The 122,172-nt window shown below is 39.6% G+C and overlaps 2 protein-coding genes across 28 annotated transcripts; one reads left to right on the forward strand and one right to left on the reverse strand.

Annotated features, from left to right (window-relative positions):
- Positions 1-25,807: 25,807 nt before the first annotated feature.
- Positions 25,808-61,184, reverse strand: LARP7 (La ribonucleoprotein 7, transcriptional regulator). Of its 8 annotated transcripts, none has more exons than XM_061585360.1 (13): positions 61,164-61,184; positions 56,673-56,888; positions 56,131-56,231; positions 55,944-56,027; positions 48,563-48,727; positions 47,470-47,578; positions 45,674-46,045; positions 43,458-43,596; positions 38,678-38,847; positions 37,031-37,149; positions 33,270-33,429; positions 31,598-31,689; positions 25,808-26,154 (listed from the first exon to the last, which is right to left on the reverse strand). In XM_061585360.1, exons 2-13 carry the CDS (start codon positions 56,869-56,871, stop codon positions 26,074-26,076), a joined length of 1,791 nt encoding a protein of 596 aa, XP_061441344.1. In that variant the 5' UTR covers positions 56,872-56,888; positions 61,164-61,184; the 3' UTR covers positions 25,808-26,073. The 8 variants fall into 8 exon arrangements, with proteins under 8 accessions (XP_061441344.1, XP_061441340.1, XP_061441342.1 ...); XM_061585356.1 differs by lacking the exon at positions 61,164-61,184 and adding an exon at positions 61,003-61,118; XM_061585358.1 differs by lacking the exon at positions 61,164-61,184 and adding an exon at positions 60,962-61,118.
- ZGRF1 (zinc finger GRF-type containing 1) lies at positions 60,577-121,560 on the forward strand. Of its 20 annotated transcripts, none has more exons than XM_061585341.1 (27): positions 60,577-60,597; positions 64,233-64,287; positions 64,451-64,531; positions 64,650-64,706; positions 75,432-75,617; positions 76,306-78,466; positions 82,674-82,753; positions 84,624-84,722; positions 85,238-85,423; positions 86,116-86,251; positions 87,286-87,938; positions 89,156-89,288; positions 93,831-94,009; positions 95,747-95,934; positions 96,545-96,684; positions 98,520-98,666; positions 99,703-99,817; positions 101,218-101,474; positions 101,923-102,082; positions 103,409-103,486; positions 105,838-105,985; positions 109,616-109,743; positions 113,666-113,789; positions 116,875-117,051; positions 119,351-119,485; positions 119,932-120,193; positions 121,034-121,560. In XM_061585341.1, exons 2-27 carry the CDS (start codon positions 64,267-64,269, stop codon positions 121,156-121,158), a joined length of 6,156 nt encoding a protein of 2,051 aa, XP_061441325.1. In that variant the 5' UTR covers positions 60,577-60,597; positions 64,233-64,266; the 3' UTR covers positions 121,159-121,560. The 20 variants fall into 20 exon arrangements, with proteins under 20 accessions (XP_061441325.1, XP_061441332.1, XP_061441327.1 ...); XM_061585343.1 differs by lacking the exon at positions 60,577-60,597 and adding an exon at positions 61,064-61,313 and having other exon boundaries at positions 101,923-102,016; XM_061585331.1 differs by lacking the exon at positions 60,577-60,597 and adding an exon at positions 61,065-61,313.
- The last annotated feature ends 612 nt before the right edge of the window (positions 121,561-122,172 follow it).

Below are 122,172 nucleotides of genomic sequence, written 5' to 3' on the forward strand. Positions count from 1 at the left end.
TTAATTGCGACCAGAGGTGTAGTCATCCAAGGTCTCAAGGAGTCTTAGACCCTTTTCTTTTTTGGGAGCAGAATCCCAGAGGGGGGCCCATGTCTCCAGCATCCTGCAAGTCAATCAGCATGAAAGGTGTGTGTGTTAGCCACTGAGAAGAGTCTTATGCTTCTTTGTCCTTCCCTGTGGGTTGTAGTCAATCAGAATGAAAAAGAGTCACCCACTGAGAAGACTCTTCTCAGTAGCTAACACTCTCCCTTTTCATGCTTATTGTCTCCTAGGGATGTCTGTTGTTGTGGGAGAAGGCATTAACAAGGATCTTATTCTCAACTCAGCAGCAAAAGGGGAGAGGGGTGGCTGTGACTAACATGAAGAGACCCTGCACTTCTGAACTTGCCACTATACTTCTGATTGTGACAAGTATCAACACCAGCACAATCATGAAATAAATAGATAAAAGTGTTTGATTGTGGACACCCTTACAGTGAAGATTCTTCCCTTATAGTGCAAATTTGTCTGCTCAAACATACTGAACTGAACTGCTTTGTTTTGGGCAACAGTTCTGTACACACTTGCAACCTTACTAAGGCTGAAATAATCCAATACATGTCTGGTAAGCTCCATTGGGTTCAATGGGACTTACTCCCAGGTAAGTGTGTACTGGATTGTAGCCTAAGGACCCAAGCATAAATAGAAAACCCAGAGATTTTTTTGGTTAAAAAAAAGTACTGGCACTCATATCTTGATAAAAGTGCTATGGATGTCAACACAAAATGGTTGTTCATGAGTAACCAAAAAAGTAGTGCTGATACTCTGTACCAGGCATTACCATCACAAAAAAGCACTGAGAAAACCATTTTCACATAGTAGCTGCAATTTATAGATACCCACCCATCCCCATCCCCATCCTCATCCTCCAAACATGTTAATTTCAACTTGGAAGGAAAGTCTCTTTGAAAGAAGACTGTTGCTGCTATTTTAATTATGATTATTGGCTGGCTCTCTTAATATGTAGATTAAAAAAACAAATTGACTTTGTTGTTCTGTCTTGTTGTATTGATTTTGTAGTACACCTTCTCAATGACCTCATGTTCATGTGGAACAGTGGGATGAAAATATTTTCAGTAGACATACTCCAATTACCTTCTTTTGAGGTTTTCAGAAGGGATTTTTTGAGAAGGTGTCCATCCTTAGAACAGATACATGGATTCCATTACATTCTGCACTGAGAGGCTATTTCAGTCTCACAAGACACCCCACAGCTGATTTGAAAGTTGACATTCTTCAACATTAAAAGGAGATTCTGAATTAGTACAGTATTAGTGCTTATAAAAAAGCTCCATTTTATCCATTTAGTCTTGAGCTGTGGTTTCCTGTCCCACTAAAACAGCCTTCTCTACCCTGGAGGCCTCTAGGTTGCACTGCGGGGACCAGTGGCGTCACTAGGGTTGGTGTCACCCGGTGCAGCCCGCAGCGCCTTCTTTCTGAGACTGTGAGCGATCGCGCACGCACAGCATGCACACGGCCAAACGACAGGGCCCGGGAGCGCGCTGCCGCCACTTCCACCTTCTAACAGCCGAGGAAGGCAGCCGGCGCAGCACGCGAAGGCTCTCGTTGGTGCCTAGGCGGTGCCTGGGAGGGGCAGCTCTGGGTGTCACCCCGTCTGGTGGTGTCACCTGGTGCGGCCCGCACCTGCCGCACCGCCCTAGTGACGCCCCTGGCAGGGACTTATTAGCATAGCAAATCTGGGATGATTGTGTCATCATCAATTACATAAGAACATAAGAAGAGCCTGCTGGATCAGGCCAGTGGCCCATCTAGTCCAGCATCCTGTTCTCACAGTGGCCAACCAGGTGCCTGGGGGAAGCCCGCAAGCAGGACCCGAGTGCAAGAACACTCTCCCCTCCTGAGGCTTCCGGCAACTGGTTTTCAGAAGCATGCTGCCTCTGACTAGGGTGGCAGAGCACAGCCATCACGGCTAGTAGCCATTGATAGCCCTGTCCTCCATGAGTTTGTCTAATCTTCTTTTAAAGCCATCCAAGCTAGTGGCACTGCGTCTTGTGGGAGCAAATTCCATAGTTTAAGTATGCGCTGAGTAAAGAAGTACTTCCTTTTGTCCGTCCTGAATCTTCCAACATTCAGCTTCTTTGAATGCCCACGAGTTCTAATATTATGAGAGAGGGAGAAGAACTTTTCTCTATCCACTTTCTCAATGCCATGCATAATTTTATATACTTCTATCAGGTCTCTCTCCTAGTCACCGCCAGTTCAGACCCCATGAGCGTATATGTGAAATTCAGATTTTTTGCTCCAATATGCATACATTTTACACTTATTTATATTGAATTGCATTTGCCATTTTTCCGCCCATTCACGCAGTTTGGTCTTTCTGGAGCTCTTCGCAATCCCTTTTTGTTTTAACAACCCTGAACAATTTAGTGTCGTCAGCAAACTTGGCCACTTCACTGCTCACTCCTAACTGTAGGTCATTAATGAACAAGTTGAAAAGTACAGGTCCCAATACCGATGCTTGAGGGACTCCACTTTCTACAGCCCTCCATTGGGAGAACTGTCCATTTATTCCTACTCTCTGCTTTCTGCTTCTTAACCAATTCCTTATCCACAAGAGGACCTCTCCTCTTATTCCATGACTGCTAAGCTTCCTCAGAAGTCTTTGGTGAGGTACCTTGTCAAAAGCTTTTTGAAAGTCTAAGTACACTATGTCCACTGGATCACCTCTATCTATATGCTTGTTGACACTCTCAAAGAATTCTAATAGGTTACTGAGACAGGACTTTCCCTTGCAGAAGCCATGCTGGCTCTGCTTCAGCAAGGCTTGTTCTTTTATGTGCTTAGTTAATCTAGCTTTAATAATACTTTCTACCAGTTTTCCAGGGACAGAAGTTAAGCTAACTGGCCTGTAATTTCCAGGATCCCCCCTGGATCCCTTTTTGAAGATTGGCGTCACATTTGCCACTTTCCAGTCCTCAGGCACGGAGGAGGACCCGAGGGACAAGTTACATATTTTAGTTAGCAGATCAGCAATTTCACCTTTGAGTTCTTTGAGAACTCTCAGGAGGATGCCATCTGGGCCCGATGATTTGTCAGTTTTTATATTGTCCATTAAGCCTAGAACTTCCTCTCTCGTTACCACTATTTGTCTCAGTTCCTCAGAATCCCTTCCTGCAAATGTTAGTTCAGGTTCAGGGATCTGCCCTATATCTTCCATTGTGAAGACAGATGCAAAAAATTCATTTAGCTTCTCTGCAATTTTATCGTTCTTTAGTACACCTTTGACTCCCTTATCATCCAAGGGTCCAATTGCCTCCCTAGATGGTCTCCTGCTTTGAATGTATTTATAGAATTTTTTGTTGTTGGTTTTTATGTTCTTAGCAATGTGCTCCTCAAATTCTTTTTTAGCATCCCTTATTGTCTTCTTGCATTTCTTTTGCCAGAGTTTGTGTTCCTTTTTATTTTCCTCATTCAGACAAGACTTCCATTTTCTGAAGGAAGACTTTTTGCCTCTAAGAGCTTCCTTGACTTTGCTCGTTAACCATGCTGGCATCTTCTTGGCCCTGGTGGTACCTTTTCTGATCTGCGGTATGCACTCCAGTTGTGCTTCTAATATAGTGTTTTTAAACAACTTCCAAGCATTTTCGAGTGATGTGACCCTCTGGACTTTGTTTTTCAGCTTTCTTTTTACCAATCCCCTCATTTTTGTGAAGTTTCCTCTTTTGAAGTCAAATGTGACCGTGTTGGATTTTCTTGGCAATTGGCCATTTACATGTATGTTTAATTTAATAGTACTATGGTCACTGCTCCCAATCGGTTCGACAACACTTACATCTCGCACCAGGTCCCGGTCCCCACTGAGGATTAAGTCCAGGGTTGCCGTCCCTCTGGTCGGTTCCATGACCAACTGGTCTAGGGAATAGTCATTTAGAATATCTAGAAATTTTGCTTCTTTGTCATGACTGGAACACATATGCGGCCTGTCTATGTCTGGGTAGTTGAAGTCACCCATTACTACCACATTTCCTAGTTTGGATGCTTCCTCAATTTCATATCTCATCTCCAGGTCTCCCTGAGCATTTTGATCAGGGGGACGATAGATCATTCCCAGTATTAAGTCCCTCCTGGGGCATGGTATCACCACCCACAACGATTCTGTGGAGGAGTCCGCCTCTTTTGGGGTTTCGAGCTTGCTGGATTCAGTGCCTTCTTTCACGTATACAGTTATTGTGAATGATGAGTTTGCTTATTTTGCATGTACATAAGCTTTAACTTAATGCTCACATTGTTCTTTTTATAGTTCTTGACCAATTGACCCCACTGTTTACAGTTATGTTCTCTATATTGCTTCTTGATATTGGCACCCCCAAAAAGGAATCCCCTCTCCACTCAGACGTAGCTGATGCAGACTCTGATGCTTTTTCTGCACCATTTGAAAACTTACTTAATTCACCCAGTTTGGGGTTGGAGTCTGCTTAATTGTTGTTCATCCTGTTGACTTTAGCTTGTTGTTCTCTTATTATTTATTATTTAATTTATAGCCCGCCCTTCCTCCCAGCAGGAGCCCAGGGCAGCAAACAAAAGCAGTAAAAACACTTTAAAATATCATAAAAACAGACCTTAGAATACATTAAAACAAAACAACTTTAAAAACATTATTTAAAAAAGCTTTAAAAACATCTTAAATAAAAAGGGTTAAAAATATTGTTTAGGGGGAAAAAAGGTTTTAAAAAACATATTAAAAGCAATTCCAACACAGACAGAAACTGGGATAGGTCTTAACTTAAAAGGCTTGTTGAAAGAAGAAAGTCTTTAATAGGCGCTGAAAAGATAACAGAGATGGCACCTGCCTAATACTTAAGAGGAGGGAATTCCAAAGGGTAGGTGCCACTACACTAAAGGTCCATTTCCTATGTTGTGCAGAATGGACCTTTTGATAAGATGGTATCTGCAGCAGCCCCTCACCTGCAGAGTGCAGTGATCGACTGGGTATATAAGGGGTAGGACGGTCTTTCAGGTATCCTGGTCCCAAGCTGTATAGGGCTTTGTACACCAGAACTAGAACTTTGAACTTAGCCACGTAGCAAATGGGCAGCCAGTGCAATTCTTTCAGCAGTGGGGTGACAGGTTGGTGATACCCTGCCCCAGTGAGCAGTCTCTGCACCACATTGTGCACCAGCTGCAACTTCAAGACCAACCTCAAGGGTAGCCCCACATAGAGCGCATTACAGTAATCCAGCCTGGAGGTTACCAGTGCGTGGACTCACTCCTCACTCACTCACTCACTCACTCCCAGGGCAGGCCTTCTTCAGTCCCCTAGTGCTGTAGCTGTTCCCCTTTTGCATCAATTTTGACGTAACTACTTTGGAATAGTCTTGACAATAAGGTGGTGGGGGGGATATTTTAAGTAAATAAATATACACATTTATGTGCATGTCCACAAGCTGAAAGCACCATATAAAGTATCTGATGAAATGGGCACTAGTCCTTGAAAGCTTATACCATAGGAGTGAATTAGTCTTTAAGGTGCCACAAAGTAGGTGTATGTACATTGAAATGGATGGTGAACTGCATCCTTGCCAAGACAATAATTCTGTGATAAAACAGCTGTCAATATGAAGCATATCAGTGATTGATAATAACTGTGTACTGTGGCTGACCAAAAGCATTTATATGACTCACCTATCCGTTGTCTCTGAAATAAGCTTTTATATATTTAATCATATCTAGCCTTATATTGTTTACTATCTACTCCATAGTAGAAATGTTGGACTAGTCATTCCCTTCCTTCCTAGAACAAAATTAGTCCTATATTACTGCCATTCTAAAAATGAGTCAGCCTTCTGTGTCCAGGAATCAGCTTTTTTACATTAAGTTGCTGCATCACACACAGTCATTCATTAGAAGTTTATTCCTACAGTGCATCTGAGGCTATACCACTCATTTCTTGCACATCAAGAGCAAGCCTAAAATATATCCCCTTTCTGTATGTATGGTTCTTGTATAACACAATGGAGGCAGAGAACATAATTGGGAGGGATGCAAACTGCTTGGGTTCAGGGATGTTAAGAATGTGCTCAGATATGATAGAAATAGCCAAGTAGAGTGGGTGGGTCTTTCTTAAGAAGAATTAAATTGTGTCCTGAATGCCAGCAATCTAATATCTTCATATCCCCTTTCCTAACTCTTTCCCAGACTACTCTCCAACAGTGTTTATCTTTTCCTGCATTCATCTTAGAACTAATAGCAGTAGGAAAAAGAACAGAGATCAGCTTGGGGTGAGATAGACTAATACAAATTAAATACAGTACTATGTTGCTGTGTTTTGGACAACATAGAATCACAACTAAAGATCAGAAGCATTGCAGGAGTACTGAAAATGGGAGGAAACACTTAGTGCTGTAGCCAACTTACAGTGCAATTCAATACATGTCTACTTATAAGTAAGCTCCACTAGGTTCAATGGGACTTACTCCCAGGTGAGTGTGTATTGGTTTGCAGCATAAAACTTACACAGAATTTGTTGTTGTTATATGCCTTCAAGTCGATTTCGACTTATAGCGACCCTATGAATCAGCAACCTCCAATAGCATAAACCACCCTGTTCAGATCTTGTAAGTTCAGGTCTGTGTCTTCCTTTATGGAATCAATCCATCTCTTGTTTGGCCTTTCTCTTTTTCTATTCCCTTCTGTTTTTCCCATTACAGTAGGGCCCCACTCATACGGCAGATTAGGTTCCAGACCCCCACCGAAAAGCAAAACCCACCAAAAAGCAAAACCCACCAAAAAGTGGATTGCGCAGGAGGAGGAGATCATCTGTAGCACTCTATGGCTAATCTTCCCCTCCTTCAGCGAGATCAGCTAGAGTGCGGGGAGCTCCAGCCCCCCTCCAGCTGATGGCCCCGCTGGCGCCATATTAACGGAACGCCAAAAAGTGGGGCGCCGAGAAGCATGTCTTCTCATTATGTGTCCAAAATATGATAACCTCAGTGTCATAATTTTAGCTTCTAGTGATACTTCTGGTTTAATTTGTTCTAACACCCAATTATTTGTCTTTTTTGCATGGTATCTGCAAAGCTCTCTAACACCTCATTTCAAATTAGCTGATATTTCTCTTATCCACTTTTTTCACTGTTCAACTTTCACATCCACACACAGAGATCGGGAATACCATGGCCCATAACAGCAACAACAACTCTGAGTAAAACATAGTTGGATGCAACCCTTATTGCTTTACCATTTTCATTGTTTCCTTCCTGTACCAACGAATGTGGTGCTTGAGTGTAGTAGGGCTGTCAAGAATATTTTTCACACACAAAAGTAGTATAATGGAACCAGATTTCTCACAATGAGAACTTCAATACAATAACCAAGACAATACAAAACTGGAACACAAGGTTGCTGACTCAGAAATTCCAGTTAGAACTTACAGTGCCAAGAAAAACAGGAACTAAGTCATGGGATGGAAAGTAGACATGAAAACCTGCCAGAGAGAGTTTTATTATGCTGCATGCTTCGTCACTACTGAATATGTCCAAATACTTGCCAGATGCTAGAAAGTGGGCAGTTCCTGGCATGAAAAGTACTGAAGGGAAAGGCCAAACAGAGAAGAAGCAACCAACTTCAAGACTTAATAGAATTTGTCTTGTACATGGGAGAATTTGTCTTCTATGGGAGGAAAACATGGATATACAATAAAAGAGCATGCAAGTCTGAAGGAACTGATGTACGAACATTGAAAAGGAAGACAAATGCCTGAAATTTTATTGTCTGATCCTTGGTATTCTCTTTAGGCAGAAATAATGTTTAGACAAAAGACAGAGCATCTGCATCTCAAAGGGTATGTGGTGTGATCATCCCAATATATTCAGGTTTGCCAACTGCCCCACTCTCAGCAAGTGATTCTTGAAAGACATTGAGCTAAGGTAACTAACAGCTTAGGTTTAGCAAGCTTGGGCCAGCTTCTAAGTTGTAATAGAGCTGATGTGGCCCCTGCTAAGTTTACAAGCAGTTACTGTCTATAAGCTCTACCTCTCTTTTCAATCTACTTGCTTCAGCAAAGCTGTTAAACTCTTGATATCTGGAGATGGTTTTAGGCTGATGAGGCTGAACAAGTTAAGTCCAGACACAGACATACTGTAGATAGGGAAACCGATCACAGACATTTGTAATCAACCTTAGAAAGATTTGTACTCCCCACGGAGTGTTCATGGCCTGCTTATGGGTGCTTCCCATAGGCATCTGGCTGGTCACTGAGAGAACAGAACACTGGACCAAACAGACCATTAGTGTGATCCAGCAGGGCTCTTCTTGCATTCTTTATGGTGCTAGCATACTTTATGAGGTGCTGTAAATCTCATCACCTAAAGTTAGAGCCAGATTATAGTTTGGGTTTTTTCGGAGAGCTGAAGGCAACAGGGAAAAGAAGGGTCTCTAATCATGATTTACCTGCTCCTTCCACTTTTACCTCTGGCAAATAGGTTCTCCTGGTGTTTGCATTGTTTCTAAAAACTTGTTAGACCAAAAAAGTGAGGGGGGGGAATGTATGCATAACATGGGAAGCAAAGACCTTATCAAACCTCTTTCAACTGTTCTAAAAACTATTGCCATCCAGTCCTTTTCTTTTTAACCAGAAGGTATTTAAATGGAATGCTCAGTCTCATCTATTATTCCAGCTGATTATTATTATTATTTAAACTGTTCCAAGTCACATACCAGCATTCATTCATTGTTTCAAATATTGAAACAAGGAGCCAATATCTTTTTTAAAAGGTTAATTACACTCAAAAATATGTTTAGGGGAGATCTTTTTTTTAAAAAAAGAACAAACTTAATGATAGCAACACTATGTTCTTGGAAAAAATCTCAGTGAGGTTTAATGATTTAAAAAAATATCTTAAGGGGGGAAATCCACAAGAGGGGAGAAGCAAGTTGCTCTTGCTTGTTCAGAACTAGAATCTATCTTGTTGCATCTACAAGAAAAGACATGCTGGCATGGAATGTGTTACCAGTGCTAATAATAGATGTAGATGTACTGCCCTCAAGTCGATTCCAACTTATGGAGACCCTATGAATAGGGTTTTTATGAGGCCGAGAGGCAGTGACTGGCCCAAGGTCACCCAATGAGCTTCATGGCTATGTGGGGATTCGAACCCTCATCTCCCAGGTCGTAGTCCTACACCTTAACCACTACACCACACTGGCTCTACCAAACCCCAAATAAAATGCCAGCCCCCCCTCAAAACATAGCATTCTGTTTGTAATATGACCTCATTGCTTGGCAGCAATTTTCTCAAAAGATAAAGTTGAAGTAGAGAGCCAGTGTGGTGTAGTGGTTAAGGTGTTGGACTACGGGTTCAAATCCCCACATAGCCATGAAGCTCACTGGGTGACCTTGGGCCAGTCACTGCCTCTCAGCCTCAGAGGAAGGCAATGGTAACCGCCCTCTGAATACCGCTTACCATGAAAACCCTATTCATAGGGTTGCCATAAGTCAGGATTGACTTGAAGGCAGTCCATTTCCATTTTTCAAAGTTGAAGTGATGGTTATTAGAAGAAGAACAAGAGGAATATTCTCTTTTCCAACCACGAATTAGCCACTATTTCCCCCAGCCCATATTTTCTGAAAAATATTCCTCCATTCCTAATACAGATTTACTAAACACTGTGTACTACTCTTCCAGACCTTAGATTCTTCTAGAAATATCTCTTAGGTGTCATATAATTAGTAGCCAGTTGCAATAATTTCACCAAACATCAGCATCTGATAATGGGCTAAAGTTCTACTTACCACCTGGCAGAATAGAGATGACCGAGTTTGCGCCAGTGTAACAGGGAGTCTCTGTAATATATTCCACCAAGAGGGCCTATATGTGTTACTGACTCAGTATTGGCCCCTGTGGGAAAAGTCTTGCCTGCAGCAACTTCCAGCCATTCCATCCCCTGACAAGGTGTCTTTATGTATCTGCCAGCACACAACTGGTCTTTCAGAGCTCCAATAGAAACCCCCCTTTTTTTTTTTGGTAGATTGCTAGCATGCAACAAAATCCAAATGCTGTGCATACTGGCAAACCATATGTCTGCAACCATGATTTGGTTGGAAGCCAGCATGGGGATGGCTTTTGTGGTGACTGCCACATTCTGCATTGCTAATGAAAATAACTAGTCTCCAACAGACTAGGTTTAATCTGCTTGGCTGAGGCTCTTGTCCTCCTAATGTTCTGAAATTTAGGTTTGAACACCTCCTAAATTACATGTAGCAATACTGGAATGAGCCACTAGAGAGGGAAGGAGATGCAGCAATCTTCTAATTTCTCTTTGCCTTGCTGGATCAGATCAAAGGTCCAGCTAGCTTTCCATACTGCCTCCATCAAGAGCCAGCCCATTGCCCCTTGGATACAATGACGACAACCATCCTCTTGAGGCTTCTGTGCAAAACTGCAAAGAATGACAAAAATTCTTTGTATCAGATAGCCAATGATAGACCCAGCCTCCATTCAATTTTCTTATCTAAACTAATATAATACTCAAGGCATCTTGAGGTAAACAATTCTATTGTTGTTTTAACCTTTTGTCTGTCCTAGATCTGCTTCCAGCAAGTGATTATATAACTTGGTCCAGGTCGTCATGGCCTATTGCCTATTATGCCATGTTTGACAAGCATAGTTTTGGGTACCATAATTCAGGCATGTTGACAAATTACAGAAGTGAGATACATAAGGATATAACAGGACATGAAGGCCAAACAAATGAGAAAAGTTTCATGGTGCAGGATAGAGTGGCGAAGGGTAATAAATGGTCAACAACTATATGGAAGAAGGCCTTTAGAAGGATAAAAATACATCTGTTCCTCTTATTATATGAAAACAGGACAAGAAGCAATGGCTTGAATCCAGTGCTGCTGTTGTGCAAGCGGAACAGATCTGTTCTCACAACAGGACTTCCCCTTCATCTTCTCCCCCACACCCACCCCAGCATGCCAAAGTCTTCTCCAGATGGTCTCCCCCAAACTCTCAAGCCAATTTTGAGAGTATATGGGGAGCTGCAGGGCGAAGGGCGAAGAAGTCATATTGCACAAGTGGAATTCAACTTACACAGTGTTGGATTCAACCCAACAGGTTTAATTTAGAGAGTCCATGTTTCAAAACAAGTATTTAAAAAGCGATACAAGCACTTTATGCCAGGCATTTCCCCCCTTATTCCTATCTGCTATCACCCAGAATTTTACAAAAAAAGATAGGAAAGTGGATTATGAAATCCTCATAAATAGCAAGCTATTTAAGTTAAAGAGTATTTTGTAAATGGGGCATCACTTCCCCGAGACACCTGGAGAACCAAACTTAAAGAATCTGGTTTGTCATGGCTCTCCTGGTGTCAGCTGAGCTCCTTCATTTGGAAAGAGTCGATTCTGAACCAGGGAAAGAGACAATCAACAGCTTGGGAGTCCTCAATTATTAACCTGAAAAGCTCAGAAAAAGTGAAGGTCTGTAAAATTTGTAAATATTTAATTGAAAGGGATATGGGACCAAATTTAATATTAAAACATTTATGAGATAAAGATCTTTATCGGTTCAAAAAAATTCCTGGACTGGAAGGATTTGATGAAACTTGAAATGGAGAAAGTTAACAGAATTAATCCCTGTTTTGTGTCAATGGAAAAATCTTCAAGAGATGTACTAGTCTATCATGTGGAAAAGAGGAACAGAGATGCGGTTTTGCAGCAATACTTCAGCGATACGTTCGGATTTGATGGCAAGAAAATATCTGTGATGGAGGAAATTCCTATCAGACTTTTATTATATGACTATGACAGCAAGATTTTTGGATGCGTGGAGATGGAAGATGGAAGATGGATACGGATAAAGACAGAAGAGCGATTTGAAATTACTGGATTTAGTAGACTTGATGAGTTGGATTAATTGACATGTTTATTTAGAAAAACAAAAGAATTGATTGACATATATCTCAAGGATTGGAAACTTCTCTTTGACTTTTTGTGGAAGATTAAAATGATATGATGTTAATGAGATTTGAAACCAATTAAGATAACCGCTGGAGGAAGGTGATTTTATAATCTATTAAGAGATAGGTTTGTTATATATTATAGATTTATAGCTGAACTATGACAAATCGGAAGTCAATATTTATATATATTTTTTTCTTTTCTTTTCTTTTTTTTATTGTATTAGTTATTGATTTGTGTTTTTTTTTCTTTTTGTATTGTTTTGGTTTTGAAAATTTGAATAAAAATTAATTGGGAAAAAAAAGAGATAAAGATCTAAGTTGCCAAATAGAAGACAAAGAATGGCAAAATATGTGGGGAAATTTTCCATATAAATCTCTCTCAACAACGCACAGAGTGACAGCAGTAAAAATAATACAAAAATGGTACCTAACTCTAGTATATATAGCATGAATTTTAAAAAATAATTCTCATGCCTCCTGGCAAGGATGCGGTGCACAGGGCTCATATGTACACATGTGGTGGGAATGCAACAAAATCACAAAATTCTGGAAGGAGTTCAAAGACTGACAAAGCAGACAATACTTCTTGCCCCAGAACTGGCCTTATTAAACACCTTTACGAATCAGAACTCGGACTTGCAATATAAAAAGCTAATTGGGTTCATGCCAGCTGCTGCCAGAGCTGTGATAGTTATACACTGGAAGACTCTGTACTGCCTGTCAGTTTTAAAGTGGCAAGGAAAGCTATGGGAAATAGCCATTCTAGAAACACTGTCACATAAAATCAAACTGGCGGAAGAGAAAAAGAAGGACAAAGACTGATTTGAAGCTGAATGGTGGCCTTTTATTTTAACCCAACAACAGGCAGTAGAGTTGGAAAGCGGCTGACTTAACTGGTGTAATTCCAAGTTATTGCACTTGCAAAGAAAAGTGAAAGATGAAGGTTGTCTTTAGAGGAAATGGGTGGGAGGAAGAAAGATGCAAGGGAGGGGGAAGGGGGAGAAAGGAGGGAATTTATTATGTATATTTGTTCAGGGTTTTTAATATGAAAAGTTAAAAAATAAATATTTTTTTGAAGAGCAGTACAGAGTATAGTAGCAATTGAACTGAACTCTGTTCATTTGTTATCTTTTGAAGGCAAGATTGGACAAATATCTTAATAGAATCTTTAGTTAATGGATATTGTGAACCAGGATTTGGGGTAGGTTTGTGACCTAACAGGTTTGTTCCTTGTCTATATTACAATGAGAGGAGATGGAATCTGTACAACAAGCTAGATTAGGTTTTATCTGTCCTGTTTAATATTCCATTTCAATGAACTAAAGAGGGCAGAGAATAAAGCAGTACCATTTGTATTTCCATTAGGGCAGTTATTTGTAATAAAACACACACGGCTACATACAATATATATCACATTTGCTTTCACTGCCTGCATTTGCATGCACAAAATTAAACCATGGTTTAGCATTACAAGAATGAGCTTAAATGAACCTTGGGCTCACATGCTCCTCCCCCTTCTCTGAAAAGGTCACACAGAAAATTTTGGAAGCTTTCACTTCTGTTTTAGACTAACCATAGCTTTTTGTGATGTCCTGGCTCAGAAAAACTAAGGTAGTCTTAACTACAGTTTACTAAAACAATCCAACTTCAAATCATTATGTGTTCTTAAGACTAACCTTAGTTTAGTGTTTGGATACAATGCTAAACTGTGGTTAATGAAAAACATAAGTGATATCCTCACAGCCATGCTGATGGAGTAGAAGGGAGATGAGAGAGTGTAAAAGGTTTGTACATGCAAATACAGCAGTAAGTGCTCAAATAACTTCATTTACATTGTCTCAGCAATCCTTACAACAATCCTGTTACTATTATTCCCATCCTGAAGCAGGAAACTGACAATGAGATGTAACATCGAGCATAAAGACAATAAATGAACTCATAGCTGATCTGAGATTTCAACCTAACCTACCGCACAGGGTTGTTGTGAGGATAAAATTGGGAGGGGGAGAACCATGTTTGTACACCACCTGGAGCTCCTTGGAGGAAAGGTGGGGTATAAATGTAACAAATGAACAAATAAAATAATCAGAGTTTCTGTTGCTAGCTCATGCTCCTAGCCACTATTCTACACCATCTCTCCTAAATACAACCGAAGCAAAACACAACCCTCTTGTAAATATGGGATAGAACAATTTATACTAATTATTTGGGGGAGCGGAAAAAGTGAAGGGATATGTGAAGACAAATTAAACCATGTTCACATGTTAGTAGATAAGCAAGTCCATAAAAACTCAACATATGATAAGTTCCTAACACAGGAGCAGAGCTTGGAAAAGTTACTTTTTTGAACTACAACTCCCATCAGCCCTGATGGGAGTTGTAGTTCAAAAAAGTAACTTTTCCAAGCTCTGCACAGGAGTAGGTTCAAATGCTCCAGAAGCAGTGCTAGCCATCCATCACTATACCAAATCAGAATAACATAAATATATTTATTTATTATTTATTAGATTTATATCTCACCCTTCCTCCCAGCAGGAGCCCAAGGCAGTAAACATAATGACACAAACTCTATTACTGCTGGATTAGGTCCAGTACTTTGTAACACAGGGAGCTGCTAGCTGTCTCCTTCCACTCACTATACAGCATGATTATCATCAGGGAGTGGCTAAGTATGGAGAATGTGCTCCCTTCCCCCCTTTATTGGCCTGTTCCAACATCCTTACACTGTGGAATACGGAAGTAGCTCATCCTACAATAAAAACACAATCACCACACTCTGTTCCCAAATACCATGAAGCAAGGTTAAAATCTATCATTTTCAAAAAGCCATTGCAAGGACATTTACAAAAGCACAAAGTGTGACCTGAAGAGACAGAAGTATGTTTTTTTTTGTTTTTTTTATTTTATTTTTTTTAATAATGTTTTTATTGGTTTTGGGTAGAACAGAATACAAAACAAGAATAACTTATACAACAATGAGAGAAAATAGTGCAATTGACAATAGGAGTTATGGTACCTATAATGCTCTATTGAGGTAAGCATATGTTAAATGGTTATTGTCCTGAATTGTTTTCCAGATAATTATCCCAATGTGGACCGCCAAATCTGACCGTGTGAGGTTGGAGGTTTGCATACCCCAACACTTTTGACTAACAAAAACAATAAAGCAATACCATTCTTCATAGAACTTGTCTGCATCTGTTCCTTGTCTCGTTGCTTTTGAACTATGTGTTAGTTTTTCCATAAGTGCTAATTTCCATATTTCCTGATACCATTTATGAATCATATGTGGGTCAAGTGTTTTCCAGGAAGCAGCTATCACCAGTTGTGCTGCTATAAGAAGAAAGTTTGTCAAGGTTTTGTGTATAATTTTATTGTTGGCTTCATCAGCTATAAGTAGCAGAGCCAGAGATGGGTCTAAATGAAGGGATTGATTGGTAATCTTGTTGATTTCATTAAATACTTCCTCCCAAAAGGGAACAAGGGGGAGAGCTTGTTATTGATTCTATGTAGGGTGTGGGGAGTGAGGTACCATCTGAAAATCAGCTTCAGTGCATTTTCACGAATCCTGGAAGAAACAGATTTGAAAGGGGTTCTAGTCCAAATACCATTCCAGTCAGATTCACTGGTGTTTTCACTAAGGTCTTTGTCCCAAGGGGCTTTATGGTTTATAGAGGAACCTACTGTTGTCTCTAGTAATATGCCATAAATTTTTGATAATGCCCCCCTGCCATTTCCCCAAGGTTGAGCAAGGAAAGATTCGAAGGGGGTTAGGGGTCTTGTCACTTGCTGGATGATAATTGGCATTGTGATGAAATGGTGAATGTGGTGAAATTGAAACCACATTTTTATTAGCTGCTTGCTACCCAAGGGTCTCCAAGCAACTGACAACATAATGAAAAGCCAAATTAATATATCATACATAAATCAAAACAAAAATAAAATAACCACCCCCATGCAGCCACAGAAAGCTTTGGCAGCACACTAATACAACAGCATCATCTCAGTTTATCAAATGCCTGGGGGGGGGAAGCCTTTACCTGGTGCTGAAAAGATGTAAATGAAGGTGCCAGGCAGACCTCACTGGGGAGCGCATTCCACAGAGGGGAAGCCACAACTGAAAAGGCCTTCTTCCTTGTCACCACCCTCCGAGCCTCCCTCAGATTGGGGTCCTGGAGAGGGCCTCAGAAGATCTAAGGGTTCAGGTAGGTTCATATTGGGGAAGGCATTCCACAAGATATTGGGGTCCTAAGCCATTAAGAGCTTTATAAGTTAAAATCAATGCTTTGAATTGGGCTCGGAAGCATACAAGCAGCTAGTGTAACTGGAACAGGATTGGTGTTATATGCTCTGTTCACCTTGAATCCATTAACAATCAGGCAGCTGCATTCTGCACTAACTGAAGTTTCCAAACTATTTTCAAAGGCAGCTCCATGTAAAGCGCATTGCAATAATCCAACCTTGAAGTTTCCAGAGCATAGACTGCTGCAGCCAGGTTGTCCCTGTCCAGATTGGGTTGCATTTGGGCCACCATCCTAAGCAGATGGAAGGCACTCCGCGTGTCAGCTCTGCACTGAGACAGCAGTGCAGGTGGGGGCTGGAAATTCCTGGGTATTTACCAGGGCGGGAAAGTCCTTAGCTGGTAGTCTGGTTGTAAATCTGCCAGGCTAACGAGGATGAAGCGTGATAAGGGCAAGGCCCTTTCCAAGCTTACGTGCCAAGCCAGAAGTCCAGAAGCGAGGTCAGTAGAGGTCCGGGTTCAATTGCCAAGGGGTCAGTCGAAGATAAGGTTCAGGGAATCTGGAAACACACAAAGCCACGCCTGACGTTGTAGTCAGCAACAAGCTGAAGCCAAGGTTTGACTTTTAAGGAGCAGGTTTGTCAGCAGGTGTGAGCCATCAGCGTTTTGGCCTTAAGTGGACAGGCCTGCCCCTCTTCTGCCTGACCTTCTGCTGTCTATGTTCTGCAGGTGAGGGGGGAGTATCCTGTTCACTGTCTGCGTCTGGCTGAAGGGCTTCAGCTGTGTCTGGGGTGCTCTGCAGCTGAGGGGGAGAAGCAGCTGGGTTCTCAGGAGTTTCCTCCGTTTCTCCTTCTGGGTCTGCTGCTGTTACTCCCGAATCATCCTCGTCTGATGAGTCCTCTGACAGGGCCATGACACCGCATCACTGAAGATACCTGTGCTTCAAGTGACAGCAATGGATCCAGGAGAACCCACAAACTATGAACCCGCTCCTTCAGAGGAAGTGTGACCCCATCTAGAGTAGAGAATACCCCACTCACTCAGTCAGAGGAACCACCCACCAACAACATCTGTCTTGTCTGGATTAAGCTTCAGTTTTCTTTGTATTCAGAGTGGTGTGGTGATTAGAGTGTTGGACTAGGACCTAGGAGACCAGAGTTCAAATCCCCACTTGGCCATGAAGTTTGCACCACTCACCATGTCTCAGCCTAACCTACCTCACAGGATTGTTGTTGAGGATAACATCTTATAGGTAATATATTGAGGGTTGTTGTTGAAGATAACATACATTTATGCGGTCCTAGAATATGATTTCCCAGAGCCCTGTCATTTCTAGTCCTATTCTGTATTGTTCCCTCCCCAAAATTACATGCCCTCTCTTGCATAATTAAAAATCTCATGAATTCTTCCCGCCCCACATTTCTGCAATGAAGTGAAAGCTGTCTGAATCAGGCCTTAATTTTTTTTCAAATATAGCTGGATATAACTGCTACACAGTTGCCGCCACCACACTTAGGAGGACCACCAAAAGAACATAGAGCAACAGTAGAGACAGATGAAGACATTTGGCCGTGCCATTCAAATAGTAAAGAACCCTGACAAAGGCCTGCAGATAAGACACCAGCAGTAAGCTTTGTATCACCAGAATTTAAGGACAGGTAAACTGCCTTTTTACTGAAAGAGTATCCAAAGCAGTAGAGAATTAAACTGAAGAAGAGCATCTAGTTTATTATCCAAAGTTAGTTTCTTCTCTGTGGCTCCAAAAAGTAACTTCCATGTAGGGAAAGGCCCTCCTCTACTGTTGCATTGGTCAATGGAATGGTCAAGCATGAGATGACAAATGGATTTTGCTCTTAATTCCTAAAGTAATGAAAGAGAAGTTTAATTTTGTTAAGTGGAGTATTTTGTAGTGAAATCGCTTTTTCTGCTACACTTCAGGAAGGAAAAAGGCATGAACAATGTGGACACATTCAGTGTCTCCAAATTACTTACTTACCATGAACTGTGATGCAGCATTATAGAAAGATACTTGATAATTCTCAGTGTGTCATGCTACAAAATACCATACCAACATTACAAACAAGCAAGGAAGATATGTATTTCAGTACATGGTGTTATCTATTCTGAGCTTCTGGTGTAGGACAGAGGCAAACCAACCTTCATGATTTATGTTGTACAAAGATGAGCATCAAAGAAATATTAATTTTGGCATGAAGCCAACTTTTTGCTGTTAGTTCTAAATGCCTAGGCTATAAGAAAATTCAGCTCAAAAATTAAGTATCAGTTAACCTTTACAGGACTTATTTTTCTTCCTTCTACAAAACTCACTGCTGCAACCACTGGAAAATGTGAAAAAGATACCCTGGACATCAATCAGCAGCACTAGAGAACTCTTGGTCATTCCATTGCCTGACAATGCGGCATAGAGAATGTGTCTGGGTTTTGCTAAGAGTTAACTAGAAGCTCAGAAGGGCTGTTTATAGCGAAATGCCTGCCTGGCCAGGAAATAAGAAACAGCATTACCCATGGCCCAATTCAATCTTAAGAGGGGTGTGCGTGCGTTTATGTACAGGTAGATATAAAATGTCCACCAAAATAGCAAAAACAGTAACTTACAGTGTTCACCTTATTTCTTCATGCATTCAGATGAAAAACTTAGATTGAATACAAACAAGAGTCTGAGACCTACCCAAATCCCAGCAAGAGTAAAATCACCAACTAAAACTTGCTCCACTGGAGAGAAACCTACAACACGGAAACCTGACCAAGAACATTTCACAGCACTTCTGCAAGACATTCAGGCTGGATTTCTGTAGTGCACTCTTAATAAAAATAAATGTACCCACTTATAAAAAAAGAGCAACCAATAAGGCCCCTCTTCACCTGTGTCCCCATTGTACAGATCTGGTGCAGTAAGATCCCATTTCTAACAACACTAACTGTATACTTACCATTCATTTCCTCCATTATCATCATCAAACTTAATACCCACACTTCACCAGAAAGTCCCAAGATGGATCACAACAATATAAAATATAATATTAAAATCAACTTATAATAAATTACATCCACAACTACAGAGGGTCCTGTATCTGAAGTATCAAAGGCCAGGGGGAATAGGTGTGTCTTCAGCATACTGAAGCTTTATAATGAAGGTGCCAAATGCACCTCTGCGGGGAGGGAATTCCATAACTCAGGGGCTTCCGCAAATAATGCCCTCTCCTGCCCCCCAAAAAACATTTGGGAACAATGGAACTACCAAGAGGGCCCCTTTGGCAGTCTCAACACCTGAGAGGGTCTGTAAGGAAGGAGGTGGTCTTTCAAGCATTTTGGGCCTAAGTTGTGTAGGGCTTTACAACACTAGTGCAGGCATGGGGAACCTCAGTTTAACCCTCTGAACTTTCCCCAAGCCACATTCCACACTTGCCCTGCTTCACCACCTGAGTGCTTTTCCCTAGCTGAAATGTGTCCTTGAACTAAGGCCTCTTGCTTTATTTATTATTTTATTTATTTATTGAATTTTTATACCGCCCCACTAGCATAGCTCTCTGGGCGGTGTACAACCATTACAATAAATACAATAGAATCACACAGAACAATACAAAAAATATAAATGCAAATCCACAATCTAAAACCAATTAAAACATGTTTAAGAAAAGCTAAAATGTCTGACAAAATAGGAAGGTTTTGACTTGGCGCCGAAAGGATAGCAATGTCGGCGCCAAGCGCACTTCTTCGGGGATACTATTCCACAGTTCGAGGGCCACCACTGAGAAGGCCCTAGTTCTTGTTACCATCCTCCGAGCCTCTCTATGAATCGGAACTCGGAGGAGGGCCTTCGATGTAGTGTACGGGCAGGTTCATATCGGGAGAGGCTTGTCTGGATGGAGGATAGAGAGGGTGTAGGTGTGTGTAGAAGCTAGCCTACTTTACAAAGGCAATATTTACATTAATTGCTCCACCCACTTTGCCTCTGGCCCTATCCACCACTGGCATATGGCTCTTAGAAGGTTGCCCAGAAGGAAATGTGGCTCATTCCTGTACTAGCACGAGCACCTTAAATTTGGGCCTGGAAATGAATTGGCAACTGATCCAGCTGTTTTAAAACAAGGGTTCTACGAAATCCAAATGGAATCTGGCATTTTGAGCTGAAGTTTCTAAGTTGTCTTTAAGGGCAGCCCCACACAGAATGCATTGTAATAATCCAGTCTGGAAGATCCCAGAGCATGGAGTACAGTGGCCAAGTCATCTCTCTCCAAAACAGGCCATAGCTGGCGAACTAGCTGTAGCTGGAAAAAGATACTCCTAGGTACTGAGGCCACCGGATCCTCCAGTGACAAGGTTGAATCCAAGAGCACCCCCAAGTTATGAACCTGATCCTTCCGGGGGAGTGCAATCCTGTCCAGGACAAGCCATCTCTCCACCTCCCAGACTTGAGCACTCAAGACACACAACACCTCTGTCTTTTCAGGATTCAGCCTTAGCACAGTCTGCATCTGTGGTGGAATTGCTTTTTAAGATGTTTCTAAGAATTTTGTTTTAATTTTTTAAAGCATGTTTTAGTATCTTTTAAAGTCTGTTTTTAACATGTTTTAGAGTGTTTTTGTTTTCCACCCTGGGCTCCTACTGGGAGGAAGGGTGGAACATACATTGAATAATAAATAAAATAATTTATTGGTCCACATTCAACCTATCACCGTCTCCAAGCACTGGTCTAACACCCATGATGGGCTGGATGTGGGCCAAATATCTATATAGCAGTGTTGTAATGTGGACCATAAACTTTACAATTCATTTCTGTTTTTCAAGACTGTCATCTGGAATAGGGATTTGGCAGCATTTCTAGATGTGTATTATGAAAGCATGCTAAATTATAAAACTTTTGAGAGTATCCCCTGTAGAATCTCTGTTTAGTGCCCACCCGGTTCCTCTATTTCTGGTGCAGCTTCTACCCACATTCACATCAAATCTGAGTAAAAATAAAACAAAACAGTATTTAGCAGTTAACAGTGGCCTGGATAAGGAAATAGATTTGGCAATGTGTGCCACCTAAAAACAAAAGGTGGCTTTCCAGAACCCTTTAAATGGCCAGGCACCTTGGCAACACGACTCCTACATGTCTGTGCTGAATTCCATTTCTTGTATAGTACATTAGCAACTCTTGACTAACAAAGGAAAAAACAAAAGAGAGCCAACAGCTGGGGGTGGGGATTTACAAGAAATAATTGCAACAAGTACCAGCTGTGTAGGCAAAGATACTTAGGTAAAAATCAAAAGCATTTTTGGAAACAATTTTTTAAAAAATGTAATGAGAAATGAATGTTATGTGTTTCTGTAGTATGTTTGAGCTATTAAGAGTTATTTTAAAGAAGTGTATAATTAAAAAAAAATTGAAGACTTTTTTTTGAAGTGTGATCCAGTCATTTTAAGGAATAATAATTGTAAAATTGTAGACATGGCTTTATTACTTTTAGTTTACTGAGTTTGTAACCTTTTGCATTTTTGTTTTATTGTACACTTCTTTTGGTTGTGCAACACTTTCTAAATCTGCAAATAATAGTTTATTTCAGAAAAGCATATCTTTTTTAAGGCATAGATAAGTGTTATATATCTAGGAATTTGGGTAGTTTGATGGAAAGTTTTGGGTGCTGATAAGACATTTTGTGAAGGATTTCTTCTCTTCAGTTAGACTGGTGCTTGAAATTAGTTGGGACTTAAATATACTTTTCTTACACACCTGATACTGTTACAGTTCCTTCCTTGACAAAGGATACAATCTTATACACCTACCTGTGAATAAGTACCATTGAACTGAACGGGGCTTGGTTCTGAGTAAGCATGCAAAGAATTGGGCTGTAAGACCTATTCCTCCCTAGAAAACTATATTATCTTACCTTTTGGAGTCTTTCTCTTCTTCCAGTTATGTAATGTAATGGCGACTTTGAGAATTAGAACATTTATTTATTATTAATTTATTACATTTCAGTGCCTGAGCACCACCAGCAATTTGCAAAAGCGTAATAAGTGCTTTTGAGCAAAACCAGAGAGATGATGAGGCCTACTTGCTGTGTTTCCTATGTTCCTATTTACACTTAAAAGTAGAAGCAAGAAAAGAGCTAATGAAGTGTTCTAAGACTGCAAAGAGACAAAGAAATTGTTTTCATTTGCAATGCTAAGTTATAGGAGGCTGGCTCTCACAAGTCTAAAGTAAGGGTGCTTTGGGTCTGGAAAAAAGAAGTCTTAAGCAGCCTGATAGAAGATGAATTAATCCACAGATCATAGAATCCAGCAAATAAAATTTAATATAAAAGAGTTAAAACAAAATCTAACGTGCAATCCTATGGCCACTAGTAGAGCATCCAAAGAGGTATACGATAAATTGGATAGCTTTTTCCTCAGTCAGAGGCAGAGCATCAATGTGACATCTCTCTCCCTGATGACAAAGGCTCCAATACCTTTGCTCAAAGTCCATTGGGCATAGCATGTGGGGGGAGAATCAGGAAGCAACTTGGATCTGAAGAATCCAAAGCTGTCCTGGTCCCCTGACATGCTCCCAAAGTGGGCAGAAAATTAGACACACTTAGGAGCATGTCTAAATCTTTCTTTACTTTTCTTCCCATCCTTTCCAAGAAGAAAAACATTAAAAAAAACCAAAAATTATGGAAGATCATTCTTCCACCCTCACTTCTGCCCCACTGGCTCAAGCCTGGCAGGGAGTTGTACACCTTCAAATTTTGCCCCTACTGACAACTTTAGGATTGCAGCATTAGGTTACTATCACTATCATGAATATACTGAAATTACATTACACTAGTGCAATTACACTAACGTCTGACTGTTCTTTAGTGTGAGCTCTTTATAAGATACATAGTTCAGGCAGCTGGTATTTACTTGGAAATTGCCAATTAAAGCAAGCATGATTTTGGTAAATAGCCACCTTTGCTTTTTAAATGGCATTCATCATTTCTTCCTGTAGGTTTGTGAGCTCATCAAAAACAGAATGAGAACATCTTAACTTGCCTGCTAACCCTAAAGGAGGCATCACTGCAAGACTTGGCACTGCTGCAATTCAGGACACTTATTTCACTCATAATCTTTTTTTCTTAGAGTGAAATGAAGGACACATCTGTTGTTAGGTCTGCAACATGTGCATTTAGGACAGTCGAGTTCTCCAGAAAGAAAGAGAAAATGATAATAGCCAATAGCTTGAACTTGCAGTACATATGAGCTGCTTATATAATTGCCATCCTGATACTGTTAATGAATATGAACATAAGTGACAAAAAGATTAGCCCTTCCGGTAGGGTGCCTTTTCACCAGCAAAAACCAAACACTTTTTTTTTACACCTAGGAACAGTTTTATATTTCATTTTCTGGACCGATATGGATACATGAAAACTACTTCCATTCTGTATGCCTGACCATTTGTAATGCTTTTTGGTATAATATAGCAGCATCAAATCCTGTTGCTGTTATTTACATGACTAAGTAGTATTAACTGTTATGATGCATGGGAGAGTTTTTCTTAAACAGTATCGTAATGGCATTATCTATGGTGCAGACCACACTTGGAGCACTATGGACAATTCTGGTTGCCACCACACAAACACAATATTGTAAACCCGGAAAAGGTTCAGAAAAGGGCAAAACAATCAAAAGGCTAGAACAACTCTCCAATGAAGAAAGGTTACATTTGGAGCTTTTCAGTTTGGAAAAAGGGCAAGTAAGGAATGGCATGGTAGAGGTGTATAAAGCTATGCACAGTGTGGAGATAGTAGATATTTCCCCCCCTTTCATAATGGTAAAGTGTGAGGTCATGCAATGAAGTGGAATATTATTGTGGAATTTGCTGCTATAGGATATATTGTTGGCACCAACTTGGACAGTTTTAAAAGGGAGTTAGGCAAATTCATGGAGGATAAAGGTGCTAGTAATGGGGGATGTATACTACCCTCCAGTATTGGAGGTGGTATGTCCCTGAACACTAGTTGCTGGGTAATACAAGTGGGGAGCGCACTGTTGTACTCATGTCTTGCTTGTAGATTTCTCATAGGCATTTGGCTGACCACTAAGAAAACAATGCTGGACTAGATGGGTTTTTAGTCTGATCCAACAGGCTTCTTTTAATATTCTCAACCAAAAGAAATAACAGCTACAGATGTATTTCTACAAACAGTAAGGTTCAGTAAGGTTCAGGTATAAAAACCTGAATACTTCATGTTTATTCAGAAAACTAGTTTATTCAGAAAACTAGAAAGACACTTGAATGACCATGCATGTAATGCAGAAAACATAAACTGCTATATCTCCCAAACTTAACTACAGAAACCTTTGCTTATTCAATGCAGCTTCAACAGCCAATAGATTATTGATATAAGTTCCAGAATTTTACATGATGCTTCTTAGGGAAGATACCTCTCAGGGAAGATTCTCACATTCATCAGCTCAATCTAGCAAAGGCACTAAATTAGCAACCCCACACCTCCGATAATCATCTTAATGCTTTACAGCTTAACTAAAGTAGCACAGACTTTTATTTTCTTTTTGCCATTTCATTTTGATATCCTCTATTGCAGGGATGGGGAACCTCTGTCCCGCAGGTCTACTTAGACCCACCAATCCTCCCCATTTGGTCCCTGAGGCATTCCAGCCTAACCATGCCCACCTGCCCTACGCCTGACATCATATAGGACATCAGGTGGTAGCAGATAAAAATATAGCACAGCTGAAAGGAGGTTTGCAAGGCATCCCCATTAGCTCACTGGCAGTATCTGCAAAGGTTTATGCAAAGTGTAATGCAAGACAGCATGCTGAAAGTAGCTCAAGCAAGAAGCTCCTTTGAAAGTGCTAACTGCAGGGGGGGAAGTCACCTCACATTGTGAGGTCAGGCAACTGATAGGTGTGCAGTTCTGACCACCTGTCAAAAGTTGATTCGTGAAGGGTGGAAGAGATAACTAACTATCTGGCTCACTAGCCAGCTCCATGTCTCGATTCCTGCTCTACTCTTCTGAACTGTAAAAGGAAAAGTATTAAGAACATAATACTAATGTTGGATCAGACCAGTGGCTCATTTAGTCTAGTATCCTGTTCTCATAGGGGCCAACCAGATGCCCATGGGAAGCCTGAAAGTAGGATCTGAGTACAAGAACACTCTTCTCCCCCCGCCCCCACCGTTTCCAGCAACTGGTATTCAGAAACATACTGCCTCTGACTGTGGATTATTAATCTCCAGGTAAACCTGGGTCTGATAACAGTACCTGCTATGCTAGCAAATGTGTATATAGGCTTACATAAATGATTAAGTCACCAAAAATGCTGTACAGAGATGTTACCACAAGAGCAAAAGATGGAAGGTAAAGAAGCCCTGTCTGGCACTGAAGTGCAGTTCTATTTTTGTAAATCTGTGAAGTCTCATTTCACTTGCAACTTGAGTTCTCCTTTAGCATTCTTCCTAGGCAAACTTGCTATTAAAAAGGATAGAATAGAACTTTTAGGATAGAATAAAAATTTCCCAAGTTTGAAAGAGGTCTCATTTTTACCATTCCTTAAGAAGAAATGTTAGGACCCTCCCCCTATACTTCCACAACAGATACAAATTAGTTGTGAAGATTTAGGCTTTTATTTGGTTCATCCTTATACCTTAAGTTTACAAAATGCAATATACAAAAAAAGGTGACAAATACATACCAAGAGCTTGCTTAATACACTTGTCTAAAACAGACCCAAGTAACAATTCAATTTACTTTATTGACAAGAATTCATAATGCTCTTATTTGCGTTCCATAATATTACAAAAAGAGATAATTTCTTAAGAAGAGTTTAATTTCTCTTCTAAATGGCATTTCACACAGTTAAATTAGACATATTTACTCATCTTCAGAGAAACGGACATGCTTGCTCATCTCTTGTGTCTTTGCTAGTCTCATTTTCTCAGCTTTTGCAATTAGCTGTAGAAAAAAAGTACAAGAAACATTTTCTAATTACACCTTCTTGTCATCTTAATTCATCATGTGTAGGAGAAGATGAAGATTAACAATCAAACCAACATTTACAACTGAAACCTTCATAAAACAAACTGAGAACCCTGCTGATACTGGAAAAGCTCCAACAAAAGTTAAGAACTTTTAAGTTCCCTTGATTTCAGTGAGAGAGATTTAAACTGTTGATAGGAAAAGGACTTATCCATGTCAGGATCATGCCCATTGTTCCTCTTCAGAATTGTAACACCTAATTAACAAGGAATTTCTCTAATACTAAGGCACAGTGGGGTATTCGGCCATTAATTCTGAATCCTTAAGGTATTTCCCTTTTCTTTTTAATACTTTGGTGAATGATGTTAATTTGGATGTTTTAAATCCTACAGCACACCTTTAAAACAAAGGCATGCATTTTAAAAACATCTGATTGAAGCCAATTGAAACAGAAGAAGGTATGATGCTAGGAAAAACTGGTGAGATGGGTGGCCATGAGGAATAGGCTTTCTCCATGGGGGTCCCATAAAATTATCTCCTTTCATCTCTGCATCTTGTTAATATGCTGCAGGGGTTTCAGAAGGTTCTGAAAATATTTTTATATTAACTTTTTATTATTTCATTTAATATATATTTTACATTAATTTTCTAGGCATGGGAGTGCTTTACTGTCTAGAAGATACTTTTTAGTCTGTTTTACTTTGTTTTTACAGGTTTATTTATTAATAGCTTGTTGTTCACCCATTGTGGTTATTTTAAAATGTTTTACGCTGCTTTGGATGGTACCATTAAATAAATTAAATAGGAAAATTGTCCAGGCTGTTAAATGCAGTGGGTGCAAACAATTTCATTGCTAGAGAATCTATTGATCACAGCTTCTATAACTAAGGAGGCAAACCTACACACACTTACTTGGGTGTAAGCCCACAATGGGACTTAACTTTCAAATAAATGTTTTATTCACTTATATTTTTATTCCAACCATTCCTCCAAAGAACTCTGGGTGGTATAAATGGGTCTTCCCCATTTTATCCTCATAGAAACCCTTTGAGGCAGGAAGGTAGTGACTGACTCAACCAAGAACTCCTAATGAGCACCATGGCTGATTTGGATTTCAAACCAGGTCTTTCCAGTTCTGGTTCAACACTGTAGATCCCAGGATAAGCTACAGAATTAATAATCTCAGTAGAAAAACAAACTCCACAAACATAAAACTGAACCTAGACATGGCATGACTAAAAACCTTCTCTTTCTCCAAAATCAGCATTATTGATAAATGTCAGGTTTGTTGATGCTTAAATGAATCTTTAGAATCACTGAAACTGATGGGTCCTAGAGGTGTACATTGACAGAAGAGGGCAATAAGGAAATGGCAGCCTAGCTGTTGCTACTGTTACCTGCAAGTTTGTTTTGAGAAGGCTACCTTGTCTCAGTTAGTCTGCATTAGGAATAAGTTCTTTGCATGAGGAACTCTCAAGGATTCTGGCAGAACACATCAGAAGGTTGAGACTATTCACAGTATAGAATTGTGTATGAATAACAATGTATGTGAATTACTACTAAAATATGTATAAAAATATGTGTTCATAATGATTGCATTTTAGAAACTTTATATTTCTTATGTATGTTGTAAAGATTAAAGTTGAATTATATTATATATATATATATTAGTAGTAATTCACATATATTTTTACCCATGCACAATTTTGTGCCTTAGTCTAACTCTTGAGGTTAGGTTATGTATTTCCTTTTCTTTGTATCTTGTTCACTATTCACAGTATTGCCTACTGGGACACATGGATGCTTTGGACACTTATTTTGCTTACAGAAAGAGAGTTCTGAAAAATTCATTTCTATTTTGTATTAAAGTTATTGAGAGATTTTTAGTTTCAGAGGGATGCATGAAGTTTTTACTGTTGCTTTCAATATTTTCCTGAAACTTACAACAAACTCTGTTTTTAAATAAGTAATAAGATTTCATTGGAAACTGTTCAGTAGTCTCAAATTATTGCAACTCCATTTTATATTTTCACTGGCAAGCTTGCACTTGTACTGAAATGAGGGGCATAGTATCTGGAGGCAGGCAAAACACTCCTTCTCTTCCATACAAAATGTAGAAGACAGAAACAAAGCCTCCATTTTCCTGGGGCACATCCAGTATTGGAGTTCTTGAAAACCCTATCTATCCACTTCCGGGAAGGGTGACTTAGCCTGTGCCTGCTTTTGAGACGGGCTCCTGCCTCAAAAGAAGCTTATTCAGATATATCAGTCAGTTTTTTCTTTTTTTTTTGACTGATTAAACTTCTCCCGGGTAGGGAGAAACGAAGAGATTAACCTCAAAGCCTATTTTTGTTGGGACGACCAGATCTCATTAATTTATGGGACGAGGTCCAGCCGACGAAGGTGGGACGGATTTTCAACAGCAAGCTCTATCTGTTAAAGCGAACGTTCATCTTATCTTCTAAGAGAGAACGCACTAACAGGCAAGCACCCTTCTTTCTATATTTTTCTTTTACTTGACTTAAATTGTTGCTGTTTAAAAGAGATTTGCCAGATTGATCAGTTTTTGACATCTCACTGGGGAGCCATAACTTCTCTCTGCTACGCACTAATTAATAGCTTATCTCTGTTTTTGTTGCAAAAAGCTGTCCTGGATTTGCATTCTAAAGATATACACAGAAGAGGGATTTCTATTCCAGATTTTTATTTTGAAAAATATTATACTGTTTTGAGACTACTCTCTTTTTGGTCTATTTTATTTTGACGAATCTGTTTCTTGACGATTGCCATTAATTGTTTCGATCCTGGGAACTGCATTTTGTTTACTTAACTATTGGAGAGATAAGGCTGTCTGCTCTGTTTATACTGTGATGTCACCAAGTTTGGAGTATTAACCCAATTGTTGCTGAAATAAGAAGTGGTTTTCCTATATTTTTCTTTTAAAATGGCAATTAAGAAAGTGGCTGAAAATCTGGAAATAACTATGTTTCAGAAAATAATGGATGAGATTGAGATAACGAAAATTGAATTGAGTAAAATGAAGCAGGAGATTAAAGATATAAGGGTCCCTGTGAGAGAGGTGACCCTGGAAGGGGTCCCTGTGAGAGAGGAGACCCCGGAGATTGGAACAGGGGTCCCTGTGAGAGAGGAGACCCTGGAGACTGGAATAGGGGTCCCTGTGAGAGAGGAGATCCCGGAGATTGGAACCAACGTGGAACAGGAACAAGATTTGGAGTCTATGGACTTTAGAAATAAAATCTATTGTTTGGAACTCAATGTTATCTCTGAAGAAATGAATGAAGATTCTAGAGATAAAGTTATCAATGGCATGGATAATCTTCTGGACTGGAATGATGTGATGGAGCCCAATATAGAGAAAATCTATGGAATTAACTGCAGCCATGTGACAATGGAAAAACTTTTAAGAGATGACCCAGTGTATTTTGAAAAAAAGAACAGAGATATGATTTTACAGCAGTATTTCAGCAACCTATTCAGAATGGATGGCAAGAAAATATTTGGGATAGAGGTAATTCCCATCAGACTCTTACTATATGACTATGGCTTTGACAGCAAGATTATTATGGAATACTGATAATGGAAGATTGGATATTGAAATTACTGGACTTAACAAGACTACTGAAGATGGAAGATGGAAAATGGAACTAATAGAGATAATAGAACAATGGCTACTGAAATTATTGAACCTAACAGATTCTGATGTGATGGATTAATTGAAATGTTTATTTTGACTATGGTTATGACAATAAGATTATCATAATTAGTAATGAGATGGATTAATCGATATGCTTATCTGGAAAAAAAAAATGATAGATATATTTCTTAAAGAATTGAAACCTCTCTTTGACTTTTTGTGGAAAGAATAAAGTAATGTTTATGAGATTTGATGATTAAGTAAGATAACTACTGGAGGAAAGTGATTTTATAATATGACTTAAGAGACAGGATTGTTATATATTATAGACTTATAACTGATTTGATCTTTGACAAATGGGAAGTCAATATTTTACTCTTTATTTTTTATTTTTGTTTTTTTTTTCTTTTTTTCTTTTTGTTTAACTATTTTTGATTTTGTTTTTTGTCTTTGAATGTTTTATGATTTTGTCTTGTATGTTTTATGAAAATCTGAATAAAAATTATTGAAAAAAAAAAAAAAAACCCTATCTATCCACAGCGTTCAGGAAGAAAATAATTGTTGATGTAAAGTCATGTAAACTAACATGCAAGTGGTTAATAGTTATGCAAAAATTGTAGGATAATTAACACTACAAGAGGAGTGCCAACAGGTTTCATTGCCTGGAGGATTTTAGCTGCATATATTCAAATCAGTTAAAGCAATAGAGACAATAAAATTCAGGTAATTGGGCTCTATGACATAATGTATATAGTCTTAAACTTATTTATTTATTTTTTAAATGTATATCCCTTCCTCCCAGTAGGAGCCCAGGGCGGCAAAATCCCTTTGAAATGTACTGAATATTCTTAGTAGAAAATTGTTCTGCAAACTACTCTCTCAAGAGTAAAATACATTAGTTAAGATACAAACCAATTTGTTAAAGAAAGACATGGTTAAAAAAATCAGTAAGGATCATCCTCATTAGAATTTTATCTTTTTTGAAACTTATTTCTTGATTCGGGTCACTCTTCAACATTTAATACTCATCATGTTTTGCAAGTTCTGGCAATACATTAATAAAAGCTTCTCCACCCTATCTCCAGCATTTGGGAGTCTCTGAACTAATGGAAGCTCATTAAAAGAGTTTTATTCATTTAATATCCAAGTCCAGAAATAGAAGAGCTATCTTGAGGGCATGTATGGATAAGAAAATACTGCTACCAGGATAACTTGATCTGATATAGTCTTCTGGTGTCTAGAACAAGTAAACCTTTCCATGCCACCTGTCTTTGTTGCAGATGAAAATGAACAGAAATCATGTTACTGTATGCAGCTTCCTTATTCCAAGTCAGATCAATGGTCAACTTAGTTCAGCATTGTCTATTCCAAGTGGCAACTGTTGCCCAGTACCTTTATTGTTTTTATTTTAGTTTAAGGCATTTACATAATATCTTTTATAATGCTTATCTCACGACCTTCCAAAAGTCTTTTAACTGGAGATTTAACTTGAGCCCTTAAAGTCCTTATACATGCTAAGGATGTACTCTACCAGTGAGCTACAGTCTTTCCCTTGAACATAATGAAGCTGCCTTATATTGAGCCAAACCAGTAGTTCATCTAGCCCAGTTCTGTCCATACAGACTGCCTCTCAAAGATCACATAGTCTCATCTCCAGTTAAAAAGGATTCAATGTGGAACCTTATCTATATAAAACATGTGCTTGATCACTGAGTTAAGACTCCTGCCCACAAAATCCAAGGAGTTCTGAAGTGTTTACCTTACCTTTTCTGTACCCCGCTTTTTTTCTCTTGGTTGATTGAGTTTAGCTTGTCGGTCCACCAAAATTTTTTGCCAATATCGTTGTTCATGATCACCTTAATACAAGCATATTGTAACAGTGTGTTATGTCTATACTGTATATGGAAGACAGTATTTTGTCTGCTGGATCAGGGCAATGCCCATCTAGTTCTCATAGTGGCCAGTTGCCCATGAAAAAACCCACAAGCAGGACCCAAGTGCATTCTCCACTCCTGCGGTTTTCAGTAACTGGTATTTGGAAGCAGAGCATACCCATCATGGCTAGTAGTACTTTACACTTGTTTACATTGAATTACATCTGCCATTTTACTATCTATTCATTCAATTTGGAGAGGTCCTTTTGGAGCGCTTTGAAATCTGTCATTTTGTGTCCCCGCTTTCTGGCAAGTTCTGTATTACAGGATAAGATCATTATAAGAGTCCTGCTTGATCAAGCCAAAGGCCCATCTAATCCAACATCCTATTCTCACAGATGCCTATGGAAGTCCGTAATCAAGGTTGTAGTGCAATAGCACTTTCCCCATTTGTGATTTTCAGCAACTGGCATTTGGATAAGATCAGAGAGGACACATATTCAAATTAAGACAGGATCTCTCAGTATACGTACTACCTGTATATAAGTGGTGGGAAACCTTTTTTCTCAGCTGTCCTGTTCTGTATCTTCCCTACCCTTAGGGGACTAAATCTGACAGGCAGGCAGGGCTGTCCACCTGTCAATTGCTTGAGATCACAATGTCAGACAATGAGCCTCTTTGAAGGCATGCTCCCAAGATCACAAAAGGGGTTTGCATTGAAACCCCTGCTAAAGAGATTTTTTCCCTCCATTTTAGCAGGGGCTTCACTACAACCCCTTTGTGATCCTGGATCAAGGCATGGTCCCCCTGCCCATCAGCTGTAGGGAGAGACGAGCGCACCTTGCTCCAGCAAAGAAACAACTGGTAGCTCACTTTAAGCTCCTGGTTGTTCCTCTGAAACCACCCTAGTAGTAGCTCCCACCTGATGTCACATATGTCAGATGTGGGGCAGGTGGGCATGGTTTGCCAGGGAGCAGCCTAGCAGGCCAAAGTTGAGCCATGGGGTGGAGGTTCCCCATCCCTGTTGTATATTCATCTGAGTAGAGGAAGCATGTGAATGAGAATTTTAAAATATTGTTAAAATTTACAAAGGAAAAAAGATATAAGCATCTGAATCTCAAGACATTTACTTCTTATAATATACAGTCATTCCTTATAATCTGAATGGGCAGAGAAGGTTACAGAATGAGGGAATGCATGTCCTAATTATGATTGATCATATTGTTTAAAACCCAGTGGCCTCAGTTATTGTGCCAGCTGAAAGGGTGAAAAAGACCATCTAGGAGCTGAGATTGCATGAAAAGGAGAGTTACTACTACCTGTGATGTAATGAGTAGCCTTAATGAGCCTTTAGAGGAGAGGGAAGGAACACCTGGTTCCTCATCCAGCCAGGAATACAGGAACAAAAGCACTGCACAGCCCTAGCTACAGTAGAAAGATGTTGTGGGGGGCTGGGAAGAATCAGGACACAAGTAATTTCAACAAATCTGGAAATGTTCATAAGACTAATGGAACATTTGCATACCAAATGAATGCACATTAACTTCAACAATAAATCTCACCTGAAAGGATCTCAAGTTTCCAATTGTGTTTAGCCTGTAGTTCTTTATGTGATTTTAATAACATTTGTGCATCTTCAGGAGTTTGAAGCCGCACATGACACTCTGTGTCTCCTTCAAGAAGGTCAACATAAGCAACATTAGCTAGTATTGCTAATGTATCCTGTGACAAAAACGAGCAACACAACACATCAGAGTAATTACAAACAGTACTTTTATTTATTTGCCAAATTGGGGAGCATTTCTATGTCTTTACAGGGCCCGTATACCACAGTGGTAAGGAAATACATTCTTAGAAACAGAAGAATTACTTCTGTGTGAAGAACATCTTTATTATTAACTGCTGTCACCTATGATTGGTGGCGGTCATATAACTCATTCTGATACTACACAGAAACATCTTTCCTAACATACTTCTCTGGGAGTACATTCATGAGCCATGCCCGGGGAGCGTGTAGACCTAATCACACAATGGTGAAACAGAAAAATATGTCAAGCAAGTGCCACAAAATCTGGATTTTGGAAAAATATAGTCAGTGGAAGGAGAGAGAGAAATGTGGCAAATATAGAGGTTTTCCTTTCTCATACACACAGTGCCCTGAGGAACCTTGAAGACTCAGATTTATTGTTGCGTATGTTTTCAGTGTTTGCAGCTTTATTTTATGTTTTTTACTCCGTTTTAGTTTTTGTATACTTCATTATAACTCTCAGTCTACAAATGTATTTTGAGGCATTTTGCAATTCAAATTTAATTATATTTATTGGATCTTATTTTTCCTCCAAAGAGCTTAGACCAACTGTTAACCATCCAGTGAGACAGGCTAGGCTGCAAAATTTGTCTTAAGCCACCCACGAAGTCAGCTTCGTGACAGAAGAGGTATTTCACCCTAAGTTTCCTCTTTCCAAAAACTCCGTAGCAACTACATAATTTTTTTTGGCATGGGGCAAATAGTTTCCCATCCTCCCATGCTTTTAACTATTGTTTTAGCATGTTTTAAAATATTTTAAAAATCTTTTTTGTCTCTTTCAAATTGATGGTCGCTGTCTTATTATTTATTGCTTTTGATTACTATATCTTGTATTTTGATATTGTTCCCACCCAAAGAATATTCACTGATGGGCAACTACTAAATTTAATATACAAACACTGATCTCTTTACAAGTCAACATTAAGTTCTATAGTCATGCTAGATATTAAGAAAATGCCTTTAAAAAAAAGCTCAAACATCTGCTACCAGTCCAGACTTTATACTCTGTATACCCTAGTTTGAAGTGCTGAACCTCAAAAGCATGCTGTAATTCATCAACAGAAGCTGGTGCAATAAAAGTAACATTTTATCTAGTTTATGTCTCCAGCTCTGATCACACTGCTATCATGAGCAGTCTCAGACAGACATTCAATATTTAGTTGCCAAGGTCAAGGTTGCCTTGTAAACAGCTAAGATGATAAACCTGAAGTAACATGGCAACATGATTATATTAGAGTAATATCTCCCTCAGAGGACCAAGACATACATCAGTGCTATCATTATATGATATTGCAGCACTGGGCTCCTACTGGGAGGAAGGGCGGATATAAATCACATAATAAATAAATAAATATATATGATTCTCATACAAATAATTCAATCATCACAATACTTAGCATTTATATAGTGCTTTGAATTATTCACATACATAATCTTTCAATCCTTACAACCATGTAGGTCAGTATTCTCATATTGCAGACTGGAAGGTAGGGGGCTGAGACAGAGAGACAGCAGTTGCCCTAAAACTATCTAATGAGTTCATAGCTGAGGAATGATTTGAACCAGGGACTTCCATAGGTCAATTTAATGTTATTCAACATTAGCTATCTATGTTGAAAATGGAAATGGACTGCCTTTAAGTCAATCCTGACTTATGGCAACCCTATGAATAGGGTTTTCACAGTAAGCGGTATTCAGAGGGGGTTTACCATTGCCTTCCTCTGAGGCTGAGAGGCAGTGACTGGCCCAAGGTCACCCAGTGAGCTTCATGGCTGAGTGGGGATTTGAACCCTGGTCTCCCAGGTTGTAGTCCAACACTCTAACCACTATGCCACACTGGCTCTCGCTATCTTTGTTAGACTATAACAAATACCACTCCCAAGATTCTTAAGTTCATTATATGTTAAGTTTATAAGAAGTATGCTTAAGGTCAAAGTCTAAATTTAAAGGGGTCGAATTAGGATACTACTGAGCATACAACATGAAGGCCTGGTTTGCATGTCAGTTTAAACCATAGTTTAAATTATGTTGTGGTTTGTGTGTGCTTCACTCCCTTTCCTTGTTTCTACCTTCAACATGCAGAAGAGGAAACAAACCAGAGGCTTAAACAGCAGTCATGGTTTGCTCCCCCCAAACAAAAGATGAGTTGTAAAACAAGCCACAAGCACTAGTTTATACACAAAGCAAAAGCAGCCTTTGGTTTGTTTTCTCCCTGGCATATTGAAGGAAGGAGCAGAGGAGGAGTGACACACGCATTCACCTTAAGCCACACTTTAAGCTATTTGGACCAAACAGTCCTCCAAAAATATAGTCTGCAAGAGTAAAGCACTAATTCTACTGGATTATTTTATGTTTATGACATTATTTTCATTAGTAAATTAAATTCATTTATCATTTTATAGAAACATACTTCCTTTTTGATGTAAACAGTTCTAAGTTAGCCCCAAATTTTCAAATTCTTCCATCATCATAGCTTAGTTTGACAGAAGGTGTCACACCAAAAACAATAATAGGTAGATACTGTTCAACGAAAGAAGCTATACAAGCTATATATTTTTCAGGGTCTGAAGTATGCCATTAGAAGCATACAATCAAACGGAGAGTCCATAATAACTTACTGGACTTCATTCCAGCAATGTGTTTCACTTGTGCATGCAAATTCTGCATATTGGGTCTATTCTCCCACCAAGTTATGGCAGCAACCCATGATGCACAAGAATTTTGGCTACCATTACAACATACTCATGTCTCTAGCTCAGGGAGATTATATGCATTCCTAATTTATAATATTTAATCTTTTACTTTAAATAATAACATTTGTTACATTGTACCTCTTTGCATCTCTTTAAAAACTAAGTTTATTTACTGACTTTTTATTTAACAGGATTTATCCCCTGAGTTTAAGCATTTTCATTTCTTCAGTCTGGTGACAGCCTCACTGGACGAATAAAAAACTATTCACTTCTGGAAGCAGGTAGGGAAGTTATACCAATACAAACAATTAACTTTTACAGAGAAGCTCTTTCCTGAATTCAAATTCTTTGAAATCTTTTATTCAAGGCATGTGCATACCTAGCTGGCAATCAGAATTAGGAACATAGCAAGCTGCCTTATATTGAGTCAAACCACTGGTACATCTAGCTCAGTAATGTCTACATCAGAGGTAGTCAACTGGGTACCTTCCAGATGAGCTGGATTCCAACTCCCAATCAGCCATTGCCAGCATGGCCAATGGTCGGGAATGATGGGAGCTGTATCCCAGCAACATCTGAAGGACACAACACTGGCTACCTTGGTCTACACTCCCAGGTCTATACTGACCCTGGTCTCTCCGGGCTTTCAGACAGTGGTCTCTTTCAGTTCTACCTGGACATGCTGGCAATTGATCCTAGGGCCTTCTGTATGCAAGGCAGATGCTCTACCACTAAGTTAAGGTGCAGTTTTGAAAGGCTATTCTATGTTCAAAAGATTTCAAAGAAACTTGCAGCAGTTACCCTGAGGCTACAGAGATATTACCTTGATGTGCTTCCTGCCTGGCAAAGGCTCAGCACTAATGATCTTCACTATTACTCCTCCCTCAAACCGGGGCCCCATTGTGAGAGCCTTCTCAGCAGGAGCTGAACCATCCTGGGCAGCTGTTAATTTGAAAAGGAAGAGAGTGTTAGACAAAATTTCACTTGTAACAGTTACCATTGGACAAATTCAAAATAACACAAGTAAGCTTCTTAGCATTTCTTGTACTGGGTATAATATTTCTAGGAATACATATATAAGAAGCAAAAACAGCCATGTTAGTCCATAAGGGAAAAAAGGTGAAATAATCTGGGAAACAGCCAGGTTTTATATTTTTAAAAAATGGGGATCAGCTATTGCTTATTTATCTATCCTAGGTATAATTTGATACCTGCAGCACCTAGCAGACACTAATGAAGTTGGCAGTTTCAGTCTTGAAAATAAGTCTAAACAAAACTCATGGCTAAAACAGTCCATTTTTTGTATTTATTTGGTATTTTTCATCATCCTTACCCCTGCTTTGTGTAACATTTAGCTGGATGAAAAGTTTCAGAAAATCTTAAAAGCTCTTTTTGTGATATTTTGGTTGGACCTAAAAAAGTATTGCCCAACTGTGGATTTTAGAGAAACATAAATTTCTCTTAGCAGTTTGACATGTATAGTTTACCATTGGTGGCAGCAAAACACACCTCAACATGGCAGGTGAACATCCTGCAGGTTTAAGTTATAAGAACTAGTAGTATATCAACAACATCTTTAATTTCAATTAGCAGCACATACACAACCAAACAACTTCTGGAACGAAACATATTCACAATCTTAACACAGTGTTCCCGTGGAGTTTACACTCTTGTTATGTTTTGCAAACATGAACAATGATCATAGTTTAATTAATGAAGTTCATTCATTTTGCAAAACATTTTTCGCAATCCTTTTCAATGCTAAGTGAATTTAGACAGATTTGACTCTTCAAAATCAGTGGCCAGTGTATAAATGAACTATGAAACTATTCATTAAGTTAGTACTGAAATGGGTTATTACATGGAAGCATAGCACAACTTTTACTCATTTCTCAAATATTTTAGATAATTGCAGACAATATCGAATACTTCAATTTCTTCAACAGAACCAATTAGGAATATTATCAGAACTCTGGGTTGTATGCAATACTGGTCCTACTCAGAGCAGATCCATTAAAATTAATTCATTTCTATTTCTGTTCATTTCAGTGCATATACACTGACTAGGAATAACAGTGGACTCTGTCTTTAATAGCTTGTTGGACAAAACCCTAGCTAACATGGCTAGATGACATGAAAAAAACATAATGCCAGAAGATTCATGTATTTATATGCAACCTTTTGCTTCTAAAACCTAAAAGGTGATCCTGGATGCTGGATACTTGGTTATTTTCAGTTTCCATAATATTTTAGAAGTTCTACTATACATATATGTAAGTCTGTGACACTGATTAAAGTAAATTAATTTCACATTATATGAAGTACAGAAAATTTCACGAACTGAAAATATTTGCCTCTTAATCACTTTTCTGCTCCCAGGAAAAATTGGAAACTTCTCAATTTTCAAATCCCTAAACTACAATTAGCATGTAATTTCTTCTACTAAAGATAAACACAAGAAGAATCTCACAATACTCTTTACATTTGCCATTTTTTGTTGGAGGTTCATTCGGCATACAGACATCTGTTTCCATTTCTCCAACAGTCATAGTTTTTATCTGGGCCATTGCTTTTTTCAAAGAGGACATGCTGGCTTTCTGCAGTGTCAAGTACTCTTGCTTCAGCAGCATCCATTCATTTCTAGAGATTAGAATTGAGAAAGGTCAATATGTGCAATCTCAACACTATATAAAGAAATCTAATTAAAACAATCAGAAATAAATCAATCTGCAAAAAGATTTTAAAAAGTAAAAAATAACCAGATCTTTCCTTCTATATATGGGTCCAAGGTTCATATTTTGTCTTACAATATTGGGACAGCTGTTGTCATGCTGGGTTCAGGAAGATGAGACTTAAAACAGATTTAGGGACATCTGTAATTGGATCAACTTCTTATGGTAGACAAACATCTTAAAGATATACAGAACACATAATTAGACTGTAGAGTTCTGTATTAAAGCTGATACTCCCAAGGTGGCATAACAACAGATATCAGCTACCTATTTTGCTCAATATGCAGTTCAAATAAGAACAGAAAAAACTATTCAAAAGTTTATACAACTGGTTAGTATATGAGATTCTAGAAAATGTGTAAAGCAAAAAATGTAAGAAGAGTCATATTGGCCCACCTAGTTCAGCATCCTGGTCTCACAGTGAACCAGATATCTAAAGGGTGCTCACAACAGGTCATAAATGCAATGACCTTCTCTCCACTTATGATTCTAAGCAACTGATATTCAGATACATACCGCCTCTGATGGTGAAGGTAGAACATAGCCACCATGGCCAGTAGTTTGTGGCCTTTCCATAGGCATCTGGCTGGCCACGGTGGGAACAGGTTGCTGGACTAGATGGGCCTTTGGTTTGATCCAGCAGGGCTCTTATGATCTTAAGAGTTAAGCATTTACTAAATAAATTAGTCATGGCCAGAAGACAGACCATGATCCAATTATCAATTTCCAGTACATTACTTAGCTATTGATTCATAGATGTCTTGCAATGAATGCTGGACTAGATAGACCTTGGCCTAATATTAGGTTCTTAAGCAACAGTACATACTCAGGATTAAGTTTAGTTATGCATTAACTAAAAAAATCCTAAATGTGCACTCTTACTTTGTACATTTTTATATTAAAGGACATCAGTTTATCAAAAAGATTAACATAAAAATATAAAAGAAAACCAGAAATACCGGTCAGCCTGCCTCTGCTGGTTTTTTTTTTTTTAAAGCCTGAAAAACTAGTTAAAACTTTACCAAATCTATGGAGACAGGAACATTCTTACTGTTCAAATGCACTAGAGGTGAAAGCCCAGCATGGAACCAAATTATATATTTACATTCATTTAACATGGAGATGTTTCTGCAAACAGCTGGAGCTTTGCTGATAGAAACACAATGGGGATAGTGCAATTGTGAGAATGATTCATTGTTAACCTAATCTGAGCTACCAAATAATCAGATACAGGACTTTATTTTATTTTTTAAAAGATGGTATGTTGAGATAATAGTTTTAACTGTTGATGATGGCAACTGTGTACTTAAAAAAAACAACTCAGGAGGGTAGGATGTGGGAGAGAGGAAGAAAAAAGATTCCATCCCACCCAGGAACATATATTCTCAGAGTGATGACATTAAATTACAAAAGAACTTCCTAATTACTGTTTAGATAAAAAGCCAGTGTTACCCTTTGGTAAGGTATGGTATAAATAGAAGCCCAAGGAAGCTGAACAGGAAAAGAACACCAAGCGGAATGAGAAAGGTAAGTCAACAAAATGAAAAATGTTTTTTCTCAAGTATTTCTATGTTTCTAGATAGCAACACAGTAAGTAATATACCTGCAGACACAGGAATCTGATACTGAAATGTGTTGCTTTATATGGAACCCTTCTACTTTAACATGGAGGTGCTTTCTGTGTGTACAAAAAAAAGTAAGTGCTTCCATGTTTTGGCAGAGGTGAGTCCTAAACTCATTCCTAATTCCCCTGTGAGTTGTTTGTAACCTCAATGTTCTTGTATTGTTCAGTTCAACATCATGGAAATAACCACTACCAAAGGTATTCTTACTTGACTGCAGCATCATTACATTCTGATCAGTGTTCCAGCAAGGTGCACAGAAATTTGAAATTGGGCAGGTAAAGCAAATTTTCCCTAACGTATCCTGTTTCTAGGTGTTCCCTACTGTAGAAAAGCATGTTTTGCTACATTTACTGCAGCAATTGTAAACAGAAAAGTGAAGTGTGTGATTATGAAAAGGAACATTGCTACTTTTATATGGAGTCGTCCACATATTGAAAGTAAGCACTTCAATGTTTCAGTGGTGGTAAACCATGTTTTACTAAACTTTCTAAACAGTGCAACAATGCATTTTTTTATTATCAACATCCCAAACCCATGTACACTTACTTGGAAGCAAATCTCATTTGTTTCAGTGGGTTGAATTTTCAAGCAAATGCAGTTAGGACTACAGCTTTAAACAGCCCTATAAACCGCACAATATGTGATCAAAGGTGGGGAAGGTTCTAAATAGAATTCTGTACTTGTGTTTTAAGCTTTTGCTTGTTCAAAAAGTCACACATTTGACAACTTTTCAGTCAATATGCTAAAAACACTTTGAATTTCAAACAAACTGCTTTGGATTTTTATATAGTTTTTATAATTGACAATTTTATAACTTATTTTGTGTTTCAGATTGAACAATGCTCTTGAGCACTACAGCAGGAAACTTTTTATGAATACATTTTAATAATAAAACTGCATGAGAAGCCATGTGAGTTTTAAAAACCAGTGAGTTATATCTGACTTTGTCTTTCACAGGAAAAAGTTCTTATCTCAGGATAAGGGACTACCCACTACTTTAATGTGGAAGTACTTGTTTTGTTTCTTTAAAAAAGTGCTTTCATATTTTAGTGATGGCATATCCTATTTTAATCAACTGCTCAACACTGAAGGAATTATTTAGCAGCAAAAGATCCAGAAATGTGTAGCTACATTTATTGCATGCAGAGCTTCTTCAAATAGAATTTAAAAGTTCAAGCATCATTCTGAGGATCTTCTCTAGTTTAACATGGAGGTACTTGCTGGCTGTTTTGAAAGTAAGTGCTTCTATGTTTTAGTAATGCTGAATCCTACATGCTCATTTATAAATCCAGGAAATAATGTTTTTTCTCCTAGTGATGATAAGACACAGGGACCCAACACAGCTTTTTTATTTTTCGTCATTTTCCTTCTCTATGAGATGTGCACTTTGCTGTAACTCTTTACCGTTGCTGATATGCAACTCTGTTATGTGACATCTGGAATTGCACTTTAGCAATGGTGATGGACTACAAGCCATGCAGATAATGACTATTTGGACAGTTGCCTTCTCGAACTTGTGGAATATTATAGTAAGTTACAAAGCTTTTGGTATTAATGCATATGATGTCATAATTGCTCCTATTACATGTATGTAACTACAAAAAATAAACTGACAATAAGAATCCTTTCGACAGAGACTTCACTTTCCTATATTTTCAGTTTTGAAAATTCAATGTATAAGCAATATACATTTGCAATATGTGTAAGAATCACTGCTTTAAATCTGCTTCATAAAACTATTTAGTGAAATTAAAAAACTGTGAAGTTAGGATCACAACCCAGCCATAACTATTAGAAGCATACAAAGCTGTTGCAGGATCCAGAAAGCACTCAAATTTTCCATCAAGTATGCTTATTACAGGAACTATATCACTAAACCCATGGAAACCATTAGGACACACTTCCTCATAAATTAGCTTCTCAAACATCTTTCACTGTCTCACATTTATTTTAAGATGTCTATATAGTAGAAACAAACTTTTAAGTAATGGCCAGCTAATTTTTGTTTTAGGCTCAGTCCTTTGCTCATATTGATTTCTCATTACTGTACCATCTTCCTTCCCCTGCTCTCTCTCTTCCTTTACTACTATTCTAACAATCTAACAATTTAGACTGTTAACAAAGTATCGGGTGGGTCCCTCATGTTACTCTATAAGAGACATGTGCGTTGATAGTGCTATGTTATTTAAATAACTAACCACTACCATCCTAGTATTGATGGAAATATTCTTGTTGCATAAGAACAAACAGATTACACCTGTTTTTCAACTTAGTAAAATTTACCTACTGCTCTAGGTGTAAATATTTATCAACTATCCTGTATAAGGATAAGTGGGTGGGTGGACAAGAACATCTCTTTAAAGCTGCAGCTGCTGAGTGGTTCCCAATCAGCACTCATACACACACAGAAAAAAGGCTAAAGAAAAAGCTCAATAACCTTGTTTTAAAATGTGAAAGAGCTTGCTTTTTGAAGAGAACAAGCCATTTCATCTATCCACAATACAGTGCAAACATCAATAACTTTCATAGGGAATATAATAGGGAAAATAAATTGCATCAGCAGAGGTTTTGATTTAACTGGCTGTTATTGTGTGTTTCAGTGTGACAACATGACTAATATAAGCACAGTAGCAACACTTCTAAACACCGCATAAGCAGCACTGTTGACAGGTTAAAATTAGGTGATCATGTTTCTCATGTGATTATGGGTAGTTAGTACCTAGAACACAAAACTATAGTTCCTTTAAAGACCAAGTCAAATTTGGGAAATAGTATAGATTTGCCGATCTCAAAAACAGCAGCTTCCTGGTCAGGAAAGCAGCAACCATACCTTCACCAGTATTTTACTGTCAATACAGAAAGACTCAACGTGAATCCTGAATTTTTAACATACTTTGAAAGGACTCTCAGTGGAATGACCTCTTCTCCCATCTTGTGTCTCTCCTTATGTTTCTTCTTATGTTTCCTTTTGGATTTTGAGAGAGAGGTATCTTTCTTATCACCAATCTCTCTCTCTTCTTCAGTTGAAATTTCTAAGTGGAAAACCAAAAATAAATTGTTAACAGACAACAGATACTTTTAATTACTTTATATCACTTTTCCTCCAAGTAGTTCAAGGTAGCATATCTAGCTCTCCCCCCATCCTCTCTTGTACCCACCCACACAAACACTTGTCCACAAAATAAGATGGGTGAGGCTGGGATACAGAAACTGGCCCAAGGCCACACAGTGAAGCTTCATGTCTGAATAAGGATTTGAACCTGGGCCTCTTTAGTCCTAGTCCAACAAACTAACCACTATACATACTGATTCTACTTTTAAGAAATTTCTGACAATTGAAGAAAAAAGTCCACCTCATAATATATAGTATTCTATTTTAATCTAAAAAAAAGACTTCAGAGTTCTTAAATATGCATTAAATATCTGAATACTTTGGAGTCATTTTGGAGATAAAAATTTTATCTCTGAATGCAAACTTCATAAACATTAAAAGGTTTCTGTGAGGTTTCCATGAATTCTTCCTCAGTTTATAAAACCGAACAGAACTTTCTTTCCTATTCTATAAAAACTTACTGTACATTTAGATGATTCTGGAAATATTTTCCAGAGGAGTAGCAGTATTCGTATGCTACAGCGAAAAAAACGAAGTGTCTTGTAGCTCTTAAAAGACTGGCAAAATTATGGCATAAGCTTTTGTGGACTACAGTGCACTTTATCAGATGCAAGAAGCTTATCCTGAGTCACAATGAGGTCAGAAGGAAATGAAAAGCAGAGAAACATAGATAGTGATAATTACATACTCCGCAATGGTAATTCACAAATCAGTTGTTGATAATACAGACATTCTAGCATTGGTAAGCCAACTGTCACATAATATATGTAAAAAAATCATTTGTCTCTATTCAGTCCACAAATGATAGCATTCAACCTTTTGATGCTCACTAGTTTCAGGTTGTGGTTTTCTTCTGAAGTTCCTTTGCTTCAGGATGGCCACTCTAAGGTCACTTAACAGGGTATGAGATAGATTTTTCACTCTCCTCCAAACCTGGCCATGAAATTAGCCAGCAATTCTGACACAATGACTGCTTGCAGGCAACAGAAAAAAGAATCCAACTTCTTCATGAGATATCCATCAGCCAACACATTCTTAGTATATTTGTTTAAGTATTATTTAATTATTTATTAAATTTTATCCTGCCTTTCCCCTCAAAGAAGCACAGGGCAGTAACCAATTTCTTTTTTTAAAAAAACCCACACATTAAAAAGCCATATCCTCATAACTAATCATGTCAAGGTTACCAGGAAGAGTATATTTCAGCCATCAAGTGCCTGAACAAGAATGTTTTAATTTCCTCCTAAATGTTATGAGGAAAGTAATAAACCTATTTCTCCTTCTGTTCTATCCTTTTTTAAAAGAAAATTATGTACATATTATGTTAAAATAATGTATGAGGATGTACAAGCTGGTCTTTCATTTTAAATTTTGTTTTTAATATTATCTGAACTTTCTGCTTGTCTGCTACTTAAAAAATGAAAATGGACTGCCTTCAAGTCGTTTCCGACCTATGGTGACCCTATGAATAGGATTTTCATGGTAAGCAGTATTCAGAGGGGGTTTACCATTGCCTTCTTCAGAGGGGGTTTACCATTGCCTTCCTCTGAGGGTGAGAGGCAGTGACTGGCCCAAGGTCACCCAGTGAGCTTCATGGCTGTGTGGGGATTCGAATCCTAGACTCCCAGGTTGTAGTCCAACACCTTAACCACTATACCACACTGGCTTTCTTACTGAATTATAAATCTCAAGTTCAGTAAATTATTTCCTGGTGTTTTAATTGAATCTCCTCTCAACCTTTGAAGTGAATGAACCATTGGTTCTCTCCTGAAAGGTGATTTTACTGGATGCCAGTTCACTTCCTGTCCTTGGACACCAGATGGCAGGTTAACACATGTGATGGATTGGCATCCAGGTAAAATTACATTTATACTACCAAGTTCTCATTTTCTCCCATTGTTTAAAAACAAAACTCTCAACAATACAGTAATACTGCCCCAAATCTCTTTTTAGTCAGAAATTCAGTGAAATTAAAAAGTAAGTGATCCCACTCTTACCTTTGGAATCTTCTGGCCCTCCTGTAGATTCCTCTTTTGTAGAATGAACATTATCTTTCTGAAAAGTTTTCTTCACCTTTGTAATCAATGCCTCTCCATCCACAGAGCGGCTTCGCTTTCTCTTTCCTGGTCTACTTTCTCCTAAGCCTGAGCTTTCAATTTTATCAAGCTTCTTTTTCTCTTTTTTTGAAGACTGCCGTTGGACTTCTGATGTTTCCATCTCAGAGTTCTCTGATGTTGTCCTATGTCTCCTTGACCTGCTTGTGTGTTCTATGGTAATAGCCACATTTAAGTCTTTTGTTTCTGTAGATGGTTGTTGGCTGTTTTCCTTCTTTGTTTTAGATTTCTTCTTCTTCTTCTTCTTCTTTTCTTCTATAAAAAGTGAAGAATATTTGTCTTAATATTCTGGATTTCATTTATTACATTTTTATCCCACTTTGCTTCCAGAGAGAATAGGATAGCATACAGCACTTTATTTCCTCCTCCATCTCACACCACTTTATCCTCACTCAGTGAGTCAGGTTAGACAGACAGAGTGACTGGCCCAAGTAATCCAGTTTTGCGGCTAAGTGGCAATTTGAACCACGTCTCCCCTGTCAAAAGCAACACACAGTACACTTCACTGGCTGAACACCAAAGAGTTGGCACACACTGCTTGGTAAAGACAACTGAACAAAATAAAATGCTTTCATGAAGGACCCATACTATAATCCCACAAAGACAGAGTCTTGTGACACCTTAAGAAACTATACAACCACTTCATACATCTGATGAAGTGGGCTCTGCCCATGAAAGCTTATGCCACAATAACTTTGTTGCCTTTGCTACAATTGACTAAGATGGCTACTCCAGGAATTTGTCACTATAATTCTAGCTACCCTGAATATTTTCATGGCTATAATCCATAAGTTAATCAAATCAGCCTAGCTGTGTTTATATTTGTTTAGCTTCACTAGCTTCAATGGCACTAGGCAAGTTTTACTGTCCTCTACCATTTTTTTAACAGTATCACTCTGCTATTGACTTCCAATGGACCTATTTAAAGTGTGAGTGGGAAATAAAGGTTATGATTCCCTTCAAAATGACTTCAGTTTTAAACATAAAAAAATTATTGGTATCGATAATTGAAAAGTATTTTATTTATTTATTTATTTAATTTAATTTATATACCGCCCTAAGCCCGAAGGCTCTCTGGGCGGTGTACAAAAAGATAAAAAACAAGCAATATATAAATACAATAAATACAATAAATCAAGAAAACAAAACAAACAAACAATAAAAGAACCAAACAACATCCAAAAATACAAATAATGATGAAAATACCATTAAAACACACTTTAAAATGCCTGGGAGTATAAAAAGGTTTTCACTTGGCGCCGAAAAGACAGTAGCGTTGGCGCCAGGCGCACCTCATCGGGGAAGCTGTTCCACAGTAATGCACCTTTGACCACCAAACCTAAATTGGGACTTCTGTTTTTCACTGAAACAACACTAAATTAAATGAGGATTCCTGAAACACACTAGGGATGACCTAGTATTTCTTTTCAGTAGTCAAGCAGGTTCTTCATCTTCAATTAGAACCCAATTTGATACAAAACATAATCTGTTCGGATGAATGAGTTAACCCTTAGTTTTACCTCCCTCCTTGCAAGTCAGGTGGGCTGTTTAGTTTGGTTTTTAAAAACACATAGTTTAACACAAAAGCTAATGGAGTACTTTGGTCCCCACAAAGATAACAAAAGAACAACCAAAAATGCCTGGCTATCCCCAAATAATCAATGGACAAAAATACTCACCAACTACACTAGAATCACTTGTTGGTAATGCAGGAAGAACCTTGTTTTTAACAGTTTTGGGGAACATTCCAGGTTTTCTTGGTGCATCTTCTGGAGGATTATTCAAGTACTTAAAAAAAAAGTTAGAGAATTTAAAATATCTGCAATAGTTATTAATAAAACAACTCCACAGGGAACTTGAATGCTTCTCTCTGTGCCTTTGTATGTAGAATTTGTTGTATGAAAGACATTATCAAGAAGTTATCTTTGGCTAACCAGGAATATCATGATGAGACAGAGTAATTGCTAATGTTGCGGATTTAAGCTGCATTTTATTTAAATACCCTGTCTCTGGCACTGATGTATTGAAATAAGGAATAAACATGAAGAGCAACCTATGTAGGTTCACTTATAAATAAGTCCCACTGAGTTCAGTGAGGATTACTCTCATGGAAGCACGCATAGGACTGCAGTCTAAGACACAAGTATATACTATGTATTGTTCCTTCCCATACTAAAGTTGTGTACTTAAAACAGCACATTCTTCACTCAGAATGAATCATGAAAGTGAAGGCACATGCATTTACTTCAAATATTTGATTAATTTTATCCCAGTTTTAGGATTTCAAAACATCTAGGAAGCAATCTAACACTAATTGAGGAATAAGCACTAGTGAATTTGGTGAGACTTACTTTTGAGTAAATATACATAGGACTGTTTTGGCAACAAATGTTGCATGTTGGCTTATAGTAAATGGAGAGGACACAGAATATAGTTGCCAGTAGTAAGGAACCAGAAGGTGTGTAACTCAAGTAAACTTTTTATCTGACTGATGAAGATTACATTAATTTTCTGTGAATTGTAATTTTTTAGAACACTTTGCCAGGACATTTTCAGTCGACCTCAATGGCAAGAAACTTACTGTTTTTAAAATTGAAAATAATATTGTATTTCTAAACTCTCTGTATAGACATATTCACTAATGTTACTTAACTACAACCACACAAGGAGTAAAAAATAAAAGACAGTCATACAGAACTCAAAATTGTTTTGTTGCTGTTCATGAAGCTATATAATAAAGAAAACCGTTCTTTTGGGCTGTCCACAACTGACCTCAATGGCCTTTTCTGCTTGTTCTTTTGTTTCAAATTCAACAAATGCAAATCCCTTTGGGTCTCTGGTAGTCTTATAGCGAGGGATGCTGATATAAACAACATTGCCACATTTCCCGAACACCCGTTCAATCCAACTGTGATTGACATTTTTAGGAAGCAATTCCTAAAACAAAACAAAAGTAAATTTGCATTAGTGCTATCATACAAGAGCCATTATACTAGCTGTACAGTTTAATGTCAGATTAACTCACTCTGGGTGAACCATGACAGGGTATAACCACTGGTTATACATCACAGTTATAATACCTCGTGTGTGGGTAACATTTTTCAGCCCAAGTGCTGCATTCCCTTTTGGGCAATCTTTGAAGGACCAGAGACAAAACAGAACAGAGTAATGAGCGTAAATGTTACCTTTCTACAGTAAGCTACCTTTTACGCACACTCATACACCAGTTTCTATTCTCCATCCACACAAGCAAGTGACGTAAGAGTTAGAGGACACATTCCATCTAGGCAAAAACACTTGAGGTGTGGCCTGCAGACAGTTCCAAGAGCCAGATACAGAGGCATGAAAGGCTACATTCAGTCCCTGGACCTGAGGTTTCCCACCCTTGATTCCAAAATAAATAATTTAGGGACACATGATTGCTCTAAGACTTTGACAGAAAGGATTTTACATTCAAAAAGATTTTACAAACTATAGCTCAAAGAGGAAGAAGTTCACAAAATACCTAAGCATATTAAGTGAACAGTGTGGCCTGCACTTATTAATCTTTGGATTCACCCTTGTACTTAAAACATAAGTAATTTTCGAAGAACCTAAAAGATCTGAGTCATGTTTCAAGAATGTTTTTAGTAGACTTTGCCAGGAATGGAAAAGTGAGCGATAAGACCTCACCTAGACAGAAAAGCTTGTGGCCCTTTTTTGGTTGATATGGCACTCTCTGATATTTGGAAAGCAATATCCACAGTAAATATAAGCTCCCTATACATGCCAGCTAGCACTTCAGGTCCCCATCCTTATGATGTGTAATTATGAAACTATCATTGTACATGAAATATGGTGAATAGAGGAGGGGATATAGAAAAGTAAACTGAATTAGCATTGCCCAAGGCCTTTCTGGGAAGCAAGGTAGTAGCCTTAAAAGGTCTAACTTCCTGAATAAAAGCTGAAGATAAGCACTATAAACCCACATGCAGCAATATGTCATGCAGGACACAGATTGGTTCTATCAGTAGGCCTTGTCCTATGCCAGGATAAAAGAACCATCATTCAACGCTTCTAACACAACTACGCATTCTTCATGGCTGTACATGAATTTAACATAATAGATTCTGCATGGTTTCACATTTACATAATCTTAGTATCAAAGAGAAAAAGGCTACAGGTTGGTTTCTTTTTGAAAAAAATCTATTGATGGTAGAGAGCTTGATTGTGTGTTTTATAAGTGATTTTGCTTCCATAATCAGGCACTAAATAATAAATGGATTTACAAACCCAATTACCTTCCAAATAAACAATGTTGTAATTGTATTAGGAAAATATGTTAGCAATGTATAACCTGAATAACTCAAAGATTTTATTCGCTAGGCTTTTATATCACTTTCTATTGAAAAAGTCTCAAAGTGATTTACAAAGTATATAGTAGAATAAAATGTAATTAAAACACAATAAACAATGCTCACTATCAATACAATAATTATACAGCCACGAGAGTGGCTTTAGCCAGCATGGATTTTTCGCATCCCACAATGTTAAATTGAAAAAAAACATCCATGCTATTCTGCTGCTTCCCATAAGCTCATTTCAAAACAAAACCCTACAAAACATATACTCCTGAACTCAGAAACGCTGGCTTAACAATCCGCTAAGTTTTCATGGAGATACACAAAACACTCAAGAGAGAATCTAGACTTCAAAGAGAAAAAAATCCTGTTGGACTTTTTTCTCTCGGTAGTCTTATAATTTGTTGAAATTAATTAAATCATAATCATAATAATAATCTTTATTGTTACGGTCAATGACCAGCATGGAAATTAATTAAAAATCAGCCATGTTCACAGAGTACCTGTAATCCTATTACTGACCTTGCCCCATACTCTGACCTCTATCTTCTGCAGTTTAAAAGTTAAAAAACTGCCTGGCTGATTTTTAATTAATGTAAGAAATTTAGCATTGAACTCAATGACAACGTTAGGCATGCTCAGTAAGAACCAACTGTCAGTGTTCTAAAAGCCAGACTCACTGGCGCTTGGCATGCCTAATCAGGGGGCCACATCCACAACAGACCTTTATTTCACTTCAGACAGTCATGGCTTCTCCCAAATAATTCTGGGAAGTGTAGTTTGTGAAGGGTGCTGAGAGATGTTAGGAGGCTCCTATTCCCTTGACAGCTCCTGTGGCCAGAGTAGCTCAACAGGCAGTCCCTCTTCTGGGGATTGAAGCTACACTACCCAGGATTCTTCAGGGAATGCCATGACTGTTTAAAATGGAATAAAGGTCTGGTGTGGATGTTGCCAAGGACAGCTTTGGTTTCAATTTGGGTGGGACACTACAGGTGCCTGCTGTAGAATAAAAAGGTGGGAGAAACCTGAAAAACAATGATGCTGTTCACAATGGTTTCCTTTTGGAAAGGAATGGGACTTTCCCTCTGCCCAGTACCCTCCTTCCCTCCCTCCCTTTCCCCTTCTCTCCCCTTTCCTGCCCCTTCCCCAGGTCAGCTTCACCTACCCTAAGCATGATTGCACAGGAATAAATCCCACTGAACTAAAAAAGCATGCAAATGATCAAACCTGCCTTCCCCTCCCTCTCCCTCCTATCCCCTCCCTTTTGCCCCTCCCCTTCCAATCCCCTCCCCCCTTTCCCCTCCCCCTCCCTTCTCCTCCTCCTCCCCTGTGGTCAGTTTCACTTATCCTAAGCATGACTGCACAGGAATAAATCCCACTGGACTCAACAAGCATGCATCAAACTAGGTTTTCCCCTCCCCTCCCCTCCCCCTTCTCCTCCCTTCTTTCTCCGCTGCCCACTCCATCCCTCTTCTCCCCCCCAATAAATAAATACATAAATAACACAAGCCAACATTGAGTTACTATACAGTATCATTAAAGCTGCCTATATGCCCAGGATAATTATACAGCCACGAGAGTGGTTGTATACTATAGTCAGTGGGGATTTTTTGCATTCCGCAATGTTAAATGGAAAATACCCCCATGCCATTCTGATGCTTCCCATAAGCTCATTTCAAAACAAAACCTTACATAACTTATAGTCCTGAACTCAGAAACGCTTGCTTAACAACCCTGTCAATTTTCAATTTATGTTCACCGCCCAGAGAGCTATCGCTAGTCGGGCGGTATATAAATTTAATAAAAAAATAAAATAATAATAATAATAAATAATAATGGCGATACATAAAACAGTCAGAAAGAATAGACAGTTCAAAGTGTAAAAAGAGAGAGAAAAACCTCAGAGCCCTTTTGGACTTTTTTCTCTGATAATTATAATCTGTTGTCATTCATTAAAAATCAGCCATGTTCACAGAGTACCTGTAATCCTAATACTGACATTGCCCCATACTCTGACCTTCATCTGCTGCAGTTTAAAAGTTTAAAAAATGCCTGGCTGATTTTTAATTAATTTAATAAATTTTGGCTGGGACCCAATCATAGCGCGGAGCATGCTCAGTAAGGACCAACTGTCAGTGTTCTAAAAGCCTCACAGCTGCTGGGCTTGGCTAACCAGAGGGCCACACCCACACCAGACTTGATTTCACTTGAGACAGTCATGGCTTCCCTCAAAGACTCCTGGGAAGTGTAGTTTGTGAAGGGTGCTGAGATCAGACTCCTATTCCTGAGAGAATGGTTTAACAGTCAGCCACTCTGACTGAAGGTCTGTGAGAGAAACAGGGCGTCTCCTAGCAACTCTCAGCACCCTTCACTAACTACACTTCCCAGGATTCTTTGAGAGAAGCCATGATTGGCTTTGAGCCATGGCTTTGAGCGAAGCCATGATAAATTGTTTTAAATTGTTTTTAAAATACGTGTTTTAAAATTTGTATATTTGTTTTTAATGTTTTTATTTATTGTAAACCACCCAGAGAGCTTTGGCTATGGGGCGGTATATAAATACACTAAATAAATAGATAAATAAATAATGATTGTCCAAAGTGTAATAGAGGCCTGGTGTGGATGTGGCCAGGGACAGCTTTGTTTTAAATTTGGGTGGGAGGTAGGGCTGCCAGGTTCAGGGCCTGAGACTGATCCTGTATCTTTAGGAGAAGAGAAAGTCAGCCAAGTGCCAGTGTTCTTGCAACATTGTAATGGGAAAAACCACAAGGTAGAATTGTCCCTTCCCCCTGCCCAACTGTGAAAGATACAGAAGACGTCTCAGTTGGCAGGCCCAGCCTGGTCAGTTTTACCTATCCTAATCATGATTGCATAGGAGTATATCCGATTCAACCCAATTATCATACAAATGATCAGACCTGCCTTTTCCCTTCTTCCCCTTTCCTCTCCCCTCTTCCTTCTTCCGCCTTCCCTGCCCACTCCAGCCCTCCGTCCCTCTCCCCCGGTCAGTTTTATCTATCCTAAGCATGATTGCACGGGAGTAAATCACACTGAATTTAATAAACATACAAATGATCAATCCATTCTCAGCAAACTTGCACAGGATCCCATTTCTTACCTCCCGGATTAAAAAGCAGGGAAATTCACTAGTAGGCAAAAAACCTTGCGGTTTAAGAATGTACCTATAGCCCACAGATATTTCTACCAAACTTTGAAAAGCAGGGAAATTGGGCAGCTATAGTGAATGCACCAGGGGAGCAGGAGACCTGAACTCCTCTCTGAGATATTGTACTGCCCTACAAAGTTGTCAAAATGCAAACACAATTTGGGTTGGTCTTTCACAGTCCAATCCACTTGCTGTGTAGCTTGGAAGAATTTGGTAACATGTGCCTCTGAGCATATGGTGAATGGTGGCAACACCTGTAATCAGCCCAAATAATAGAAAGAAAATATGTCCTGTGCTGATCTTGTTTTAGCCGGGAGGAAGCAACATTATTAAGACAGTTGATATAGTTCAGATGGTCACTTTAAATATGTCTGATTTACTTTGCAATTTTAGTGAAGTTTTCTATAGGAAATCATTTTCTTTTGCTTTTGTTTCTATGAATATGTGAAGTACAGCAACACTTTGCAAAATTTATACTAAAAAAACTCCAAACATAATTGTGGAATAATGGCACTGACGTCTGCAAAATAATCTCCAGTGGACCTCAGAAGTGTCTCAATTTGCACAAGATAAAACAGTGGGAGGTGAAATATATTCTAGCAAAATTCTAGGTGTGTTCTATGTTTTTAATTGATTGTGAACACCTTGCCTTAAATAAAGTGGTTTAAACATAGCAGGCTGAAAACGCATCCTCTCTTTTCCAGAGCCATTTCTAGAGCCATTGCTAAAGGAGCAGTATATTAGAATCAGTCTGATTTTACATTAAACTGCAGTTTCAGGTCCAACTGTTAATGCACCCAAAATAGAAACAGACCATAACCTCCAGTTTGAAACAAAAAAGGCTATCTTCACTATCATATGACATTAACCAATAAAATGGCTTTGAAATTAATAAAAATAAATTTGACACAGATTTCTAGGATGAATGATGAGGGAAATAAAATTTTCTAGTTTAGATTCTCTGTAGAAATATTAGTAACACAGGAAAGAAGCAAAGTAAGAAGAACACCAACAAACATACAAAAATATAATTCTCCATCTTTGGAGATGGCAGGTGTTGCCACCACTCACCAAGATTTTTTGCCTATTAGTGAATATATATATACCTGACAGTGAAACGACAATAAAGTTGGCACCAGAGGTGTGCCTTCCCAGGGACAGTGTGGCTATTACAGAGAAAACCTGCTTTCTGGTCACCCTCACCCATGCTTTTTTTGGAGGTGGGATACAGAAAAGGGCCTTAGATGATGGATATAGTGGTTGGGCAGGTTCATATAGTGCTTTACAGGTTAAAACCAGTGCCTTGAATTGAGCATGGAAACTAATTGACCACCAGTGCAGTTGGGTCAGAACAAGTGTTGTATGTTCATACCTTCCTGTTTTTTATTAACAATGTAGGCAGCGCATTCTACACTAACTGAAGTTTCCAATCTTCAGAAGCAGCCCCCCACACAATACAATGCAGTAATCCACCCTAGTAAAAAGGTAAAGGTGTCCCCACACTTATAGTGCGAGTTGTTTCCGACTCTTAGGGTAACGTCTTGCGACGTCTACTAGGCAGACCGTATATATGGGGTGGGATTGCCAGTTCCTTCCCTGGCCTTTCTTTACCCCCCAGCATATGCCGGGTACTCATTTTACCGACCACGGATGGATGGAAGGCTGAGTGGACCTCGACCCCTTTTACCGGAGATTCGACTTCCTCTTTCCGTTGGAATCGAACTCTGGCTGTGAGAACTTCGGCTGCGTTACCGCCGCTTACCACTCTGCGCCACGGAGGTTACCCAAAAATGGTCAACTGAGGCAAAGGTACCTCTGCCCAAATAAGGTTGCAGTTAGGCCACCAGCTGAAGCTGGTAGAAGGCACTCAGTGCCATAGAGGCTACTTGGCCCTCCAATGACAATGCTGGATCCAAGAATATCCCCAAGCTATTGTATGGAACATTCAGATACTGTTTATCTTTCTTTAGGAAAGTTAAACCAAATTGTGTTCTAACATTTAGCTCATAGAGAAGTGCCCCCAATATCAGGCATCCCTCCTCGTGTGTTTCTCAGCACATGGGGGGAGGGAAGCAAGAATATACTCGCTGATTCTACTCCCTCCATCTTGAAGGCCTGGTCTCACCAGCCACCATGCACTGGAGTTGAACATTTGCAACAGAGAACCAGCTTTACTCACCGAGGCTCCTTATGCAATTTAAACTGTGATGGAGGAAGTGGGCCGGCACCTCATTCTCCTCCTCACAGGATGGGAAACATGGGGGGGGGGATCTGAACACAGCTTTGATTTTGTACAAACCCAGTAAACTATTCCAGTGTGTGAGTTTCCCCAGTTACATGGGGGTCTTATTCACTGGATTGGTGAAAGCAGAATGTTATGCACACAAAATAAGCCCGGCAAACCATGCATGGAAAAAGTGGATGTGCCAACTGGCAGGCACCTGGAATTTTGGATCAAGGCAATTGACTGTCAAAACTATAAGAGTCTCACAACAACCAAAACTCAGTTGTACCAAGAAATATGACAAACTGACAATATTTCATTAACCTCCACCAAGGAAAAGGTAGAGAACCTTTTGTTTAAAAAATGTGAAATTCAACTCAAAGAACAAGCAAAAGAGTTCAAGATTATTCAGAGATGTCTTACCACATATACTGTACGACCATCTACATCTTTAGGTTGCTCACCCAGTGGTTGCCGTCTTCTGATCCTAGTTCCTTCTAAATCCAGCTATAAGACATAAACTAGTTAGTTAAGTCTTTTCTTCACATTATAAAAACAAAAAAACAAAATAAAAACAAAAACACAGACAACCAAGATGCTTTATACTAACCTCCACAACAGGGGAACTTTTAACTGCTCGTGCTATCAATTTTCTGTCAGTGGTTAATTTTTTCATTTTGTTAAAAGAACCCAGAAGCGATATGTCAACATCTAGAAACAAAAATGTTGAAATTAAGGTAGGAAACCCTTACATCTGAGATCCTGCACTCTAGTGTGAATTGTGACTACCTCTCCCTCTTCTCACTGCTGCTGTTTCCCTTGGACTTGACATTTTCTGATTGTGACATACTTAAAATGCTCATTTCTAGAAAACTACAGATAATGATAGTATGAGTGGTAAACCAAAAATATTAACCTTAAAGGATTTTATAAAAATAACACAAACAGAACACACACCAGTCCTCTGAATGCTACTGCAAATGCATATAAAACATTTGACAAAATGAAAGCAAAGCCTGCATTATGAATAGTATGGACTATTTTGTGTTTTTTTGCAGCAAGAAGCGTATGAACCCACAAGGGTTCTCTTCCCAGCTACTGCATTACAATAGCAATGTGTTTTATTGCTAGCGTTATAAAGCATGAACTCACATCCATCTCTAGATTTTTCTATATGTTCTCGGAGAAATCTGTCCTTGTGAAGATTGACATCACCAAACCAGAAGTCCACTTGCTTTGCTATATCTGAAAGTACTTGTTTAACTCTAGACCGTTTCTTTTTTTCTCGTTCCTTTCTTTCTTCAGTGGTTTCTTTTTCCATGGCTTTACTTCTTACAGTTTCAGTCTCCATTTCTGTCACTCTTGTCACTTAAAAATAAAAATAATATGATTATGTCTAGTCACAGGAGCATCCAGTGATGCTTTGAACCTTTACAACATCAAGTTTAGTAAAACAGTGTTAACTAGCAAAGTGTTTTAGAATCCTGATCCTGTTTCCCTCATAATACAAATGTGAAGTAGGTAAATACATTTCTCTTTCTACTGAAGCAGAAGCTTAGTGGAAGCATTTTCTCCTCTATTTAGAAAAGCAATCTACTAATGATTAATCACTTCTTTAAAGCTTTGGGTTGTATTAATGTAACTTTTACCCAGAGTTGACCTATTGAAATTAATGACCATAACTTTGGTCCATCAATTTAAATGCATCTATTCTGAGTAAAAGTTAATTAAATACAAGCCTATCTACGTTTACTCAGAAGAAAGCCCCAATATATCTTACTACAAGGTAACAGGGTATAACTGCAGCCTAAGAGAGGCTATTCGAGGGGGAATTATCAGGCTGCTCATCGGTTTCCTCACTGCCACTCAACAAGAACAGTAAAAAGGGCAAAACCTATAAGCTTTTAATTAAAAGCACAAACAGCTCAATAGTGCTTTGCCAATCCACACTGGAGAGGCTAGCACCGCCACTGCGTTTAAAATAATTACTACAAATTTGATATGGAAAAACTATAGGGCACAATACAGAACACAATGGAATGCAACTGACTGGCAACAATGTTTCGTGTATAGTGAGTGAACAAAACAGCAATTTCAGATTCAACTGTGTGAGTTCATGTACAGACTCACAGCTTGCAATGCAGCAGTCAAACACTTCACTCAATGTCTTACTCTTTAATTACAAAGCTACCTTTGACAATGGTATTACACTTTATTTTTTCAATTTTGTACAAATTAAGCTTCTAACTCTTGACTTGAGTTTTGTTCATTGTCCTTACTGCTTCCCCTCATTTAGTCTACTATGCTTCCACTCATTTTCAGTGAAAATCTGAATTAATGAACTTTAAAACTTTCATGCTTTTGTTAAAATGTTTGATTTCCAAAATTTTTAAAGAAACACACAAGTTAAGGCTGCCATCCTGAACAGATGTCCTTGGAATTCCTATTGAAATCAATGACTCAAATCAAGTTAATCATGAAAGCGACATTCCTGTCTTATCAATCACGTACATTTCTGCCAATTCTTGTGGATTAAAATTGTGTTATGCTAACAGGATTGTATCCAACACTGTATGAATGGTCTTCTGCTTGCACAACAAGACTTCTCCTTCCTTTCCTTATACGCTGCCAAAATCTGTTCCAAAACATCCCCCAACTCTCTGGAGCAGATTCTGATGGTGCACAGGGGACTGCAAGGGAGAGGAGAGAAGGGGAAAGTTCCATTGTGCAAGTGGAAATCCGTTGTGCAAATGGAACAACAGCAATGGACACACCCTACACTCTCCAAGTAGGGGAGAAAATACTTCCATTCAGCTTTTTATGTACAAGCTATCCTAACAAAATATGATTGTTATAATCAGTGCATTTCTTGGATAAAAAATGAGGCACTGGTACTCATGCCTTGCCAATGGCAGCAAAAAAAAAAAAGTGCCAGTACTAAGTACCAGTGAGTTCTATCAGAAAATAAGTCCTGGTTATAATGGCATCATGGACTATGACCTGGGAGATCAGGGTTCGAATCCCCACACAGCCATGAAGCTCATTGGGTGACCTTGGGCCAGCCACTGCCTCTCAGCCTCAGAGGAAGACAATGGTAAACCACCTCTGAATACAGCTTACCATGAAAACACTATTCATATGGTCGCCCATAAGTCGGAATCGACTTGAAGGCAGTCCATTTCATTTTTTCATAGTAATCATTCTGAAAAAGCCCCTGCATATTGAGATACAGCAATATTATATACCATGATGAGAGATCTCACAGAGTGCACATGGAAGTGAGGTGAAGTTTGTCCTACAAATCAGGTTTCTCTTTTCTTGATATGTGTTGACCATTCAGGATGATTAAGGTCAACATGTTTCCATTTATAGTTTCCAAGGATAAATGAGATCATGTTCTGTTTACTAGGACAGAAGTGCAAGATAGGTGCAACTCTTCCACTAAGTTATTTGGCTTACCAAATTGTCAGTACCACAGTTCACCATGTATGGAATTCATTCTCAAAACACAAGGTACTGACCACTACACTTAGCCCTAATTCACACTTACAGACAGAAGTGTAACAACCAAAGAACAAACACTCCCTAGCCATGCAGGCAACATCTACATGGGAAGGGATCATGTCATCGTGCCACACTGCCTGGACACTGTGAAGCTGCAATACTGGGAAGCTACTCCCATGCAGTTATGATAGTTTAAAAAGGGATTAGACAAATTCATAGAAGATTAATCTACTAATGACTATTAGTAGAATTGAGCCTTTCCATTTAGACACAGCATCCTTTGAAATTAACATGTTGGTGGCAAAAGTCAAGAGATGTCCATTGCTACCATGTTCTGTTTGTGAGATACCAAAGTTATTCAGATGGTAATTGCTGGTAATGCTTACTACTCATCAGACCTTGGTCTTATTTACCAAAGCAATTTCTATTGTTCCACAAGTAATTAAGGCAAAAGGCTACTGTGCAATTAGCAGCACAACTTTTAAAAGGCTTATTAAACAGTTATTCAGACAGGAGTTAAAAATTGGCATGCCTATTTTACAGTATTTGTGCTTTCTCTCCCTCTTCTCCCTACCAGGACAAGCTCAGTAAGGCCACTGGATGGGAGTTCAACCACTTTTGAATTGCACTTACAATGAATAAAAAGAAAAACTACAAACCTATGTACGTTTACTCAGGAGTCAAGTCCTACTTGACATATATTTCTGAATAAACTTAGGACTGTGCTATTCACAAACTTTTGGGGCTCCATGGACATAAAGGTATGAGCACTACTTCCTCATCGGGTGAGGAAAGAGACATCAGAACAGCTTATGATGTTGTTGCTTCCTGAGCCAGTGGAGCAGACTAGTGAAAAGCATCTGAATTAAGGCTGGGTAGAGCTAGGTTCGAATTCCCACTCAGTTGCCAAGCTCACTGGATAGAAGAACGATTATTTGGCAATCTAGCCCACCTCACAGGGTTGTTATGAGGATAAACGGCGGTGGAGCGAGGAACCATATATTCCATGAGGAGCTCTTTAGAAGAAAAGCATAAGATAACTATTATAATTATTCTTTAATTAGCATTATTATAGAAAAAGTGTTATTTATTATTAACACCTCTCTCTACGCCACAAGAAGGGAACAGGTCGGAGGGGCACCAAAGCCCACTCATGAACAGGAAAACATCTTCCACAGCCAACAAACTGGCGCTGCCCTCAACCGACAGACTCGCGTCTCGTCAACCTGATCCGAACAACGCCCGCGAGACCCCCTCGCACAGCACTAGCTCAACGTTGTCCTTAAAGCGCCACAGGGCGAGCGCATGCGCAGCCATCACTGTAACGACCCGTCCCCCTTTAAACGAGGGACGAGAATGGAAGGGTTAGAACCAATACCAGTTTTAAGCAGTTTCGTTCGCGTTCCCCCGCTCCCCGACTAACCTGGTCCCACGAGACAGGGTGAAAGGTTTACACGCGGAAAACGTTCGAAGACAGAGTTATGCTCCTTCTAACCCTTCCCCCACCCCTCCTGTTGTTGTATTAAATTCTCGCGCGATACACTTCCTCTGCCCTATTGGTTACCGAGCGAAGGTAAGCGGAGCGGCTTCCGCACAGACGCACACAGCAGAGGAGCGAGGGCGGTCATTTTCTAGTTCTCATAGAGATAAAAACAGAATAAACCGACACAGAATCTATGCATCCAATTTAAAAAAATGTTTTTCCATAGGCGTAGAGCCGAATTGTTTTATCCGTAACCATCTCCACCTCAAAAACTACAGTCCTATATAGTTTCAATGGAAATTATAGGCGAAAACCTTTCACAGAGATAAGAGACTTTTCTCTATTCAGTCAGTTCAGTTTTAGATCTGAAATACAGACTGAGGTGCTATTTTGACCTCATAGTGTAATCCTATGCGTGTTTACTCAGAAGCAAGCCCCGCTGAATTCAACGAACCTAACTCTCGAGCAAAAGCTCAGACTGCGGCCTGAATTTACTTCTCTAAAAATTCCGTAGGGGTGCAGAATAGCACCGCTCTATCTGCTCCAACTCCATGGCGAAAACCTCAGAGACTTTGCATTTGGAGGAGGGGGGACGGCTTCCAATGTTAAAACGGAAGTGAAATAATGCGACAGTGTAGGCGTTTATTTTATCCGACCTCTATGGTGATTCTCGCGTCGTGGTGAGAAGACGTCATCATCAGCCGGCTGAGCGGGAAACGAAACTTTAGAAAGTGGGAGCAGTGTGCGTGAGAATGCCTGAAACGCGGGATTGTAGTGGTGGGGCTCCTGTCAGTCAGCGCTCGCGAGTGAGTCGCTCTTTCTCTGATAAGGGAGTCAGGCTCGGAAGCCAAGCGATCCGTAAAGCTTCCGTTCGTTCGTCTTTTGTCGAGCTGACTGGGACAGCGACTTACTCGCCGGTGGTTGCTAGCTAAGATCTTACCGGTTTCGAGACGGGGATAAACGTTGGTGTCCTCCTGCGCGGAGAGCTCTAGACTCGAACCGGTACCGGGTTCGAATCCTTATTGAGCTGCAAAGCTTACTTGGGCCAATCAATCGCTATCTTCTGGTATAACCTGCTTCACAGGATTGTTGTGAAGAAAAAATGAAGGGGGGTGGAGGGAAGAACTATGTCTGCTGCCCTGAGTTCCTTGGAGGAAAGGTGGGCTAATAAATGTAACAAAACAAAAATAAAAGAGCAGATAGGGCACGTGCAGTGTGGGTGCTACCACTATGCTGCCCTGCTTGCTGTGGAAGTGTTGCTACTTGTGAAGATAGGGTGGGGCGGGGTGGTAGCAAGGGCTAGAGAAGCACTTGGGTTAGTGTTCCCCCTTCCTTGTACAGTCCCATTCTAGTCCTGACAAGTGACAGTGCTGCCACAGCCAGGAGGGTGGTGCAGCAGACCACCGGAGACACAGACTCTCACCTCTGACTCAGCCTAGCCTACCTCACAGGATTGTTGTGAGGATAAAATGGAAGGAGGAGTAATTTGGTAGTAGGTCATGTGCATTGGATGAAGAACCATCTTGTCTCTTACAGCCTAGTTGCTCTCTAATATCTGTTGGGGAGGCTGTTTTCCACATCTGGTCCATGGCCAAATCATGATTCATCTGGATAACAGGAATATGCCTTCTCTATGGTTGTGCCCAGATTGTAGATTTTATATATAGAATACCTTAACCAATTGTTTACCTGTTTTTCATTGACTGGTTTGTCTTGCTGGGCTGACTATTTTTTATGTGATTGATCCCTTATTTTAGAATATTTTAATCTGCTGAGACTTCCTTTTTTATATAACGTTTTTATGGGATTGTTGCTGTTCTTAATTGTTCATAAGCTGCTCTGGGCAAGGTAAATGTGTTGGAAGGGCAGGGTATCTCTCTTATCCAATACAACATAGATAAACTATGTAGGGGGCCTTGTGTTCCTTGGAAGAAAAATGGTATACTGTATAAACATAAGGAAGCAAATAAATAAATTTAAATTGTAACAAATAATAGTCCTCTACATCACATCCTAACTTACCTCATATTGCTGTGAGAAAAAAAGGAAAGCAGAAGAGCACGATGTAGATATAGTAGTAAAATAAATAAAAAGTATGAGAAGAATGTGTTCTGGCATGGCTTCCTTGAAGAAAGTACACAAATAAGGGCTGAACAGAAATCATTAATAATAATTTAGCAACATCTGCCAGAATTGCCAGCTTTCAATTGTCCTCCTACAACATTAAGAGCAGCCTGACATGCAGAAATTTAGAAGATAACATTTACCTCTTTGTTACATGGGAATAATATAATAACAAAGCTTCACCTGCTAAATTTGTATGTGCCGAGCTACAATGAAAGAAAAGAAAGATGGCAGCATTAGGGAGTGCAAGCTGACACTAAATCTGGCTTATTGTTACTTCTGCTATTTTGCTTGTGTTTTAATTAGGGAGGGAAAAGAAATATTAGGTCTGACATCCAAATTGTACAATTAGGGGTGTAACCTTTGTCAGCAATTTATTTCCATAGGTTACCAGCTAATTAAATACTTTAAAAAATGTTTGGTCATCTTTTTTAACAGTTTTAAAACAGAAAAATAAGTAATAGGGCAGGGTGGGATGATTTGAAGTAGATTGGTAAGGATTTCTAAGGCCAACTGTTTTAACAGCAACAACAAAATGACCCCTCTCTCCAGTTATACTACTGAAATGACAAAACTAAGGTGGTGAGGTAACCAGGAGCAGATATTTTTTGTGGAAGGATTGAGCTTGCTTCAGTTCCTCAAAACAAATTTCTGGGCTCAGAATTCTTTAAATTTTATATCTATTTTGCACCATTCTCAGATTGGTGGATCTCCTTAATTCTCTACTGCTAGGTCTTGGAAGCCTGATATCTGCTGACCGCTGTATCAGAGGATCTCAGTTTGTGATGCTTTGATTTCAATAGGGTTCAGGGTTTTGCTGTACTCTCCCACTTCCCTTGTTGCCAAAGAAAATACTGTTCCAGAATCTTCTTCCTGGCTCCTGCTGATAATCCTTATTCAGCAGGGGAATGGCAAAAGACTTGCAGATAAGTTGCCTGAAAAGCAGGTACAGACTGTCTACATCAATGGAATCAGTACTGAATGAGTTTCTACAAGTAATATTTTTCATTAAATGTGATGTAAATTGTTCATGTTAGATTTTCAGTTAATAAACTACTTAATTAGTTTGCAGATTAATCCAATTATTTTCAGACTTAATATTTTTCAAGAAAAGCATCTTGAAATGTGAGACACCTTGTGGTAGATGTATGGAATTGAAGACAACTGAAAGAAATTAGCGTTTATTAAATTGGCAAAGCTCAAAATTCATTTTTAAACAAAGGCTGATATAGTTAATGTTGATACAGCTGATGAAAGTCTCTCATGCTTAATTACTAAGGCGGAAGTCCAATACATGCTAAACTGGAACTAAGCTCCATTGAAAACAAAACTTGCTTCTCATGAGACATATAGGATAGAATTCCAAAGACACTTACAATTCCAAGGACACTCCCACTGAATTTAATAGGATGTACTTCTAAGAAGACAAGCAAGGGATTGCATTGTATATTACTTTTTGAACTTCATGGAATTCAGAGTGCCATGAAGGGGTTCTGGGAGGAGTTATTAGTAAAATGAGTAATTAAAAATGGAATGCATGTGCCTCTTTGGATCCTGGACATTAAGTCCAGTTCATTTCAATCAGTTATTATGTTTTCCAGATAGTATGAAATTTGGAAGTGCAAGCCAACTGTGATGGCTTCTCAGGAGTTTACTGTGAGTCTGATATTTCAACAATATATTTTGCTAAACAATATTTCAGATAATCAGTATGACCATTGTACATTTTAAACAATTCATCAATTAATACAGTAAAAGATAATAAAATTAATTTTTAAATGTCACTTAAATATGTGTGTGTGTTTATATATCAAAACAGGTTTTATACACACACCAGAAGACTAAAAAATCCAAAGTGTGGCAAGATGGAATTTTGAAGGCCACTCTAGGGGGGAATAAGGTAAAATACGTTTGGCCAGCACAGAATTATACTGACAACATATGTGAATGTTACTGTTTTGTTAATGAAATACCATTCTTCTGTCGTTGTCCCCCCCCCCCCAACCGCTCTCATATAGGCAACTTTGTTTGATGACAAAGGACAGATTTTGGATAGCATGTTTGTGAAGTTCCAGGTATATGCTTTTTATTTTCCTTAATTTGTTTCTTTTGTTTGGTTAATAATTTTTGAAGACAAAGTTGCTTGTTCAGTTGACCTAAATCTGCTCTGCTGATTTATCTTGGTCACATTTATCTGGGGTCTTTCTACCTGATAGCTTATTTTGAATTATGTGTAATTCTAGTGGCCTTGTCTCAAATGATGATACAAAACAGAGAGATCAATAACCTAAATTGTCAGGAGTACGTGGTGTATTCCATATGAAGCTAAGCTAAAAAATGTTTGACTTCTTAGTTCAAAAAAGTCAGTCAAGGACAAAGTTATACAATATTTTTTCTTTGGGAGATGACTCCTCAAAATTAGCATGCTGTGCTTGTGGCTGGGTTGTACCTGTGCCTGACAGAAGTTAATACTTCATGACAAAATTTACCTTATGTCATGCTTTTGTAAACTTAGCATAAAAGGGTAAATCAAGAATCTGATATAACAAGATGTACAAGGAGACTGTGGAAGTGCATTTTTTTAATTATATATCTCTTTCCACCATCTAAGTCTTAAAGTGGCTTGTGACAACAAAAATATACAATATACAAAATCTAAAACACAAATTAAACCTCAAAAATGTAAAACTTCAGAAATTTAAAATCTGAAAATATTAAACAAAATCATTAGAAAATTTAAAACATCCGAGAAGCATTCATGATGCAAAGTCCTCCCGAAATAAAACTGTTTTAACCAGGAATCTGAAACTCAGCAGGGATGGTGCCTGCCTAACTTCTAATGGAAGTGAGTTTGTGAGGCGTCCTTCCCTGGCTCTCCCTGTCAGGTTCCTACCTGCTCGTGGTTACTACCTGTCTCTAGGCACCACCAGGGACTCCACCAGTCCGGACCGCACTCTCTTATGGTTTCCCTATCCGCTCTAGCACAGATCTCAACAGATCCCCCTGCTAGGCAACCACCAGTAACGTCCCAATACTAGTATTCCCAGAGACTCTGAATACTGGTATTGTTATTCTCTTCACCGCTGCCACCATTTGTTACAGTTCCCCTTCAGCCTTGGTCATTACCTTACCCTCCCTTCTGGTCTGTGAAACCCCAGCCAAGGATCAGGCCTTTGGTAAACCAAATTAAGTATTTATTAAAGATAACAAAGCTAACAAGATTAACAAGATTTCTTCTTAAGGCACATAAGCATATGGTTTTACTCAATACTAATCCGAACTCCACCTCCCTCCTTCTTCACGCTCTCCTGGCAAACAACTCTCTCAAACCCCACCAAGCAATCCACTCTTTCTCTTCTCCCCCCCCCCCGATTCCACTCTCACTCTTCCTTTTATACATTCAGCCATTTTAAACACTCAGCCAATCATCTCGCATTCTACTGCCCGTTCACTCCCCCTCCTCTTTCACTCCACTTACCATGTATCTTCTAAAACAACAACACTTACCATATATACATTAATATAGGAACATCACATTCCCCCCCCCTTAAACAACAGCAGAGTATTATTCCTGTTCCAGGATTTATACGTCGCGTTAACAGATAAAAGTCTCTATGGGGAAAATGTCTTTCTTTGTTCCTCTGTCTGGTCACGTCACTGCAGTCCCAGCCATTTGCCTGGAAAGTCCATCGGCCAGTACATTGTCCTTGCCTTTTATGAACTGGAAGTCCACTTGATAGTCCTGTAGGGCCCAGGACCACCTCTGCAGCATAGTGTTATGGTTTTTCATAGTCTGCAACCATAACAAGGCCCGATGATCCGTAGTCACTGTGAATCTTCGTCCCCACACGTATGGGCGCAACTTGTTCAGTCCCCACACGACCGCTAGGCACTCCTTCTGGACCGACGAATAGTTTTTCTCCCTCGGCGTCAGCTTGCGACTCAGGTACGCCACTGGATGTCTGGTGCCTTCTCTCTCCTGTAGCAAGACGACTCCCAGTGCGAGGTCCGACGCATCTGTAGCCACGATGAATGGTTTCTCATAGTCTGGTGCTATTAATATGGGTCCTTGGCACAAGGCTTGTTTCAGTAGATCAAAAGCCTTCTGACACTCATACCACACGCTCAGAACACTTCTTCTTTGTTAATTCATGCAAGGGGGTTGCTATTTCCCCAAAATTTCTCACAAACTTCCTATAAAATCCAGCCACACCCAGAAATGCCCTTACTTGTTTTTTGGTTAAGGGGATCGGCCACGCTTGTATTGCCTCCACCTTGCTCCATAAGGGGGTGATTTTCCCACTCCCCACCTTATGTCCTAAATAGATTACTTCCTTTAGTCCAAACTGGCATTTCTTAGCTTTTATTGTGAGGCCTGCTTTTCTTAATGCCTCCAATACTGTTGTCAGGTGTTGGACATGCTCAGGCACCGACTTGCTAAAAATGGCCACGTCATCGATATAGGCCACTGCAAAATCTGACATGCCTCGCAACACAGTATTGATTAGCCTCTGAAATGAACTTGGTGAGTTCCTTAGTCCCATGGGTAAGGTCACAAACTCATATAACCCATCTGGTGTACTGAAGGCAGTTTTGGCTCTGGATTGCTCGTCTAGTTCCATTTGCCAAAATCCTTTACAGAGATCTAGTGTAGAGATAATGGTTGCTGCCCCCAATAACTCTAACATTGCGTCTACCCTAGGCATAGGATACGCATCTGGGACAGTAATTTTATTGATTAGCCGATAATCAATGCAAAACCTTGTCGTTCCATCTTTTTTCGGAACCAGGACAATACTTGAGGCCCAGGGACTGATGGATTCCCTGATCACTCCTAATTCCAGCATATCTTCCACCTCCTTTTTGATCTCATTCAAAACTTTCCCATTCACACGGTACAGAACAGATCTGATTGGGGCATGATCTCCAGTATCAATGGAATGTATAACTATACTGGTTCGGCCAGGTTTGTTCCTAAAGAGATTCCTATAGGTTTTCAAAACTCTCAGAATCTCTTCTTTTACTTCCTCCTTCACCTCCTCTGACCATTCCACTTGATCTACCCCTCCTTTGTCTTTGCTTTCCTGTACCAAATCTGGAAGTTCAGGCCCACTTCCCTCAGGGAATAAGGTAACTTGCAACACCTGTGCATCCCTGGTATGGTAAGGCTTCAACATATTTACATGAACCACTTTGCTTTTGTTTAATTGGTCTGTGGTAATTACATACGTCACTGTGTCAAGCCTTTCTCTGATGGCATATGGTCCTTCCCAGTTAGCCTGTAATTTGTCATGTTTCCTGGGTATGAACGCCATAACCATATCTCCCACATCATACACACGTTCTCTGGCTGTTCTGTCATACCAGTAACTTTGCTTCTGCTGAGCTTGACTCAAATTCTCTTTCACCACTTCCATCATTTGTTTCACTGGTTCACATTCACCCTTTCTCTCAGCAGGCATCCACAGTCTATATAAAATCCCATTCTCACACACAACTTGATTCCTCAGTTTGTCAGTGAAAGGAATCTGTTGGGTCAGGGCTTGTTCCTTTATCTGCTTCAAACTTATATCTTTATGCAGCTCTTCCCTGAATTGCTCTGCTTCTTCCCCAGAGACCACTTGATACAGTTTGTCTTCTTCAGCAGGCCTGCTAGTGGTTGCTATGGTGACCTGAGGCTGGTTAACAGATTCCACCCTGTTTGTTTCAGCCCCCCTTAATATGGCTTCTTTTTCTCTGCCAATTTGCTGTCGGGTCACTACATAGATCTTTCCTTGGGCACCCATTACATCCCTTCCCAGTATTACTGGTTCTTGTTGCTGGGCATTAATGCCTACTTTATATCGGCCCTCTCGGCCTCTCCAAGTCATTTCCACCAGGGCCACAGGCAAACTTTCTGGTTGACCTCTCACTCCTTGGATAGTCACAGTTTCCTGAGGTAATATTACCTCAGATTTTATTAAATCTGGCCTCAGTAATGTCTGAGCGGCACCAGTATCAAGCAATGCCCAATAATTTGCCCCTTGTACACTCACTTCCTCTCTCAGACTTGAATCAAGGTCTGTTACTTCTGTCCAGTTTATCTGGCAGAACTGAACCTTTTTTGCTGTTTCTAAAGCCTTGGGCTCTGTTTTCACTGCCCTTGTCTGAGCAGGATTACTAATGGGGTTGGCAACCTCACATTGAAAACGTAGGTGCCCCGGTCTACCACATTTGTAGCATAATTTCTCCTCACTTTTAGGGTACACAGATCCACTCTGGGGTGTCCTGTGCCCTTCAGATTTTACTGGAGGACTCACTCGCTGTGGTACCACATCCCTTCTGCCAGCACTATATGGTCTGGGTTTAAACTCTCTTGATGTTTTCCCCACCCAGCCAGTTCTATTGGAGGCGAAGTGATCCGCCATCTCTGCGGCCTCCTGCACAGATGTAGGGGAACGGTCTTTGACTAGGAGCCTTATTTCTGGTGGTAACTGATGGTATAATTGATCCAGTATCATGAGGCTTTTCACCTCTTCCACTGACTGAGCTTTGGCACTACTCATCCACTTTCCAAATATATCCATCAATTTTGCTCCCAGTTCCACAAAAGACCTCCCTGCTTGGATCTGACAGTTTCTGAATAATTTTCTAAAGTAGTCAGGTCCCAGTCTGAACCTTTTGTATACTGCCTCTTTAAACTCAGCATAGGTGACGGGCTTGTCTGAGGGGAAATATTGGTATACCTCAACCAATTCCCCTTTAATCAGGTTTGATAAATACTGCATGTATTTATCTTCAGGTAGCCCCCACAACTGAGCTGCTTTTTCAAAGGTGCTGAGGTAAATTTGAGGATCTTGACCAGGCTCATAGACAGCAAAGTCCTTTGGAGTAATTTTTATTTTTGCTCCATCTGTCTTTCCTTGTCTCCTCAGAGTGAAATTTCTCTCTATCAAATTTGAACTTTTCTACTTGTAATTCAGCATCCACTGCTCGTTGCTTCTCCCTCTCCTCAAACCCCAATCTCATTCTCTCAGCTTCCATCTTCAATCTCTCAGCTTCCAACTCTCGCTGTTTATCTTTTTCCTCAGCCTCAAAGACCCGCTGCTTATCTTTCTCATCAGCCTCCCTCCTCAACTTCTCTCTCAGGTACTCTATATAAGCGGGATTGCTTAAGTATCCTTCTGGGGTCTCTTCTCTGACAGGTTGTTTTTGCTGGGCAGTTGGAAATCCTATAAGTGCTACCCTCAATTCATCTACCCCTTTATCCTCGTGAGGTAAATTGAATGTTATGCACTTCTCCACCAGCTCCTCTCTTTTCATTTTTATGTATTCAGCCATGGTGTTTGAGTTCACTCACTCTTTGCCAGACACTCTTTGCCAGTCACTCTCACAAGTAATCTTGTTTTGTTATTTCTGTTTGCCACACAACTATTAGGGATTGTCTAGTATTCGTATCTCACTGCTACAGCCAACACCTGTGACGTAGTCTCCTTTGTCACCACGTGTCTTTGGGACTCTCTTTGGTTCGTATCTGGATTCTCTGTTGTCCGTATCCCACCGCTACTACCACCACATGTGGTGCGTCCTTCCCTGGCTCTCCCTGTCAGGTTCCTACCTGCTCGTGGTTACTGCCTGCCTCTAGGCACCACCAGGGACTCCACCAGTCCGGACCGCACTCTCTTATGGTTTCCCTATCCGCTCTAGCACAGATCTCAACAGATCCCCCTGCTAGGCAACCACCAGTAACGTCCCAATACTAGTATTCCCAGAGACTCTGAATACTGGTATTGTTATTCTCTTCACCGCTGCCACCATTTGTTACAGTTCCCCTTCAGCCTTGGTCATTACCTTACCCTCCCTTCTGGTCTGTGAAACCCCAGCCAAGGATCAGGCCTTTGGTAAACCAAATTAAGTATTTATTAAAGATAACAAAGCTAACAAGATTAACAAGATTTCTTCTTAAGGCACATAAGCATATGGTTTTACTCAATACTAATCCGAACTCCACCTCCCTCCTTCTTCACGCTCTCCTGGCAAACAACTCTCTCAAACCCCACCAAGCAATCCACGCTTTCTCTTCTCCCCCCTGATTCCACTCTCACTCTTCCTTTTATACATTCAGCCTTTTCAAACACTCAGCCAATCATCTCGCATTCTACTGCCCATTCACTCCCCCTCCTCTTTCACTCCACTTACCATGTATCTTCTAAAACAACAACACTTACCATATATACATTAATATAGGAACATCACAGAGTTCCATAGAGTTAGGCCCACAATACTGAAGGCACGACTGCTTTTTGACACAGGTCATGGTTCTGGCCCATGGAGGACCACAATTAATGCTCCCCTAGATGATCTTGGTAATCAATGTCAAACTGTAATCATGCTTCAATTTCTGGACATTTATTTTCAGCATAGATTATGGTGCTATTATTATTTATCAGATGTGTTAGTCGCTTGTTTCCCAAAGGTGTCCAAGTGACTTACAACATTGTTAAAAACAAAAAAAATATATCATACAATAAAAACAAAATAATAAGACAACAACCCCCATAGAGCCAGAGGAAGCTTTGGCAGCAGACTAAAAACAAAACATCATCATCTCAGTCTATTAAATGCCTGGGGTGAAAAAAATGTCTTTACCTGGCACAGAAAAGACATTGATGAAGGCACCAGGTGGACCTCACTGGGAAGTGCCATTCTGCAGATGGACAGCAGCAACTGAAAAGGCCTCTCCCTTGTCACCACCCTTTAAGCCTCCTTTAGAGAGTGGACCCGGTAAAAGCTCCTCAAAAGATCATCTAAACATTCGGCTAGGTTCGTATTGGGAAAGGTGTTCCAAAGGATACTGGGGTCCTGAGCCATAAAGATCTTTATCAGTCCAAACCAGCACTCTGAATTGGGCTTGAAAGGCTACCAGCAGCCAGTGTAATTGGAACAGAATTAGTATTACAGGCCCACTGTAATGAATTTGCTAGGCACTTCCAGGATAAAATCTTTAGCATCCGCCAGGACTTAGACTCCAGTGTTATAGCAGGTGAATGAAGCGGGGTATCCAGAGCACAGCCTTGTCCTGATTTCTTGGATGAGTTTCAGTTGGTGCAGCTTGAGGACGTTGACAAGGTGCTTGGACAGGTTCGTGCAACCACTTCTGTGCTGGATCCTTGCCCTTCTTGGCTAATAGAAGCTAACAGGGATGGAACAGCCGGCTGGGCCAGGGAAGTGATTAATGCCTCTCTGTGAGAGGGGGTGGTCCCTGGCTGCCTGAAAGAGGTGGAAGTGAAACTATCCCTTGGACCCAGAAAATCTTAATAACTATAGGCCGGTAGCAAATATTCCATTCCTGGGCAAGGTCCTTGAATGAGTGGTTGCATTCCAGCTCCAGACACTCTTGGATGAGACCGATTATCTGGATCCATTTCAGTCAGGTTTCAGGCCTGGTTTTGGCATGGAAACAGCCTTGGTTGCCCTGTATGATGACCTCTGTCGGGAGAGAGACAGGGGGAGTGTGACTCTGATTCTCCTTGATCTCTCAGCGGCTTTCAGTACCATCGACCATGGTATCCTTCTGGGAAGATGGCTGAGTTGGGAGTGGGAGGGACTGCATGGAAGTGGTTCCGCTCCTACTTGGCAGGTTGCCTCCAGAAGGTGGTGCTTGGGGAACATTGCTCGGCACCCTGGACTCTCCAGTATGGGGTTCCGCAGGGGTCAGTCCTGTCCTCCATGCTGTTCAACATCTACATGAAACCGTTGGGTTCGGTCATCTGGAGCTTTGGAGTGCATTGCCATCAGTATGCTGATGACACACAGCTCTATTTCTCCTTTTCATCTTTTCAGGTGAAGCTGTCAATGTGCTGAACCAGTGCCTGACTCTGACAAAGGACTGGATGAGGGCTAATAAACTGAGCTCAATCCAGACAAGACTGAGATGCTGCTAGTGGGTGGTTCTTCTGACCGGATGGTGGATGTTCAACCTCTCCTGGATGGGGTTGCACTCTTCCCTGAAGGAGCAGGTTTGTAGCTTGGGGGTTCTCCTAGAACCATCTCTGTCACTTGAGGCTCAGGTAGCCTTGGTGGCATGGAGTGCCTTCTACCAACTTCAGTTGGTGGCCCAGCTACCCCTGGCGAGGGATAACCTGGCTTCAGTTGTCCATGTTCTGGTAACCTCCAAGCTAGATTACTGCAATGCGCTCTACGTGGGGCTGCTTTTGAAGATGGTTCAGAAACTGCAGCTTGTGCAAAATGCAGTGGCCAGACTGGTAACAGGGACCAGATGGTTCGAACATATAAGACCGATTCTGGCCCTCTCGCATTGGCTGCCTGTATGTTTCTGAGCTTGATTCAAGGTGCTGGTTTTAACCTATAAAGCCTTACACGGCTTAGGACCACAGTTCCTGATGGAACGCCTCTCCCAACACAAACCCATAGATTACTGTGGCCAGGTTACCCTTGTCCAGAGTTTGAAAGTAATTAGTTCCCAAAAAATGAACTACTTGTAATTCATTACTTTTTTGAGGAATGAGTGGGTAATTCCTTTACATTTTGATTGTAATAGGAATAATTTTATTGCTTTTGAGGAGTAATTGTAATTTTGAGAGGGGGGGTGTTGTGTCCAGGTTGAGGCTCAGGAACCAGACCAGTTGGTGAAAGCAAATCAGTTTTTATTAAAGTGATATCCAGACAAAGACTACGCTGTCTCATGAACTTTAACTACTAAACATAACCTGCGACATAGAAGAGAGTTGACAGAACAAGGAACCACTACTCCCACTGTCCCTTAAGAAGGGGGCAAGCGCGCGCGAATTCTCTCACTCCGCCTCAACGTGCCCTCATCCACACCCCGCCTTTCCCCCTTCTTTTGCCGCCTCTTTTGCAGTCTCCTTGTACGTGGTGAAGGGGGTGCAACCGCCCCCTCCCCTTCTGAGAAATCTGACTCAGGTATGGGGGAAAGCGGGGGGCCAATGCTTAAACCATCTGGCTGTTTCTCCTTGCTTTTCCCTGGATCAGGAGGGGGTTGGATTCCTCCTTGTCCTCCCTCCTTCTCCAACTCCTGCAAGCTCGGAGGGGGAGGAGGCGTGGGAAGCTCACGGTAAGGATCTGTGTCTGTCTGACATTCAAGGTCCTCGCTCCCAGACAGTTCTATCTCTGAGATTCCCTTCTGCTCTTCCTTCACACGACTCTGGTCAAATGACCCCCTCCCTCTCCTCATCGTCTGACACTTCAGGGCCCCAATCCTGCATCCTGACAGGGGGAGAGAGAGAGAGGGGAGAGACGGGGGGAGAGAGAGAAGAATTATTCTACTACCTCTGTGTGTTTATTTTTAATATTGTTTTAGGTGACTTAGGTGTGCAGCAGCCAAGGCCAGCACCTTGTAGGCACTCTAGTTTTTTAAAGTAACTTAAGTGTAATGGTAGTAATTACTGTACAGTAAATCAGTTCCTTTTAGAACAATTGTAATGGTAATTTATTCCTTTTTAAATGTAATCTTCCAAGCTCTGCCCCTGCCCAGATAGGGTGGCAGTGGGGCTGCCAGCCAAAGCTGCTGGAAGGCACTCGACCATCGAGGCCACCTGTGCCAAAAGTTAGAGCAATGGATCCAGGAGAACTCCCAGACTGCAAACCCATTCCTTCAAAGGTAGTGTGACCTCATCTAAAACAGGCCACACACCACTCAGCTGGTCAGAGGAACAATTCATCAATAGCATCTCAGTTTTGTCTGGATTTATCAGTTCTCAGTGCATGTATGAAGGTTCCAGCATCCACTCTTAGGAATAGAAGTAAGGTGATAAACAACCAAATGCCTGTTAAAGGTTTTGAGGTTAGAGGAGGTTTGGCTATGAACTATTCCAACAGCGCAATCCTAGTCATATCTACTTGGAATCAAGCATTTACTTCCATCTAGGTACATATAGCATTACAGCATTAGCAGTTGTGCTTTCACAAACTTTCATCAAACATATGGTGAATGAGGCCACTCTCAGAAATGAGAAACAACCCTGCATGGATGTTTTTAGTGCCTTTTTGAAAGGATTGGTTATTATGAAAATGGCTCCAGTTAAAGTTTCCAGACATCTAGTTGTATTGCATTCATGTTCATTTGTTTGTTTCTGTGTCATCTGTAATCAACATCTTTAGTAGACAGTTTCTCTTCTTCTGTGTTATAGGAAGGCTAATTAAACAGCCACAGAGAAGTTTGTTCGTTTGTTTATATATATCCCGCCCTTCCTCCCAGCAGGATCCCAGGGCAGCAAACCAAAGCACTAAAAACACTTGAAAACATCATGAAAACAGACTTTAAAATACTTTAAAATTAAAACAAAACATCTTAAAAAAAAATTTTTTTAAGCATTCAAAACATTTTTTAAAAAAAGTTAAAAACACTTAAAAAAAGGTTTAAAAACATATTACAAAGCAATTCCAACACAGATGCAGACTGGGATAAGGTCTCAACTTAAAAGGCTTGTTGAAAGAGGAAAGTCTTTGATAGGCGCCAAAAAGATAACGGAGATGGTGCCTGTCTAATATTCAATTGAATTACAGTACTCCTACTGATTTTCAGGTTTGAGGACTTGCAGGCATTCAAAGTAACAAATTACTAAAACTAATAGGAAACAACAATGCATAAAAAAATCTAAAAAGTATTTACAAGTGCCAGAAATGAATATTTACAAATTGCCTTGGAAATGTGTATGGAATCATATTTGGGATAGATAGATATTGCATATATAATGAAATGTGGAAGTTATATTAATGCACTAAGTATTGTTTTATTTATGTAACTTGCAACTTTATAATATCTCTCTTTTTCTTTCTAGGTAAAACCAGGAGATGATTTAGAAAGTGAGCAATATTTGATCACAATTGAAGCTCAAAAAGCTTCTGAAACCGATTGTAGTGATCAGCCAAAGAATGCAGAAGTACCAACGTTAATAAGAAATAATTTGAAGTCTTTTGCTTCTTCATCCCTGCATATACCAGTTGGCCTAAAGCGAAAACATACTGTATGTCATTCTTTCTCCCTCCTTTTTACATACACACAAACACATGATAAATGAAGTGTTTTGAATAAGTGAGAAAGCTCTATAACTAGTTAGATGTTGTTAGATCAGCAAGCATATACACTAATTTTATATTATTTGAACTGTATGTGACAATTTCATAGTTGACCATTTTTGCCTTTAGCTCTTCTAATATAGGGTGCTCCAGGTCATCTGCTGAATTGCACATGGACTAACTGAATGGCTGAGTGTGTGCTGTGTGAGAATGGATGAATTTGAGTGTTATGCATTGGGGGGTGTGTGTGTGTGAGAGAGAGAGAGGGGGGGAGGGGGGGGGGAGAGGGAGGGAGAGAGAGGGAGGGAGAGAGAGGGAGAGAGATTAGCCATGAGGGAATGCATCTCTTTAGTAGTAACTTCCCTATCTCTGTAGTACATGGAGCTGCACATCATTGTTTCACAGGGGGGGGTTTGTATACTATTAAGGAAACTGTAAAAGTTACTTTATCCCACTGCATTAGTTATATTCAGATTCTGTTATCAAAGAACAATACTTTGAAGACTTTTATTTACTGATTCACTGAGATATTACATCATGAATATAGAGTAAGCGAATATTGTGCATTAATCTGCTTCTTAATTCTAAAATCTCAATTGCTAAATTTGCCACAAAATTAAAATGTTGTTTTTCTAGGGTTTCCAAGGGCCATGTCAAGTGGAAAAGAAAATGACAACAATGGAAGCTTCTGCAGCAGTAATATCTCCTTCATCCATGGCTCCTCATTCATACTTTCCTTCTCAGTTCTATGTCAACTCTCCGTTATTTTCTGTTCCTTACAAGAAGAATGAAGAGATTGACTTACACTTCAACTTCAGTCGGAATACTTTCATAGCGAATGACAGAAATGCTCATTCTGTGACCTCACTGGCTTTCACACCTTATGTTAATGATAATAAAGTGGTCCAAAGTAGAAACCATAGTACTGATGGTGCAGATGCTGAATATTTAGAGACAGGGATTGAATTGGATAATGGAACAGTCAACTCAAATTACCATGCAAGTACTAATGTGGCAGTTTTGCAGAATGTCAGGAGTAAAGCACAGATTTTATCACTTCTGAATGGTGAGGGAAAGCATTTTAAAGTTCCAGAGGATGAAACTACTGCTTCATTGGAAAATGTACCACTGACAATAATGAAATCAGAATTTCATCAGAAATGTCAGCTTCTATCTGAACCATCAAGAAGCAGAGAGTCTTTCTTCAAAGAGAAGATCGTACCTCTGTCAGGCTCCACAAACAACACTACCAAAGAAACCATTAAATACACAGTGCCACCACATTTCTCAGAAAAAAATGTGCAAACAAAAAGCCGATGGGATGCATACTTGCCATCATCTTTAACAGAGAAATCTAACAAAGATGATGGAGAATACAGTAACAAGAATGTTAGTGATCTTCTGAAGGACAATGGTACTGATAATAGGAGCCAATACAGAGAGGATCATAAAAAAATGCCTGCTTCCTTGGAAATTAGTATTTCTTCTGTCAAAATTCAGCCATGTAGCATTGTACCACCTGAATCAATCAGGAGGAAAGAGAATGACACTGAAGCTTTGCCATCTGTTGGTAGTATGAATTATTCAAATTGTATAAATGCACTGAAAATGTTTGAAGACAAACACCCCACATTCAATAAATACACACTGATTGATAATTTGAATGGCTTTTGCCAACAGTCACAAAATGAATCTTATCCAATAACATGTTCTGAAATGAATTCTGCAAATTCTGCAGAAGGAGAGTTTGGAGATAAGCAGCTTACAGAGGTTAACTTCAGTCTCCTAGATAAACTAGAGTTTAGTGACACGGAGGATGGAAAGCTTCATATGAATAGCACACTTTCACAAGGTTCAGTATGTTCTAAAGAGGACACTGAAGCACAGCTTGAGATCAGTGTTCAAAAGAACTGTGACATGAAGGCATGTAGCAGTGAGGGAAAAGGTAATGTGCAGCCAGCATTTCTGCAAGACAGAGGTGTGAATTATGTCTCAGAATGTCAGCGAGTACAATTTCATGAAGAAATCTCTGAGAAACCTAATAAAATAGAAGAAAATCATGTAACTCTTCCATTTTTAAAAAAGTTGCAACATTCAAAAGCTACCATCATTAATGAAAAGATAGAGGCAAATGCAATAAGTATCCAAAATATAGGTGATCAGAGAGATCTTGGTACAGACTTATTAACGGTAAACAACATGGACTGTGAAGTGAACAATAGTGAGCATCATAATCCAACAACTCACCTTGGAAAAGGGAATGTTCCTGCTGTTTTAAGTAGTTGCTTCATGGACAAAAGTAATGAGAGAGGTATTGAGGTTGGAGCAGATAGCTTACAGCCTAGTTCCATAGATATTTGTGATAACATGAAACAGAGTAACTATTTGCTAGCCTTCACTGAAAAATATAATATTTCCCATGGTTTCCCCCAGTATATTTTAGACAAACATGATGCTGCTTCAGAAAAAAATTATCTGGATTTCAGGCCAATCACTCACCCCTTTAATTGTGGGACTTCTTCAGATGAATCACAAATGAGTAAAAATGAATTTGAAAATGCAGTAGATAGCCTGAATTTTTTGTACAAATCCAATGAAGATAACAAAAAGGATTCTATTTGTGTTAAAGCTTCAGTTGATTCTTCAAGCCTTCCTCAGTTGGTAAATGGTTTCAGCCTGTTAAAATCACTTACAGAACACAGCACAGCCTTAGAGAGCCTGCAAATGATAGAGGAAAATACTTTATCGTTACAGAAAGAGAAACAAAGAAAAAAACATGAGGCAACGGGACCTGAAGGTTATTAGCCTCTAATTTTAGACTTTTATTTTAAAATGATTGACTATAATTTTCTACTGGTTTCCTAGTTCCTTTTTCCAGTATAGAAATTTCAGGAATTTAAGTTCTGTCAACTGTCTCCATGTGGTATATTCGCTTCTAAGAATTTCTAGCCATGAATAACACACATCTGTTTGCTTTGTTTTTAGAAAGTTAGATCTAACACTCATGGAAATCAGTCAGCTTTTCAATGGACTTGAATGAAACCTGGGTCATCTACAGCTGCAACTTGATTATATTGTAATAAAACCTATAATACCGTGCTTTAGACCAGGAATGGGGAACCCTCTGGCCCTCCACATGTTGTTGAACTTCCAACTCCCATCATACCTGACCATGTCCCATGCTGACTGTAGCTGATGGGAGTTTAACAACATCTGGAGGATCACAGGTTCCCCATCTCTGCTTTTAGAACATATCTGTTGTAAAGTTTTGAACTGTCATGGTAGTGCTGTAAATGTTATGTAAGCCTGGGACATGAAGGAGTATGCAGAGCTTGGAAATGTTACTTTTTTGAACTACAACTCCCATCGGCCCAATCCAGTGGCCATGCTGGCTGGGGCTGATGGGAGTTGTAGTTCAAAAAAGTAACTTTTCCAAGCTCTGGGAGTATGATGTGTACTTCCTTCTCCTGCGTGACTTCTCTCCTTTCCATGGTGTAGTTTTATGTCTGGTTTGGTTCTTGCTAAGGTTTACATAGCCAGGTTCCCTTGCTATTAGGGTTTTTCAAGCCTATTTTAAATCCTGATTTCAAATGCTGATTAAGAAGGAATATCCTGGTTAGTGTTAAAACGTGGTTAGCAGATGTAATATTATATCATAAAGTGAACCATGGAAAGAATAAGGGAATTATTGCTATGTTATATTGCACAGAGGGGTAGAAGAGAAAGAATGCCCTCCAAACCAAGTATATTTACACACTTATCTAATCGCTAGAAGATTAGAAGCATTATATCTGCAATTATCTTTATATAGGTCTTTTATGGCTCTACATATATTCATTCTGAGCTAAACTAAATGGCATTTGTCATGGAGTTTACTCTTGCATATATTTTTTCACAGTTTGGAGTGGGAGAAGTATTGGGTTTAGATAGTTTTGGCAGTTGGAGAGGGGTTTTTGTCCCCACTGCAGTCCTGATCAGAACCACTGCCGTCACATATGCCTGCTATTCACAATGGGAGAGAAATTCTCATTGGTACCAATGTGAGCTTCTCACCCATTCCAAGCAGTAGGCAGGGGTTGATTTTGAATTAGAACATGGTAGGGATAAAGGTTTAAAACCCCTCTCACCCATATACTATTGTTCTGATCCAGCTTCCCACACTCTCAGCTATTTGTGAAAGAAAGAAAAAAACTGCAAGGGCAAACTACATAATGTCACATCTATATCTTCAAAGCCTTTGCCTATAATTCATTTATCATGTCATACTTCTGAATGTAAACATTAACAGTAGCACTGCAATCCTATCCACATTTGAATGAAAATAAATTGTGCTGTGTTAAATGGTACTTAAGCCCTATTAAATATGTTGAGGACTGCAGCTTTAATATAAGATTTTAAAAAAGAACACTTATTTTCATATATCAAAACTATATCAATAAAAGAAATCATGGAAGCCTATGACAGATGAAACAATTTAAATTAGTTTACATATCCAGACAAGCAGTTTAAAATGCTTCAGTCAAAATGGCTAGAGAAGAACAAAATACCACTTACTTGTTCAAATTTTTCCTTAAATATTCTGTAGTCCAGTACAATTTTAAAAATGTCTTACTGCTCTCAGCAAGACTACCCCACTGTAGATTGTCTTACTTAAAATACTCTTATTTTTGAGGAAGGCTAGAATAGCCTTTACTAGTTTCAAGCATTCCAGGGTCTCTTTAATTAGTGGTGAATAATGTACTTCATTGCATTGCAGCAACAGAGTTGGGAGGTTCCAAAAGGCTACACTGTACAGCTAATCAACTTGCCTTCAATAATCCAGATAGACAGACTGTAAATGGATTGTGGATATATTATCCAGTGGGCTACCTGCAGATTACATAAGCAAGTAATACTAGCAACATACTGCAGGCGAAGGAAACTAATGTAGGATCTCTAGCCAATTTGATTTGTGTGAAATGCCTTTCCAGCTCTAATATTATTAATACCTTTTCTGAAATCTATCCACCGAACAAACATTTCAAAGGAAATTTCTAATGGAGTTCATCAATACAACATTATGCTTTTAACTCTAACAAACCAATTTTCATGGAGAAAATTACTTGTACACTATGCTTGTATACTAGAATAAAGCAATAAAGTGTAGACTTTAGCCTAAGATAAGTTGTAAACCGTGAAGTCCCTGGTTCAAAGCTCACCTTAGCCATATGCTTGTTAGGTGCCCTTAGGCAAGTTACGCCTGTAAATCCTGGCCCTCCTTCATCTGTGATATGGTAGTTATAATGCTGATTGGCTTATGGGGTGATTGTAAGGATTACAAACAAAAATGTGTATGAAGTTCTTTGAGTACCCTAGAATACAAATATGGATGCCAAGTGTTATGATAAACCTTTTCTTTATAAAAGGCCACCAATGAAGCCCCTAAGACATCAGTGGCCAATTTCTGCTATAAAACCATTTATGCCTATCTCTGTTAACAAATCTGAAGCATAATCTTCAGCAAAAGATGCATACCGATCCAAAGTCCATTCACTGAGCATTGCTAAGGGAGCTTGTCAGAGTTCAGTTCCTAGCTAATTTCCCATTCATTGGAAGGATGTCTCTGCATGTCTATGGGGAGAAAAAAGAATTCCCACACTTATCCTTACACTAGTGATCAATAAAAACACATACTGCATTTAACTTGGATTTTAAAAATATACTTTAATTATACATTCAAGCATCTCTGAGTAGTTTGGCCTAAAGTGATCAATTTGTGATATCCAATGTACTGAGAATAGACCCATTGAAATAGACATACTAGATTTTTTTTCATGCTATTTCAATTAAAAATGTATTTAGGTTACAATTTTTTGCTCATGAACTTGAGAGTAAGCACCATTGAACTGAACGAGTAATATCCAATATTAGTCATATACAATAAACCGATTGAAATTAAGGGACCATTTCAATGGGTTAGCTCTATGTATAACTTAACATTAGATATCACCTACCAATGGATGGGGTTGTGCTGCAAGTAGTTTAAAATCTCTGGGGTGGATTAGCTTTTAATGCTACTATTAACTGGAGGATGATGTTTAGATTAATTATTGATTGTGGTCCTCATTGGTTTTATATTGTATTTTACTGTGTTATGTACGTCGCCTAGAGTGGCTGTTAATTCGGCCAGATAGGCGACTCATAAATAATTTTTTTAAATTATTATTATTATTAAAATCTGTCTACTTCCTGTTGGAGTAAATATGTTTGTGTGTCATGGCAAATCATAGTGGTTTCATCTGAATGTGCTTATCTCAACCACTTTGCTCATCCCTGCTAAGATGCAGAAAAAACAACAGTCCTTAGCTTCGTGATGTCCAAAGTAGAGATGGTTTGTTTTATTCCAGACAAATCACAGCCTATAAGTAAGTTCTTGGCTTGCTTATAGTTTGAATGAAACAAACCACAATCTAGTTTGAACTTAATACTAAGCCAGGGATCATGGTTTGTTTCTCCCATAAACTTGTGGGGAGGAGCAAACCAGCTGAGATCAGCACTTTCATGGTAAACAATTAGCTATGGTTTACTATAACATGCAAAAGCGTGACCAGTAAATTTGTTTTACAGTGTGTTTATATTTTAATGCTAAAATAGATTACAGGTGGGCCCCGCTTTACAGCACTTCGCCTTTCAGCATTCTGCTAATGTGGCGGCTTTCGATTAGGGAGGGTCCCCGCTTTAAGGCACTTGTTCTACTTTTAAGGAGGTTTTTGCCCGTCGCATGCCATTATCTTCAATGGGTTTCACTTTTCGGCAGTTTCTGCTTTTCGGCGGCAGTCCAGAACAGAACCTGGCATATAAGCGGGGCCCGCCTGTAGTTGTTTTTATTGTCTGACAGATTCTTAGGAGGAATAGCATTGACAATGAAAGGGGCACTTCACTTAAAACCAAGATATGTCTTAAATATTGTTCTCATTGAACTAGTTTGGTGATTGAGGCTTACTGTGCTTTTCTCTCTTTTGCAGTTAAGCAAAAGCTTGCTGAAGTTCTTTTATCTGAAGATGTGCAGATATCACCTTGTTTATATTCTGGTTCTCCTAAAATGGTAACCTTTTCAGACTTTAGCAATTAATTATTAATAATAAAGACTTGTATCTAAATATCCCACAGTGCAAGCTGAAGGCACTTCTACATGCATGTCTTAACCCTTTCATTGTTGTCTTCTGTGCTCCTGTCTACAGCTCTTCTGGGTCGCTGAGAACTGGCTCGAAAGAGTCAGAGGCCCTCTACAGCAGATTTTGGGAGATGGAAGAAAAAATGATGACACCCCTCTCACACACATGAACAGAAGTGCCTTCCACTTGTACAGTGGGATCTTTGGGTGTTAGCCAACGAAGTAGTTCTGTTAGCACAAGGATTTCTGTTTGCACAATGGAGCTTCTGCTCCCTCTCCCTGCACCCCCCCCCAATCTCCAGAGGATTGGGCAAATCCCCAGAATAGATTTAGGAGGGGGTGGGAGGAGGAGAGGGGGAATTCAGTTGTGCAGATGGAAATCCTTGTGCTATCAGAACTACTTCATTAGTTTCCATCCATTGTATCCAAGCCATTAATATGAATCACTATTATAAAATGCTTTTTCCAAGCCCTTCCGTTATTTTTGTAATCCTTACAATGGTCCGGTAAACTAAGCCAGGATTAGCATTGGTAGTGGTGGTAGGAATGTGTATTGTTGCTGAGAGACGAATGGCTTCTCCAAGAACACCAGTGAGTTTATGGCTGAGCCACAATTTGAAGTGGAAACTTGGAGCTTATATTCATCAATATTCTTTGCTGCACCAGCAAAATTAATTTCTACAAATGCTATTTTTATCACTTTGATAAGATACACAGAACACACATTCTGAGGCTTCTGAATAACTTGCACTGTGGCCTTTCCATGTGTCTCAAAAGTCAGGAGACCCTGCAGTGCAGCTGCTAATGCAGTCCAAAGAATGTAATCCTATATACACTTTCCTGAAGGCAAGTCCCATTGAACTCATTGGGACTTACTTCTGAATAGACCTGCCTAGGATGGTATTATTACAGTGTGAAACTGGCAACCTCCATGTGAAACTGCCTCATCTTTGAATTCTGGTTGTATTTTTATTCCTTTATTCAATTGTGCTACTGATTTTAAGGATTTTATGAATTTGTTTATGTACAGTTTTATATATGGTTTGTATTTTTAAATCTGTATTTTTATGCATGTTCTGTATTTTTAAATCTATGTAATCCACCTCAGAACCCACGTTCCATGGGAGAGGCGGACAACAAAAATAAATTTAGTAGTAGTAGTTAAAGTTTGGGGTGAGTGGGTATTGTGAACAGCTACAAATGTTAACCTTTAAAAAACCCTTAAGCCTAAATGTTAGCACCCCCCCTTTCTGTCCCTTTTTGCTACAGAAGTAGTTGATCCTGATACTTTAGCTTGCTAGGTTTCCACTTAGCCAGATAGTAAATCTTTTCCCTTTTGTTGTTGTCCTGTTTACTAGATAGATGATGGTAAACAACCAACAACCTCAGTACATTCATTTTAGGCTTACATTTTTTTCATAGCTATGCTAGTTAAAATAAATTAAAAGCAAGATTGCTAACCCGTTTGTTAAAGGCTTAACGTCTGTTATATGAAGGGTGCTGGAAAAAAGTATTTCATGTGAAATACATTGTGTAAAGACAATTTGGGGGAAACTGGTTTTGGGAGAGGGTTGCAAACAGCACAGCTTTTGCACTCTAGTATGGAAATCCATGTTTCTTACCAAAATGTAAAATAGGTTTATTTTGCTTAAATATAGTTCTAAAAAAGTTGCAAATTGTATTACCTTCCACTTACTGAAGGTAATGAGCTCGTTTTATTCTATTACTGCATGCAAAAGTGAGCATGTTCTCAGTGCAGAATGGTGTATCCTTCTCTTGACTTGTATATGATTATTTCCAGGATGCTTCTTTAACCAATGATGTAGAGAAGCCCACAACAGCAATAGTAAACGTGCTACATGACCAGAGTCCTTTTGAAGTGGTTGACAGTCAGCCAAAGGTATAGCTTCCAAAGAGATGATTTAGCAAACCTGACAGCCAGGATCCTAAAAACTGCCAGTAGTTCCATGCAGCTAGTGGCGGGGAGAGGGCTCCAGATGGTACTTAGGTTTCTCTTCTCCAGTAGAGATGAGCATCACAAGGGGAGGGATAGTGGATAGGAAGCTACCACCAGTAATTCTGCCACTGTTCTGCTAGCAGAACATCCTGGGGTGGGGTATAGACTTTGGATCCTGTGAGTAGCCCAGTCCTTGGGCTTCTCAGCTGCACCAGCCAAGAGCTAGCACACCAACAAATATGTGAAAAGCCATCTTCTACGTTTGACCCTGGCTGGCCTAAGCAGCAGGGCTTTGGATGCAGTGGTGGATTTGCTCCTCCTGTCTGATGGTTTGGCTTGCTTTGCCCAATTAAGCTACTATAATCACAATATTGAAAAATAATTTGTGCTAAACTGTGGTTCTTTATTTTCTCATGATTATCTCTTTTTTATTAATGTTCCCTCTTAAATGTATGTAGCTAGTTGAATTTCAAGGGTACCGGGTGAGAGGATCCGCAGCTAGTGAGATAATGATGAGAGGATCCTGTTCACATCTTAGATGGGATCCACAGGCTAATATGGCAGAATTTGAAATTGCTGCAAAGGATGATTGTTTTTTCTCAGCCCAAGAACCAGGCAGCCCTGTGCTGCCTGGCTTTATTAAGGTAAACTGAAAGGGACCTTTTAGAGAGAGCTTTCTTGAATCCATGAACTTATTTATTTATTTATAAATAAAAGTATTTCTGTACTTCCCTCTCATCTTGTGAAAGTGTGAAATAATTCATTAAGCAACCATAAATGTAGTGGTTTAAATATTAAGTGAAAGTAGCAAATAAGGACCTCAGGTTGCCCATTCCTGACATCAATCTGTATCAAGTCTTGTATGAACTTTATAAACCTCATTCTTCCTCCCTTGGTGCCCCCTACACTCCCTCCTTACATGTACAGTACATGTTGCCACCTTCACCTTCAAGCCCCTCCTCAAAGCTTACCCATGTTTGCAAACCTTTTGGATTAACCTTGGTTTAGCCTACAAATTGTGAATGCAGATTAACATAAGTATGTGTAACTTATTTATCCTTTGTTACCTTTGTTTCTCTCTCCATTCTTCTGTTGCCTTTCCTTTTTGTTTGTTTTAGATATATGCTTTTTGGAGAAAGAACCCTTAATTTTTTCCCATTGAAACTGTAAAGCACCATTGGGAAGTCCTGTCGCATGAGCAGATGTCTGCTTATGTGATGTTGGTTATCATCTACTATCATAGCAGTTTTTTAAAACTAGAAGCAATGTGAAAGTTTTAAGTATATTCAGCTGTGTTTGCTTAATTTTTTTAGCTTTACAAATTGTTTCTGTGCAGACTTCACAGCCTTCTGACTGTTACTTTCCCCCAAGTCCAAGCAGTAAAAAATCAGTGGGAGACATGCAAGAACAGGAATTCATGGTGTCCAGAATAGTTCCACATTTACCTGTGGACAGTGCAAAAAGCTTTTCCCGTAAGAATGTTTTATTTGTTTTTGCTGTATGTAATGGTTTGGTAACGGAGATAGCAAGAGGGAAAGGGATGCACCCTCGTACAAAAGTTGGGTTGCAAGTGTTGGATGTTAGCTTTTTATAGCATTACAATTATACATATATATAAAATTCTCAGCCTTGTTTGATTATAAATGTACATAATGTCAGCTTTAGACAGTAAGATTTGTTTTCCTGGCTTTGCGTTGTTATTGGAATGGGCTTGGACCCTGACTTTTTTTGCTCAATGAATGGAAGAGATCCTTCTGTGAACAGAAATTTATGAACAGAAACTTCTTCCATTCATTGAACAATAGATTACCACAATCTCCCCACCCTCTGATATATTTTCTCTAGTAAGAAATAGCAAGTTTCAAAAGCATCATGTTCTGATGTATACACAACTTGTAGCAAGAGTGCTCCTGTATAGGGTCCCAGCTCCCTGGGAAAGGAGTGTTGTAACGCAGGTTAAAGCTTACAAAGAGGAAATGGTGAAAGGAGGAGGAAAGAGACCCCCCTTTTTTTCTTTTCCATCATTTGAAACCTTCCCCTGCTGTGCTGTATATCACTAAATGGATCTGGTTCATAGCTGATTCGTAGAAGTTCTAGGCAGAATTATTAGGATACATATTACTATCCACCAGAGCTTGGAAAAGTTACTTTTTTTGAACTACAACTCCCATCAGCCCAATCCAGTGGCCATGCTGGCTGGGGCTGATGGGAGTTGTAGTTCAAAAAAGTAACTGTTCCAAGCTCTGCTATCCACATCAATAACCTCTGCTCAGTGAATTGATTATGCTACGTTTGTTTTAGCCTTTTGAGAAAGAAATGTAAACATTCTATGGAAGAAACAAATACAGGCAAAATCTGTGCTGTGCAAATTCAAGATTTAAGGAAAGCAGAGTGCCCCAGAGAACATGGAGAGAATATTTACTCTATTTGTGGTATATTCCCAGGATCTTGTTTTGAAATGCTTGAGAGCATGTGTTGCAGCTTTCTAAAACTCTCTGCTTCATAGGAATGGAGGAGTCCAGCTGCCCAGAAGATATGTCTATACTCCTACCCCCTCTTAGAATACGAACACCAGTTGTGACGGTACCTGTAGATGGAGAACCTTCTGACTTAGATGTTTATTCCAGTGTAAAAATGTGCGAGGAAGGCCAGCAGTCATTTGTTTTCTCAGTAGTCGACATGTATGACAAGCCACAAATGTTAGGGCCTGAGGACAGGATGTGTGAAACCTTTGTTGGTGAAAAGTGTATAGGAGAAAGACATGGGGTGCTTACACAGTCTGCATTGCTTAATGTGTCAGAACAAAAGAGACAAAGCAAGTGGCAGAAATACCAAAACACAGTTCATAGTGACTTGACAACTCAAAATAACAGTGAACTGGTCATGACGGATGACATCCGAGCTGAGAGTGGCTTAGGAATGCCACTGGATGACACAGGAGAGAGTCGGAGTGGTGTCATCAATGAAAGCGCTGCAGACTTTGTGCATCTGCAGATGATGAAAAGCATGCTTTGTAAACAGCAGCGAAACTTTAGCAGCCAAGATTCTGTTTCAGAAGGAAAGAAACTTTCTTTGCACTTAAATCAGAAATTTTCCACTGAGGAAGGACCAAAGGTGCTAGGTCAGCTGAACTGCCACAACATAACCAGACATGCCAAGGTATATAACTATTCACAAAAGTGTTAGGAGTAGATTTTGCCAAAGCAGCTTCTAAAAAATAGTTATGAATATTTAGTAGCTTAGTCATATGCTTGTCAATAAAGTGGTTTGGGGTTTTTTACATATTCTTGTTGAGTTACTTGTATAAACAGACTTCCAAAAAAATTTCAAGTGGTATTTGTGGCTTAATTTGAGATACCAAGTAAAGGAAAACAACCCTGATCTTGTATTTTATTGTCTACATCAAGATATTTCACTGTAGAGCAGCAGGTTCCTGAGCATCCACAGATGTGGTCCAGAAGAGGTTAGCTTCAATGGATAGGCATGCAACCTTGCAAAGAGGAAAAATCATTGTCCTTGCATCATATTGTAGGTCCTTAGGGTTACTCCTTCCTTCTCTTGACCACAGAAATGGAGGAGAGAAGGTTAACAATCAAATGATTGATTCTCCTACTCTGTCTTGTGTCCCAGCAGTGCAGCACCATCCATGCACAAGAGAGGCATCAGCAGGCTTTGGGAGACCTTGGGGTTTGCAGAAGTTAAAAAAAATGGGAAAAACCAAAGGGTGAGAAACAGCCCCCAAAATGGCCCGAGAAGGACTGAGCATGCTCAGTGCCCACAGAAATGGAAAACCAGGGGAAAAGTGTGAATGGAACAGCGTATCTTAGAGAAGGGCATAACTGATATGACTGAATATATTAAATGTTTGAAATGATTCTTGCAAATTCAGTATTAAAAAATTATTGGACGCATACATTAAGGTACTGATTTGGGTGGGGTATATTAAGTTACTGGGATTAATCTGCAGAGCAAGCAAAGTCCAGCTCCAAAGTTTTTTTGGGGGGGGGGTAGAGGGAGACAGGATGGGAATGACGTGAACACGTGCATGGGTTACATATTTTACACCTTTTTAAAACGTTTGATTCTTGTAGTATTTTAATTATGTTGTAGTATGGCTGCCTTGGGTAGGATAAAAATCAAATTAATAACAACAATAATCACAATAATTTTACAAGCAGTTGATTCAGTACGGAACTGGATTTCTCCAAACGACCTGATAAACCTCCGTGATCATAGATGCAGGAGGGACCAATGTTACTTCTTGAGTCAAGTGTTCTAATACAGCATGTCTGTATATGTAAGTTTGCCTGCATATTAGATTAGAGGGAAAGGAAATAAGGTTTAACCTGCATACCTTTCACTGTTTTATTTTTCAGAACTCCTCTGAACTGTTCTTTCCCAGTGCAGAAATGGTAAACTCTGCTAATGTCCCTAAAAGACAGATGTATATCCCAGCTGTGTTTCAGTCTCCTGCACATTATAAGCAGGTTTTTACTACTGCTTTGATAGGTATAAGTAACACCTTTCATTTCAATATTGAAGCAGTAAATTCACTGATGGGTGGTTTTTAAGGGGACAACACAAGTTGGGACAGAACATGAGTACCCTCCTAACAGTTTTTTCAACAGCAGCCATAGTGTTGACATTCAAATCTATATTGTGAAAATGCAGCGGCCATCGTGTATGCTGGGTGCTTGTCCCTGCAGTCTAAATTACACCATCTCAGAAAAAAACATTTCTGGGTCATGGTATACATTATGTTTTTATTTTTGGTTTAAAAGCTGCCAAAGGATTCTGAATTTCATTGGAGCAACAGTACTGGGTAAGCGGGGGGTAGGTGTTTGCCCCATGCCACTTTCCCAGTCTAAATTGTCTTCTGCACGCCACTAGCGTCACAGAGGAGAAATAGTGGTACATATATTCCCACAAGATTAACAAAACTTCAGGGTAGCAATTTAGAGTGAGGAAAATTACATGGGGGAAAGGATATATGATATTGGAATGGGGTAGGGAAACCTAATGACCATTCTCCTGTGCATGGAAAGATGATATCAGGTGGGTAACTAGCTCCACCTAGTGGTTGAAGGCAAAAGAGTATTGCTGACGTTTTACTGTAGGTCCGTTCCTAGTCTGCGCCTGCTCCGTCCGCAGTTTTTCCTCCACCCCCCCGGCGAGATTCCTTCCATCCCCTTTGTCAGCAAATCCACACAAAAGGGGCAAAGTTTTGAGGTCAGTTTCCCATCTACTATGCATATCGAGGCGGTACCTCCAGGGGAGAGGTTCCTGGGAAACTACTCTCTGTTCTTCACTGTCGACAAAAAAGACGGTTCATCCAGGCCAGTATTAGACCTCAAGAATCTAAATTGCTTCATAAAGTACCGCAAATTTCGTATGGACAACTTACTTTCCATCAAAGAAGCGCTGAGGCTAGGGGACTTCCTCTCATCCATCGACCTGAAGGAAGCCTACCTGCACGTACCAATCTTTCCACCTCACAGAAGGTATCTGCGCTTCGCGGTGGGACAAGACCATTATCAATTCAGGGCTATGCCCTTTGGCCTGTCGTCTGCTCCCAGGACATTCACCAAGATAGTGGTTACCCTGGTGGCACACCTCAGGACACGGGATTCATATTTTTCCTTATCTGGACGATTTTCTGATCCGCTCACCATCGTTACACAAGGCATGGGAGGACCTCCATGTCACCCTGACCTATCTAAAGGATCATGGTTTCCTGATCAACGAAGCCAAGAGTCATCTCTTTCCGTCCAGACGCATCACACATTTGGGAGCGACTATAGACTCTCAAAATGGCCTCATTACGCTATCTCCAGACAGGATCAGCAAGATCTGCAAAGTGGCGTGGGATGTCCTATCCTCCCCCTCTACAGACCTGATGGAGTTGGCAGCACTTCTCGGTTTGATGGTATCCACGTTCCAAACGACACCATGGGCACGTCATCATTCCCGCACTCTTCAGTGGGCGCTGCTGCCATTCCAGAACAACATAGCGTCCAGGCACCACCGCATGGTCGCTCTGTCACCACAGGTTCGTCAGTCGCTGTTCTGGTGGACCCAAGAGCCCAACCTGACGCGAGGCGTCCCTTTCCAGGATCCACTCCACACCCTGATAACATCCGATGCCAGCTTATCTGGATGGGGAGCCATCTGCGACGGGCAGATGATTCAATGCACGTGGTCAGCTCAGGAATCCGCACTGCCGATCAACCTACTCGAACTATGGGCAGTCCGTCTGGCCCTCAGGCACTTTGCGAACACCAGACGGTTAGGGGCGGTGCTTGTCAGAACAGACAACGTGTCGGCCAAATCGTATTTAAACCGTCAGGGAGGCACACGCTCCCTCATTCTTCAGAAGGAGGCCTTTCTCCTCTTCCAGTGGGCGGAGACCAATATTGTCTCGATAGCGGCAGAATATCTCAAGGGGGAGGACAACAGCCAAGCGGACTGGCTCAGTTGGGAGAAGCTGATTCAAGGAGAATGGAGACTTCACCCACAGTCCTTTCGTCAAATAGTGGGACGTTTTGGCCACATTCAAGTAGACCTCTTTGCCACCAGTGTCAACCGGCAGGTGCAGAGGTTCTTCTCCCGATACGCGACACCAGGCGCGGAAGGGATAAATGCCTTGACTTCCCAGTGGCCTCCGGGCAGACTATATGCATTTCCTCCAATTCCAGTGATTTCCAGGGTGCTCAAAAAACTTCGTGCCGAAAGGGCAGCACTTCTATTGGTGGCTCCATGGTGGCCAAGGAGACCTTGGTTTCCAGACCTTCTTGACCTGTCGGTGGAACCACCATGGAAGATTCCAGCGCGAACGGACCTGCTCTCTCAGGGACAGCTCCAGCACCCAGACCCAGAGTGGTGGGCACTTCATGTATGGAACTTGAACGGAAGAGACTCTTGAAAAGAGGCATCTCTCCGCAAGTATTAGAAACCATGATGGCTTCTAGATGCCCATCCACACTCAGAATTTATGAAAGCACTTGGAAGGCCTTCTCATCCTGGTCGCAGAAGCAAGGGGTTCTTCCTCGAAAAGCGGGAGTAAACGAAATCTTGTCCTTCCTGCAAGACGGCGTATCTTTGGGTCTCAGACCAAACACCCTGAGGCGCCAAGTTTCAGCCTTATCGGCAATCCTCTCCAGATCCCTGGATAAGCCAATCGGATCGCACCCTTTCGTCAAGCGTTTCCTCAGGGGAGCAACGATAACAGCACCTCCTACGGGGCATCGCTACCCAACTTGGGATCTGCATAAGGTTTTGTCGGCCCTTCAAAAACCTCTGTTCGAACCCCTGAGTCAGGTTTCTCTCTGTCTTCTTTCCTTTAAGGTCTTGTTTCTCGTGGCCTTTACTTCGGCCCGTAGAGTGTCTGAATTGAATGCCCTGTCTGTCCATAAAAAATTTTGTGTATTCCATAAGGATAGAGTAGTCCTGCATACTGTCCCTTCCTTTCGTCCCAAAGTGTTGTCTGCCTTCCATTGCCAGCAGGAGCTGGTATTACCGTCCTTCTGTCCAAATCCTGTCCATCCTTTAGAAAAAGCCTGGCACTCTCTTGATGTGAGAAGAGCCCTTAAAGTTTATATTTCCAAGACTAAATCATTTCGGAAAACAGATAATTTGTTTGTCTCCTTTCACCCAAAATCCATGGGGAATAAAGTCACCACATCTACACTAGCCAGGTGGATCAAGGCATGCATATCCTTGGCATATGCCTCTCTAAGATTATCCCGTCCCGCTGGGGTAGTAGCTCATTCAACTAGGGCGGCGGCCGCATCAGCGGCCTTTTCCCATAATGCCTCTGGGGGAGATATGTAGGGCGGCCACATGGGCCACTCCCAATACCTTCATTAAACATTATAAAATAGACTCCTATGCTTCAGCCGAGGCAGCCTTTGGAAGGAGGGTACTACAGCATGTCCTCTCAGATCACTAGTAGCCATAGCCCAGCACTATTCCCACCCTACATGGGTCAGCTTTGGTATGTCCCACCTGATATCATCTTTCCATGCACAAGAGAAGAGACATTTGGTCTTACAGTGAAATCGGTCTTCTCTGTGCATGTCAAAGATGATATCAGGGCCGCTCCCTATGACGGCTGGGCTGCCTTTCCAAGTTCTGTTAGACCTTGAGCAGAGAGTGTATGAGTACTGTTGTCTTGTCTTTTTTGTGGTGTTATTTCGTTTTCTTCATGTGGGCTTGTTATTGAAAAACTGCGGACGGAGCAGGCACAGACTAGGAACGGACCTACAGTAAAACGTCAGCAGTACTCTTTTGCCTTCAACCAGTAGGTGGAGCTAGTTACCCACCTGATATTATCTTTGACATGCACAGAGAAGACCGATTTCACGGTAAGACCAAATGTCTCTTCCCAACAGCTTCATACAGAACAGCATTGGGAACGATATCTTGGAGCACCCCACAGGGCCAAAATACAATCACCCAATATTATTCTCTGAAAGCAGCTGTGGAGATAGAATTGGAACCACTGGAAAACAATGCCCACAATACCCACCTTACCTTGTTTGTTCAGGAGGATACCATGGTCAACGGTATCAAAATCTGATGACAAAATCTGATGACAAAATCTGAGGTTGAGAGATCAAGTAAGAATAATTGGTTCCCACTCCCTCCTGTCGTCCTGAAAAAGATCATCCATCAGGGCAACTTAGGCTGATTCAGTCCCGAAACGAAGCCTGCACCCAGACTGAAACGGTCAAGACCATCTGTTTCATTCAGAACTACTTGCAACTGTCTTTTGAAGATGCATTTTAGAGATAACAATTTCCCTGATATTTACATGATCACCTTTCCGCTGATGAAAGTGAAAGAAGTGAAAGGGCCTAGATTTTTTAAGGGGTTCCTTTCAGCTAACTCTAGCCACTTATTCGCCTGTAAAGAGTCATAGTGAAAAACTGGTTATATTGCTGAGGGAGCTCAAATTACATTCAGAGGAATTGAATTTAAAGTTCTTTGTTTTTCTATCACACTGAACTGTTTGTAAATTTTATTTTTTATTGTTTCTATTGTTGTGTATAGAACACTTAAACATATTGTTGTTTGAGCTGTCACAAAAACTACACAAAGCTCTTGGGAAAGTGGATATATCCTTCTATATGTCAGTGAAAGGAGGGCAAGGACAAGAAAATTCAGCACCACTCTGCAACCACAAGACTGCAGCTAAGCTTGTTATGGTTAAAAAAGAGGGCCGAAATAAGGTAAGCTTCTGTAGCCTTAACTGGCAGGAATCTGAAGTGTATGGTGAAGATCATTTCATATGTATGTGCATAGATCTATGTATTTTTGTAAAACTGAATAGTATTTTGAAATACCTAATTTGCTACATACTGGTTTGCATTTCATGGATACAAGTACATTTTTATCAAATCAGTCTGCTAAAAAATTGATATTAACATGACAGGTTTTTTGAGCATCATAATAGTGAAATACTGGAGCATTTCACATTTATTTGGACCTGTGCCCATCCCCCTAATTTCAGTAGAACTTACTTCAAAGTAAATGGTTTAGGTGCCTAAGGGCATAACTATATATAGCCATGGGGGAGCCCTGGTTTTATCTATTAAATAGATATATTACCAGCCTTTCATCAAAAAGTCTCTGGACAGGTTACAAAATAGAAAAAAAGTCACAAGTCGTAATAATTTTATAAAAAACAAACCCAGCATCACAACAGAGTCATTAAAACCATAGACGTTATAAAATTATTAAACAGAAACATTAACACTGAGTTAAAGGCAGGGGTTACAGAGCATGGGTGCAAACACAGAGAAGGTACCTCTGAGAGTGGTGAAATTGCTAACAAGGTCTCCCCTGCCAATCTTAACTCCTGGGCTGGCCTTAATAGGAGGAGGTGGTCTTTCAGGAGTTTGGGAGCCAAGTCAGTATGTCAAAGTCAAGACCCTGAACTGGGCCTGGAAGTGATCAGATTTCTCACAGATTTAAACAAATTTAAATAGCAGATGCTGGGCAGGGGGTAACCCTTCACACAGACATGCTGTTTTCCCAATGAAAATCACCTTTCTCCCAGAAGCTACTATGAGCCACTGTAGCAGCCTGAGATGGGAGCGATTGCCAGGAAAATATCATGAGAGACCTGATCTACATTCCTAATTGGCTTGGAGAGCAGGCAGTTCCTATAACTTTTTTTATATAAAATGGGAGAGATCCAGCCACTGATCTCTTGATGTTACATGTAATTGCCAGCTTAGACTGCAATCCTAAACCCATTTACTTGAAAACCAGTCCCCTGAGTGAACCTCTTGTGGCAGTTTTGGTTTTTCTCTTAGGAATACTTGGGTAGCTTTCAATGCTACTCCTACTCAGAGTGACCCATTGAAAATAGACATGTGTAAGTTAGGGTCCTTAATTTCAGTGGATCTACTCTGGATAGGACTTAGCTGAATACAACTCCTTGTCTTGTACTTGAGGAACCATTGCTTTATGAAATTTAGTTTTCTAGAACAGTGGTTCCCAAACTTTCCCCCCCATGAACCACTTGAAACTTGCTGGTGGTCTTAGTAGACCACTTATTGATTTTTCTGCCTGTTGTAGCAATTGTAAAGTACTGTGCTGTATGATTTTTAAAATAATACTTGTATTGCTTATTTATTTTCTTATATTGTATTTGATTGTATTACAATTTAAATTCTCAGTGTAGAATTAAAATTATAAAACAATATAAGAAATAAAAGAAGCAATAAAATACAGTTAAAAGTCAATATGAATATTTAATGTGGACATGCCTTGGACCACCTGTATGAAGCTCATGGACCACAGTAGAGGAACCTCTGTTCTAGAACATTCATAATCCTTTTTCAGGGTAAAGTTTAATACTTTTAAATAGTGGGAGAAGGGTTATCTAGCTGGAGTAGGGTGGTCAACCTGTAATATATAGCTTAGCTTTGTTTTTATATATGGTTTGTATTTTACTTTAGGGCCGGCTTTTTTATGCCTGTGATGCTCCTAAAGCTGATCGATGTGATTTTTTTAAGTGGCTAGAGGACATAAATCCAGGACACATAGAAAGTAGACCTAGCATTGTTCTTCATGACATGAAGAGTATTGGAACCTACCTCAGGTGTCAAAATATTTACCTCTATGAAGAATGCCAATTTGTTGTGCGGTATGTTGGAAAGTTAACTAAACTAACTACCAGGTTGAATAGGAATGGAGCTACTGAGCTGACATCTCTTTTAAGTTCTGTTAGAGAAGAGTTATTATAAAAGTTTATCACAAATGGCTTCTGTGTAACCTCAGATGTATCATTTTCATATTATAGTGCAAAAGCACTCGTAGCAAAAAAAACCCGAAAGCAAACACCCAATATTATGTATAAGTTTCAATGTAAGCAGTGTGAGACCCGACGAAAATCAAGGCAATGACTGGAATCCAAAGACTTACTTTCCTTCAGTTTAAAAATTGTGCTGTGTAGCGTGGGAGTTGCTGTTCAAGGAACACATCCCCCAAACAATTTCAGTGTATAGAGCTAACTGAATGCTTTTAATTAGTATTTCTTTATATTAATGAAGTGTTTAGCAATGATTTGATCAGAACTGCATGGGATACATGTGGTTGTTATTTCACTTAATTCAATTTTTCTTTTACTCTGTTTTAGTCTTATGGTAAAGTATTTTATACTTTGTGTATGAGTATTTGTGTTAAACATAAAGGCAGCATGGAAATCATAATGTCTTACTCCTTATATAAATATATATATATATATATTTCCTTAGGAAAGCCTTTGATATTCAAAGCAAGCGATTTGGTAAGCTGAAGAAATTTAACAGTGCATATGCCAACTTTGATTATGATTCTAAATCCAAAATATATATTAAGCTGAACCGAAAGGAGCACTCCTCTGTGTACAGCAAAGGTTGGTGAACTCTGTCATCTCTGCGAAACTGGACAAAATGTATCTAAAGCCATTGCTATTAAATAGAAGAATGTCACTGTTTTGAAGTATATCCACATTAGGATTTGCCTTTGGAAATAGGAAGGGATTTCCACTTCCAGCATGGCCTGATGTATGGCTCATACAGAGGTTTTTTGTTTACAGGAGTTGCATCCTGACCTTATACTATATGTCATTGCTAGTGAGATGAAGTCATGTAGTAAAGTAGTACTTAACACCATGTAGGCAATCCCATATTCTACTTCTGATGACCAAACAAATGTTAAATGGTAATACGCCTTTCCTATGAAATTTGGACAGAGAGGTGATTGCTTCTTGTTGTTTTTCAAAAAACAAGATAGTTCTTCAGATACATGCAGTTTACAGAGGAATATCCTATCAACTACATAACATAGCACAAATTAATCTTAATATCAAGGGGTAAGAGATTACATGTTTGAAGAATACCTTATCGTATAGGTGCTCTTCAAACATGTATTTCCCTTCATGTTTAGTCTTTGACATATTTACATGCTTACTTCTGGCTATGAGAATAGGTGAGGTGTGAAGACCACATGTTAGTTGTAGTAACTTGATGCTTTGGTTCCTGGGAGATTTTGTAGCTTCAATCCACAGTTGATGAGCACATCTTCAGATGCAATCTATTGACTGGAATGTACCTCAGAAGACTAGAAATCAAATCTTCACTTCTCTCTAAATAAGAAATTTGAACTCTTCCTTTGAAATGCTATTCTTTGTTTCCTAGCTTGTTCCTGCCTCAATATGTTCAGTAGAAATTTTATAACAAAAAGGAATCCAGACTGTATACATCCATATGTTTCATTAAATGCTCTCTAATAACTGTTTTAGAAGCCAAATGTTAAAGATTATTCCATGCATACCATCTTAGGCATTCGTTTGTGTTAGAGTGTAAGAGGGGCAGCATCAGAACAGCTGGCTTCATACACACCCTGGCCGTTTGAATATCTGAAGGGAGCCCTCATGTATATGGCTGTCCATGCAAGGGTGCCATTTGACCACACATAGGTCAGAGCATAGCCTGTCTCTTCTCCTACTGCTTTTCATGCACATTCATTCTACACAAATGCCTGAAAAGGGCTTGGTTTCCCCAAGCTAGACGAATATCCACAAGCCATCTGAAGTCAACATCTTTCTGACTGGTCTAGCAATTTTCAGGAATATTGCTATGAATTTGTACTAGATATCCTAGATAGTCAAAGAAATGATAAGGTTATCTTGTTATAATCAATGTTCTGGTATTCTGGATTTTATTTCTGTTTGCTTATGCCTGAATCAGTTAAAATTATTTGACAAACTGGTTTTCAAATTGCTACATGTAACCCACTGTTTTCTACCTGTTAATGTATATTCTAATTATCGTTTAATCTGTGTAAACTGTTGTCATACCTTTTTTCCCTCATTGGTACAAAATTAAAGCATCATACACAACAAAAATAAAACCAAGCCAAACCTTGGGGGGGTGGAAGCTCCATAATTTTGAATAGCAGTGTTGAAAATACACAACTATTAAATATGATATATAGTGCAATATATATGTGTCTGCTCAGAAATAAGCCTCATTGGGTTCAATGGGGTATATTGGATTGCAGCCAAAACTTAACTGACACGGTTCAGATAAAAAATACAAAGAACATAAGAATCTTTCAGAGCAAGCTAAACTGTAAAAATAAGAGGAGACAACTTATTTTTTAGAAAAGAGTCCAGATTTAATTTTTGTCAGTTCAGAAGCTGATCATTTGAGGCAACTGATACAAATCTATTTACTCTGTTGGCAGATGATCTTTGGGTTGTTTCCAAGACTTTAACCTTTGAACCCTTGGATACTTTCATTGCATGCAGTGTTTTCTTCGGACCATCTTCTAATAACGAATTGGAGTTGGTGCCTCTCAAAGGTTACAGTCCCTCAAACTGGCACTCAAATAGTAAGTTTGTCCTGAGGAATTCTTTTTTAATGAGCATCTTAGTATAGATGATTCAAAATACAGCTAACTCTAATATGTTATGAAACTGAATTATCAATTCCTGACCCTTTTTGAATGAAAAAGAAAGCCCAAGAGGTGGGTTTTCGTTTATATGACTGAACTCAAAGTGGGATGTCTGGTACCTTCAGGAAAGTGGGAAAGCAGGAATGGGGATAGAGAAAGAATGGGTAGAAACACAATCACCTGTTTGCCTTACAGGATCATAGACGTGGATGAAAGTATGGATAGTTAGGCAGGGACAGTTACAAGAAGCAAAAGATCTATGTAGCTCCTTGCTCAGTAGGCAGAATGAGATAAACAAAAAAGTGAGTGCTGCATGTATTGAGTTACAGAGCAATAAAGGACCTACTCTATTTGAAGTGAAATATAGTGGTACATATTATAATACTATCATTGTAATCTTAGAAACTGATTACTATATAAAGATAAATTTCAGAGAGGCAACTATGTTCGTTGTTTTTGATGCAGCAGACTATCATGACACCTTGATAACCTTAAAGGCACCATTGTAGAATACATTTTCTCTGGCAAAAGACAAAAATGTAAGCAAAAAATCTATTTGCCACAAAACTGCTCATGTCTTTCTGAGGGCCAAACTAGATCAGACGCCATTCATACAATTAGCAATTATATAGGTTTTTTTAAAAAGTATATAGCAGGTACAGGAACTTGATGTGGATTTGTACCCTGGTGTGGGGTATAGAGATTTTAACACCTGCCCCTGACTGCACTCCCAGTCTGGATCACAATCCCCCATGCCTGCTATTTGAATTGGAAGAATAGCTTCCATTGGTGTGAATTGGAACTTTTCTTCCAGTAGAAACAGTAGGTCCAATCCATATTGAGACCACAGTGGTAAGCAAAGAATTAAGTCCCCTGAAGCTGCAATTTTCCTTTTTAAAAAACCATTCACACAAGTGTTAATTTTCTGTAGCCAAGTTCATTTATTTCCTTCTCTTGTAACATTTTTCCCTAGTGATTGCCCGTGCCTTGCTAGTTTGTAACGTCAGCACTGAACTTACAACTTTGAGAAATATAGAGGAAAACATCAATTCAGCCACTTTACCAATAATGGAGCATCTACTAAAAGAGTATGTAGTCTTGCTATTGCTATTGTTATTTCAATTTGTTTTTTTAACCATCATTTGAAAAAGGTGGAGAAGGATAATATTTCTGTGCTGCGTAAAATGAATATTGGAACCTTATATCCCTGTGGAAATATGCAAAATAAGACTGTATTGAGAATATATAATTTAAACTCAATGAAACATTCACTGAACTTTCTGAAAAAGTAAGAAGACTTGAAAAAATCAAACTAGAATGAATTTATTTTTGTAAAAAAAATTTAAGCACATATAGGTGGAAAATGGAACTGGCACAGCTACAATAATTTTATTATATATTTATTTACTTATTTATTAAATTTATATTGTGCCCTTCTTTCCAGAAGGAGCCCAGGGCAGCAAATGTGAGATTCTCTAGTGTAGTTTCCATCTATAAAATCGAACATAGTAGGCTATGTTGATATTATTTGGGCTAATATTAATTTTTTTAAGAAAAGAACCATTTCCACCACTAGATGTCATGTGTGCACATATATCCCAGAAGTGTAGTAGCAAATTCAGAAGTGCAAAGTCCCTTCATGATAGCCACCCCATACCACCTCACAGCCACACCCCCTTTTCCCTCATCTTCCTTGCTCTCCCTAATGTCTCATGAGTGCACACTCCATGACAACATATATCTCTAGGAGCCAATCAGCATGAAAGAGGTATCTGTGTGTTAGCTACTGAGAAGAGTTTTTTCAGTGACTGATTCACCTCCTTTCACTGATTGGCTGCAGTCAGCATGAAAGGACAAGGACAGCCTTTCCCAACTAGTGGGCCACCAGATGTTGTTGGACCACAACTCCCATCAGCCTCAGCCAGCATTGCCAATGGTCAGGAAAGATGGGAATTGTGGTCCAACAACATCTGGTGGCCCACTAGTTGGGAAACGCCGGACATGGACTCTTCTCAGTGGCTAACATGCTCCCTTTTCATGCTGAGTGGCTCCCACAAAAGTAACGAGTCTATGACCCCCTGCGACCCTGGACGATTAAATCTCTGCACTCCCCTCCAAAAAAGTATTGAACTGATGTGGGGAAAAGGTGAAAGACTATTTAGATAACAAGTAAAACAACTTGAAATGTGTGTAAAACCATAAAGATCATACTTTTTTTGTAGAATTCATACATTTAATGATGTAAATAAATTTCATTTAAAAATATATTGGGTGATGTCCAGCTAAGTCATACTCAAAGCAGATGCACTGAAATTAATGGTCTTAAGTAACTAAAGTCCATTGCTTTCAGTGGGTCTGCTTGGAGTATGATTAATGTTGGATATTGCCCATTCATTCTCTTCTGATTAAAATCCTGTAATTAATATAGATGTAATTATATAACGTCTCTCTAAATGTACTGAATATTGTGATCTTTTATACTTTTTAGGCCTTTCAAAGCTGTATCTTCTAGCAACAGAATAAATAAACGAAAATTTAACCCACCGGCCTTAAACACAAATACAATAACTTCTGGAGCCCTGAGTGCAGAAATGTCGATAAATCTAGCAAACAAAATGATTCAGACATTTAATCTAAATAAAGATCAGGCCATGGCACTGATTCAGATAGGTTCTATGATGACATCACAAGGAATTGATACAGAAATGGGGAAACAGCAAGCCCTTCCAATAACAGTGATACATGGTGAATTATTTTATATAAACTTAAGTGGTTTGTTTCTACAGTGCTATCTTTGATTTAATGGACTATCCTCACACCATTGGCCCGGAACTCCCTGTTCTGTCACCAAAGTAGTAGGCAGAAGTGTGGATCCTTATTGACAACAGAAAGCCTTGGAAAGGGATGTTGCAGAGAGGGGGAGGGATTGAGTCCGGTTGCTACTGGCCGAGAGGAAAGGCATGCTCCAGTCCCTGCATCAGCATAGGACAGAGATTATGAAAAAGCTTTATCTAAACCCTCCACTATCATAGCACACTCAAGATGATTTTGTTAGTGAGCTTTGCTACTATGATACCAATTACTCTTTAGTTAGTTACATCTAGCTAGATCTATGGGTGCACATGTGGTTAGAATTTTTGTGCATTATTTTGTGTTTACTTATGTTGAATCTTTGATTTATCTACATATACAGGTGTGTTTGGATCTGGAAAAAGTTATTTGCTGGCCATTGTTATCTTATTCTTGGTACAGATTTTTGAAACCAGTGAAGCAACTGATGGCAAAAGGTCAGTGCCATGGAAAGTACTAATCTCTTCTTCCACAAATGTTGCTGTAGACAGAGTACTACTATGGTAAGTATATACTGTTCTGTATAGGAGATGCTTCATTTTTCTTTGGGTGATTCAATAACATGTTTGCATCATTAACTCATGATCCCAAACCCCACCCCGCTTTTTCAGAGTAGGCCATTGCAACTGGTCTTTCACTTTCCGTGTTCTGTTTACTATCCTAAAACATTAGAGGAGTATAGAAAGCACTTTCTAAATTAAACTATTCTCATAACACTGGAGTTCTTGTATTTGGCCCAAAGTGCCTGACTACCTGGTAACCTTAAAAAAATAACTTGGCGGAAGTACGGAAAGAGACATGCAATCCTGATTGTACAGATTATGGTGAGCATCAGGTTGTTTTGTAGAGGCTAGCAGAAAAGTTGAGGCTTACAAAAAAGAGCAAGGCATTGAAAACATTTTTTTAAAAAGGCTCAGAAAGCTGATGAGAAAAAATGTAGAAAGGAAAAACCTGAAAGAGTGAAAACAACCTTTCAAGGAAGTTATAAAATAGTGAAGAATTTTCTGAAAATGTTTATCCCCTGACATTACTGGATAAACACCTTCCTTTAATAAAGCCTATAGATCTGGATGTATATACTGAACTATCATTGTGTTTAATAGGTTGACTGCCATAATTGTAAAATCTATATTTTAAAGTTTTAATAATTTAATGGCAGTTTTCCAGGAATTTGGTAGAATACCTGAGCAGAGGCAGTGATAGAAAAGTTCATATAAATAGAGGATTAACAAATGTAGAAACTCTGATTAAAATTCAGATACAAAGTAATTTATTCCTGATGCTTCCTTAGTTTTAATTTCTTTACCTGAATTGTAGTTTGACTGGTAATAGGCTGAATTAATTTCAGATTATCTAGTAAACTAGTGGATCTGTAAATTAACTTTAAAAATTAGCTATTTCTAACCCATTGGAGCTATCGGAGCTGCCAAACTGGGAGATTAGAAAGTACAAGTGGGAACCAGCAAGAGATTGATTAAAGAAACTAATGGAAAGGGAAATTCAGAGTGTCCACCAGAGAGAGCACCTGCCCGCAGCTACCTTAGAGGTAAAAGAAGATTCAAGCTCCCTTTGTCCCTGAAGTAATCACTGGGGAGAGAGATTTAACTCCTCAGCACAGTCAATTTAATTGTTGGAGGGAGATCATCTCCAGGATCCTTACCATTAGTAAAGAGTTTCCCATTCCAGTTTGACATTCTCAGAGTCTGCACATGAACATTCCTGTTTTAAAACTGATGTGTAGAGTATTAAGAATTTGGAAAGATGAAATGAAAATACAAGGGTTAAAATTCATTTTAATAAATCCTAATGTCTTATTGCTTCCCCCACAGCCTACTAGATCTTGGATTTGAAGAATTTATTAGAGTGGGAAGTATTAGAAAAATTGCTAAGCCAGTTCTCCCTTACAGGTAACATGCCTAAAATCTTTAGCCAGTTTGCTGATATTTGATAGAATATTTTGGCTGTCATGTCATTTGAAAATTAATGAAATGCAACCTACACTGAGATCTTAAAACAATTACGTCAAATTCATTAGCTGTCATTTTTGTGTGTGGAAAAACAATAGAAGCAAAATAATACTGATGAGTTTAAGTATGGAAATGGCTGCAGCCTTAATCTGACTAAGGCCCAGTTCGGCCTCTTTACTGGCCTCTTGCACTTGCCTGCTGAAAAATGGGTTTGTGACCAAGTAGTGATTGCATGAAAACCCCAGTTGTTTGATGTTCCTCCTATACAAACAGCAATGTAAAGAGAAGAGTACTTACTCTATAAAAACAAAACCCAACTCTGACACCAGTGGTTCTCCCAATTCTGTGCCACCGCTGCCATTCAATCTCACTTAGTTCCCTCTGAACTCTTAACTTACCAATAACCTGATAATTGTAGGGAACAGCCATGGTACAAATCCAGCCAGATACAGATATTATGTTTAACAAAAGTATTTACATTTATTTATTACAAGATTATTAAGTGCCCAAGCTTATCTGGTTACTTTAAAATAGTATTGTATCTTTAAATGCATATACACTTAGTTTGCTACTGTCACTTTAAATACCAACACCTTATATTCAAGTATTATTGTTAAACTAAGACAGGTTTAAGGAAGCAGCTAGTTGCCCTACTAAAACCCTTTGGCCAAATTGCCCTTTTATTTTCTTCACCCCAGTTGAGTCTAACCAAAACTATAACAGGATTGTGCTGGAAGCCTCTTTTTCAAACCCTTAGCTGACCTATTGAAGTGCAGGCTTGTCATGCTGTACTGCCCTGGAAATCTTCCCTCCAGTACTCTTACCAGTCACCAGAGACAAACGTTGCAAGCTGCTTCTCACTTCTCCCCTCAGTGGTGTAGACAGGTCCTCCCTTGTCGGTTCATCCTAAGTCAAGTGATTCAGCTATCCCCAGCAAGTCTTCAATCGCCTAGCCACTCCACCTGCCTCTCAGGTCTTCCTCTTTCTTCCCCAGTCCTCTTCCTTTGCTGTCTTCTTTTTCTACTTTTGTCTGACTCCACAAATAGCATCTCCAACCAACTCCCCACTGACAGGCACTCAGCCATATATATACTTCTTCTGGCCCCTCCAGTCCAGCCCAGCCAATCACACTATCTAGCTGAAAATTATAAACTTGCAGACACCAGTTGAAATGTGTGTATCTTCTATCCTTCTTTTGCATATTGACAGTTATAACTCACAGCTGTCAGTTAAACCTCCAAGTGACAGTTAAACAAACTTTCAGCAAACCAGACAGAAAACTTCCTGCATCAAATACATTACTATACAAATGGCAGAATACACTAGACAATACCCATTAAAACTTAATTTGGGATTTCTTGACAAGCAGACACAATTTGTGTGGCTTTTTCAAGGCACTAGGTTTGTACAAATCACATGGACTAATCTACAGGCTTGACATGGAGATGTAGGTTGATAACAATCAGCTCCTCCATGTGAACCCCACTAGTCCCTTGCCCTCCTACAGGTGGCCATGAGGGACTATCAGAAATCTGAACCAGGCCTAATTCTTCCTGACACTTAGAACTGGAATAGTACTTGTTCCACATGTGCACTGCATTTATCATCAGATGCTCTTCTGTGTCCCCACTCCATACTCTGAGGTTAGGCAGGTGGTGATAGAAGAGAAGGCCTTGGTAATGACACCCCATCCTTGAAATTCTTTCTTTAGGGAGGTTCATCTGATGCCTACTGCTTTGTCTTTCTACCAGACAAAGGGCCTTTTTATTCCTCCACCCACCCACCCTGGGTCGTTTTAAATGTCTGCTGAGTTTGGTTTTAATTGTCTGCGTGTATTACATGTTGTGCTGTACTGCTGTTTTGTCATCTTGATTTTTTAAAATTATGTTGCTTGCTTTATTTTTTATAAGCCATTCTGAAAGCAACTGCTGATAGGAGGTATACATTTTTAAATAAGGTGTCTCTGGGCTGTATTACTGCAGAATGGTTGAATGCTTCTTCATATAAAATGTGCCTGCAGATACAAAAGTATAGTCTAGCATAATCTACTCCCTGGCATGCTAAATTGGAATGCATAGGAAGGATTTTTCTTTTTACATGAAGCACCATTGAAACAATCAGTTCATTACAGCATTGGCACATGGTGTGTTTTGCTGTCTCTGTTAGGGACCTACGTCTACATTACAGCACCAAACTAAACTGGAAGCAGAAGGTATTTTGTACAGATGTATCTTAGCATAACTATGCTGTTTTCATTCAATATTATTCTCAACAATTGTATATGTTTAAAGCTTGCATGCTGGCTCAGGACCTGAACATGAGCAACTGAAAGAATTGCTTGGTCTGATGAAGGATGATTTAACCCCAGCAGAAAAGGTCTATGTAAGAAAAACCATTGAACACTATAAGCTGGGCACCAACAAAGGTCTCCTTCAACAGGTGAAATAAGATATAGAAGTACTGTAGTATGTACAATGATGGTGGAATAAAACCAGTTGCATCCAATGGTGGTGTGAGTAGACGGAAGCTTGTGTGACCATTTTTTTCTTCCCTTCCTCCCCCCCGTACCACCCCAAAAAACCCTATCCAGAGGATTGGTGGGTCTGAATGATGGGAGCTATGTCATATGGGGCTGTAATGCAAGGGGTGAATTATCCAAAATTGAGTAGAGGGATCTTGGACCAGTGGAGCTGTTGTAGGAGCAAGATCCTTCCACTTGATATGGAACAATTTTCTCCTCTCACACTGCAGCCCCTTATGACAGAGCCCCAATGTTTAGGCCTCCCCCAACTCTCTGGAGAGGATTTCTAGGGTGTAGGGGGCTGCAGAGAAGAGAGAGAGAGTAGTTGCACAAACTGCCTTCTACTCATGCAATCATTGGATACAATCCAAATTATGGGGAAATTCTGAAATGCAGAATTTTCACATTTCCAAAAAATATGATGCATATTCCTTGAAAAAGGAGGGAACTTAAGACGGAATCGTGAAGAAGCCTTGATCACAAAGCAGCTGGATCTTTTGCTAAAATAAATTAACAGATACATTTAACATGTATTCAAGGGCCACACTAGACTTGACATTATTCACATATTTAGCCCTTATGTAACTCTTCTTCCTTTACTGATCTTTTTTAACCAATCACAGAGGGAAGGGAGAGTCTGCCTAAACCAGAATTGATTTGGATAAGGATCATAGTTGTGGCAAAATGTGAATATAGCAGAAGCTGCCTTGTGCTCTGTGAAACCTTTGGTCAGTCTAGCTCAGTATTGTTGACACTAATAGCAGCTTTCCAGGTTTTCAGACATTGGTCTCTCCCAGCCTTACCCGTAGAAGCTGGGGGTTAAACTTGGACCCTTTTGCATACAAAACATGTGATCTACCACTGAGCCATGGTCCCTTCCCCATGCCACAATTCAGTTTGTCTCTGTCTTTTCCCATCCCATCCCAGCACCTGCTATCTGTTTTAAAAAACATAAGGGCGAAATATGTGGATAACGTCATATCTAGTTTGGCCTTAACGTGAATGGGTGCACAACTGCTGTTGTGCAAATGTACCATTAAGATTGTGATAATGAAGTGGGTGGAGGTTGAGATTATTCTTAGGAAGAATGACAGTACGAGACTAAAGTGCAGGCTACTCATGCAAAAAATTGTTCCTCTCTAATGACAGAGTCTTTTGTGTGGGGGTGGATAGTAGTATTGGAAGAGGACCACAAATAGTAACAGATCATAGGATGAGGTGTGGAATGTATCACTTTTATACGTACAAATCAAACAGGCAAAGTATTTTTGCAAAGTCTGGCCATAGCTAAAATTATTCTTAGATGAAGCATGTGATGCACCCCTTCCTAATCCTCCTGATGGGAGGGCAAAGTGCCCTAAAACAGATTCTTTTTTTTTTTTTTTTACAATAATTTTTATTCAAATTTTCATAAAACATACAAAACAAAATCATAAAACATTCAAAGACAAAAAACAAAACAAAACAAAAATGATTAAACAAAAAAATAAAATGTTGACTTCCCATTTGTCGCAGATCAAATCAGTTATAGGTCTACAATATATAACAATCCTGTCTCTTAAATTATATTATAAAATCACTTTCCTCCAGTAGTTATCTTAATTAATCATCAAATCTCATAAACATTACTTTATTCTTTCCACAAAAAGTCAAAGAGAGGTTTCAATTCTTTAAGAAATATATCTATCAATTTTTCTCCAAATAAACATGTCGATTAATCCATCTCGTTAATAATAATAATAATCTTATTGTCATAACCATAGTCCAAATAAACATATCGATTAATCCATCTCATCAAAATTTGTTAGGTCCAATAATTTCAATAGCCATTATTCCATTATCCATATTAATTCCATCTTCCATCTTCAATAGTCCTGTTAAGTCCAGTAATTTCAGTGTCCAATCTTCCATTATCAGTATTCCATAATAATCTTGCTGTCATAGCCATAGTCATATAATAAGAGTCTGATGGGAATTTCCTCTATCCCAAATATTTTCTTGCCATCGATTCTGAATAAGTTGCTGAAAAATTGTTGTAAAGTCATATCTGTGTTCTTCTTTTTTACAAAATGCACTGGCTCATCTCTTGAGAGTTTTTCCATTGTCACATGGCTGCAGTTAATTCCATAGATTTTCTCTATATCAAGCTCCATCACGTCATTCCAGTCCAGAAGGTTATCCAAGCCATTGATAACTTTATCTCTAATATCTTCATTAATTTCTTCAGAGATAACGTTAAATTCCAAACAGTAGATTTTATTTCTAAAATCCATAAACTCCAGATCTTTTTCCAATTCCACATTTGTTCCAATCTCCAGGGCTTGTATCTTCCCTTTATTTTTTCTTTTCTCATCTCTGATCTCATTCTCCTCTCTCACAGGATCCCCTATTTCTTTAAGCTCCTGCGTCATTTTGCTCAGTTCAATTTTCAGCTCCTTACTGCCCTGTCGCAGGGTTTGTTTCGTTATCTCAATCTCATCCATTATTTTCTGAAACATAATTACTTCCAGATTCTCAGCCACTTTCTTGATTGCCATTTTTAAAACCACGAAAACAAAACAAAACAAAAATAAAGAAGAACCACTTCTTATTTCAGCAACAATTGGGTTAATATTCCAGGCTTGATGACATCACAGTATAAACAGAGCAGCCTGCCTTATCTCTCTATGTTCAAGAATACAAAACAAATTTAGTTCCCAGCATCAAAACAGTTAGTGGTGTCGTGAAGAAGCAGATTCGTCAAAATAAAATAGACCAAAAAGAGAATAGTCCCAGACAATATAATGTTCCTCGGAATAGAAATCCCTCTTCTGTTTATATCTTTAGAATGCACTTCCAGGACAGCTTTTTGCAATAGAAACAGAGATAAGCTATTAATTTCGTGAATAACAGAGAAGAGTTATAGCTCACCCAGAAGTTCTTTAAAGCTGATTCATTTGACAAATCTCTTTTTGCTGCAACAATTTAAACCAATTAAAAAAAATAATAGAAAGAAGGGTGCTTGCCTGTTAGTCCGTTTTCTCTTTGAAGAAAAGATAAACGTATCGCATTAATCAGATAGAGCTTGTTCGGAAGTCCATCCGGCATTGCTGGCTGGACCTTTTCTCATAAATTAATGAAATCCAGTCCTCCCAACAAAAACAGGCTTTTGAGGTTGATCTCTACGTTTCTCCCTGCCCGGGAGAAATTTCATCAGTCAAAAAAAAATGTTCTGACTGATTTATATCTGAATAAGCTTCTTTTGAGGCGGGAGCCCGTCTCAAAAGCAGGCACAAGCGAAGTCACCCTTCCCGGAAGTCCCTAAAACAGATTCTTTAAATGTGTGCATTATAGCAATGAACAGCTATGACGCTTGACCAATGTAAGCTTTCTAAACTGAGAAAATATCTCAAAGGTTCAGCCCTAAAAGTAACTTGTTTTAAGCCTTAGAACTGTGAATTTTGACTGCAGAATTTACGGATATATGAAAGATACCAAGTGGTTTTGTAGCTATGCAGATGACTTTAAATACATTTTATTCCCCTTATCCACCCATCCCTGTGATATAGGTGAGGGTAGTGGGAGCTACCTGTGCTGCCTGCCCATTTTCTTGCATGAAAAATCTTAAGTTTCCTATAGTAGTTCTCGATGAATGCAGTCAGATGACAGAACCTGCATCTCTCCTTCCTGTTGCAAGGTATTACTACTTTTTATGTTACAACTAATCCATTGTTGAATTTCTTATTTAATTTTTATATTGATTATTGTTTATGCTATGCTATAAAGCGGCTATGAGTATGCAAGCAGAAAAGTGACGTAGAAATAAATTGTTTGCTGTTATGGTTTTTAACTTGTTTATTTATTTATAAATGTATTTGTATACTGCTATTTCATTTAAAAAACATCAAAGTGGTTTACAACAAGGAAAAAAAGGCCCTATACTAAAAATAATTAAAAAGACAGTAAAAACAATGGTCAACCACTGCAAAAAGATATCTTCTTAATTGCCTGCACATGGCTGAGGAACAGAAAGTTTCCAGCAGGCATTTAAAAGTTAAAACAGAAGGCGCCTACTGAACCTCTGTTGGCAGACCATTCCAGAGAACTGGCTGATGACACTGAAGGCTTGATTTTGTGTCAGTGTTAAATGAGCCTCACCAACTCAGGGGTGGACCAAAGCCACTCCTGCAGCTGATCTCAGTGATTTAAGGGTGCAGGTGGTGCCTAAGATACCCTGGACCTAAGTTGTTCACATCTTTGTAAATTAATACAAGCACTTTGAAACTGGCTCGGTAGTGGATGGGCAGCTAGTGCCAATGTTTTTTAAAGTGGTGTCACATATTGTCGGCCATGTGCTCCCATCAACAGTCTGGATGCCACATTTTACACCAGCAGAACCTTCTGAACCAGGGCCACAGGCAGCCCCACATAGAGCGCATTGCAGTAATCCATTCTTGAGGTTACCAACACATAGGCTACAATGGTCATGCAATGCCTATTGAGGAATGGCCATAGCTGACAAACTAGATAAAACTGCTAAAAGACACTCGTAGCCGCAGAGGGTACTTGGGCCTCTAGTGGCAAAGATGAATCCAGGAGTACCCCTAAGCTGTGGACCTGGTCCTTCAGAGGGAGTGTGACCCCATCCAGAACAGGTAACTTGCCTATCTCCCAGACATGAGAACCACCTACCCAAAGAGCCTACATCTTCCTAGGATTCAAGCACAGTTTATTGGCCCTCACCCAGTCCACTACAGCACTCAGACATCGATCCAGAGCATTCACAGCCTCTCCTGATTCAGATGTTATAGAGCTTAATAGAACTTAATGGTGAGACAACTCAGTAGCCAACATTCTGAATAAATTCACAAAAATGAGTAACCCAGAAACATGCTCTTTTATTTGGGAGTTTATGTATGCAGTTATCTGTTTGTCTCTTTTGACACCCCTTAGCCATACATACATGTGTCAGTCATTTGTGGCATATCAACAGTATGAAAGGGGAAAATGGAACGAAGACTTTTTCTGCGTGATTGCTATTTTACTCATCACCATTAACCAGGTGAATGAATGAATAAATAAATATCCTGCCCTTCCTCCCAGAAAGAGCCCAGGGCGGCAAACAAATGACGATATATTAAAAATATCTTAAACATATTAAAAACAAAACATATTAAACATCTTTTTTTTTAAAAAAAAAAGGTGAATGACTTTTATAAGCCTTTTTATGATCTTGAGAAAATTGTTTAGTCACCATGGGTTGACTAAAGATTTTATGCAGCAGTGAATGGAATCGACTCTTAAAAACATTCAAATGATGTTATTGGAATAAAGTATGTAGCTGTCTTCTTCACCAGTTTTCTGAATTCCAATAAGTGGTCCAAGCATGTACATGCAGAACTTGAAATGTTGCCATTTTGAATGTGTGTATATTCAAATATTTTTGTCACACATGGAAGGGGAACCTAGGACCCCCCAATGTGGACTAGGGGTGGGTCAGTGCTGGGTAGGATATGAAAAATCCGTTTCAATCCGGTTTTAGTCCTGGTTTTGGCACTGAAACAGCCTTGGTCGCCCTGTACGATGACCTCTGTCGGGAGAGGGACAGAGGGAGTGTGACTCTGTTGATTCTCCTTGATCTCTCAGCGGCGTTTGATACCATCGACCATGGTATCCTTCTGGGGAGACTCGCAGAGTTGGGAGTTGGAGGCACTGCTTGGCAGTGGTTCCGCTCCTACTTGGCGGATCGTCGCCAGAAGGTAGTACTTGGGGAACATTGCTCGACACCTTGGACTCTCCATTGTGGAGTCCCTCAGGGGTCGGTTTTGTCCCCCATGCTTTTCAACATCTACATGCAGCCTCTGGGTGCCGTCATCAGGAGCTTTCTGATGACACGCAGCTCTATTTCTCCTTTTCACCTTCTACAGGTGAGTCTGTGGATGTGCTGAACCATTGCCTGACCGCGATAATGGACTGGATGAGAGCTAATAAACTGAGACTCAATCCAGACAATACTGAGACACTGTTGGTGAATGCCTTCCCTGCCCAGATGGTGCATGTTTACCCTGTTCTAGATGGGGTTACACTCCCCTTGAAGGAACAGGTTCGTAGTCTGGGGGTTCTTTTCGATCCTTCCTTGTCTCTTGAGGCGCAAGTGGCCTCGGTGGCAGGGAACGCGTTCTACCACCTTCAGCTGGTAGCCCAGCTACGCCCCTATCTGGACAGGGATGACCTCGCCTCAGTTGTTCATGCTCTGGTAACTTCTAGGCTGGATTACTGTAATGCGCTCTACGTAGGGCTGCCCTTGAAGACAGTTCGGAAGCTCCAGCTAGTGCAAAACGCAGCAGCCAGACTGCTGACGAGGACCAGCCGGTCAGCGCATATAACACCTGTTCTGGCCCTTTTGCACTGGCTACCCATCTGTTTCCGAGCCAGATTCAAGGTGCTGGTTTTGACCTATAAAGCCTTACACGGCGTGGGACCGCAATATCTTGTGGAACGCCTCTCCAGCTATGAACCTACCCGGTCACTTCGCTCAGCATCTAAGGCCCTCCTCCGGGTACCAACCCATCGGGAAGCCCGGAGGACAGTTACTAGATCTAGGGCCTTTTCTGTAGTGGCCCCCGAACTGTGGAACAGCCTCCCCGAAGAAGTACGCCTGGCGCCGACGCTTCTATCTTTCCGGCGCCAGGTTAAGACCTGGCTATGCTCCCAGGCATTTTAAGCATTTAATGTTATAATTTTAAATTTTCTACTTACTTTTGTTGCTGCTTGTGTTCATTGTTTGTAGGCTGATTTTATTGTGATACTTTGTATTTTAACTTTTTTGTACACCACCCAGAGAGCTACTCGCTATGGGCGGTTTATAAATGAAACAAACAAACAAACAAATAAATAAATAAATAAAAGTGATTGAGATAAGTGGCTGAGAAGATTTATTACTGCAACCGTGAGGGCAAGTAACTGGTCACAGTCCAGGCACATTTTAGCAGTTTTAAGTCCTGGTGATTTTTAGTGGGAGAGTTCAACACATATCTAGCTCCCTTCTGTTGGAATTCATGATGCTTAGGAGAGGTTACATTTGGTGGGAAGTTGTCCAGTTTTTAAAAAAGGAAAGATGAAAGCTTAGATCCCTGTAAGCCAAAGACAGCATTGTTAATGATATTGTTTTGTTTTAGGCACAAACATCTTTGCATATAATGATACAGTTGGTCCAAAACCCTAGGATAAAAGGTAGCATAAAGGTAAAGGTGTCCCCGCACTTATACTGCGAGTCGTTTCCGACTCTTAGGGTGCCGTCTTGTGACGTTTACTAGGCAGACCGTATATATGGGGTGGGATTGCCAGTTCCTTCCCCGGCCTTTCTTTACCCCCCAGCATATGCCGGGTACTCATTTTACTGACCACAGATGGACGGACAGCTGAGTGGACCTTGACCCCTTTTACCGGAGATTCAACTTCTTCCGCTGGAATCAAACTCCGGCCGTGAGCAGAGCTTCGGCTGCGTTACCGCTGCTTTCCACTCTGTGCCACGGAGGGCCGTAAAAGGTAGCATATGCATTTTTAAAATAAAAGAAATAATGTATGATAGCCAAACGTGTATGGGTGTGTGTTTGCAGGTTTGAGTGTGAAAAGCTGATTCTGGTTGGAGATCCTAAGCAGCTACCACCCACCATTCAGGGATCTGAAAGTGCACATAGTAATAGTTTGGAGCAAACCCTCTTTGATAGACTCTGTTTGATGGTATGTACTATTATTCATCCTGAAAAAGGTACTCTTTCTATGATGCTAACTTTGTTATTTGGCTGAACTTTGGTTTCTTAACTTTGTTTGCCCAGCTTTTTATAGAAACATCTATTATTTCCTGTCAGTAGATACCTAAAAGATAACTATCTTCTGTTTACCTTTATAGGATTGCTTTTAGAATGAGTTCTAGGAAAATCTACACAAGATAAATGTGATTGCTAAGTCAGTCATGTGGAAATATCTCACAAGTGGGATACTAGATTCCTGTCAGGATATGCTTAGTGATCTTTCCAGAAAACCAGCATTGATTTTCAGTTCCACTGTTGTGCTATGCTCAAATAAATGTAATGTTTCTAAAAGTACTCCAATAGGACGGTAAATTATACTTCAGCAGAGACCCTTACAGGAGTCTATTGCATTTCCTAGGTTGGACCAGGAGTACCAGTGTATCATTTCAGAACAGGGGCTATATGTGTGATTTTGATTCCTTGTCTTGAGTGTCATTGCTGAGGTATATGAAACAACTGTCTCTTGTAAAAAAAAAACCCACCTTAAGTACTTTGAGTATGATGTAGGTCTGTTTCCTCCTCTTGGTCTGACTGCTACTCAGTTGAAGATAAGACAAAAGTCTTCTAGGTTTTGTCGGGGGCATCCATCTGCATCATGTGAGGATTGTATCAATTTGTTTTTGATGGGGGGACATTTGTCTGAAATCTGTCTGACAACCCCCTTAGTTATTTAAAAATAGTGATTTTTTAAAAATGTCACCATAATACTACATCAGAGAAAAAGCTTAGAAAGTTTTGCATACTTAGAATTTTTGATGTTTCTACTGACTTTTGATGCTGCTCTGGTTCTAATTGTTTCTTTAGACTTGCCAAGCTCAGGATGGGATTCAGAGAAACACCAGTGGAAGGTGACTTTCCTGGCCTTTCTGTCCCACAACAACATCCTGGAAACCCACTCCTGAAGAGTTCCTGCTGAATGGGGTGGGCTGACAAGGAAGCGGGGGGGGGCAATATTTTTTAGATATTTCCTTCTCAGCCCACTTCAGCAAGGTCCCTGGATCTTGACATGCGTAGGAGAGGGTTTCCTAGAATGTGCCATTAGGAGGAGGAATGGAAGAGTCACCTTTTGTCCACCCTCTTGCCTGGCACCTCGTGGATTGAACCCACAATCTGTGGCTATAAATCTGACACAAGAACAGTTATTTCAATTTACTCTCCAAAATGTCATCAAAAGATATAAAAAAAGGTTTAGACCAGTGGTTCCCAACCTTTTTGAGTATGGGACCCCCTTTGTAAGCTCAAAAAAATTCATGACCACCCCCCCCGCTAATTGGAATGTTGGTCTCTGTTAATTGAAAAAATGGTACATGGCAAAATCATATCTCCAAATATCCCTTTCCATAAAAAGCTCCCTGCAGACAGGGAGGTGTTCCTTTCTTTTCTTAATGCAAAGGTCCAATCAAATTGGTATCCCCCCCCCACACACACACACAGTCTGAAGATGTACAGTCCTGTCTCCCAAGACCAGTGGGTTACGGTGTTGCACTAAGATCCAGGTTCAAATCCCCACCCAGCCATGAAGCCCACTGGGTGACCTTGGACCAAACACAGTCTCTTAGCATGACCTATCTCACAGGGTCTGTGTAAGGATAAAATGGAAGGGGGGGGACCATGTGCACCATCTTGAGCAACTTGGAGGAAAGGTGGGATATAAATGCAATAATGAATAAATAAATAAATTTCTGCTGCAATACCAGGATCCCGGCCAAAGCCAACCTGAGCTTTCTTTTCTTTCCTTTCTAATAATAACCAAGAAGCAGCAACGTGTTGGTGATGGGGATGCTAGATTGTGCACTGCAGACAACAAGGTGCACAGATTGAGGAGGGGGTTAGTGCTTTTAGGGCTTGGGATGATCGTCAGAACTGATGACTTGGTTAGCATGCACCTGGGAAATGAGAGTGGAGCACAAGACAGATCAGCGCGCGCACACAAACACCCCTGCCCATCTGCAGGTGTGCATATATTTGAGCACATGGGGGGGAAGCCCTCAACTGCTGCAGCAACTTGGAGAGAGACTGGGGGGGGGGCAAATGTAGGTGGAATAAAGGAGGGACGCTGGTGTAGCCTCACAAATGGAGGGTGAGCAAGTCCTGCGCTTCCTCACTACTTGGCTCTGTCTGGGCTGAAGGCGAGATCTGGGTGGCCTTGCAAATAAGAATAATTTTTAAAAGGAAGTGGCAGCAAAGCAGAAGCCAAAAAAGGCAGGCAGATCGGCTACCAGGAAGGAAGTGAGAAAACAGTCTTTCCTTGCAGCCTTGCTTCTTTTTGCTTCATGAGAAGTCCTCTCTTTCTGAACAAGGGTGTCATCAGCAGTGGCAGTGCGAGATGATGAGAATCGGTGATAGTAGTTTCCTCTTCTTCCTGGTAGCTCTGCCCTCAGCCTCCTTCAGCGTCTGCCACGTTTTATAGGCAGACACCTGCCCTCAGAGCACCTGAACGACACCCTGCTGCTTCAGCAAAAGTCCTCCCCTCTTCTTTGGAGCAAGGGGGAGGTGTCATCTGCAGCGACAATGGGGACCAGACAGCATCCAGGGAGGGAAGACTTTTTTAAAAGAAAAATCATTTACTTCCCCCCGGATTATTTTGCAGCCCCCCTGGGGGTCATGGCCCCCAGGTTGGGCACCACTGGTTTAGACACTTTATAGTATTTTTTTATATAATTATCTTTTTTATTTTTCAGAATATACAGAAAAATGAACAGTTAATCAACAAACATGGAGTACATTGTATATACAAATGATGTCGATAATCCAATCTTGTGTCCAAACCATAAAAAAAACAAAATGGCATTTTATAATTATTTTTCACTCATTGACTTTATTCTCTCTGTCGTTCTATAAGTTTCTCTGTATTAGTGTGAAAGATAGACCCTCTCCATAGCGAGACCTGGGATATCAGGGGAGAGAAAACTGGTAGAGTTTTGTTAGACACTTTATAGTATTGATATAGTACTGTCTGACAGCAGCCCTTTCAATTATTTTCACTTCCTTTTCCCCCCGTTACAAATTCACAGGGACATGAGCCAATATTGCTTAGGACACAGTATCGTTGTCACCCTGCTATCTCTGCCATCGCCAATGACCTATTTTATGAGGGAAATCTGTTGGATGGTATTTCAGAAGTGGACCGAAGCCCTCTCATGGACTGGTTGCCAACACTTTGCTTCTATAATGTTAATGGCTTAGAGCAGGTATGTTGTTAATGTATATTACTGTTACATTAATTTTAAATTAATGTGTTTTAGAATTGGTAAAGCACTGCTGAATTCTTTGGTACAAGTTGGTTACAAACTAAGATAACAGTTTTGGATTTGAAACTTCCTTAATGTTGAAGGTACAATAGAGAGTTTATATAGCAATATAAGAGGACAATAGTGTCTACTGTTGTTGCTTTTCAGTAGCTGGCATTTAGTCGCATGCTGCCTCTGAACCTGAAGATTCCATATTGCCATTGTGACTAATATCCATTAATAGACTTATCCTCTATAAATTTGCCTGAAACATCTGCCTATCCCCTTTGTTCTTTTATTTGCACAGGCTTTTCTAAAGAGCTGTCCAGCTCCCGCTTTCCCAGGACTTTATTTCCAAAGCTTTTCCAATTCCTTATGCAGTCAGCTAATCAATATTTTGACCGTTGAAATCTTTTTACTTGAATTGAGGCTTGGACAATGCATTGTTGTTAGAAAATGTTTAAACTTCTGTTTTGGGGTTGAAATATACTTTCTTTATACACAATATTAGGGATGTTCAATATGTAGGCCACAATTCTTTTTGAGGCTTAAATCCTTCATCCCAAACTTAAATATGCCTACTTGGAAGAAAGTCTCATTGATTCCAACCAAACATGGGACTGCCTTGCAAAAATTCTACATGAATGCCACACTTACTTGAAGTCACCTGTGATGATCTACATGTGGTTACAAGATAATTTAGGAATGTTGAAGGCTGATTTTATATCAGTTATTTTCCATCTAGCTCAGGAGTTAAGAACCTTTTCGGCCCAAAAGGCCAGCTCCTTAGTTCTCCGTTGGGGATACCCCATCCTTCAGCCTCACTTTATATGAACCCTGGTTTCTTTAATTTTCCACTGCCACCAATTCACCCAAATACCTTAAAAACCTCCTAGTAGTGTGTATAGTAGGCTACTATATAGACAGACACCATCACTGGAGACAGGTTAAACCTTAGATTAAGACTGTTGGTTTATTGAGATACTATTTACATAAGGGGATACTTATACTTATATTGCATGCTTGTTGACAGTTTCTAAAGACTCAAAGGACACTGTTTCTGAAAGCAGCCTGTAAGTGGCTTTTAATCAGGCCAATTTCTCTAAACCTCCACCGTAGCTAAATACTCCCACAACACGGTCCAGCTACTGGGGCCAATTTGCCTCTGTACCCCAAAGCTCCTCTGGTTGTGCTCCTGGCTGCTTGGACAGTTTAGCCAACTTAAAAAAAAACCCAGTTGTCACTTCCTCTGGTAAGACTTTTTCACAGAACAGCCTCTCAGACCAACTCAGTCACCAGCTCCCTTATCCTGATCTTCCTCAGACAAGTATTATCAGCACACTGGGTATTCTCAGTTCTTCCCTCAGCTATTCTATGGTCTTATTTGTCACACTATCCTCATCCACCATCTCCTCAACTCCCAGCTGACTCTCCTGACAATCTCCCACCCATCAGAGTGACAATCTCCCACCAATCAGAGTCTGCTGTCACCCAGGCCAATCATAATGAATTCACCTGCTCCAAGACCCATCTAATAAAATCTTGAAGCAATTGTGTCTCTCTCCTCTTAGAACTTGTCACCAAGCAGCCACTGCTAAGCAAGCATGTAACAACACAAGGCCTCATGACAGTGACAGAGATCACAGAATATACTTTTTTCTTCAACACAAACATAAGCAAGCATATATACAGTATTTCTCCACATTTCACACGCCCTGGTGGGTCACTTTGACAGGTGGGCAGAGGCAGAGCTGCCCACCTGTCAATCACGTGAGATCACCATTATGTTGGATGACCCATTTTTCCTTTGCAGTGCAGCTGGAACTCAAGCCACGCTGCAAACGAAGATCACAATGGGGCTTGAAGTCAGTGCCAATCAGCTGATCAGTGCTGACTTCAAGCTCTGCTTTCGGCAGGGAGCAACTCCAGTTGGGAGAAGGGAACTTTATCTTTGAAGTAGCTCCCATACTGGGCAGAGAGACTTTAACTATATCATTGGAACTACTTAATTTCATGTGGTTGAACAAACGTAGTTAAAATGACTTCTCCCTATGTGGGCAACTTCTTCACACATGTATACAGCATTCCACATCATTCAAACCCATATGATTCAGTATTTCAATGGTAGCCATATCACAAAAGTAACGTGAAAATTACACCTAAGTTATTATGAATAAAGTTTCTTCCCAAAAGTGGGCCAGATGACATCTCACTGGCTTTCTTGCATTGCATGGTTTCATATCTGTTTCTTGTTCTCTAGGTGGAAAAAGACAACAGCTTCCACAATATGGCAGAATCATTTTTCACTGTCAAATTAATCCAGTCTCTGATTGCTAGTGGCATAGAAGGAGCCATGATTGGAGTAATAACCCTCTATAAATCACAAATGAGCAAGGTATGTTTTACACATTTCAATAAAATATTTACCAGTACAGTATTAGTGTAAATTTTAATTTGCCTTTTTCCAACAAGAAATTTTATCTTTCAAATAAATCAGTCTTATTTAGACCTCCTAACTTTAATAAGCCTCATTACATTCAAAACTAATTACAGATTAATTAAAGCTTACCCTCATTTTATTAGACAGACTGCAATTTCTCATGGTTCATCAATAAGCAGAAAAAATGTCATACTTCAGTAATGTGATAGTCTTCTCAGTTTTGGATTTTGTGTGTTAGAAAAGTCATGATAATACAAATGTGTGGCTAGTCATAAAGAACCTTAATATTTACGTTTTTCAAGTATCTCTGTTGTGAGCAAACTCAACATGGTAGATATTTTAATTCATTTAATAATTTGCAAAACTATAAAATCATTGTCTTGATCTGGTTTTGTTTGCAGATTTGTAACTTGCTTAATGCTGTACATTCAGATGCTTCCCAAATTAAAGCTGTCCAGGTGTCCACTGTTGATGCTTTTCAAGGAGCAGAGAAGGAAATCATTGTATTATCTTGTGTAAGGACAAGACAAGTTGGCTTCATTGATTCAGAAAAGAGAGTGAATGTGGCACTGACAAGAGGGAAGAGGCATTTATTAATAGTGGGAAATCTTAACTGTCTAAGAAAGAACAAACTATGGGGACATGTCATTCAGCACTGTGCAGGTAAAGTAGAAAACTTTTTAAATGTTAGTTTTTGCGCTATTGCTCTCAGCAATAAAAATAGTGTAGTGCGTGACTAACTATTGTAACTGTTCTATTGATTCTAAACATGTTTTTGAAGTAAGTCACACACTGATTTCAAATATTTCCAAATAAATGTGCTTAGAATTGCAGTCTTAAAAAGGTAAAGGTGTCCCCGCACTTGTAGTGCAAGTCGTTTCCGACTCATAGGGTGACGTCTTGCGACGTTTACTAGGCAGACCGTGTATATGGGGTGGGATTGTCAGTTCCTTCCCCGGCCTTTCTTTGCCCCCCAGCATACGCCGGGTACTCATTTTACCGACCACAGATGGATGGAAGGCTGAGTGGACCTCGACCCCTTTCACCTGAGATTCGACTTCCTCCTTCCGTTGGAATCGAACTCTGGCCATGAGCAGAGCTTTCGGCTGCGTTACCGCCGCTTACCACTCTGCACCACGGAGGATCTTATTGCAGTCTTAGTTGGCTCTTAATGGATTTATGGCACCCAGTCTTTCGGGGATTATTAGTATCTGAGTCTGGTATTTACATTACTGTGTCTTTTCTGGGATATTAGTACTATGCTTTGTTTCCTCCTTTGTCATGCTCTGGTAGTGTTGTTTTTCTTGTACCCTGCCCTGAGATTGCTTTTCATTTCCCCTCAAGACAGATTTTAACAGACATGGCAGACTGCTATTCAAGAAAACCAACTCCAAACCTCTCTTAGGTGTACAGATTCTTTATATCTAGGCCACTCTGTTTAGAGGCTAAATATTAAAAACCAAGACTGAAGCTTTAACATATAATTATACTGTTCTGCTACAGGAAGAAAAAATGGATTACAGCATGTTAGCCAATGTGAGCAGCGACTGAATGACATTATTAAATCTTACCTGGAAAGGAAGAAGGAAGAAGAAATAAACATGGAAAAGAAAAAGTCTACAAGTTAATTGCTTTCACAAAAAAGAAATTTATAACTATGTGCCTTTTCAATGTAGATTACCTTGAAAATCCCTGTTAGATTTAGTTGTTATAGCTTTTGTGTCCCACCAATACTCTAATTCAGCCTTCCCTAACCTGGTGGCCTCCAGATGTTTGGGACAACTCCTTCAGCCCCAGCCATCATGGAAAACATCTGGAGGACAGCAGGTTGGGGAATACTGCTCTAGATATGTGCATTAAAAGGTCAGTAAAAGGATTGATAACCAAGTTATTCACAATCATAGATAAGATCACTAGAAACTGAGCATTCCCTTTCAACAAGCCTTTTTCTTATATCTGGTTCTTTTAATTGTGGTTGTGTCTTAAATACTCTGGAATAATAAAGTCACTTTTTATAGTGAATAAAATCACTTTTTATTGTGGATTTTTTCAACAGGGAATGAAACTTTTAGATGATTTATCATGGATTGTGTTTGATCAAGCTTTTGTATTTTATATAAAATAGTCTTTTTGATAAAAGCTTTCTGTAATAGAAACAAAAAAGTGGCAATTTAAAAAATGATCTGCAGGTTGAGCTTATTGGACAATTTTATATACACTATTGATCATCACAGAGTATTCTACAATATTATGCCTAATTTCTGCAATGTATTTCTATGGTGGCATCATTGGGCAGGTCCCATGCTTGAAAGCAGCAGCCTTTCTTTACTTACCTTATCACTTCTACCATAATTTTGGACATTGCTTCTTAGGTCCAATAACATTCCCCAACATAAAACCAATGTCACCTTACAATAATTGATTTTGAGTTTCAGTATTTCAAAATAAAATATCACACAGAATGAACTACAATGTACCATTTGTAATTCAGTAATATGAGAGCATTGGTCAGGGGTCTGATTACTTTTGCAAGGCATTATAGTAGTCATATAGTTATATAATATTTCAAAGTGGTTCAGATGTATCAGATATATCAGTAATCCTGTATGATACCTGTGTGTTTCTCCCCACAAGGAGAAACT

Source organism: Rhineura floridana, chromosome 9 (genome assembly GCF_030035675.1).
Source record: "Rhineura floridana isolate rRhiFlo1 chromosome 9, rRhiFlo1.hap2, whole genome shotgun sequence".
NCBI classification, from domain to species: domain Eukaryota; kingdom Metazoa; phylum Chordata; class Lepidosauria; order Squamata; family Rhineuridae; genus Rhineura; species Rhineura floridana.

Excerpts from the sequence above, each read along its gene's own strand:
- LARP7 (XM_061585353.1), bottom strand. The coding sequence starts at position 60,179 with ATGAGTGGGCTTTGGTGCCCCTCCGACCTGTTCCCTTCTTGTGGCGTA. Across the intron at positions 56,232-56,672 it reads AGAAAAATCTAGAGATGGAT|ATGTTGACATATCGCTTCTG; the intron begins GTGAGTTCATGC and ends TTTTGTTTCTAG. Across the intron at positions 48,728-55,943 it reads ATGGTCGTACAGTATATGTG|GAATTGCTTCCTAAAAATGT; the intron begins GTAAGACATCTC and ends GTTTTGTTTTAG.
- ZGRF1 (XM_061585341.1), top strand. The coding sequence starts at position 64,267 with ATGGCTTCTCAGGAGTTTACT. Across the intron at positions 105,986-109,615 it reads ACAAAGGTCTCCTTCAACAG|GTGAGGGTAGTGGGAGCTAC; the intron begins GTGAAATAAGAT and ends CCTGTGATATAG. Across the intron at positions 120,194-121,033 it reads TGTCATTCAGCACTGTGCAG|GAAGAAAAAATGGATTACAG; the intron begins GTAAAGTAGAAA and ends GTTCTGCTACAG.